General features: G+C 49.9%; 2 protein-coding genes across 2 annotated transcripts; one reads left to right on the top strand and one right to left on the bottom strand.

Annotated features, from left to right (window-relative positions):
- The first annotated feature begins 73478 nt into the window (after positions 1-73478).
- Positions 73479-86560, top strand: CCDC167 (coiled-coil domain containing 167). The gene is made up of 4 exons (XM_024557681.4): positions 73479-73570; positions 84468-84562; positions 84777-84829; positions 86144-86560. The coding sequence occupies exons 1-4, from the start codon at positions 73487-73489 to the stop codon at positions 86245-86247; spliced, it is 336 nt and encodes a 111-aa protein (XP_024413449.2). The 5' UTR covers positions 73479-73486; the 3' UTR covers positions 86248-86560.
- A 1269-nt stretch (positions 86561-87829) lies between these two features.
- CMTR1 (cap methyltransferase 1) lies at positions 87830-130247 on the bottom strand. Its single transcript, XM_053913779.1, has 24 exons — positions 130088-130247; positions 127955-128092; positions 120353-120504; positions 118183-118341; positions 115539-115631; positions 114093-114164; positions 112854-112948; positions 112665-112737; positions 107894-108092; positions 106985-107103; positions 104652-104748; positions 104194-104326; positions 103312-103491; positions 98434-98490; positions 97641-97698; positions 96877-96945; positions 95809-95940; positions 94724-94846; positions 93977-94068; positions 93146-93214; positions 91863-91910; positions 90871-90983; positions 90124-90232; positions 87830-89271 (listed from the first exon to the last, which is right to left on the bottom strand). Exons 2-24 carry the CDS (start codon positions 128085-128087, stop codon positions 89139-89141), a joined length of 2508 nt encoding a protein of 835 aa, XP_053769754.1. The 5' UTR covers positions 128088-128092; positions 130088-130247; the 3' UTR covers positions 87830-89138.
- Positions 130248-142861: the final 12614 nt, after the last annotated feature.

Genomic DNA, 142861 nt, shown 5'->3' with positions numbered 1-142861 from the left:
GCTCAAAAGCAAAAGAATATAGGAAGGTTCACAGTGAAAAGTCTTGCTCCTATCTGTGCTCCTACATATGGGAACCAATTGTTAATCATTCCAAAGCTTCTGTACGCACATAGAATGCATATTCTTACCCCCCCTTTACACAAAGGTAACATACAATACATATGACATGTGTGTATTACATTAACACATAATAACACATAATACCCAGGGGCTATGTCTACGCTTCAGTCTGGATACTTTCTATCAGCCTGTTACAATCTTCTTTTCTACTGTGTCTATCTGGTAAACCCACTGAGTTCTTAATTTTTCAGTTTCATATTTCCATTAGATTCTTTTTATAGATTCTATTATCAGATGAAATATTCCATTTGTAATTGTGTTTTTGTCTCCTGGTTTCTTGAACTTATTAATCGTAGTTATTTAAAGTCCTTACATCTGGATCACTTACAGGTCTGTTTCTAATGTCTATTTTTTTCCTTGACTTTGGCATGCCTAGTGATATTTTTGCTGAATGCCAAACATTGTATTTTAAACTCTTCACAGTACATCCTAAAGACTTTTCCATTGATATATTGAAACATATATTGCTATATTGAAAAATTCCCTTTTTCCTAGGTAGCCATTTTCTCAGCACCGTCTCCAAAACGTACGGCAACACTGCAAGCTGCGTGTCTCTCCCAGTCAGAGATACGCAACTGAAAACCAGCAATGACAGGGTTCAGAGCCAAGTCTGTCCAGTTCCAGTGTGGGTGCCCGCCCCACAACACCTGTGAACAGCCATCACAGGAGGGGCCCGGGGGCCAGCTGTTGCGGAGACAGTTCCAGCTGGGCTCTGCTGATTCGCAGACCCACTCAAGTTAGCTTGAGAATAAAGGGTCACATGAGCTAAGAATTCTTGTGGCTGTAAGAACTGCGTTTGTCAGTATCTCAAGCAGGTAGCACACTCCAGTTAGGATAATTCGAGGAGGGCTTACTCACAAAGGGATTAATTAAAAAGGTATGGGTGAGGTGTAGGAATACCACAAGGGAAAGTGAAGAGACCCAGGGATGGCAGCAATGGAGCGGCCACCACTCAGAGCTCAGAGAGATGAGGGGTGGCAGATGTTACTGGAGCCCCGAGCAGAAAGAGGAATGGAGAACAGGCAGCCTTGACAGGAATAGTAACCTTGGGCCAACCCAAAGTGACCTTGCAGGTAGAGAGCTAGGAGCATAAATAACCTCAATGTCATTATCCTTCCCTTTCTGGTCTTTTGCCAGGGCTCCCTATTAGCCAAATATCTGAGGCAGAGAGGAGGGTGGAAAAGGATACAGATTGGATCAGAACAGGCAGGACAGTATCTGGCACAGACAACACACACACACAGCCTAAACAATAAAGAATGTAATCGTGGCACGCACAAGTCTGTTTGCGGGTAGTCCCACTGCTGGGCAGCGGCTCAGCACGCGGCTTGGGGGCGTCCCTGAGGACCCAGGCTCTCTGTAACTTTTCACCTCGCCACCCTCACTCTGCGTGGTTGGCTTTCATCCTTAGGCTTCCGTAGCTTCAGGCATTATGTTTTTTTAAAAAAATAGAATTTAACTTACTTTATTTTTTTTAATCATGTTTTATTGATTATGCTATTACAGTTGTCCTGATTTTCCCCTTCTGTCCCCCCTCCACTCGGCACCCTGCCCCCGCTCACTCAGGCAATCTCCCCACATGGTTCATGTCCATGGGTCATTCATATAAGTTCTTTGTTTACCCCATCTCCTACACTGTACTTTACATCCCCTTGGCTATTCTGTAACTACCTATTTGTACTTCTTAATCCCCTCACCTCTTCACCCATTCCCCACACCCCCCTCCCATCTGGCAACCATGAAAAAGATCTCCGTATCCATGTTCTTCTGTCTCTGTTCTTCTTGCTTGCTTAGTGTGTTTTTTAGATTAAATTGTTATAGATAGGTATTTTTTGCCATTTTATTGTTCATAGTTTTGACTTATTCTTTTTCTTGAATAAGTCCCCTTAACATTTTGTATACTGGTTTAGTGATGATGCACTCCTTCAGTTTTTTTTCTTTTCTGGGAAGCTCTTTACCTGCCCTTCTAAATGATAGGTGTGCTGGGCAGAGCAGACTTGGCTGTAGGTCCCTGTTTTTCATGACTTTGAATATGTCTTGCCAATCCATTCTAGCCTGCAAAGTTTCTTTTGAGAAATCAGGTGACAGTCTTATGGGAACTCCCCCGTAGATAAGTAACTTCTTTTCTCTTGCTGCTTTTAAGATTCTCTCTTTAGCCCTGGATGCTGTAGCTCAGTGGATTGAGGCTGTGAGCCAAAGTGTTGCCAATTCGATTTCAGTCATGGCACATGCCTGGGTTGATGGCCAGGCCTCCAGTACAGGGCGTACCAGGGCAACCGCACATTGATGTTTCTCTCCCTCTCTTTCTCCTTCTCTTCCCCCTCTCTAAAAATGAATAAATAAAATCTTTATTAAAAAGATTCTTTATCTTTAACCTTTGGCATTTTAATCATGATGTGTTTTGGACTGGGCCTCTTTGCATCCATCTTGTTTGGGACTCTCTGTACTTCCTGGACTTGCATGTCTATTTCCTTCACTAAATTACGGAAGTTTTCTTTCATTATTTTTCAAATAAATGTCCAATTTCTTGTTCTTCTTCTTCTGGCACCCCTATGAGAATGTTGGACCTCTGGAAGTTGTCCCAGAGGCTGCTTATACCATCCTCATTTTTTTTGGATTCTTTTTCTTCTTGTTGTTTGTTTCCTTATGTTCCACATCATTGATTTGATTCTCGGCTTTATCCACGCTACTGTTGTTTCCATGTAAATTGTTCTTTATTTAAGTTAGTGTATACTTCATATCTGACTGGATCTTTTGTATGCTGCTGAGGTCCTCACTAAGTTCCTTGAGCATCCTCATAACCAGTGTTTTGAACGCTGCATCTGATAGATTACTTATCTCCATTTTGTTTAACTCCTTTTCTGGAGTTTTGTTCTGTTCTTTCATTTGGGCCATGTTTCTTTGTCTCCTCCTTTTGGCAGCCTCCCTGTGTTTGTTTCCATGTATTAGGTAGAGCTGCTTTGACTCCGTGTCTTGGTAGTGTGGCCTAATGTAGAAGGTGTCCTATAGGGTCCAGTGGCACAGCCTCCCTTATTACCCAGGTTGGGTACTCGAGGTGCATCCTTTGTGTGGGCTGAGTAACACACAAAGTTAAGCCTTGGTTGCTGTTGGCAGGTCAATGTGGTGGGGGGAGAGATTTACGCAGGCCAACAAGGATTGGCTATGACCATTTACCACCAACCTCTGCCCTTCATGGAGGATCAGCTGTGCAGGGCCAGGGTAGTGGTGCTCTGATGTGGTCTGTAGCAGTTCATGGGTGCTCTCTGGTCCTGGGGTTTCCCAGGTGGTATAGGCCAAGGTCAGCCCCCACCTGTGTTTTGCCTGGGGTTACCCTGCCTGAACTATAAAGCAATTTGAGATGGCTGCTACTTTGCTGGGCTTGGAGATTCCCAGGTGAAGCCAAGTTGTGATTCTAGACTGGCTGCTGCTGGTGCCTCACTGAGGCCAGCTCTTGCTTGTTTGAGAGGATTTAGGAAGTTGTGAAGCATGAGCCAAGACCAGCCATTCATATTGTAAAGAAGCTTGGGTGGGGTGGAGTCTCTGGGGATCTCCAAGGTGGGTGAAACAGTGTTAACCAGGTTGATGGAGTCTCATATATGGCACCAGCTTGCCGGGTCTGTGGCTCTGTGGGAGGAGGGTTTAGATAAGGGATAATGGCCTCTGCTTACTTCACTTTGATGCCAGACACGTCAGTTTCTCCCAGTATGCCACTGATTCCTTCAAGCTGCTACCCTGGTGCTAGAGCTCAGAGGGAGTGAGTCTGAGTAAGTCCATGTGTAGGTTCTTTAAGAGGAACTCCTTAGGGCTCCAAATGTTTCTTCCACTGACTCAATCCCCACTGGTTTTTGCATCCAGAAGTCATGGGGACTTATCTTCCTGGCACTAGAATCCTGGGATGAGGGTCCTCATGTGGGTCTGGGACTCCTCGCTCCTGAGATATCCCTCCCCAATTTTTATCCACCACATATGGGTGTGGCACCAGCCTGTTCTGCATCTGCACCCCTCCTACTAGTCTGGACGGATGTGTTTTTTTTAAACAATAGTTGTCAGACTTCCATTCAACTGGATTTCTGACGGTTCTGAGTGAAGGCTGTTCTATTTTAGTTGTAATTTTGATGTGGTTGTTCAAAGAGGTGAGCCATGTCTGTCTATGCCGCCATCTTGATTGGAAGTCTGGCATTACATTTTTACTCAGCTGCATTCAAGACAGGAAGAAGGGACAATTCCTTACTTATGTTCTTTGATCAAGGAATAGTTATTCACAAAAGCCTCCTGCTTCCAGCAGCCTTCTTCCTGCATTTCACAGGCAAGACTGTGTCACATGCCCACCCTTGAACCAATCACTAGTAGAGTTGGGCAGGATCACCTGGGGTGGCTTAGACTAACCATGTTTCATCTCTTGGGGTCAGAGATTGGTTCCACTTCCTTGAGCATGTTGCCCTCCTCACCCCAACAAAATCAGGGTTCTGAAGTCTAAGGAAGAAAGAGGGATGGTGTCAGGTAGGTAACAGCATTATTGGCCCCAGACAATTTTACTTTTCCCCAGGAAACCCCTGCATATCACAGGAACCCAGGGGGAGCACCACAGTTGTGCTCAGGGAACTAGGATCAGCTGAGGTTCTGGATGGGCCATACCTCCTCCTGGCCAATGTCTTTGCACTGCGTGATCTTCTCTCTGCTTTGCCCTCCTCTCTCCAACAGATTCCTGGGCTTACTTGTGGCTTCCCCTTCCCCAAACCCTAGCTTCTCCAGCTCGTCTCAGACTATTTCAGGACAAAGCTCTACTGTAGCTAAGGCTTATGGGGCAGGATCGTGGTACAGATGGCACAAGGACAGCGGGGATTGAGGACAGGGGCAGTGTCCCTTACAAGGGTCTGTGCAAAGGTCAGCTGAAGGCAAATGAAGCTATGGCAAAGTAATGGGACAGAATTTACCTAGATGTAAATAAATGCATGAGTTTGTGCATTTGAAAGAGATTAATTCAGTGTAAAATTGAAATAAAAACTCTTCTGACTGGTACCGTTGAGGTGCCTTATAGACTGACAACTAGGGAAAGGTGTCCCTTCAGTTCCCCCCTTCTCCACACCTCTGGGATGGGCTCAGAAACCATGCCTAGTAAGAAGGGCATTCTGGGTATGTAGAAGATGCTGTTGTTGCCGACCCAGGTCCCTTTTTTCAGGCCCATGTGTCCGACCTCAGCTGCTAAGGGCTCACAGCTGTCCCCTTTTCTGGAGAACAGAATCATCACACGCAGGTGTCTGGGAGGCTCCCCCCATCCCACATACCCTGGGCTCCTCACTGCCAATAACTGCCTGATTGGGTGTGGAGGGGGTGGGGCAGGTGTAATAAAGAGCCAGTCCCTTGCCCCAGAGCCCAGTTCTGTGGTGCTGTTCATGCTCCAGAGTCCCCTGTGGGTCAGGACTCACCTGGGCCTGGCATTTTCTCCTGGCCTAGCAGGTCTGGCTCTCCTCTCTTACTCCTACCTGTAGATAATTCCCATCCCCATTTCCGCTTGTAGAGAGAAGTTAGCAAGACATCTAAGGCCTATCCACTCTGAGATCAGGGGACCGGGGTCCTCCCTCTCATGGAGACCCCAGGGGCAAGAAGACTGAACAGGAACCCCGTCTCCTCCATCTTCCTCCTCCTCCATTCGTCGCACAGAAATTATCAGAGCAGCCATGAGCCGTACACCCTGCTGGCCTCTGTATGAAGAGGACAAGACACAGACTCTGAGTTCAAAGGGTTTAAGTTCTAATTAGCGAGGCAGGCCATGCCTATAAAAAGGGAAACCTATGCTAAGACCTAATGGTTGGCCCCTGCAGGGAGAGTCCAACAGGTGCACAGAGAAGGGATAAGACAATGCAGCCAGGGAGGTCTCTCTGGAGGAGATACCAGTCGGTGTAAAGCTTCCACAAGCAGGAAGGAGGCCAGAGGAATGAGCTAGGGCTCAAGGGCCCAAGGTATAGGTCATATGGCAAAGCAGAACTCTCTGCAAGGAAGCAAGAGAGGTAAGATGGCAGGGTGCTGCCTGGGACAGCAGGAGGGACAGAATGGAGGAGGAGACCCAAGTTCAAAGTTGGAGAGATTGGAAGAAGGAGGCTCAAAAATAGGGAAGTCCATTTGTCTTGTTCACAGTCATCCTCACTCCCCACCCCCACAGTGCCTAGCACAGTGCTGCGTGCAGAGCAGACAGGCTGTAAGTGTTCACTGAACAGGGATCTACACAGGGGTCCCTGCTCCTCGACCCCCGCCTGGATCCGGGCTGCTCGGAGCAGGAGTAAGGGCTGAGGGGGTCTTCCGGGCCAGCATGGCCTTGTCTCCAGAGTATCAGGGAGAATGAAGTCCCTCCCCTTCCATCCCAGCAGGAATTTAATTAGGAGAGCTAATTAGTGGACTGGGAATGAGAGACGGAGGCACTGGTGCTTGTGTGCGTGCGTGAGCATGGAAACTGAGGATAAATTTCAGCGAATGAAGCTGCAGGGATTGAGGCACAGACAAGAGCCAGGGCCCCTCCCCACACCAGGAGCACGTGTGTGTGTGTGTGTGTGTGTGTGTGTGAGAGAGAGACCCACACATGTGCCCCACACTCTCCTATACATGCCTGCACACTCACACACACATGCATGCATTGAAATCACAAGCACCTTCTCACACCCACTCACACATTTCATACACTGACACACCTTCACATGTAGCTTTGCATACAACCAAACTACACACTCATGCACATGTTCACACAGTCACACACCTGCTCATGCCCAAGCACACACTTCCCAGGTACACACTTACACACACACACGCAGGAAGAGCAGTTTTGACCTCCACGGCTCCACACCCAACTCAGATTCCTCTCAACTGTTCAGAGCTGTACCCCATGGATGTTAGCAGAGCCGGCACCCTGCACCGTACAAACACCAGCCTTCTGCACTCACACCCAGGCCCCCAGCCCTTGGATTTTCCAAAAGGAATAGGAACTTCTCAGAGCACATGCCATTGCCTCTCTTGCCCCCACGCCTGCACCTCCCAGGGTGAGGAAGCTCTTCCTCCCAGGTACCATCGTCCTCTGGGGCAGCAGGGCAGCCCAGGTCTCACAGACAGAGACACTTCTCACCAGTCAGCACAGCGCAGGCCCCAGGAAAGGCCGGGACACACCCCAGGGCTGCCCTGCACGGTGAAGGCAAGGGCTTTGGAGGTGCGCATGGGTGTGAGGGGCATGTCTGCTGAGGGCTCCAACCCAGCTCCGGGTGACCTTAAACAAGCTGCTAAACCTCTTTGGGCCTCAGCCTCCTTGTCTAAAGGAGGAAGACCATGGTTCCTCCAAGTTGTGTGAAGAGCGAGTGAAATGACACATCTAACATGTTTAGCACAGAATGAGGCACATAGTACATGCTCAATAAATTCAACACTTATCATCACGGGGACCAAACCCAGTGCTCCTGGCTTCCCCTCCCCAACTGGAGTTCACTCTTGCCCTGCAGGCCTGGCTCCCGCTTGCCTTCCTTCCCTATCTCTGAATAAGAAGACAGGTTATTAGTACAAATTTGATCAAAATGACACATGGATTAGCATGTACGCTGCAAAGTCTAATTCTGTTTACTGTTCTAAGGGAGCATGCAATTATTACAGGAGCTGGGACAGAGTGTTTTTAATAACATTTCTTGTTAAGATTTAATTATAGGAAATTGTATTTTCTTAATCACTGAAAACTCAACTGGCTAGGAAAAGAATCGTGATAATTTTGTTTGCAGTTTATTAAATCCTTAGGATATTCTTTCTCTTACATTTGCTTTTATTATGTGCTGCTGCTAAGTGCTTTTTAACCCTTGGAGCTGTGAGGAGGGGGCCCAGGGAGGACAGCCCCTCCTCCCCAGCCAGAGGCCCTCCACTCCTGGCAAACTCAGGTGCCAACCACCCCATAAGCCAAAGCCACTTACGGAGCTAAGTCGTTCAGTTTCCTGCTCAGTGTAAAGAACAGATGTGTCCTCCTCCTTGTCTGAAGCTGGGCTAAGAAACCATCCACAGAATACCTGGCCTTCACACCTGCCTCCCCCAGACACCCAGCCCCAGACATCTTCCAGCCAACAATCCCTGAGAAAGACTGCAGAAGCGATAGTCACCCGCCTGCATTCGCAGGGTGTTTCTGACCCCCTCAGGAGGTCCCCGGCCTTGAGAAGTGGCCTGAGAGTGCAGTGGTTCTGCAGGAGCCATCTGACACCCTTCCTGTTCTCTCCTGGACAGGGCGGAAGTGTGGGTGAAGTTTCATGCCAATAACTGACCTTACATGAGGCCCCTTTCCTACTGGATACTAAGAACTGGGGATGCAGAAATAGAAATGACGGAGCCCTGCCCAGGATGTCCAAGAGCCCTCCTGCTTCCCTTTCTGCAGCTTCTGTGTGTCCGCGAGGAGGTGCAGGGGGGCCAGGGGGGCACAGGGAGCCTTGCCCTGAGAAAGAGGGTGTGTGAAAACCAGAGGCGCAAAGGAGCCACGGCCTACAGGAAACCAGACTCGGGGAAAAGATGCAATATTATCAACAGCATGAAGAGTGATGCTTATAAAAACCAACGTGAGACGCCAGCCCCGGGGGATTTGTGCTGCGTGGTTCAGTGACAATTCCTTAGTCAAAGGAAAACGTCTCTGACTGTGAAACCCCGTGATCCCAGAAGAGTGTGGGGGCTGTGTTTGTGCATGCGCTCTTGCCCTCGGTCACAGCCCTTCTCCATCCCTACCAGACCCCATGCCTTGATGAGGCTGGCCCATCTCCATGTCTATGCTGCGTTCACAGGCAGCCTTTCCTCCAGAGAGAGCCACCCTTTCAGAAACAAGTGCCACTTGTGTCTAGCCTGGAGTTCTCCTGCTGCAAATCAAACCTATGTCCTCTTGATCTTTTGGGAGGGGGAGAGAGGGACAATGAGACAATGAGTGGAATTCCCAGCAGCACAGCCCAGCTGACACATCCCCAGGTCTGTTCACTCACCTTTAAACTCTGAGACCCCAGCTCTCTTAACGACTCTCCAGTGGCCTCTCTGTTCCCTCCATGTCCCTTTTGTGCCTTTGTTCTCTGGAGCTGGGGAAGCAGGCCTGGCAGTATTCATCTCCCCCACCCCCACCCCAGAGCAGAGTGCAGGACATCAAAGAGGCGGCAGGAGAGGTGATGGATAATAGATGGCTGGAGGCATGAATGATACATATGCAGATAAATGATGGATAATGGGGCCCCCATGATGTATAGGTGGCTGTGAGTAATAGATGTGTAGATACATATAGATGGATGGAGGGAGACAGTTGCAGAAACAACAGACACAGGGGCAGCTGGAAGGACTGATCCAGGATCCGTGACAGATGCATTGATACTAGATAGGCGCGGGGATAAGTGGCAGGACCTGGGAGACAAGACACAGTGATGTGCCCAGAGAAGGGCTTCCTGGGCACGGGGACTAGAGAAAAAAACAACAGGCAATGAACAGACATCCAGAGCCTTCCACGGACAGACACTGCTGCGGCCCAGGCGTCCGTGGTAGGTCGCAGGATAGAGGGGGTGAGCTGAAGGAGCCTGGACACACGGGGATGAATGAATGTGCCAAAAGATGAGAACAGATGGGCGGGCCTCTGGGTACAGCCCCGACAACGGGGTGCTGCGCCGCTGGTGGCCGCGCGGGGGCGCTCACGCTGGGGTACCTAAGCGGAGGGGCTGCGGCCAGCCCGGGGTCCAGCACGGGAATTTGTTTCCATGACGGCCAGGCCCACGTGACCCCTCCCCACTCCCCCAACTCCCCCTTTCCTTCATAAATAATGCCCCTGGTTAAAAACTCCCCAAGGAAGGGCTGGAGAAATGCTTCTTGCTGGGCCGCTTTCCCCAGAAATGAAGCAAGTCTTTGAAGCCCGCCTGCCTTCCAGAGCTGCCCCAGTCGGTTTGCTCCTTTTCCCTGTCATTCCCTGGCTTTTCCCTCCTTCTTTAAATCATTTCCTTCTCACCACCCCTGCTTACTTCTCCCCCATCCTCAGGGTCTTGCCGACCCCAGTTGTTCTCGGGAACCAGCTGGTACAGAGTGGAGAGACAATGAGGGAAGCTGCTGTTCTGGAAGGGGCCAGGCAAACTCCCCCGGGAGAAGGGTGTGTATGTGGCGGGGAGAGGAGTTAGCAGATAAGACCCCCTATCAGGAAAGCTAGGATTAAGCCTAGCTGGGTAAAGGGCCTATCACCCTCTGAGTCGGGCTCAGCCTTGTCCCCAAATGCCTGCCCCCCTCCCTCCCCCCGCCCCATGCCATACACACAGATGAGAATAGACGCCCTCTCTCAGCTCCAGCCCAGATCTGTCTCCAGCTCGGAAGGCACAGCTACAGAGGAGGACACAGGAGGGGCACAGACCCCAGTAGCAGTGGCCTCCGGGAGGGTTAGGGTCCTGGAGGGGGCGCTCTCCCTGCTGGAACAAAGGACCCTCGCCCAGACTCACAGTTTCCTTGGATCTGCAGGCTGTCCAACACAGACTCAACCCCTCAGAGGAGACACACTCGCAGCCTCCAACACATGCTTTCACGGTTCTTTTCAGCAACGGCTTATTACCCTACCCCAGGGCCCTGGAAACAGAGTCCCAGAGAACCCTCTGCTGAGAGGCCCGCCAGGGAGGCACATGGAGGTTAAGGGACTAGCTCAACGCTCCACAGCCTGGAAGCTGCAGGGTTGTAGCCACCATCAAAGCCAGGGGATTCTCAGTCCTGATGAGCAAGGGAAAGCACTCAGGGAGGAAGAATATGAGACACACAGAGAAAATGGTCAAACATGGGGCATTTTTCATGTACTGGTTTCCCCTGCAGACAATGACCGAGTCCCCACCCCTCCTTCGCATGCCTCCTCCAGTTCATTGCCCTTGAGATCAAAAAAATAACCTAGCTGCTTTGCCTCTGCGCAACAGCGACACCAAAACTGTCTTTAAGATGCAGTAGGGGCTGTCCAGGATGGGCCAGAGGTTAAAGGGGGCAGCGGGGAATGCCAGGCAGAAGGGACCACCTGGCACAGGCAGAGAGGCCTGGGGTGTGAGGGGAGCAGGTTCAGCTCTGTGTTCCTGGGATGATGCTTCAGCAGGAGCAGAAAGAATGTCAGGAGAAAGAGGCAGCAATGAGATCACAGAAGTCTTGTTTTCTATCTAAGATGCTTGCAGTAGGGAGGCATGGAAGGGTGCTGAGCAAAGAGGTAACAGGTTCAGATCTGTAACACGGAGGGTGGATTGGAGGCATTGGGTATGCAGACGGGGCGGCCAGTTAGGAGACTATTGCCACAGTCCAGGGAGAGGGGGAAGTGATGGGGAACCACACTGGGGTCATATGGTTGGCTTGGGGAGTGGGGGGGGTCAAGAAATATTTTGGAGGTCATAGCATCAGGACCTAAGAGGATGGGGACAGAGAAAACTTGAAGTCACAGCTGACTCCTGGGTGTCTGGCCCAGGTGTCTGGCCTGGGTGTGAGCGAATGGCAGCACCGCCCTCTGAAAGGTCACGTGGGAGGAAGAGCAGGCCTAGGGGAGATGTTCTGTTTGGAGCAGGTTGCATTTGAGGCACCCGATGGTGCAAAGACCGACTGTCCAGGGGTTAGCTGGACATTCTGGCTGGAGCCCCCTGGGCAAAGGCTGGGTGGAGCAGCACCATCTGCTGTGGCTGAAACCCAAGGGGAAGTAGAGGTGGCTGACAGGGTGGGGGGCAGGGAGAAGAGCAGGAGTCCAGGCCAGAAGCTGCCAAGAAGGCACTGTGTTGGGGAGGGGAGGGGAGAGGGGCTGGTGAAGGAAGGAGGGAGGGAATGGTATCGGGTTGGATGCAGCAGAAAGTGCCAGTGAGAAAAACACCCAGTGACCCGCGGACTGGGTGCTGAGCATCTTATTCATAATCGGTGTCTAGCAGGAAACTCAGGGAACAGTTCCAACTGAGTAAGTCAGAGAGAGTTTAATGAAAGTGTGGGCAAGGTGCAAAGGTGTGGGGAGGGTGTAGGGAAGCCAACGGTGGGTTGTGAGGCTGTAGGGCTGGTGACTGGAAGCCGGGCCCAGGAGGCCTGGAGGGAGAGCCACATGGAGGGGCCACTGGACGGGAGCTGCAGCTGGTGTGGTGGGACACAGCCAGCCCCCTGCAGTTCCACAGGGAGCAAGTCAGGAGGTTAAATACCTCCCCCTCACTCTCTCCCTCCCTCCATCTCCTGTGAGTCTCCCCATTGCTGGGGCCCAACCTGAAACCAGAGGATAGGGAGCCTGGGCCATGCAACCCACAGAGGTCAGCCCCAGGACCCACACGCTAACCATCAGGCTTCATGGTTTGGTGATCAAGATGGGTAGCACTGGATCTTGGCCTCTCCAATTTCTTGCTTTCAGCTCTGCTTCTTCTGCCTTACCCCACCTCCCCATTCTTCCATGGCAAGGTGGCCCCACATCTAACCTCACCCCAAAGGGAGACGACACTCTACCCTGCTAGTTCCAGCAGCAAAATCCTGAACAGGGTGTCTGAGTGGTCTGGCTCAGGTCACATGCCCATCCCAGAACCCGCCACTCTGCGCAGGAGGGGAAGAGGAAATTGTGCTGGGCGGTAGTCACCCCAGGAGCACTCAGACAGAGAAGAGGGGCAGCTGCTGGGAGGAGGAGACTTGTGGATAAAGGTGGGAATGTGATGAGGAAGCAAGCTGGGACCAAGACATAGCCCTTCGTGTTTCTAAACGAAAGAGGAGGTGAGAAGGCAGCAAAGGGAAGCTTTCCTTCTTTGCCTCCTGCTGGGTGTATACCAAAAACGCAGAGATTTGTCCTCACGCACACCCACAAACACACATGACTGCATGCATAGAACCACAAACATATACAAACATGCCTGCTCACTTTACACTCAGGTGTAGACTTACACACAGTCACCAACACATGCACTGCATCAGTCAGTCAGGATAGGCTAGGTTATGCCTCATTAACAAACAACTCCAAAATCTCCGTGGTTCAAAAATGCAAAGGCTTCTTGCTCACACTGCATGTCTACCACAGCCTCTGCTCCTCCTAGTCTCTCCAGGGCCCTGGCTGATGGAGAAGCCATAGGCTCGAAACTCACTGGTCACTGTGCCAGACGGAAAGATGACCTCTGAAAGGTCTCACACTGCTGATTAAATCCTTCTGCCCAGAAGTGACATTTACTCTTCTGTTCATAGGCCATAGCAGATGGCCTACGACTGGGCCTAACGATTGGTCATACGGCCCCACCCCAGGAAGCCAGAGAGACCCTGAACTTTTCAGCAAGTGGTGATTATCGCAACTAATACAGGTGTGTGCTCACACACTCACCACTCTTCCCATGGCTTTCTCATTTTATTCTTTTATATCTCAGACAGCTAGCACCTCCCTGCTTCCAGCAATTAGGGTCAGAATCTCCCTGCCAGGAGATGGAGGTCATTGCAACTTCCTTCCCCATTTATTCCAGGCTCCTTCTGCTACCCCCAGCTCTCCCACCTGGGCCCCGTCATCCACCTCCCCTCTACCCCCACTCTCCCTCGCCTCCCCTGCCCCATGCGTCTTCCTTCCTGCCAAGGAGAGAAAAGGGACAGCTGCACGCTTATTCAGTGCTACTTCACGCTGACACCCCACCACTTGCTACCAGTTCCCTGCTTCCTCCCTTTCTTCTTTCTGCAATGCCTTGAAAGCTTACTAAGCGTGAGCTAGTGGCACATTGAGAAGCTAGGCGGCTGCTACGGAGCTGGAGAGACAGGGAGGTGAGGCCCAGGGGACCTGGAGATGAAAGAGAGCAGGCAGGCACAGACAAAGACCCGACAGGATCTGAGATGTAGAGAAACAGACAACAGACAGAGGCAGAAGAGAGACGTAAAATGTGGCAGAAAGAGAAGCAGAGGCACAGCCAATGACAGGGGCAGATGGAAAGAGACACAGATTGACAGAGACAAAAACAGAGACAGAAGTAGGTGGAAACAGAGATGCAGAGACGGGGCCAGAGAGATGAACGCAGAAAGGAGCAGAGACAAAAAAGAGTGTTGAGCTCCAGGGTGGAGGCAGGGGTGTGCCAAGGCTCTGTGTGTGTGTGTGTGTGTGTGTGTGAGCGTGAGTTACCTTAAAGCTCTGGTTTTTGAGCCTCGTTATCTTTCATTGAAAGCAGGCGCTGAGCTCTCTCTAAAGACAGAGAGGAGAAGTGGCCTTTTCAAGCCAGTGGCTGGGGTTTGAGGCCAGGCCAGGCGTAAGCTCAGGGGACTGGCAGGGGTTTCCTTGGAGATTTCTAGGGCTGGAGTGTTGGACTAAATAGCCATGGCACTATCACTTGGAGGAGCCTGCAGGGACTGAACTGTGAATTCATTCCCAACTGTCACCACCCCACCTCTGCCTCCTGCTCCCACTGTGGCAGCGTGAGACCACCCTGGAGGGAGGACAGAGCTGGATGGGGCATGGCAGAGGGGTCTCAGGCTGAAAAGAGAGGCAGACCCCTGCCTTCAGGGAGCCCCGGGTCTGAGCAGAGGTTTACGCTGCGCTCGCCCACCAAATGAGTCTGGAACCTGTGCCAGGCTCTGGGCCAGGCCTCGGAGACCCAGGGGAAGACAAAAACCACTCTAGGTGGTCTAGTAGAGCAGACGGAATCCAAACAAACAACAAATATAATACGGCAAACTGGGTCAAATGATACCGCAGAAAAGAGCTTCATAAATGAGGGAATGACGGTGATGGGGTGTCTTTGAACTGGGTGCTCAGGGAAGTCTCCCCAAGGGGGTGATACTGTGACCAAGACCTTCCTGATGAGGAGGAGCCAACCGAGAGAAAATGGGTAAGGTACGGGTGGGAGGGGCAAGAGAGGGCCCAGGTGGACGGAACAGGGACACCACGCTGGGTCACTAACACCAAGCCCTAGGGAGAGCCAGCAAGGCAGGGGCGGTGAGCAGGGCAAGTGAGACCCAGATGGGCCAGGCCGGCAGGAGCCTGCAGGGCAAGCCCCCTGTGGAGTGTGGGCTCTCCTCTAAGGATGGTGGTGAGACGTGAATGGTGCCCATCCACTCACGTGCTGGCACCTACCACACGCCGGGCTGCACTGGGGGCTGGAACCTGCTAAGGTGTTGGGATAGAGGTACAAGGCTTGTGGAGCAGAGGAAACCAGCACACGCCTGTGCTTAAGTCCCTTTGGTGGCTCCCACCCCCTCACCCCAGGATAAAAGTCTAGACGCCTTAGCAGAACCGGCAAGGCCCTCCCATCCGTCCCCTACTTCCACCCCATCCCCTCTGCTCCTGCCAGTCCTCTGTCTCAGACTCACTGCTCCCCGCCCGCCCATTGCTGGAGCCGTGCCTTCTGCCCGGAACGCCCTCCCCCACTCTCTCCCTCCACCTGCCGAGTCCTGGCCCTCCTCCAAGGCTCAGCTCCACTCTCCTTCTTCTTGGTGGAGCTTTGGTTGAGCCCATTCCCTGCCCCAGTGCAACCGACCCCTCCTCCTCCGGGCCTCACAGCAGCAGGTACCCAGGAACATTTCATTGCCCTTGTCTGTCTGTCTGCCTGCCTGCCTGTCTCTCTGCCTGTCTGTCTCCCAGATGGAGTTCAGGGAGAGCAGCATTGTGCCTGTCAGAATCCCTAGGTGAATTACCCGCCTGTGGTCAGGTAGATCAGAGGCCGAGCTCTTGGTCCAAAGGGATTGTCCCAATTTCCACTCCCCAACACCCCCTCAGAATAATCAGAGGCAAAGCCTCGTTTGTAGGGAGAAGAGACTGGGAGCCAGAAGTCGGGAGATCAGTCTAAGGAATCTTCCAGGCTGCTGCCCCACTGCATCCTTGAAAACAGGCTTGGGAACTCTACTGCAGCCACCCGAGAGAGTCTGGCTTGGGCTCTCACTCTTGGCCCTCGCCCCGCTCAGACAGGCGGTCTGGTCTGGAAAGACGGCCTCCACGCGTGCCGTCGATGCTGCCCCCCGTCCGCGAAGATTGCAGGTTTCGTTAGGTTGGACCCCGTGGTCTTCCTTCAGTGGGTCGTGAAAGACACCTACCTGACTGAAGAAACAATGCTAACTTCTTGTACACAAAAAATTGTTACCTTTTTTTAAAAAGGAATTTTTTGAGGAAATGAATGCAGGTCAGAGCTCAGAAGAAAGGACAGGGTCCTGATTCGGCAGTAGGTGAGGGGCGCCGAGCTGGGGTGGCGGGTGCAAGGGCAGGGGTGTGCTGGGGGTGCTGGGTGGTGGAGGCAGGGACCCGGGGAGAAGGGTGAGGAGGGAGGATGCATCCCACTCGCTGTCAGGTGTGAGTGATTAAGGGCAGTCGGGGACAGCAGTGTGAAAGTCCGCCCACTCCCGGGGAAGTGAATCTGCTCCAGAGAGATTTCTCTCCAACATGCCATTACTCCTCTGGGGACTCCCTGGGCTGCCAAGACAGAGACAGAGAGAAAGCCTTTCCCACGGGAGGTGACCTCCCTGAGACTCCTGCTGCGTTTCAGTTTCAAGGAGGACACAGGCGTCTGAGCAGCAGCGTCTGCTTGAGAGGACTGAGGGTAGGCCGTGGGGGACAGGGCTGAGAAGTCCGGGAGAGATGGGGCGAGGTTGGAAGAAGCGAGGCAGGGGCGAGGGGAGCCGGGCAGAAGGAAACGTCACAGAAAATGGTGGCAATTCGGGAGGCCCCCAGCCCGTGGGGCAGCAGGAAGGGGGCCCGAGGAGATGGAGAGCTGGGAGGCAGAGGGTTCGGAGGCCACAGCTAACTGCCCCTGTGGCTGTTGGCTCCTCTCCCCCTGAGCACTGCAGGGGGCAAAGGGGGCATTCTGAAGTCTGGTGTGGTTTGGGTCCCTACAAACCAGGCTCCAGAGGGCTGTGCAACTAAGCCAGATCCCTGGACAGCCAGACCATGTTGCCAGCGTCTCCCGAGGCTAGGACGGTGGTACCTGGCCTCACTGCGCCCTCAGCCTAGCAACCAAGACAGCTTGGTTCACCCCCATTGGCCAGCAGGACGAGCAGGCCCAAAGCGGGGGAAAGGTCCTGGATCAGAGGGCAGCACAGACACCCCAGACCATGAGGCCCAGACTAAAGGATGGGCAGGGATAGACGCAGAGGCTGGAGTCAGGTGGTGGATTTAAGGGAAAGAAAGGAACAATGCTAGCTGCCATGATAGGCAATGCCCCTCGTGTCAGTGGCCTGACCTATGAAAGGTCACTTCTTCCTCAGTCCCCGTCCAATGTGACAGTCGCTGTTGGGCAGCCTGCTGGGGTCCAGGTTCCCTCCTCCTTGTGGCTCTGCCCCCTTTAAGATCTCTGACTCCTCCTTGTTCAGCCAGCAGACAGGGACAGTCACCCAGGAAGGTGCTCCCGGTTCTTGGTCTTCCTTCCTGGAAGTGGCATGTCACACCCCGAGCATGTTCCATTGGCGAGAACTGGAAGTGAAGCCCCACCTAGATGCAAAGGGGTCTGAAAAACAGGGCTCCTGGCTGGGCAGCTGCTTCCTAGCCCAGAACTCTGCAGCGTGGAAACGGGGCCCTGAGTGTGTGCTGGCACTTACTGGACATCTGTGCTGGGCCACGCCTTGTACAAAGTGTGATTCGTTCTGTTCTTCACGACAACCCTTTAAAAATAAAAACTGTGAGACCCATTTTATACCAGCAGAAGTGAAAGCTCAGAGAGGCTAAGAGGCTTAGTCCGAGGCGATGAGGCCTGCACGCGAGCCCAGGAGAGGACAGAAATGAGGCCTTTAGAGGCTGCCCTTCCCAGCCGCCCGGTCAGAAGCGGCTTCCCTGACAGGGAGGGTGGCTGGGGAATGAAAAGTGAACGCGTTGCTAAACTGTTTTACTTTCCCAGCTGTCTGCTAGGGGGCTTTAATGAGGGACCCGTGTGTCACTTGACCTGCTCACCCCAAAGGATATTAGAGGGTGATGCGCCCCCGTTGCAGGCCCCCAAACAGTCCACTGCTGCAGGGCTTGTAAAGTTTATGGCTCAGTGAAGAGTTCGCCCTTAAATGTTACCTACTTACCCGGGAACGCAGGTGAAGACAGGCAGAGGGAGCTGCCGCCGGCACAGCCCGAGGTAGGGGATGACAGAGTGGAGGTCAGCCTCCTCGGGAAGGGGGAAGGGGAGACACTAGGTCTGGGGTTCATGAAAAGTGCCCCTTGTCCCCCAGGTGGTCACTGTCTTTAATAAAGATCTCTGTTTCCGTGGGGGCCCAGGGGGCAGGGACAGACTTGAAAAGCTGTCATTAAACTGGATTGGCTAGGAATAGAGACCAGGGACCCTGGGGTCCCCGTCTGCACCTGCCTCCTCTCTCTCCCTCCCTCCTTCCTTTCGATCTTTCTCTCTCATCCCCGCCGTCTTGCATGGTTCATGGATTTGTCTTTGCCTGAGTGGACCCTGAGGGCAGAATTGAGGAGGAATCTTAATGAGTCTGACCCAGGTCCGAGGGCCAGGGACACCGCGCCAGAGGGACGGGCCAGCTTTGCCTTCTAGCTTCCCTTTCTAACTTTTGGAGGCAAGGAGAGGTCAGTTTCCAACTTTTCCCTGGAGGCCCTTCTTTGGAAGAAGGTATACCTTCTCTGGCTCGTCTTTTTTTTTTTTTTTCATTGCAAAATGAATCTCATGTTCAGAAAAGGGCATGAAACAAATGTTCCATTTAACAAATTATTTTAAAGCAAACACCAGGGTAACCACCGCCTCTGCCAACAGCCAGAACATTGCCAGCACCCAGCAACCCCGCGGACAGCTTCTCAAGCCACCTGCCCCTCCCTGAGTGCCCAGGCGGTGGCCTCCTGCTTCTCCTTACAGTTGTGAGCTGCCCCAACCCAAGTAGCTGCGGTTGGGCCTGTTTCTGAACTTGGCATGAATAGAACCATACGTTATGTGGTCTTTTGTGTCTGGCTTCTTTTTGTGTGACTCCTCCACATGGTTGGTGTTGTCACCGTTCATTCATTCTCACTGTCGCAGGCAGGGGCGTCCAACCCGTGGCCCGTGGGCCTCATGCAGCCCAGGATGGCTTTGAATGCGGCCCAACTCAAAATCGTAAATTTACTTAAAACATTATGAGATATTTTTGTGATTACGTGTCACGATGTGTTTACTGAGTGGCCCCAGACAACTCTTCTTCCAGCAGGTCGGACCCCCTATGAGGGAGGGGGGTGGTTGTCTGTGTGTCCGGCCCCACCACGCATCGTCCCAGCCCAGGTCTTACCAGCCCAGCACCTTAGGGCTCCGGGCTGCCTGTGCGGTGGGGATGTGGCAGGTCCTCACAGCAGCCTGAGCCTGGCTGGACAGGATTCTCCACAGAGAGTTGGCACAATGAGGAGTGTTGGGGGTGAACTGACCCCAAGCTCTCTACCCTCCTGGGTGCCTAATTGTTGCCTGGTAGATGTTTGCTGAGTGAATGAATGACCACCCTCCCAAGATCCCTTAAACCAGGCCTCCAGGTGGCTTTCTTCCCTTCCTTCCAGCTGCCAAGCACACCAATTCCTGGCACTTGTGTCTCTTTCTGGGACTTCGCAGGCTGGCAGACCACCTCCCGGACTCCCAGACGGATGAACTGCTCTCCCCTTACTAATTACCTGCCTGAGGGCCCAGGAAGGAAGTGTCTGGACTGCTGCTACCTGTTACCTGTTGCAGGTATTCCACCGCCTCCTTCCTGGACGTTCCCCTAAGTATAGCCATCCTCCCACCTGACTTTGCTGCTTTGCTGGCTCTGATAAGGTTGGAGGAGAGGGGAAAATACAGCAAAAACACACATCAACGCCTTTGAAAGGCATTTTTCAATGTAAGAAGCACTTCCTAATACACTTCCTAATTGAGTGTGGATGGTTGTTATCATCCTGTTCTAAATATTTTACATTTTTAACTCATTTAACCCTCAGAACCACCTCTACAGTAGGTACTATTATTATCCCCACTTTATAAAGAAGGAAGCTGAGAAGTTAAGGAGCTTGTCCAAAGTAGAGTTGCCAGATTAAATACAGAATGAGCAGTTAAATTTGAATTTCAGATAAACAAGGAATTTTTTAAAATATGTCCCAAATGTTGCATCTGAAATTCAAATGGGCATCCTGTATTTTGATTTGCTAAATCTGGCAACCCTAGTCCAGGGTCACCAAGCAAGTGATGGTGGAGTCGGGATTCAAACCCCCGCTTGCCACTGCCCTACACGGCATCCGATCTGCACTAAGGCCCTGGCGGCCAGCCGACAAGAGAAGCAGATGGATTTGAGACTATTTAGTAAATCAAACCAGCAGGGCTAGGAAACAGATTCGATATGGAGGCCGAAAGATGCCCAGTTTCTGGCTCTGGTGGACAAGATTTAGAGAGGAGGCTTCAGCTGGGAGGAGGCAGAGCCTCCAGAGGCCAAGGTCTGATCCCTCAGGGAGTGCAGGTCCCCTGGGGGCCAGTGTCCACGCCCTCCAATCCCTATTCTCCACCAAGCCACCAAGGGGCATGGCGCAGCCCTGCCTGGCTCAAACCCAGTCACTTCAGTCCTTCCAGCTTCGCAACAGCCCCCACCTCCAGCCTTAAAACCCATAAACCACCTCGTGACTGCCAGGGCCTGGCAGGGCCTGCCCTCTGCCCCCCCCAGCACCCCCACACCCCACACCCCCGGGCTAATTGTCTGATTTAGATTCGATGTAGCTCAAGACCTCCCAACTGTAAAAATTTCAGAAGGAATACGATGGTGTCTGAGGCAGCAACTGCAGATATATACTTTTATTTTGCACCAAATAACGCATTTAATTACTTCTTCGAGGGGAAGCCTGTTTGGCAGATAACAGTGCTAATAATAGCACTTTGCACCTAGGGCCCGGACTCAGAGGAGGAGCCATGAAAGGGCCCTGCTTGTGTCCCTGACAACTTGAAAGCTCCCCAGACACGTGGCCTCCTTCCTCAAGAGCACAGGGAATCGGGAAGAAAAAGCTGTGGCTTTTCACTTTTCACTCACTGTTTTGATCTTTTCCAGCCATCAGAGTGGAGGACCCCCGGAGACAGTGGGGTGGGGGGTTGCCGTCACCCCTATCTCCCCCTCTATCCCCTCTCCCAAGGGGCAGGGCCAGAAGGAGCCCCCCTAGATAATCCCCGCGCTGGCTGAGATGCAGGTTTTGTTTCTTTTTTTCATCTTAGTTTTCAATCACAGTTTACACTCCACCCTATTTTGTATTAGTTTCGGATGTGCAAAGAGCACAGAACAGCGAATCAAGAGAATCCGTTTTGCCAGTTTGGGCAAATTATACTCCACGTCGGGGCCTCAGGCCTGCTGTGGGGGTCGGGCCTCATGTTCCTGGTCCATAAGATGGGCCCAGGGTACTTACAGCTCTGGGGTGTCGTGAAGGTTCAGTGAGCCCGCTCGTATGAAGGGGCTCGGCCCAGGGGCCGACACAGAAGCCCCCAGTAAATTCAGCCACAACCACAATAAGAACAGTTAATGTTATTTTCTGAACCAGGAGGGGTTTCGGCCAGCTCACGGGCCCAAGAGCGATGTGTGTGAGGGGACTCAGGGCGAGACCACAGCCTATTTTAAGTCAGCAGACCGGGTAAACAAACTCAAATGTAAATTTATAAAATGCTCTGCAAGCCAACCAAAATGGGCCTGTGGGCTGCACATAGCTCTGAGACCACCTGTTTCAACGTGGCTGAGCTTTAGGGTCCCTCTGCCATCACAATCCCTGGGATTTAATCCAGCCCAACCACTCCAGTGTAGAACGGGAAGGTGCCGTACAGCCCGTCCCCTGCGACCAGCTCCCTCACCCATTTTACAGATGCAGAAACCGAGGCCCCGAGACGGGAAGTGCCTCGTGAGTTGTATCTGCTCTGGGACTCTAACCCCAGCTGCCACCTGTGCAGGGCACCTGCCCACACATCTCCTGGCCTGCTGCTGTGTGCTCTTGGGGAAGTTGCTGTACCTCTCCAGGCTCCATAGGGCTTGGATTGCCTGGCAAAACAGTGTGGTGGAACAAGCCAGAGAGGCCTGGATCTAAATTCTGGTTATGTGACCTGGGCCAGTACTGTCAGGCCCCTGAGCCTCAACCATCGGCACCCTCCCCACCGCCGTCAGCACAGCTGACGCTCTCAAGGGCTTGCTTGTGGACACCCTGTTTGTAAGTTGCTTTCTTGGACCAACTCATTTGGTCCTAACAACAGCCCTGGGAGGTGAGTCTCCAATTTCAGATGAGGCAACGGAGGCCCACAGAGGCCAAGTAGCTTGCCCAAGGCCATGTACCTCTTAGGGCTGTCACTGTGTACCCAGTGCCCGGCATGTAGCGGGCTGGGGGCTCAGCAAGCATCTGTGCTTGCCCCTCCCCCCACAATTTAATGCCTTCCAGGAGTTTGCCACCACAGCCACAGCCAAAACTCCCAGGAAGCAGGAGACCTTTTACACACCATATGGCTATAGAATTAATAAAGTGCTGTAACCAAAGATTGGAAAAGAGATTAGGGGACTCCGCTCCTGAAGTAGAACTATCAAAAAAAGAAGGAAGCCACTCAGCTCTGCAAAGGAGGAGTGGGAATGAGGCCCAGGCCTCCTCTTAGCTGCTGGGCAAACACCAGGCGAGGGAGCATCCCTAACCAGCTCAATGTGTCTGCTGTTGGCCATAAAGACACGGCTTATTGGCGCTATGGCGATGGGAGAACGGAGGAGTAACAAAACAATCTCTCTGGAGGGGGATAAGAAGGCAGGTTTATTTCCTCAGCAAAGAGGGATGCTCATGCAGGAATGCCCATCCTGCTGACGGGAGAGAAGCCCACCCCACCGGGCCTCGGGGCTGTGGCCCTCCACCGACTTCTAGTCACAGGCAGGGTGATGAATCAGACTCAGCAAGGCTTTTGCTCTTCATCTTTGGCCTGCTGGAGACATACCTAGCCCCCACCCCCACAGCGCAGGACTGAACAGGCTTCCTGACCTTTGCTGTCCTCCACCATCCCCACCGATCCAGGCAGAACTGTCCCCACCTTCGTCTCTCCTGACATTGGGGTTGGCTACCTGGGTTCAACTCAGCTCCGCCAGTACTGGCTGTGTGACCTTGGGCAAGTCACTTTACCTCTCTGGGCTTCAGTGTCATCCCCTGTGAAATGGGTATAATAACAGAAGCCACCTTGTGACCTAGGTGTGGGGATTCAATGAGGCTTGTTCAGTGCTTAGCCCAGTGTGTGGCACTGAGCAAGCCCTCCATAAATGTTGCTTATTATTATTATTGAGGCCAGTTTGGCCCTTCCCACATTATATTATGATTTGATGATCAAATCTCCCCAACTAGACCATGGTCTCTGGACTCCTCCTGTCCTCTTAACAACCTCATGGTGTAGTTATATTGTCCCCATTTTAAAGATGATGACACAGAAGCTCAGAGCAATTAATGAGGCTGAGCTGTGGAGGGTAAGAGGTTGGAGGAGCTCGAGGTTAGCAGGTGTGTTTCATCCAAGTAGGTCTGTGACCACCCCCGATGCCCCAGATGCTTCAGATTCAGTGGCTATCTGATACACCTGGGGAGCTAATTTGAAAATTCAGATCCCTGGGCCACCACATCAGAGCTCATCATCCTATTTGCAGGTGTGCAAACTAAGGCCCAGAGGCTAGGTCATTTGCCCAGGGCCACCTAGTGGAGCCAGAAGGTGACTCCAGGGCCCAAGCTCTGAACCTCTGTGCTAGGCCCTGTCTCAGGCACCTGCAGGCTCAGGGGCAGGCATCCGAAGAGGCCACAACCAAGCCCTTGGTGGGGCAAGAATGGGAGCAGGGGGCAGAGCTGGGCAAAAAGGGGCGGGACTGCAGGCGCAGAGGCAGGGGCTGTGTTTCCACTGGGGACTGAAGACTCAGAAGCCATGGAGGCAGATGCAACTGTGTGGGCTGGCTGGACCAGGCTGCAAGACAAGTGCCCAGCGGTCAAAGACTCTGGCTCTGGGGTTAGGAGGACTGTGTGAGTTTAAGCTAGTGACTCCGCCTCTCTGAACCTGCATTAAGACCAGATGTGAACCATCCCTATCACACAGTTTTGCTACAAGGGTTGGGCCAGCTAATGCACACATCCTAGCATCAGGGAAGGCCTGGCTGGGTGGTGGCCTAGCCTCCTGCAGATCCAGCGAGGGTGACCCTTCTGGTGGGGGCTGGGTGCACAGCCCAGATGCTGCCTGAGGAGGGGTGGTCCACTCCTCCTGGCCCACTCTGGGCCACCTGGAAGCCAGTGTGACTCACCTTCCTCTCCAGGAACAGAGCAGAAAGGAGGCCGATCCTGGCTCCAGTTTCCGGTCCCTGCCCTGGAGAGCCATCTGCGCAGGGCTGGATGGACCTGCCAGCCTCAGAGGGCAGGTAATTGATAACCAGCCCTGCTCTGGGTCTGTACCAAGCCAGAGGGGCCTCATCCCCCAAACCCTCAACCTCTCAGCAGGGGAACAACAGGGGAGCACAATCGGAAACGAGTTCCCGCTGGATTCTTTCCTTCCCATGGACAGTTAGCCAAAGGGATGTGTAGGTGAGGCCTGCTTCTTTTAACTGCATCCATCAAAGCCTTGGTCTCACATCTACACCTGGTTAACCTGCACACCTTACTGATGGGCAGAAGGGCTCTGCAGCCTGGGCCCAAACCCTGGTGCTCAGCAGCTCTGCAACCTTGGACAGGTTGCTTACCCTCTCTGTGTCTGTCTCCTCATCTCTAAACTGGAGATAGTAGTAGAAGCCACCTCCGGGTGCTGTTGTAAGGATTAAATAATAATACACATAAAGATTCCAGACAATCCCAGGCACATGTTAAATGTTCAACTGTCATTATCAGCTTCTCCTAACGGACCCATCTGGCATCACCGTGGGCACTGGGGGGCCTGGATATAAAAAGTGAGGCAGACGGGCCTCAAGGCCTCCCTGGGGGTCGGGGAGGCACTTGTTGAGTTAACAGGTCAGGATGATGGGTGAAGGCAGCAAGTGGCAAGGGGGAGGCACAGAGGGTGTCCCCAAGGAGCAGCAGCAGAAGTCAGGAGGTCCTCTGGGCGAGGGGACGGAAGCCTGGGCTGAGGCTGCCCGGCCCGCTCCGGCCTTCCCCCCCATCATTCTTCACCTCTTCCCTTCCTGCTCCTGAAGGAGAGACAATGCAGAGAGAACTCATCTGTTGTCTGGCATCCCCCACCACGGGGCTGGCCTCAGGACACCAGCCATTCCTTCAGGGTCTCTGCCCCCTGGATGCGTTGGTCCAGGGGCTCCGCCAGGAGAGTGTGGTTGCTGCGGTAGGGGAAGGCGACTGCTGAGCAGGAGTAACCCAGCTGGGGCCACATCAGGAAGGCATCTTGTCCTAACTGAACATAAGCTGAGGTTCCCACACATGTGGTATCTCCCTGCCCAGACTTTCAGCTCTCGGAAGAACGGTCACTCTTCTGCCCCCTCAGTCTGGGGCTCCTCGAGGGCAGGGCCGTGTCTTCATTCGGGTATCACGTCATTAATCTTTTGTAATGAGACTTTGGTCTCATGGGTGCTCTAGGGATGGAATGGTGAATGTTACATTTACAGGAGTCCCCCCTTCTCTGTGGGGGTTACATTCCAAGCCCCCAGTGGACGTTTTAAACCGAGGATAGTACCCAACTTTATACAGATGTTCCTCGACTTATAATGGGGTTGGGTCCTGATAAATCCATCATTAAGTTGAAAATGCATTTAATACACCTAGCCTACCAACCATCACAGATCAGCCTAGCCTACCTGAAATGTGCTCAGGACAGGGTAGCCTCAAAACGCTGCCAACACAGTGAACTACGGAGCTCCAGTGTCACCGGGCTGCCGCCACCCAGCACCGTGAGACAGTGTCCTGCAGCAGGCTGCTGGCCTGGAACAAGATCAAACTTCAGAATTTGAAGTGTGCTTTCTACTGAATGCATGCTGCTTTTGCACAGTCATAAAGCTATAAAATTGTTCAGGTAAACCATCATAGTTTGAGGACAGTCTCTCTCTCTCTCTCTCTCTCTCCATACTAAATTTTTCCCTACATATGTGTATTTATGATACAGTTTAATTTATAAATTAGGTGCAGTAAGAGATTAACAATAATAATACAACAGAGCAATAAAATAAAATAGAATACTTAAATAAAGTTGTGTGAATGTGGTCTCTCTCTGTCTCTGTAATAACGCAGAAGGCTGCTAAGGGAGTAACAAGCTGGTGTGGGATACGTGGGCAGATACACGGGACGAAAGGATGATCCGCGTCCCCGGCATGAAATTTCACCCTGCTACTCAGAACATCGCCCAATTTAAAACTTACAGATTGTTTATTTCTGGAATTTCACATCGAATATTTTCAGAACATCATTGACCGAGGGTAAACTGAAACCACAGAAAGCAAAACTGCCGATGAGCCAGAACGGCTGCACTCAAAAGTGCCTTTAACGTCCCTGGGTACACGGGCATCAGGATAGAGACCTAAAGGTCCTGGCAGGAAATGGGAAGACCCGGTGAGAGGTGCAGAGTCCACAGTGGGGGCTGATGCAGGTCGGTCTGGGATGTCCCCTTGTCTCTGGTCCTGCCCCCAGCACCCGATGGCAGCTTTCACAGACCTGTCCCTGGCCTTAAGGGGTGCAGAGGTGTGTGGATGGCTCCCGGCGCCCAGCCCTCTTTGGAGCCCCAGAGGGAAGCTTCTCTGCTGTGGGAACCAGAAAGACCATCTCTGCTTGAGTCTGAGTTGCTGCCCAACCGGTGTTTGTTGGAATAATCACAGACATGCCAGCCAGTTATCCCCCCAACCTAGACGGCTCGCCCCCACCAGCCTCCATCCTTTCAAATCCTCCAAGGCCGGCCCATGTTTCCAACCAGCTCAGCTGCAGATTCTCCCAACCTTCTCTGACCCTCTGTTGCACTCAGATGTGGCCCTGACTCCAGTCCTCAACCTTGGCATTGACTGGACTCACCAGGGGAGTTTCCTAGAACACAAAAGCCCAGGCTCCACCACCAGGGGTTCCGACTTAATTGGCAGGCTGGCAGTGCATTGATCCCGTGTAATTCCCCAGGCCATGCTAACATGCCGCCAAGGTTAAGAGTGGAGGGGCCAAGGGACCAGGCTGTGGTCTCCTCCAGAAGGAGGAGCTGTCGTTTATCGCTAAATCCCAGTGCCTAGCACCACGCCTGCCTCATAGTAGGTGCTCCATAAATGTTCGCTAACACTTGCAAGCTCAGTGATTGCATGACAGGTGGGCCAAACCCAAGTGCTTCAAGGTGAACAGGACCGGAGTCACTCTTTCTCTCCAGCAGGAAGGCAGTGAGTGATTAAGAGCTTATCTCTTGCTTGGCTGAGTGTAGTCCTGCAAAGAGAAAGGTTGCTGGTTTGATTCCCAGTGAGGGCATGTGCCTGGGCTGTGGGTTCAGACCTGGTCAGGGTGTGTGCGAGAGGCAACTGATCGATGATCCTCTCTCACATCAATGTTTCCCTCTCTCTTTCATTCTCTCTCACCCCCTTCCTCTCTCTCTAAAATCAATTAAAAAAAAGAGAGAGAGATGGTGTAGGAGCTGAGGGCTGGCAACACTGGGGCACTGTTAGCACCCCAGGCCCGGAGGGGTGTGGGGAGGACCGGTCGTGGGAGCCTGGAGGCAGAGCTGTGCTGTGGGAGAGAGGCCGGGACAGGCCCTGTGAGCACTGAGCAAGCGGCCACTGCATCCCGAAAGACCTGCCTCACCGCCTTCTGCCCTCTCTGTCACCTAGTGGTGCCTTTCACTGGGCAATGAGAGCCGGGTGAGGTCACAGGAGCCTCCCGGGGGTGGAAGAGGACGGTATGGATTTGGAGGAGCAGAGGGAAGAAATGCAGCACCCTAACATATGGTAAACACTGATTAGCTATTATTACCGTCAGCCCTCCGTATCCACCGGTTTGACAGCTTCAGATTCTACTAGCCACGGATTAGGGAATCCCTGAACAATACAGTGTAACTATTTATATAACATTTACACTGTATTAGGCATTATCCGTAATCTAGAGGTGATTTCAAGTATAGGGAAGGATGTGCGTAGATTATATGCAATACTATGCCATTTTACATGAGGGACTTGAGCATCCGTGGCTGACTCTAGTATTATCAGAGTTCATGTGTCTCCTGTGAATTACCTGGTGACACCTGACCTTGATATTTCGGTATTGTGTGCACACATCATCGGGTCTCCTTAGTGCAGCAGACGGCCTAGGGGACGGGCCAGTTCCTCGGCTGCCCCGTCCGCACATGCTGTGTGCCCTGCAAATGACAGCACATTACCATGTTTAGCCACGGGCTGCAGCATGTTTGACAAGCCATCAAAATGGCCTTGTGACAGCAAGCTTCATTAAAATGGAAGTGCGGTGCTGTAGCACGCAGATGGGGCCACTTTATTACTTTTTAATTTGTTTACAGAAAACCCATGTTTGGCATACACCATCTTTGCAAATAGTAACAAATGGGTCTGCTTGCTGCCTCCGAAGCTGTGGTGTCCCTGGATGAATAGACCAGAACACTGCGCTTTGTTACTCTTAATAGAATCTGACACACTCCTCAAAATGTGCGAGGGGCTGGAGTGAGGGGGACCCGAAGGGTGGTGTGTGCGTGTGTGAAGTGCGTGCACGCACCTTTGGGTGACTCGCACCCTCTCTGGACTTGCTGTCTATGTCCACACAGTAAGTGACCTGGGCCCAGTGGTCTTCAGTGGTCTTCAGCCCTTGGAGCTTTCCTACCCCTTGGCTTTGTGACTCCTCTGCCACCCTGGAAGCCACAAACCTCCCTGAACCACCAGCTCCCCAAGTCCCAAGGGAAGCCCAGTTCACTAAAACGAAACAAAACCTACAATTACCAAATGCATTTGGAAAATGGGTCAAATTGAATGAAGACTGCTTGATAGAATGTAACTATTCAAGTGGCTGTTCAAATACTTACCCGGTAGCCCCCAAAGTAACAGTATTCATAAATCCATCAGGACCCTCAAATGCCACTTTCACTCATTATTAGCTGTGCCGTGTTGAGGAAACTCCCTTAACCTCTCTGTACTCAGTTCTCTCACCTGTAAAGTGGGGGTAATAATACCATCGTCACGGGGCTGTTGGGGAGATTAGAGGCATCAATTCCTGCAAACATACCAGCAAGCCTCCGTAATTGTTAGCTACTGTCATTACTATTATGTGTGATGGTGGTGTTTCCATGAAAGAGAAAGGACCTAGGACAACCTGTTACACCAAGTGCCCATTTGGCAGAATCTGTCCTGTCCTGACCACGCCCAGGGCCGTGCCCTGGCCCCCAGTCACCCGACACCCGCTGGCACAGCACTTCCTCGTGGCACTCATAGCGACCTGGACCTCCCACCCCCACCCTGCTGTTCAGCTCTCCGATCATTGCCGGTCTCTCCCCTCCGTGCAGGCTCCACGGGGACACGTCGTTCTCTTCACAGCTCTCTCCCCGGCCCCTAGAATGGCATCGGGCAATTTTCCGTAAGTTCTTGTCCAGTGAATGAACATCTACATCCACAGAGCATGCGGTGTTGACCGCACATGAGGATGAACTCTGGGAGCCCTTGGTCAAGGCCGTTCCGCGGAGATGCCAGGCGCATGCGCTGCACGTTTTAGGCGCACTCTAGCCTCTGAAGTCTCAGCTCACCTTGACTGTCTGCGTTTCCACTTCAGGGTAATGCAAGATCAGACAAGAACATAAAAAAGGAATACAACAACATCCCATTCCTGGGGGTGACGTCCCAGACTCCGCACCCTTAGGCCTTCTGTCTCCTGGGCCTCCTCTCCAGTGCCGTGGAAAGAGGGGACTTCTTGTCCTGGAAACGCACTTCCTGGGGCTCCCTGGTGAGGGCGATGCATGCTTTTGGGTGCCCAGGGCTTTACAGTTCACAAAGTTCACTCGGAGCCCTCATCCCACCTGTGAGAGGGAGAACCCTCGGTCCCTTCCGGTACTGCGACCCCATTCACAGATGCAGAAGCCAGGGTCAGAGGCAGCGGCAGGCCTCTCACAGCCTAGCCCAGCTCTTCCAGCAATACCTTGAGGCCTTCCCAGAAAGGAATATTAATTACCCTGCTGACTAAAGCAAGGAAAGGGGTTTGTGCATTTCAAATACATTTTCAACTACAAAGGGAATGAAACTAAAAGCAATGGATTAAACAGAATATTCTATCAACCAGGAACACACACACACACACACACACATCCCACCCCCAACACTAGCTGGAAGGATACCTTAAACATCATCTTTTGTTAAGTATAATTTATTGTTATGCTATTACAGATTTCCCATTTTGTCCCCCTATGCCCGGCACCCCAGTTTCCTCCAGCAATCCACCCCCCTTAGTTCATGTCCATGGGTCGTACATATAAGTCTTTGGCCTCTCCATTTCCTATACTAATCTTAACCTCCCCCTGAATATTTTGTACCTACCAGTTATGCTTCTTAACCCCTGCACCTTTTCACCCATTCTCCCTCTCCCCCTCCCCCTCTCCCTCCCCACTGATAACCCTCCATGTGATCTCTATTTCTGTGATTCTGATCCTGTTCTAGTTGTTTGCTTAGTTTGTTCTTGTTTTTTTTTAGGTTCAGTTGTTGATAGTTGTGAGTTTGTTGTCATTTTACCATTCATATTTTTTATCTTTTTTTTTAAAGATCTTATTTATTTATGTTTAGAAAGAGGGGAAAGGAGGGAGAAAGAGGAGAGAAACACCAATGTGTGGTTGCCTCTTGCGTGCCCCCTAATGGGAACCTAGCATGTGCCCTGACTTGGAATCAAGCCCGCGACCCTTTGGTTCCCCGGCTGACACTCAATTCACTGAGCCACACCAGCCAGGGCTGATCACCTTTTTCTTAGATAAGTCCCTTTAACATTTCATTTAATAAGGGCTTGGTGATGATGAACTCCTTTAACTCGACCTTATCTGAGAAGCACTTTATTTACCCTTCCATTCTAAATGATAGCTTTGCTGGATAGAGCAATCTTGGATGTAGGTCCTTGCCTTTCATGACTTCAAATACTTCTTTCCAGCCCCTTCTTGCCTGTAAGGTTTCTTTTGAGAAATCAGCTGGTAGTCTGATGGGAATTGCTTTGTAGGTAACAGTCTCCTTTACTCTTGCTGCGTTTAAGATTCTCCCCTTCTCTTTCATCTTGGGTAATGTAATTATGATGTGCCTTGGTGTGTTCCTCCTTGGGTCCAGCTTCTTTGGGACTCTCTGAGCTTCCTGCACTTCCTGGAAGTCTACTTCCTTTGCCAGATTGGAGAAGGTCTCCATTATTTTTTCAAATAAGTTTTCAATTTGTTGCTCTTTGCCACGTCCAGTTCCAGTGCAGTCAACCATGTTGTTTGACAAAGTCCAGACGTGGAGGATATGTCTTCAAGGAAGCGTATCCTGGCCTGGAGGACGTGGCATTACTTGGGATCTGTGTGTGATTTTGTTCTTTCTCTTTCTTGGAATCTATATTTTTACTGCCTTAATCATCTGGAACCTCCTGGAAATGATCACCACTCTTAGAATTGACCAGCAGCTGACACAAACAGGATATAATCAGACCAATGCGTCTCTGGTCAACAAGTCCCTGAATGTCTAAAAGTTGTTAGAGTAACAGCCCCTCCTTTACCTTGAATAGGAATATATATCAATTAGACAGCCATAGAAATAAGAAAAGCTGGTTAGCTATTAAGCATGTAGAAACAGTTACTGTGAAGTTAAAGTTTATAGTACACAGAGAAACATTTTAGACAGAAAAGATAGATAGCTAAGTTAGATATCACAAAGGCCTTATTGCCTCTGCTCAATCTACCATATACTTTTGCCCTATGAACAATTTCTAAAAATGTCTAATCGTCTGATTCATGACTCTCCTGGTTAAAATAATCTTTGTTCACTATAACTGAATCTATGAAAACTTTGGTCAAAACAGTCCTTGTTTAATATAATTAAATCCATGGAAACTTTCGTACTTTTCCTGGTTACCTTTGTATTGATTTTTCTGCTTAACTGATCATGCTATACACATGCAAATGTTAATCTATGCCAAAAAGGAAAGTATAAAAATCCACTTGTACTTGCAATAAACGAGTCAGTGCTTCACCTGCCTCTGAGCTGTGTAGTTGCCTGATCTCCACGTGCCAACGCCTCATAGCACCTTTGGGACCCCCTGGACTCTGCTGCGGCTGGACCACGGCAGCTCTTCCTCTTCTCCTTCTGGCAACCCTATTATTTGGCTGTTGGAACATTTAAATTTGTCCCAGAGGTTCCTAAGCCTCTCCTCATTTTTTTTTTTTGAATTCTTGTTTCTTCATTCTCTTTTGGTTGAATGTTTATTTCTTCCTCCTGCTCCAAACAGTTGCTTTGAGTCCCAGTTTCCTTCCCTTCACTGTTGGTTCCCTATATATTTTTCTTTATTTCACTTTGCATAGCCTTTACTTCTTCCTCTATTTTGCATCCATACTCAACCATTTCTGTGAGCATCCTGATTACCAGTGTTTTGAACTGTGCATCTGATAGGTTGGCTGTCTCTTCATCACTTAGTTCTATTTTCGGAGTTTTGATCTGTTCTTTCATTTGGGCCATATTTCTTTGTCTTGTTGCATCTGTTACACTGTAAGGAGCAGAGCCTTAGGAATTTGCCAGAGTGGGGCAACCCACTTCTCTGCGTTGTGGCACTGTCTATGGGGAAGGGGTCCGAGAGGGAGCAATGCCACTTGCTCAGCTCTCTGCTGGCTTTCAGTCACTTCCCCCGCTACCCACAAGCAAATTGGGCCCTACTGGTGCTGATTCCTGGGTGGGTGGGCTTATGTACGTTCTAGGACCCCGTGGGTCTTTCCAACAAACTCTCTTATGAGGCTGGGAGTTTCTCCTGCTGCCTCAACCCCCACAGATTTTTACAGCCAGAGGTTTTGAGGTTTTCTTTTCCCTGCACTGGAACCCTGGGTTTCGAGGGTTGTCTCACTCCCCAGGTGTTCCTCCCAGTTTATCCGCATGCAAATATGGGATCGCTTGCTCCTCCAGCAACCGCCTTGCTACGAGACCTCTCAGCCCCAGCTGCCCGCCTCTGCCCCTCCTACCAGTCTTGATGGATGTTTCTTCTTTAACTCATTGGTTGTCAGACTTCCATATAGTTTGATTCTCTGGCAGTTCTGGTTATTTTTTATTTTTAAATTTGTTGTCCTTCTTTTGGTTGTGCGAGGAGGCAAAGCGTATCTACCTATGCCTCCATTTGGCTGGAAGTCAAAAAAAGTGTTCTTAAACATCGTCTTGTGGGTGCTCCTCAGGATTTCAGGTGGTATATGTTTCTAATTGTTCACTAGCAAGGATTCGGGACCCAGCGTGATAAACACAAAGAGCCCCCCTTCCCTGAGAAGATGATACAGGCATTCTGTGATTACAGTAATAATACCCAATACCTGCCAGGTGTGCATTTACTATATCCCAGCCCTTCAGGTCACAACCTTGTGATATATCACTTTCCCTGCTTTAGATGAGGAAACCGAGGCACAGAGAGGTTAAGAAACATGCTCGAGATCACACAGTTGGTAAGTGGCAGAGCCAGGATTCACTTCCAAGGAGTTAGGTTCCTGAGCTCAAGTTCTTCACCGCTGCATCCCACTGTCTCTCCAAGGGGCAGAAGAACTTAGTAAATTTTAAAGAAGTAAAAAGATATATTGGTAGGAATCCATTTCATTGATAAGGTTTTAAATCACCAAGATAACAGTTGTGAAAAATTATGATTATTCCTTTGGATGTAAAACTTTCCTTGTAATAACATTATTAGTGAATGAGGCTTCAGCAGACGGCACATCACTTTGGCTGGTGGACACGGTGCAAAGTGTGTTTGGGTCACCATTATAAAACACTCCTGCCTCCCACTCCTGCCTCCCAGGAGTGCCACACTTGTCTCAATGTTCTACTTTTATATACAGAAAACCTGAAGCCCAGAGAGGTTAGGTGACTTGTCAGAGGCCACACAGCAAGTTAGCAGGAGAATCTAACCCACTCAGTTCAATGAACATTATATCACATCTGCCACATGATTAAGTTATGTTCTTTGCACTAGGAGCCAGAGAGGAAGCTGGAGGCCAGATTGTGGTGGACCATCTTGTTAGCTAGTCGGGGGGGGGGGGGGCAGGGAGAGGAGGATTAAAACCAGCTCCTTCCATCACCCCAGCCATAGCCCGGGTCTATTTTCTGCCTAAGTGCAACTGCTACTGTGGGGTAGTCACTTAAGGGTTTTAGCCCTTGGTTCTCCTCAGGAGAGGAAAAGGAAAGGACAGACACCTACTGATCCTTTTATTTGAAGGCCAATGAATCCCTTTCACCTCTCTGAAACTTCCAAATAAGCCTCTCTCTTCCAGTAATTCTAAGAGAATGAAAATTGACTCCCTCCTACCTGTCTCTCCTACCACTGCTTCTCCTACCATTCAAACTAAATTGATTAGGGAGAGGCCAGAAACAGCTTCTTTGTGTGCCTGTGGCCTCCGCCTCCTCCTCCTCCTCCTCTTTTCCCAGGTCTGGGGGATATTGATAATCCCCATCAGTGATGTCACAGGACCAGGAGGGAAGGAGGCCACTGTCCTGCAGGGGGACATGAAGACAGGCCTGCCGTGAGGTGGCCAGGAAGGGAAGAGCAGAGGAAGGTGTCCAGGAGCCGCTCTGAGGTCTGCAGGGTAAGGTGACGGCAGCTCCAGCTCGTTACAGCTAATTTCCTCCCCTCACCAGAACTGCAAACCCACAGGGCGTTCGCACAGCATAGGCGCTGGCAGCTCGCCTCCCTCGGGGACCATAAGACGCTGAGGGAAGAAACAACATGGTCCTCCATGATTTCAAAGACAGTTCCAGAGTTAATAATAAATTAAGAGCTGGCAGCAGGCGGAGGAGGACTCTGCCAGTCAAGACAGACCCCTCCAGGAACATTGAGGTGTCAGGAGAAGTCGTGGGAGCGCTGGGGTCTGAGACGCTGAGGGAGCTTCCCCAACATCACATGCCCATTGGACCCTGTACACTTGTGGTGTGGAAGCCAGTGGGTCCCTGTCCCCCGGGATGGCTGTGTGGGGGAGGGGGGAATTGAAGAGCATTCTCTCCCACCTGTCTCTTTCTCCCTCCTGGTGGAAGGTGGGGGCACTGGAGCAGACTCCAGCCCCCCTCGGAGCACCTGATGACCCCACACCCTCAGAGAAAGGACAGAACAGCTGTTTCTGAGAGCACTGGAAGATTCTCTTCCTGGTTGACTTGACTAAACCCACTCACCTCTGAGAATGTTTCTAGACCAGCAGCCTAGAAACTGGCCATTGCCGGTTGGAAATCCAACAGCCCCAAATGCCTGTGTGAGGTTGTTATTCAATGCTCTTGGTCTTAGCAAGACTATGTCCCAAAGACTTGGTTCTAGCAAAACTATGTCCCAGACTGAGAGCTCCCTGAAAATTGGGGACCCTGACACAAGACTAGAAGCTCAAGCAGTTCTTGTCAGAGCTAAGATCATGAGGCAATTTGGAAGCAGCTGTGTGAGGACACTGGGCGGGGTCCACCCCAAGATGACAGTGTGGGGTATGCAAGATGGCTGCCCCAAGATACCAGAAGGGCTGCCCTGTGACTCCTATAGAATTCTCTCCTTCTATGTGATGCCCCAAGAAGAAGAGCTAGAATTAAGGGGAGATGATACAGGGGACTAGACCTTTGTTCTAGAAAAGGGTAAATTTTCTAAAAGAGTGAATTAGGTGGAGAGCCTCCCACTATGAGGTTGAGCTTCTGAGGAAGAGCCAGCAGCACCAGGTGACAGCTGGGCCAGGTGGCCCTTACGATCCTGTCCAAACCCAAGAGTCAGGAGTGATGGTGGACGTTCTTATCTCTTCTGCCCCCACTCCTAGGGCTGTTAGCCAGAGGGAGAGACAGAGGCAAAGGGCAGGAGGACGACGGGACCCAGCCAGAGCCAAGGAGGCCACTAATAAATGAGTCAGGCAAACAGCTGCAACAGAGAAGGATGAGCACAGCGGTGGCTGCTGCGGGCCTGGAAGATGTCCCCGCTGTCTGCAGCTGAACAAACAAATAAGTAGGAAAATAAATCTTCCTTGCTGACCAAGGTGGTGTTCCATCCCCACCACCTCAGGGGAGCGAGGCCGCAGCTCACTCAGTGCGCTGCAGGGGGCCCGTGCATTCTTCACCAGAGAACCGGGGCCAAGCGGGAGCCCGCAGTCATGCAGGTGGTGAGGGCAGGGGTGGGGCAAAGCCACAGGGCTCCCCACTTGCAAGCCGGTGCCCTTTCCCTGCCCTTGGCTGCCCCTGCAGCACCATCTGCTCCTGCAGCAGCTGGGATTCCTTTAAAAAAATATGTTCATCTCAGACAAGTCCCAAAGTGGACACAAATGATATATATGTTCTTTGCTGACCCAGGAGGAGCAGGCAGAATGAGCCCCTGACCTCTCTGGAATAGCAGGAAAGTGTTACCCTCTGGTCCCCGTGTTTCGTCCCCATGCCACGTTCTCTGCCGTGCCCTCTGAGCAGCTGGGAAGTGCCGGCATCTGTCAGCCTTTGCTTCCTTCCAGGAGCCCCTCACAACTAGTCCCACCAGCTGCCTGATGGGCTGATAGAAGGTGGTGGAGATTCGCCCCACCCCCACCCCCAGGTGAATTTGCAATTTAAGTCAGGTTCTGCTAGAGGGGAAGGCTCAGTCTAGACTCCAGAGCCTCGACATTGAGGACTTTCAGGATGACGGAGAGATTTGGGGTGGGAGGGAGGCGGGTGTGGTCAGAGATGCCTCCCCTGGGCTCCTCAGCTACTCCCTGAGACAAAGGAGGGCTGGGCTGGAGGAGGGGCACTATCCTGGAGCGGAGGCAGATAACCATGAACCTGGGCAGGAACCAACGACCTTTCCCTGTTGGTTGGCGAACCCTGGAGAACAGGAAGGGAAATGTTCACCATTAATGCACATCTGGACAGACGACCACCATGAGCCACTGCAGACCCCCTTCCTTCACCCCCACCTCACAGACTAGGGGCCCCTCCTGGGGTGCGTTAACCACACCCTGTCTGGGCATGCAGAGACCTCTGGAGGTCCCCGCTGGAGGTTTTGGGCTCCATGGATCCCCAGGAGCTGGAAGGGCAGAGCAGAGTGTCTGTCAAGAAGCCTAGCCAATACCGACGGAGCAGAGCAGGGTCTGGGACTCTTATCCCCGCCGCCCCGCACCCCTTCTCCCCCACCCAGGGCAATTTCCCCAGAAGCGTGCTCCTGCTGCGCCCTTCGAGCCTCCATACCAATTAACTGGATTTCAGTCAGAAATCCATCTCCCTTAAGGACCACTTTGGATAAAAGCAGAAGTAACCGGCAATCTAGATGCTGATGCCAAGCCATAATGGGGGAGCCTGGGGGAGGTCGGCTGCCCAGCTCGGCCCCCGCCCTCAGCTGTGGCAGACTCAGCTTCCAGGGACCGAGGGCGGGAGGGGCCTGCTCTCCCTGCATCTCTGCCACTGGCCGGGACAAGCTGAATCGACGAGCCAGGCCGAGGAGTTAATGGGCTGCCGGCAGTTGGCCAGGATCCGGGAGCCAGCTGTGCGACCTGGGCGCGCTGTCCCGCTGGTTCCCAGGGCGCAGGCGACAAGGGCTCCTATAGACCAGCTAAAGGGGACCCCGGGTGCCCTTAAGAGCAGAAGGAGCCGCGGGCTCCGCACTTCTCCCACACACCACCCCCCACCCTCATCGCCAGCTGCACTCTGTCACGCCTTCCCCTCCCGGCCTGGGTGGCAGTCAAGGAAGAGTCACTCCGACGGGGAGGCTGCGGGCGGGGCGGGGCTGCGGGACGGGACGGACCCCCGGCGGAGCGCCGGCGGCCGCGAGGCGAAGCACCGGCAGCCTCCCTGGTAAATAATGCACGCCTCCCAGAGCCGGCTGCGGCAGGTGGTGTATCAAAGTAACATCGCGCCGCGAATGGCAGTGTAATCGCAGTAATTTAGGGCCCCGTGGGTGAGCCGGTTTCGGAAAGGCTGCGCGCCCGGACGGGCAAGGTGACTGGAGCGTCTGCGCCGACTTTGACCTCGGGCTTTCCTCCAAGCTAAGTGAGGCCATAAAAAATTCAGAAACCAGGCTGTCTGCTGGCAGATGGGGCGTGGCCAGAGAGGCTGCTTATCTAGCCAGATCCTGCGAGACGGGTGCCCCGCCAGCCACGCTGGGCGTCCGCGCGCGGCGCCCCTCCTCCCCCGGGTACCCGAGAGCGGCCCTGGCAGTGTGTCGGGGAGCCCTTCCAACGGCGCGGTGATGTTTTCATTAGGACTTGGGCCGACCCTGCAGCGAGCGGGAGGATCTACCCTCCCGGGGGACTGCTCCGCTACCATCTTCCAGACAGACCCTCCCAGGACAGAGCTGGACCTAGGCCGCTCCCCGCCCTGCGCTAGAAAGTCGCCGGGACCTTTAATATCCCTGCCCAGGTTCTCCAGAGGGGCCTGCTGCCCGCCTCCGCTCCTCCAGCCCCGCGGAGAGATGATAACAGGAAATGTATTTGCAGGCTCCCTTCTAACTTCTTGATGGGAGCCAGCTGGAAGCGCAAGAGCTGTGTGCTGTCCCTCTGGGGCTCCGCTCCCGGTGACCTGGAAGGTGATAATCATGAGCTTCTCTCAGAAAAGACAAAGAAATGGGAAAACTTATCCGGCCCTGCAGCCCCGTCACACTGCGTGGGCAGAAGGCTTTGCGTCTGCGCCCGGCCTGGGGGGCCGCAGGGCAGTTTTGTGTATGTTCAGAAGCGCCCCCCCCCGTGGGCCTGATTGCCAGGGCCGGGAGCTCCCCATTCCCCCGCACCCCTCTCCAGTCACTTTCGCCGCGCAGTGAAGAGCTGCGACGTACACCAGCCTTTTCTGGACAATCTGCTGGTATTCCCAACCCCCTCCCACCTCTGGGTGTCTATCCTTAGCCGGCCAGCGAGCTTGAGAACCAGAAGGGCCCTCAGAAACCAGCGGTTCTGGCTGGACAAGCCATGGTGCATTCTGTATTTTTAAAATTATATTTTATTGATTGTGCTATTATACTTGTGATTTCCCCCACTTTGCCCCCCTCCGTCCTGTAACCCCCCACTCCCTCAGGCAATCCCCCCACATGGTCCTTGTCCATGGGTCATGCATATACGTTCTTTGGCTTCTCCATCTCCTATACTGTACTTACTTTCCATCCCCAGGGCTGTTCTGTAACTACCTGTTTGTACTGCTGAATCCCCTCCCCTCTTCACCCGTTCTTCCCCACCCCCTTCCCATCTGACAACCATCAAAACACTCTGTATCCATAATTCTGTCTCTGTTCTTCTTGTTTGCTTGGTATGTTTTTTAGATTGTTGATAGATGCGTATTTTTTGCCATTTTATTGTCCATAGTTTTGATCTTTTTTTCCTTAAAGTAGTCCCTTTAACATTTCATATAATAATGATTTGGTGATGATGAACTTCTTTAGTTTTTTCTCGTCTAGGAAGCACTTTTATCTGCTCTTCGATTCTAAATGATAACTTTGCCAGGTACAGCGATCTTGGCTGTAGGTCCCTGGTTTTCATGACTTTGAATATGTCTTGACAATCCCTGCTAGCCTGCAAAGTTTCTTTTGAGAAATCAGCTGACAGAGAATCAGCAGTACCTATGGGAACTCCTCCATAGGTAATAACTGCTTTTCTCTTGCTGCTTTTAGGATTCTCTCTTTATCTTTAACATTTGGCATTTTAATTATGATGTATCTTGGACCGGGCCTCTTTCCATCCATCTTATTTGGGACTCTGTGCTTCCTGGACTTGCATGTCTATTTCCTTCACCAAATTAGGGAAGTTTTCTTTCATTATTTTTTCAAATAAATGTCCAATTTCTTGCTCTTCTTCCTCTTCTGGCACCCCTATGTGAATGTTGGAGCTCTGGAAGTTGTCCCAGAGGCTGCTCGTACCATCCTCACTTTTTTTTGGATTCTTTTTCTTCTCGTTGTTTGTTTCCTTATGTTCCATATCATTGATTTGATTCTCGGCTTTATCCATGCTACTGTTGTTTCCATGTAAATTGTTCTTTATTTAAGTTAGTGTATACTTCATATCTGACTGGATCTTTTTTATGCTGCTGAGGTCCTCACTAAGTTCCTTGAGCATCCTCATAACCAGTGTTTTGAACGCTGCATCTGATAGATTGCTTATCTCCATTTCGTTTAACTCCTTTTCTGGAGTTTTGATCTGTTTTTTCATTTGGGCCTTGTTTCTTTGTCTCCTCCTTTTGGCAGCCTCCCTGTGTTTGTTTCCATGTATTAGGTAGAGCTGCTTTGACTCCGTGTCTTGGTAGTGTGGCCTAATGTAGAAGGTGTCCTATAGGGTCCAGTGGCACAGCCTCCCCTATCACCCAAGCTGGGTACTCCAGGTGTGCCCTCTGTGTGGGCTGAGCACACCCTCCTCTTGTAGTTGAGCCTTGGTTGCTGTTGGCTGATCAATGGGAGGGATTTACCCAGGCCAGTCAGCTGCCAGGACTGGCTGTGACCACTTACCATCAACTTCCACCCTTCATAGAGGATCAGCTGTGCAGGGATGGGGTGGTGGTGTTCCGATGTGGTCTGTAGCTGTCCACTAGGTGCACTGGCCCTAGGGCTTCCTTGGTGGTGCAGGCCAAGGTCAGCCCCCACCTGTGTTTTTTCCGGGAGGGGTGGGGGGCATCCTGCCTGAGCTATAAAGCAATCTGAGATGGCTGCTACTTGTGCTGGATTTGGAGATTCCCCAGGTGAAGCCAAGCTGTGAATCTAGGCTGGTTGCTGCTCACGCTGGGCCTGGGGCTCACTGAGGCCAGTTGTTGCCTGTTTAAGAGGATTTAGGAAATTGTGAAACATAAGCCAATACCAGCTACTCATATGGAAAAGGAGCTTGGGTGGGCCTGTAAGTTGGGTGGGGTGGAGTGTCTGGCGATCTCCAAAGTGGGTCAAACAGCCAGCCAGCTTGATGGAGCCTCGGATATGGCACCGGCTTGCCTGCTCAGTCTGGAGGAGTGTGGTTTCTTTAATTCTGTAGTTGTCAAACTTCCATCCCGGCAGTTGTGAGTGATGGTTGTTCGGTATTTTAACTCTGACTTTGATGTGGCTGTGTGAAGGGGCGAGCCGTGTCTGCCTACACTGCCATCCTGACCGGAGGTTTCAGGGCGTTCTTACCGCAGAACATTCCACAGCCGGCAAGGATGAGGGGATGTGCACATGTTTGCAAAGATGTCTGAGATATATTGTTCAACAGAAAAAGCAAGATGCAGAATAGCATATAGAGAATGTTCTTACTGTGGTACCTTTTAAATAAAGGCTACATTTACTCACGTGCATATACACAGAAAATGTCTGGGAAGATAAAAAAAAAACTGTTAACAGTAGTCGTCCCATGGGATAAGAGGGAGAAAGGGACTTTAACCTCTCATGCTTACGTTTTTATACTGTTACATTTTTTTCAACAAACCGTTGCATTACTTTCATAATTCAAATATAAATCTTCCCTCTTCTCCCAAAAAAGAAAAGAAATAAAGAAATCTTCCAGTCCAACCTTCTCATTTGAAACTGGGCCCAGAGATGGAAAGGGACTTTCCCAGGTTGCATGGGGCTCCTGGCCTGTCTGCAGTCCCTGTCCTACACTGTCCCCATACCAGGCTCCTTCCCTCCTAGCCAGGCTCCACAGTCCCACAAGGGAATCGTGGAACCCCTTCTACTAGTAAGAAGGGCTCCTGACAGAAGTGTGCCCTGACTTGAGGGAACAATCGGATAAAGGCAAGGGAGCCAAAGACAAGAGTTGGAGATGAATCTGGACAGCTAGCTGGGTGGCCTGCACCAGCCCATGACCCTGCCCTCATCCATCCCAGACAGACCTAGTCTTCTGACTCAGCTGGCCTGTGTTGGTCCAGCCTTAGCAGGGGTGGGGACTGCAGGATCATGCATAGGGTGTCCAACCATTTTGATCTGTCCAGAACTGAGAAGGTTCCAAGGATGCAGGACTTTCAGCACTAAAGTTGGGGCAATCTTAGGCGAAGTGGGACATGGTCAGCTCTTGCCATGCCAGTCATGTCCACAGTAACGCACTGAGAGTCTGGCAGGGACACCCTTGGCAACTCAAGGGTAAAGATTCTAGAGGCTTGTCTCTGGGCAAGGACAGCCAGCCCCTGCTCTGGTTTTTCTGAGAAGTAAAAAGCTGCAAGAGTTAATTTATGTCTTGTCAGTTGTGATTTCCTCTTGATTCAAGCAAGCGCGCATGTGCACACACACACACCCCCTCCCCACCTCCCTTAGTCTATCTAGAGGCACGTCAGCCAGGGCTCAGCTACACCACGCAGAGCTCCCTGTGTCTCTCTGAGCAACATAATCCTCAAAAAATTCTGGAGCCTTTAATTACACATGGGGTACATCACAATTTCTCATCGCTCCCTCCCCACCTCAGGAAACAAAAAAGGAAATTTCACACCCTAGTGAGCCCAGCTCCTCTTTTCCTCTTTGTTGCCAGCCTGGGGTTAAAAAGCAGGGACAGGCAACACAGGTCTCCTCCGGGCCCTGATTCCTTTGCTGATTTTGAGATTCAGAGCATGCGTCTCAAAGATCATAATCTGATTTCGCCATGCCCGCCTTCCCGGCCGATTAATGGCCCCCTGGCTTCCGCACTGCAGCACCCAGTGCTCTGCAGAAGGCTGCCTCCCACACCCCCCCACCCAAGGCTGGTAACTCAGACTAGAAAGGCCGGGATGGGGGGAGGGTGTCAGTGAAGGAGTGGGAGAGCCAAGTTCAAGTTCTGGTTCTGTCACTAGCTAGCTGTGTGATTTCGGACAAATTGCTTCCCCTCTCTGGACTTCAGTTTTCTCACCACAAAATGAAGGGCTCAACCTAGGTGGTCTCTAAGGTGCCTTTAAACCTAACAAGCCAGACTTCCTTGGCTTAAATCCTGGGTTCCCCTTCTAGCTGGGTGAACTTGGGCTAGTTACTTAACCTTCTGTGCCTCAGCATCTTCATCTGCCTAATGGGGTTGTAGTAAGGAGTAAGTGAGTCAATATTTCTAAAGTGCTTAAACAATGCCAAGCATATGCTAAAGCACTAAGGACAGAGACATTGGTGGCCCTGACATAGGCCCTCGGCACTCACTAGTCCCGCTCGCGGCTCCTGGACTTCCTCCAGTTTGGAGCACCTGGGTTTCTCCGCCTGACAGTGTGTTTGATGCCCGCACCCCCCACCCCCACCCCAGCCTGCTTGCCCTGAGCCCCAGACAGGCTGGAAGCACAAGGAGTTTAAGTGCCCAGAACCGCCCTCGACCAGTGAAGGTTAGGCGTTTCCTTACAAGCCCCCAACAACCTCGCTGAGATCAATCTGAGGCCTGTCCCAGAGGTCAGCAGCATAGAGCCCAGGACTCAGAGTGGTGACTGCTGTTGAACATACTCTTTACTGGCTTCCTCCTTCCCTGTCTTCCTCGCCCAGGGCTCCCCAAGTTCACCCTCCAGGTAAACTCGCACTCAAATCCTAGCCTCACGACCCGGTGCCGGTGCACTTCACAGAGGTTCCCTTCGCTTGTGAAGTGGGTGTGATCGCTCATGTTCCAGGTGCGGAAACTGAGGCTCTCAGAGGCTAAGGGCCCTGCCCGAGATCACACAGTAGGGAAGCGGCCCCGCTGTGAATTGAACCCAGATGTGTCTGCCTCCACAGGCTCTGTATCTCGGCCTGCCTCCCCCTCCTCCCTCTGAGAGGCTGAGTCCTGCTTCAGGCCCAGGCCCCGTTCCTTCAGAGCCTCAGCAGCAACTCCTTTGCTCCAAGCAAGGAAAAGGGGACCAGGGCCAGGGCCATCTGTGAAACTTCCTCTCTGGCAGCGCCCTCAAGGATTGAGAGCCCCCCCCCCAACTCCTTTTCCAATCACAGACACCCACAGAGCCCTTAGGTGGTGCAGTCCTGGGCAGAGCAATCAGGTTCTTGGTATCATAGCACCAGTGTAAGTGCCAACACGTGGGGACCCCTGGGGGAAAGCGGTCTCCCAAGGTGCCAGGGATGGACCAGGCGGCTGCCTGCCCTGAGGGGGCGCCGTGTTTTCTGGCTCCCAGCTGAGCCCCCCTCTCTGCCTCTGGAAGTGTGAACTGATATCAGAGCAATGAATGGACTATTGCCTGAGACCAGGGGAGCCCAGCTTCACTGTGGTCCCCTCAGAGGGGGCCTCACTTCAGACCTGGGCTCATTATAGTTCCCGAAGTTTTAAGTCAGGCATTAAACTTATCCCTGGCTTTTATATGCACTTGCTTGCAAGTTGACAAAAGCCTTCCTCCCGCCCCTGAACCCCACTTTCCCCCACTGAACACAACAGCCGCTATTGCTGACTTACTGGGGACCCTCGCGGAGAGGTTCTCCAGTGGAGAGCACGCAAGGAGGCATTACAGCACGCTGTTTTTTCTTCCCTCTCCAGCACAGCGGATCCTGGAGATCTGTCTATATGGGTCATAAAGACCTTCCTTGTTCCTTTTTGTAGCTGTCTAGTATGCCAGTGCATTTTTGTCCCGCAGTTGATTTAACCCGTCCCCAATGGATGGATATTTGAGGTATCTCCAAACTTTTGCCAATACCGAGCTTGTACATGTGTCATTTTGCACACTTGGAAGTATATCCATAGGAAAAATAGCTAGAGATGGAATTGCTGGGGCGAGAGACATGTGCCTTTGTAATTGGAAAGATGCTGCCAAACCGACCTCCAAAAGTGGTGAATCATTTACACTTTTCACCAGTCATGTGCCCTGCTGAGATCCAACTGTGTATGTATGTGCTTTGCTGACTTGGGACTCACAAACAGCCCTAGGAGGGTGGCATATTACTATCCAATTTGATGAGGAAATTGAGAGAGATTCAAATTTGCCCAAGATGAGCCCATAAAACTTTCATTGAGCATTTAAATGACATGCCAGCCTCTGTGCTAAGTGCTTTACATTCATTACCTTATTTAACCCTTCCAAGTAACACTCTGAGGTGGTCACTCTTACCATCATCATTCACTTTACAGATGCACCAAGTGTTAGAGCTCAGAGAGGTTAAGACGCTTTCCCAGCATCACACAGCTGGTAACTGGCAGAACCAGATTTGAAATTTCTCGGTGTGGCTCCTGGGCTGCGGTCTCTCCCAGGAGACTCTCATCGACTGCGTGTTTGCTGTTTTACCATGTGCCCCTTGGTCCTCTAGTCACTGTGGGGGCTGCACAAGCAGACTTCCCTCGAAGCTTTAGACATATAATTGGGGAGCCAGAGGCTGAGAGAAGGTCAGAGCTGGAAAGAACCTCACAAATGCTTTTCAAAGCGGGGCTCTCTGCCTGGAGCAGGGAGGGAGGAGTTGGAAAAGTGAGGAGATGGTTCCGGTTGCTTCATGCCTTGCAGCCCACTGGGGTGCTAAACTGTCCCCCCCCTGCATGGGAGGGTCTCAGACAGAATTGTTCCCCTGAAAATGTCCATAGCTCTCCTACTGAGAAATCTGGGATCTTCTGTTCTATAGAGGAGGAGGTAAAGGGAGGGTCCACGTGGGGCTGGGACAGGGATACAGCCAGGCTCATTGAGAGGCAAAGCCAAGACTAGAAATTGCTCTGCTGACCCCCAGGCCATGGCTCTGGGCTCTGGGCTCTGAATGCAGCTGATGCTGCCTCCTGCACGCACCTCAACCAAGAGAACCTGACCAAGCTGCTTAGTGTATTAGTGTACGGGGTGGGGGGAGGCTCAATTATTAAGCACCTACTGCTTACACACAATCACTTACATTCCATCATAACCCAGCTAAAGAAGGGGGTTTCTGAGAGTTGGAGAGCACAGTGGTATCTAAGTGGAGAAGATTTGGGGAGAAGCCTGAAATGCAAGCAGAAGGCTTTCTGTTGAATATGACACGGACCCCAGCAAGCTAACCAGGTGATTGTAGGTTCTTGAGCCAGGACACGACTTGATCAAATTTGTGTTTTAAGACACTAACTCTGGTGGCAGGGCTTTTCCCATGCTCTTCCCCTGCCTGGAATGCCTTTCCCAGATTTGCATACCAGGAAAACTATAGCTGAAAGCTCTCTATGAAGAATTCCCTGACCCCTGGGAGTTTGAGCTGGTGCATCCACACCCCTTTGTTAGATGGGAAGCCCCCAAAGGCAGTGGGTGGGTCTTATCTTTGCATCCCAGTGTCAGGTACAGAATGGAAGCCCCATAAATGCTAATGGAATGGATGAGCGAATGAATGAATGAATGAATGAATGAAGTGTGAAGGCCTGACAGACAGTGGCAGTTGGAAGGAAAATGGAAATGCGAAACCGGGTGAAGGGAGATGGACAGGGCCTCTTGACTGGAGAGACATAATAATACCAGCTTGCGCTCATACAACACTCATTCTGTACCAGACCCCGTAAGGGAGATGCTATCATCATCCCCATTTAACAGATGAGAAAACTAGAGCTCAGAGAAATTACACATGTTACACAGCTAGCAAGTGGTACAGCCGAGCTCTGAAGCAAGAATTCCGGCCTAAGGTCGCTGCTCATAACCTGCTGTCTATTTTATACAACTTCCAATGGGCTGAAAATGGGATCATGATGCTTAGAGACTTAGGTCTTCTGACCTCTGATCCATTGCATTATTCTTGCCCCCTCCCTCCCATTCATCACTTCCTTGAACATTCTTACCAGACCCCACGCTTCAGTCCCCACAGGATGTAAAGCCTGGACAGAAGGGACAGAGGCCTCCCTTCTCGAGGCCCAGCGTGGGGGCTGGGGAGCTGGGCCTGCCCCAGCGGGCTCTGGGCGGACCGCCAGTGCAGCCGGGCTGCCCTGCCTCTGCTGAGCCTCCTCCCTCCCCCAAGTCGCACGCCACACACTCAGGTTCCTTTGTGGTGGGTGTTTTGATTAATTTTATTCTAATTAATTCAGTAATCTCAAGCTGTTTGCAAAATCTGCACCAAGCGCTGCTCCGTGATGGATCTGCAGAAAGGGGCTGCAGACAAACACGCGGCCCGTTTCTCCATTGATGCTATATATATCTTATGGCTGGGGGAGGGTGGGCTGGGGAGAGGAGCAGAACGCTGCCTGCCTGCCGGCTCTCCGTGTCATTTCTCAGATGCCCTCGGCTTGCCCAGACCAGGGCTTTCTGACTGGCTGGAGGACAGGCATCCCGGAGGCTTTCTTGCAGGCGGGTGGCCAGGGCTGGTGGCAAGGATATGAGTCCCACTTCGGCCTCTTCTTTTTTGTGGAGACTCAGGTGGTTTGCTTAACCTCACCAACTTCAGCGCCCTCACCGAGAAAATGGAGATGAAACGCCTGCCCTGGCTACTTCGCGGGTACTTGGAACCAGCTGGGGTGCGGGGCAGGCTCGGGAAACTGCACAGCAGCTTAAAGAACTGCCGGTGTCGTTACTGGACAGGCAGTGCAGTGTGGTGGTTGAGATCAGACCAGGTTTCCTCCCCCAACCTCTTACTATCTGGGCACCTTGGAGAGGCCACTTCGTGTCTCTAAAGCTCGGTTTCCACATCTGTCAAATGGGGGTGAAAATAGCAACCACCTGATAGGGTTCTCATAAGAATTCGAAGAATGTGATTTTTAGAAGAGTGCTTGGCATGGTCAAGTACTAAATAGAATAACTACTTTTACAGTTACCTTAGTCATCTTTGTCTCGTTAAGATCTTCCTGATGTAGCACAAACCCCCAGTTACGCAGGAGGCATTCTCCGATTCTCCGCAATGAAACTGGCGCCCCTGGCCCACAGCAGCCACGCTCCCCTCACTCTCTGAGTGTGCTGAATGAAGCCTTCGTCCACCGTCTCTGTGTCCTCCTGTGGCCCACATTTCTTCTTACAGAATGAAACACCCCAGATTACAGGGCCCGTCTTGCCCTAAGCCTATAACTGCCAGCATGGTGGGGTTAAGGGGCTCAGTCCGTGGCTGTTCCAGAAGGTCCATCCAAAGGGACCTAATGGCAGCAAGCTGATGAGAAGGGAGCGCATGCTGAAGCACACAAAATAATTTAACCTAAAATCAAAATAAATATAAGAAAGTTTTTTTTGATTGATGAAATGTCAATTGACTCTATGAATGATGATTTTCTTTTATATGAGAGACATTTGGAGGAACACAGGTATGGAAATGGTGGAGGATAATCCCTCCCAACTCACCCTGGAAATCTGAATAGTTCCGTGAAGAGGAAAACCAACCAACCAATCAACCAAGAAGGTAATGGAATGGGAGGGAGGTGATGCTTTATTTATTTATTTTTTTAAAGATTTTCTTTACTTTTAGAGGGAGGAGAAATGAGGGAGAAAGAGAAGGAGGGAAACATCAATGTATGAGAGAAACATCATTCAGAGCCCAGCCCTCAATCCGGGCGTGTGCCCTGACCAGGAATCGAACTGGTGACCCTGCAGTTTGCTGGACGATGCTGACACCACTGAACTACACCAGTCAGGGAGGGAGGCAGTGCTTTAGGTGTGTACTCAGGGAAGGCCTCTCTGAGAAGGTGCCGTGTGAGCCAAGCCCTGATGAGTGAGAGGAAGCCCGTTATGTGACCCCCTGGGTAATACGCACTCCAGAGAGAGGGCACAGCCATGCAAAGGCCGTGAGATGGGAGTAAACGTCGGGTGTTTGGAAGACTGGCTGAGGGGGGCAGCAGGATAAATCAGGGTAGCCAGGGCACAGGTCGGGTCACTTCAGCTGCCTCTCTAGAATTCACCCGTGTTCCTTCAGTCCGTTCATAACAAGATTTACTGCTCACCTACTTTCTGCCAGCCGTGCCAAGGACAGGTGGTTCAAATTGGAGCAGAACATCACCCTCCCCTCACGGAGCTTAGCGCTGATGAGAAAAGAACTTAATGAGGCTTTAAAGGCGGGGTGGTGAGTGCCATGGTGGAGCTGTGCACAGGGTTCGACTGTGGCAGAAAAGAGCGGGGCCGGGGTTGGGGACAGGAAAAGCTATTGGTCAGAGCAGTGGTTCCCCAGATTGAATGGCATCAGAAACAAATCGCTGCCTTGCATACCCAATGCCCCGCCCCCAATCCTGATTCATTAAATCTGGGGTGGCCTGGGAATTTGCATTTCTACTTAGCTTCCTGGTGGTGCTGACGCTGCTGGTCCAGGCCTGCACTTTGAGAAGCACTGGGTAGGAGGTTCTTAGCGTCTATGGGCCCAAACTCCTTGCAGCCCTTTGGGCCCTGCCCAGCTCCCAGTATCTCCCATCACCGTGCACCTTCCAACCAGGCCCGAGACAGGAGCCCTCTGAGGACGGCCATTTCCCCATTCTCTCCCTGCAGCTGCTGACCCTTGGGTTCCACTCACAGCCCCTCCTTCCCCACTCCCTTCCCGGGAGGCACATCTCCAAACTCCATCCTGCACCGAAGGAGCAATTTCACTCTCAGTCGCCCTCACTGACTCCTTTCAAGATGTAGAAGACCCCAGTTACCACTGGGCCCGGCTCCCAGCTGGCCAGCCCTCCTCTCCCTCCTTCCCCAAACTGTGCCCTGGGCTGGGGGATCCCAAGCCCCCCAGTCTTCATCTGCATGCCGCATGTTTTATTTTATTTTTATTGAGTTTATTGGGGCGACATTGGCTAATAAAATTACATAGGTTTCAGGTATACGAGTGTAATTCGATAATACATTATCCATATATTGTATTGTGTGTTCACTACCCAAGTTGAGCTTGTTTTAGTGATTTCATATCCTAGTGCTCAGCCATCTCCCCACCCCCTTCCTCTCTTCCTACCCCCCGTCTTTCTCTGGACCCTGGATGTCCCCTCTTCCCCTGTCATATTTCCCTGGGCCCCTCCCCTATTCTTCCCTTTGCCCATCCCTTGGTGCTAGATTTGGCAAGCTTTCCCGTAAAAACCTAGATTACCGAGTTTCCTGGTCCCCTTGGCCCTTAGTTGCTGAAAGAGACAGGGCTGAGATTTCCAACACCAATCAGAGCCCTCATTTCAAAATTTATAAAAATTCTCCAACTTGGGGTTTTCCCAGCTACCCTTCCAGAGCAGAACTCTCCAAGGATTTTCAGTGGGCAGCTGATCTGCTCCCTCCTCTTCCACCAGATGGTAAACTCGCCGAAAACGAGGAGCCGGACTACTCACCTTTGAGATGATACACTCCGCACAGCACCCAGCACCAGCACATGCTGAGGGTTATTACTGTTATCAAGATTGTGTTGCTGTTGTTACCGTTACCTTCTCTCCTTATGCCTTGCCCAGGGCTTGGCACAGAAATGCTCAGCAGAGTTTTCCAGGGAAACACACCCCAGAGTGCGGAGTCATCACCTGCACGCTCCTGGCCTCCCCTCCGACTGCCTCACTCGCCTGTAACGGCTTCTCTCTCATTTGCCTTTTTTCTTTCTTTCTTAACTACTGCTGTGCTCCAAGCCAAAGCATTTGAACGATATTTGTGCTATAACTCCCCGTCCCCTATGCCTGGATTTTGGAGGCCGGGGAGATTAGCATCAGGAGATTTGGTGGGTAATGGGTCCCGAACGATAGCAAACGGCCCCTTTCCTGGATACAATTCTGCAGGTTACACTTGCCTGGGCTCACACACAGACACAGCCACAGACCTCCGGGAACCGGGCGTCGGCACGGATGGTGCCTGGGGCACGGACGGCGCCTGGGCCACGTCACACGGATCGTTCTCCGCTTGTTGCAAAGCTGTTGACAAATATAAGAAAAAAGATGGTTTTCTTTTCTTTTTATAAATTATTTATTTATTTTTAGCCAAATACTGCGGGCCCTCGTGAGTCACAAAAGTTTGAGGTATTACTCAGGTATGTAGGAGGAAAACGCCATATTTCACCCTGTCAAAGGTTTGGTTTTCTTATTTATTTACTAGCGGGCCCATGGGTAAATTGAACCCTGAACAACATTAAAGGGAAATGAACATGCCCCTCAGCTGCTCCTGGACCCAGGGGGCTCACGGCCCAGCACTGAGCAGGGAGCTGGATTATCAACCCACCTCCACTGCTGGGGGTAAACTTGCAGCCTGCAAGTGGGGTGGGGTCCAGGGGCCCACGCGGGGAACCTGCAGCCCCACACCAGCTCTGCTGGAGTTCCCTCCCCACCCACCAGCCTCCAAGGCCTGCAATGGGCAGACGCCTGCACTTGGTGTCCATAGCAGCTCTGGGCAGACGGGATAATTTCCTCTTTGTTTCCACCTTTCTGGTCCCTGTGCTTCTCACAACCCACCACACACGAACACACACACACGCCTGCAATGACAAGCAGACCGGAACCGCAGGAGGAATGTCATCTCAGAGTCATATCTGCATGGTTGAAATCAGAGGGTGGGACGCCCGAGAGCATCCTTATGGCCCGCTTACAGTCACAGGGAATCAATACTCACGTTTGGGAAAGAAAACACACACACACATATCTGGGGTGGATGGATGGATTTCTCTCACCCTGAAAACCATGACAGATGAGTTTTGTTCAGACCTCTATGCATTTTAAAGGTGCATTTCAACTCACTAAATTAGAATCTGGGTCGGCGTTGGCATCCACCCAGCCCTGACCTGGCCTCCTCTCTCCCTCGGCAGGTAGGCAGTCAACCAGGGCAGGGCCTCGTTCAGAATTCAATCTCACCTAAATGGTGTGACTGCCTCTCTCTCAGCTCAGTTCCCGTGATGAGATAAGCTGGGCCCTTCCCCAGAGGGCAGGCCTGGACTAGGTGCGTTTATACGGAGGATGAAGATAGAGGCTCCTTTGCCCTGTGGTCTTCAGGTCTTAACCCCGGCTCAGTTGTGACTCAAAGCTGATTGGGATGATGGCAGGCAGTCCACACAGGCTCCAGGAAAACAAAACCCATTCTGAAACTCTTCCGCTCAAGAACCTGCAGTGGCTCCCAATTACCCAGAGCAACTAAGTTTCCTCTTAATTGCAAGGGGTGGGCAGGAGCAGCCTGGAGCTGTGGGTTCACAAGGACTCTAAGGCCCCGCATGGCTCAGCAGGGAGAGTGTGGTGTGGATTAGTGGTGTCTCCCAGGAATGTGAGAGGCGGTGGAGGCACCATTGCTGCAGAGCTGTCTCCCGTGGATTTCAGAAATAAGTTCAAATACCTTGGCTGTCCTTTCCAACCCCTCCGAGGTCTGGTCCCTCCCCAGCAGTATTGCCCACTACTCTCCCACAGGGCCACCTCACTCACGTCATACCTGGCACGTGCCACCTCAGAACAGCCTCTATGCCTTTACTCAAGGTGGTACCACTTACCCTCCTGCCAGCTCTCCATCCTTCGTGTGTGAGTTTAATTCCTACTACTACTTAAGGTCCAGCTCAAGTCCCCCTCCCCCATCAAGCTTTCTTCACTGCTTCCGCTCCCGCTGGCCCTCAGAGCCACACTTGGGGGCATTGCCACACCCTGAAATGGTGAAGTCAGGTGCATGTCCTGTCTCTAAGAGCTCCTCTCCCCAACCCACTGGCACCCCCTTCCCGTCGCCTCCAAATAAGAATCACGGCTTCACTCCTTGTGCACCCCCACAGTACTTCACCCAGTTCTCGCCGGGTCTCAGCCTGGCCACAAACACTTGCTGACTACCAGGCCTTCCACAGGTTTACCCAGGGGTTGGAGATGTCTGGGATCTTAGAAACCAAACTTATGGGGCCACAGGTGGAGCTTGATGGGCCTGCCCTGGACCAGGAGTCCCAAGACCCAAGTTCCACCCCCACCTCACTGTGTAGACTGTGGCCTCGGTACAGCTTAACCAAATTTCTGGGCCTTGACGTGCCCACCTGCAAAAGGGACGACAGATTTTTGCCCCCTCCCTCCCCCAACACAAGTGGCAGAGCTTCAGTCTCCACCTTGCCACTGACCAGCCAGTTACCCAGGGCCGTGGAACAGGCCTCCTTGATCCCAGTGTCCTCGTGATAAAATGTAGTGTTCTCTTGGGGAGTAAGTGTTCGGGGACATTCGCTCCCTTCTCTTTGGTCCCAGGCCCTGAAGCAATTAGAGGACGACTGGGGGCAAGGTGAAGTAGGGAGGTGGAGAGATGTGAGCCCCACCCAGCGCCTTATCTTTGGCACTGCTGCCTTCCTCTAGAGCCCTGGTACTTTCTCACCCCGTCCCTAGGCTAGGAAAGGGTTCGGGAAGACCAATGTGCTCAGAAGAATAAAAAGCAAAGGGGACCCAAGCCAGCAGCTCCCTCCCTGTCAGATGCACACAGACCCTTCCTGTCCCCACACAGGGACCACAGCCCCTCCTTTCCCCTCATCCATGGAGACCAGCTGCTCCGCCCCGCCCACCCTCACGTGGCCACTGCAAACGGTGATTACAAAAATTACAAGCAAGTGCCTGTGGCACAGTTGAATGCAGAGAACGGAACAGCGCACGGTCCGTGCGGCAGTGGCAGAAGTGACTTGGTGTCGAAAAGTTGAAAGGTGGGGTCTGGCAGAAGCTAAGAACAGGCTCTAGAGCCGGGCCACCTGGGTTCAAAGCCCGGCTCACTCTCTTCTAACCTGTGTGACCTTGGCAAGTCCCTTGACCTTCTTATTCTCAGTCTCCTCATCTGTAAAGTAGAGATGACTACCGTGGGTACCCATCTTGAGTGAGCTCGTCTTCAGAAAGACTAGGACAGCACTTCCTGTCACTGTAGAAGCTACTGGGAATACAAGCTCAGAAAGGCGCAGGCTTTGGCTCTTTTATTTATTTTTTTAAGTTAATTTTTTCAGAGGGAGAGAAACACTGATGGTGTGCCTCCCGCCGGTCCCCAACTGGGGACTGACCCTGCAACCGAGGCACATGCCCTGACCGGGAATCAAACCAGCGCCATTTTGTTTTGCGGATGACGCCCAACGCACTGAGCCACCCCCGTCACTGCAGACTTGGCTCTTTTAGTCCCTGCTTTATCCCGGGACTAGAGTCACATAGGAAAGAGGCGTCAACCAATACTTCTGAACAAGTGGAGGAGGCCAACACACAGATCTCTCACTGGCTGCCACACACCCGTCCTGTTGGCAAACTTGTCCTACTGTGACTGCCTGTAGGAGCTGGTCTCCGTGCCCAGAAATGTGCTTAAGTGTGGCCAGGGCACAACACAGGGATGGCAATGCTGCCGGTTGTCTCCATTCCACTCTCCTTTTCTTCCCTAGTCCTGGAGATTTTGTCTGGTCACATGACCAAACAGAATAAAGACCACATTTCCTAGCCTCTCTTGCAGCTGGACATAACCATGAAACTAAATTCTAATCAGCAAAATGTAATGGGAAGTGTCCAATGATAGCTTTTGGAACCCTCCTTAAGAGATAGCTGGCACTCTCCCCCCAGTTGACAGGAAAGTGGGTGCAATGGCTGGAGTCAGAGCAGCTATGTAGGACAGTGAGGGGAGCTTGGTCAGGGAAGTCACCCATCACAGAGCAACAAGATAGTAGAAGCCTTGGTAGACTCCAGACTTTCAAGAGAGAAAGAATAAAACTTCTAAATGGAAGAAACCAATATTTGGGTGTTTGCTATGACCTGCAGCTCATTTCAATCCTAACCGGTGCAGACCCTGTCCCTGGCAGCTCCAAGTCAGCTGAGGGATGGGCACACAAGAACTCAGGCCGACTCTCCAAGCATGGTGGTAATGGGTATGCATGGGGTACTGTGGGCAAAGGCACAGAGGGGGAAGAACCACAGCCCAACAGCGGCTGGGGGTGGGAGTGAGAGGAGGGATCCAAGAAGGCTTCCTGGAGGGAGTGCCATTCACTCCTCATGAATCCCAAAGGATGGGAAGGAGTTTTCAAGACGGTGGGTGTAGGGCGAGGGGGGTAAATGTGCCATGACTGAGACACAAGGATGCTGAGAGTTTGAGGGGGAGACAGGAATAGGAGGGAGGGAGAGAGACTTTGTCCTGAGAGACCAGGGATGGTTTTCCAGCATGATGGAGCCAGACTCTGATGAGCACTTTCACGGGCCAAGGCTGGAAGGAAGGGCATTTCCGGCTAAGGAACAAGAGCAAAGGTGAAGGAGCCAAGGCCGAGGGGCAGGGTTTGAGCTCAGCGTGCACAGGAATGTAGTAGGAATGACGGGAGATGAGTCATGAGTGTTAAAAACCCCGTGTGGAGTAAGACTTGGAAGCTGGGTACCAGGTGCCTCGTGTTTTAAGGGTGTAACACGCGTCAGCTTCACAACACCCCTCGGAGGCAAGCACTTTGATGATCTCCTTTTGCAGATGCGGAAACCCCGTCAAAAACCCCTTGCTCCAGGCTGCACAGCAGTGAGTGGCTGGGCAGGGAGGTGGGGCAGTGGACTCCTCAGCCTGCGTGCTCCCCTAGACCCTGCACACCCTCACAGCACTGTGGGCTTCTCGGAGGGTACTCTCAGCCAGAGAAAGGCATGGCTAAAAAGGGGGCACCCATTTTAGGGGTGAGACTTCCACTAGGAAACTTCACCTCTCTGAACTCACCAATATGACAGGGAGATAACAACCATCCATATGTTGGTGCATCTCTTACATGATCGCATTTATGCCCTGGCATCAATTCTGTGAGGTTGACGCGCTCACCCTTAGTTCCGAAATGAGATAAGGCGCAGAGGTGGGGAGGGACTTGTCTGAGGTTGTCCAGCTCATGAACGGCGGAGCCAGAACCTGCCCCGGGTCTGTGAGACCCCAAACCCACACTCACAGTCCTCTTGCTCTTACCAGTTAGTTCTCTGTCAGAGAGCTTCATGTCCATGACAGGGTTTTATTCAGATGCTGCTGCCTCCTCCCTCACAGCCCTCCCTGCCCTTCCCTCCCTCTCCCATCCTGCTACCACAATCTGCAGTCAACATCCTCCCAAAGACTCAGAAGTCTTCTAAAATGTAGTATTATCATGCAAGAGCTGAGAAAATCATTGCAGAAGCACTCTCGGCTGTTCTCAGTCCTGGCATGTTCGGCAGAGCCATCCTAAGACATGAACCTGAGCGCCTTCAGCCACCAAGACCTTGGACGGTTGTCCATCTCTGGCCTCTGGGAGGGAGGCCTCATAGTACCGCCGAGCAGAACTGCTCCGAGACGGACATGTGCTCTTCTCTCGCTCTGGCCACAGGTCTGTAATAAGCTGGGGAAGCTGGGGAGAGGCTCACAGTAGAAGTGCCACATTGCACAACTCCAGGGGCCGCCATTTCCACAGCTCAGGGTGCCTTGGTCCCTGGAGCTGCTGCCACCAGCCCACTTCCTCACCGACTGGCCGCAGGCTGTTGGTGCCCCACTGCCCTGCCCAGCAGCCCTTCTGGGGTTTGCCCTGACTGAAGGCCTGCCCACTCCAGGTCTTGTGGCATCTGAAGTCCAAACTTGAGTCTGACGGATGGCTGGATCCTGGGCAGCCTGCATGTTTGGAATTCTTCCCAGGAGAAGCCCCAAGTACAGCCCAGTAAATCAATAAGCAAATTAATAAGCAAATACTGTTGTCTGCTGAACTGAACTGGGACTCCCGGGCAAACGGCTTTCAAATCAACAGAAGACGGCCACAGGGCATGCCGGGAACCAGTGCACATTTCTGGGTGGAATTTTCAAAGCCTCTGTTTCCCCCACAACTAGAAACAAGATTGGGGGCTGGGCCAGCGGGGAGCAGTGCTGGGACCAGGCTGTTGTAGAGGAACAGGCCTTTCCACTGAGTGTCATCTGCCATCCTCATTGGCTCCAGCCCTCTGTTCCCTGCTGAGAGCAGGGCTTGGTGCACAGCCAGAGGAGCTTTGATCTGGGTACCACTGGTGATGGTGTGGGTGACAAAGCCGCCCTGAGGCACCGGAGGCACCAATTAAGGGAGTTGGCGCTTTAGTGCTGCCTTGCGGTTACATGCAGCTCACTTCTCACTTCTGCTCACTTCTCTGTGGGCCCCACAAAGAGGGAGGTCAGGTGGATGCAGGTGACGGTGGCAGGGGACTGACCCTTGTGGATGTCACTGCCATCACCCCATTTGTGAGAGAACAGGCAAGGAGGGCTTCTGGGCGGTGGGGATGGGAAGGCTGTAACTACAGCTCTGGGCAGCCGCCGCCCAGTCCTCCAGTCAAGGAGGCTCTGGTGGAAATCTCAAGCCAGCTCCCTCCCCCAAGGTAAGCAAAGCCCACCCTTCAGTGCCCAGCTGCCAGGGTCGGGATGCAAACAGAAATGCCTGGACGGCTGAAAATAAACTCAAGCTAGACCTCAGGAGACTTCAGCCAGGAGGCCTGCGGAGCCCTTTTCTGAAAGGGTCTCCTGAATGCCTGCATCTTCTCTTTTGTGCTCACAAATGCCACCCAATCGCAGAAGCGGCTCAGGCTGAATTACAAGGCAGAGAGTGTCTGCCTGGGGCGCTGGCCTCTGGGCTGTCTGCCAGGGCTGTCAGGCCCCCTAGACTTCAATACCAACAGAGTTAAGGAACAGGAAAACAGCTCCAGTAAAGGCTTGGAAGCTGGGGAGGGAAATGACCTGTCTTGTGAGGCGACAGAGTTCAGCCTTCCCAGGGCATTCTGACACGAGGCTGCCTGGAGGCCCATTCGGGCGGCTCTCTCCCTCCCGGGTGGGCACTCACGGGGCCTGCAGTCAGAGAAGCCGGCCTTGTAAGTGCTGCCCTGTCTGGCTGCCCACGGCTTGTGCTGCTAATGAGCCTGGACCCACTCTTTCTTTTGCAGCCTCTGGGAGGGTCTTGTCAAGCTCCCATACCTCTCAGCAAACACTCCTCAGAAGGGAAGGAAGATGTCAGCCCCAAACACCCCGGGGACCTGGAGTGTTCTGATCATGAAATGCACGTGCTGGAAAACCTCTGACGACTCTCTGTCAGCCCGCAGAACAATGTCAAAGCTTATGAAAGTGCCAACATTTGAGAATAGGCCCGAGTCTGCCTCCCCAAGCCAAGGGACGCTGCATGCTGTGGGTCAGCACAGACCTCAGGTCACATTCTAGTTCACCCCTCACTACCTGTGCAGCCTTGGGTGAGTCTCTTCCTTCTCCGTGCTCAGTCTCCTCCTGTGTAGAATGAAAGTAAAAATAGCGCCAGTGCTCACAGGGTTGCTGTGGGGGTCAAATGAGCTAACCATAGCAAGGGCCCAGAGCGGCTCCCAGCTCGCAGTAAGAGCTACCGAAGTGTCACTCGTTGTTATTCCGAGAGAACTAGGTGGCTGGGCCTCCTCTGGCAGCAAGGCGCCCTGGGCCGCCAGTGAGATGTGCAGGGACAGCGGAGGGCAGAGGGAGAAGAGGGGAAAGGGAGAGAAGTAGCCCTGACACCACGGGCAGCTCCAGCCTCCTGGGTTAATGGTGGGAGAAAAGTGGGAACCCTCTGGGCTCAGGCATGCAGTGATTTACGTACAGTCGGATGTTCCAATCCTAAGTGTACCACGTGATCAGATCTTACATATGTGTGCACTTTATAATCACCATGCAGTTCAAGATAACATTTCCATCCCCCAGAATGTCCCTTCAGGGACAGTGGCCTTTCATACAGTCTTCGTCAGCGCAGAGAGCCCACACCCCAAGGGGGGATGAAATAATCTATCCGGGTGCCACTTCTATCCACTTTATCTCATCTTCCTCAGTTTTTCTTTTTGTGTGTACTTTATAATATACATATTAGGGCCTCACTGCTGTGGCTCAGTGCACTGGGCCAGACTGTGAACCAAAGGGTCACCAGTTGGATTCCCAGTCAGGGCACCTGCCTGGGTTGCCCTCCAATTTTCCCCAGTAGGGGGCGCACGAGAGGCAACCACACCTTGATGTTTCTCTCCCTCTCTCCCTCCCTTCTCCTCTCTAAAAATAAATGAATAAAGTCTTAAAAAGTAATAATAATATACGCATTAGCACATTGTGCCTGCTTGATACCAGTGCCTGCCCAGGCCCCTGAGTGAGGGAGGGGTCACAGGAAACACCTGAGGCAATGAGCCCTGGAGGAGGCCTTGCAGGGAGCATGCAGGAGGCTGGTGAGGAGACCTCCTACTCCCTTCCAGAACGCAGTGGCAGAGGGAGGTGCTGACCTGCCAATCTAGCCTGGGAAAAGGACAGGATTGCCTGGGGAGCTGAACTTTTCCAGGAGAGTGAGGAATTTTGGATTGGTAGGTTTAAATAGAGGGAAGGGAGAAGCACACGCCTTTTTCTTTCCCTTGCCCGCCCTGTTGGGGGCCAGGGCACTCACAGACCGGCAAGCCCTGGTGGCTGCATGGCCAGGTGGCAGGCCCTGACGCCCCTGCTCTGGAAGGGGCCGCGATGGCTGGCGGCACAGGCCGCACATGCACGGACTCCAGAAAGGAGCCTGAGCCGGACTGCAACCGGGAACCAGCTGAGCCGCCTGGGTGATCACAGAGTGGCTGCCTGCGGTCCCCAGAGGATGGTATTTTTATGCGGGAGAAGGAACTCTGGGTGCAGCCTCGGATTGGTCTGGCAGAGGGTGGCAGGGTTTTTCTCTGGGTGTTCTAGAGGGGATGGGCTCCGAGGCAGAAGCCTGCCATTCTTCCAAAATTGTGTAGCTTCTGAACAAAAGACTCTTTTCTTTTTCCACCAAATCTCTGCCTCCGGAATTGCCTATGGGGCTGTGGGCAGCAGAACTCCATTCCTGCTCAGTACCATGTTTAGGGTTTATTAAAAAGTAAACACACATTTGCTGGAGATAGGAGCTGAATATCTCCTGCTCGTCCCCTGGGCTCCCTTGTCCCCTCCCTCACCTGGCCTATGGGTTCAGGTAGGAATAGGCTAATGGGAGGGCGGCAAGAGGGAAGGTGCAACCAGGGCATTTATTCCAATGGCTCCCTCCCTGCAGGGCCACCTCTGGTGGCTGGGTCCCTTACTGAGAAGCTCCCCACAGATTTGCTCTCTCCCTCCAAATTTTGATAACCACTCCACTCCCACCCTGTGGACTGCAGGCTATTCACAGCTCTGCTTGCTGCACGGTCCTCTGTGGCTCCTCTGTACCCATCCCTTTCTAAAGAGACCTTTGTAAATAAGCCTCCTTGGATTATTTTAAACGTGACATCTGTTTGCTGCTGGGACCCTGACTGGATACACAGGTGCATCCTCAAAAATGTTTTATTCGCAGGGGTGTGTGATCAAAATATTTGGAGATCATAGTTTACCGCAGAGTATGCTGTCCATTTGTGGTTCGGTTGGTGCCCTAGAGCCCGGACCCGTCAGGGAGGTCCTTCTCTTCCTGGGAGAAGTGAAGGCATCAGTTGTCAGCGTTGGCTCTCCCCTCCCAGCCTGGAAGCAGCAGGCATTTAGAATGTCTGCTTTATGAGGGGATGAGGTTGACTCCACCCCCGTTTGTGGCCCACCATTCCAGGGACCACGAAGGCAGCCCCCTCTGTCCCCATTTCCTGTTGGCGATTCAGCTGTTGCTCAAGTGGCCAGTCCTCCATTTGTTCAGGGGCCTGGGAGCAATGAGATGACAGCCTCACCCTGGGTAATGCAAGGAGAGTTTAATAGTTTGTTTACAGAGGTGGAGGCAGGGTTAGGGCAGCTGACAGGGCTGTTGCAGGGATCCAGGGCTAGCAACAGCAGGGAGCCTGCAGAGAGAGCAGCAGGGCCACCTGCCCGAGGGTAACTGTGGGTAGAGGAAACAGCCAAGCCCTGGTGACCTGGCAAGGAGGGAGCTACGGTAATAAATTCCCTGTCCTCGCTCCCCTCCTTTCCCTGCAAACTGGAGCCCTCAGAGATAGCAGCTGTCCAGGCCAGGGAGCAGGATGTTGAGAGGCGGGACAAAGGATCTGGACAAAGGCACAGCACCGGAAATGACCTGACCTGCTGGTTTGGAAAGGCCTTACTGCCCCCAGGCCCCCAGAGATAACCTCAGCCCAGCTTCACAAAACCCCCAGGGGAGTGGTGAGAAGTTAGCGAGCTGGAGGAGGGAGCTGCAGAGGGGAGGTTCCAGGCTCGTGAAATGTCAGAGGAAGAAGTCTGAGCTTTCCCCCAGGCAGCCCCGGGTAGGCAGCTAAGCAGTGATCCAGCTAACTGGAGGCCTGAGCCACCGCCACGGAGGGGAATCCAGGAAGGAGTTGGGAAGGGGGCATGCTGGCTCTCTAATCCCTCACAAACTCAAAGAGACGTGAGGGAGGCTGAGGCCATAGATGAAAACGCTGGTGCCTCCAGCAAGCCTGTGAGGAAGAGCTCCGGTGCCTTTGTTCACTGCCAAGTACACGGATCAGGCTCTGGCTTTCTCTCCAGAGCTGGGGGTTCTGGCGTCTATGGCTCTGAATGAGAGGAGACGGGGAGCCAGCTGGCAGAGCAGTGGGGAGGGAGATTTCTCTCTCTCCTCCCCGGGAAAGCTCAGAAGCCCCCAGGCCTGTCTGTGCATCTGTCTGTGTAGCTCCAGGCAGCTTCCCACATTTCTCTGGGCGGCAGTGTCCTCATCTGGAAAGTGGTAATAATAGCGCCCATGCAGTGAGGTTCGCGACAGAGTGACAGCGACAGCCTGTGACAGCGTGTGTCCCTCCCCAGAAGAAATGGAGGATGGTGGGCAAGTGCCATTTTATGGAATACCCCAAAGGATTGCTTGTCTCCAAAAGTGTCTCCTTGAAAAAACAGGACCTTCTCCTAAGGGTTTACTGAGTGTGTCTCCTCGGGCCCAGCCTCGAGGACGGCCCTGGAGCAGGGACGGGATGGAGATCAAACACACAGGGAACAACTGAGAACTCTGGGAGGGAAACACTGTCAGTGTACAGGAATTCCCAGGAGGGGGAAATTGGGCTGGAGGAGACAGGGTGTGCGGCTTAGCAGCGCAGTTGAATCGGAATTCCAGGGGAGATGAGTCACCGAGGCAGAAGGCAGAGCCTGGAACAGGCGCATCACCCAGGAGGGAGGCAGGGCAGGGAGATGGCTGTGTGCTGGGCGAGCAGGCGGGAAGGGCCAGACGCAGGTCCTGGAGTCCACGCTCTCAAACACCACACCATGGGTCTCGACAAACACAGACACAGAGGCCCGACCCCAGAGAAGCCCTTCCAAGCCCTGCCTCTCTTGCTGTCTTTAGGAAAACTGCTCTGAGCAAAGCCCCACCCCTGAATCAGTCCAGAAGTTTGCTTTGATTCTTTAAAAAAATTTTTATTTTATCCTCATCCAAGGCCATTTTTTTTTTTCATTGTTTTGGAGGGGCAGGGAGAGAAATACTCATGTGAGAGAGAAATATCAATCAGTTGCCTCTCATACACACCCAGACCGGGAGCTGAACCTGCAACTTAGGCATGAGCCCCGGACTGAGACTCAAACCTGTGAACTTCTGGTGTACAGGATGACGCTCCAGCCAACACCAGCCAGGGCTACTTTTATTCTTTAGGCTGCCAGAGTCAACGAGAGAAAATGACACCTTCCTGTCAGTCCTGGAGTCCCTATCAATTCATTCATTCACCAAATATTTATTGAATCTCTATATTCACTATTGTAGGCCCTGAGGGATACATCAGTGAATACAATGGAGCTACATTCTGGTGAGAGAGACCATAAACAAAATAATTAAAAAAAAATATAGTAAATGCTATGCAGGAAAAAGGAGAATAAGGACAACTTAGGAGGGGGTTCAATCTGAAGACAGTTGCCGGAGAAGATTTCATTTAAAAGGCGATTTCTGAGTAAAGACCTGAAGGAGGTGAGTGAGGAAGCCATTTAGGCACCTGGAGGGAGAGCATTCCAGGCTGTGGCAACAGCAGGCACAAAGGCCCTGCGGTGGGAATGTGCCTGGCATGTCTGACCAACAGCAAAAGGCCAGTGTAGCTGGGGTAGGGTGAGGAGGTCAGAGCAAAAAGAGGTGATGGCAGAGAGTGAGTGGGGGACCCAGTGTGGAGGGCCTTTTAGGCTATTATAAGATCTCCATCCTCAACTGGGCCCTCCGCACTGTGCTTGGCTCCCCTCTTTCTAAACACACCAATTATTTCAAAATTTCAAATCCTGTGTGCCCGGTGGGGTGCATTTGGATGCAAGTAACAGAAAAACCAAATGGCAGTGGCTCAAATCATAAGTACATACATTTGTTCCAGACAAGTGTCTGAAGGTAGTGGATCCCAAAGCTAGTTTAACAGTTCACAGATGTCATGAAGGACCAAGGTGCTTCCTGTTCTTTCATTCTCCATCCTCAGTGTCTCCTCATGGCGACAAGATTGCTTCTGGAGCTCCAAGCCTCACACTCCCTCCCCAACAGCTTCCCAAGTAGAAATAAAGGGGTCAGGCAGACAAAAATACATGTGTAGAGTGAGAGGACAGGAAGTCTTTCTCCTCACACGTCTCTTATCGTGAAGAAAACGGTTTTGCAGAAGACCCAGCAGACTCTCCCTATGTCTCATTGGCCATTGGAGTCACATGTCTGCTTCTATGCCAATCAGTGGCAGAGGGGAACAGATAGTCATAACTGATTTGTACTGATTGTGATGTCTTGGGGCTGAGCACACTGACTCCTGGAGGAAACTGGGGCTCTCTAAGCAAGGGAAGAGAAGTGCTGTGGGCTACGTGATAGACAGTGTCTGCTGTGCCCACCCCAACCCCCACTGCACCCCTTTTGTAGCACAAAGAAAGCAAAGACCTTCGGGCTCCCTCAACCAGCTGCCTACCCTCCCACCTCATCTATAGCCCCTCCAGGGCTACTGCTCCACTGAATTCACCATTGTTCTTCCCAAGTCAGCAAATCTGCCTGGCGTTCCTGTGTCAGCAGATGGCAAACCATCCATTGGTCCAAGGCAGAAAGGTGGGTGGCTTCTGGGACTCTCCCCCTCACTTACTCTCCACATCCCTGTATAAGTCACCTTTTTCATAGCTCTTCCAAATGTGACCTGCTTTCCATCCTCACTGTGACTGCTTTGGCTCAGCCCTGGACCACTGCCACAGCCTCTCCCCCTGGTTCCTGCCTCCAGTTTCACTCTCTTCCAGACCAGGGCTGGGAGTAGAGTGAGGTGAGTGAGGCACCTGGTAGGCAGAGTGGGAGGAGGTGTTCGGCCACAGGGCCCTGTTCCTGCTCTGCTCCTCACCATCTGCAACCAGGCTGATGTTCCTGAAACACAAATCTGATCGCGATGCCATTCAAGCTCGGAACTGCCCGAGAGCTCCTCTCGGTCTTGGTAAGAAATCAAGCTTTTTAGAATAATCTAGAGACTCCATCTGTCTTGCCAGCCTCTTCTCCCGCTTCCCCCTTCCCCATGCATTTCACGCCTCATTCATTCTAGTCTCCCTCTGCTGTCAGCTTCGCATCCCGGGGCCTGGGCCTGGAACACTCTTCGCCCATCCCCTGTATGGCCCTAACTCCTTTTTTTCTATGATGAAATATTTAGGGCCTAATAAGAGCTATAAATAATAATGCAATTAATATCCTTGTACTGCCACCATCACTCAACTGAAGAAATAAAACATTACCAAAGAGTGGAAGGTCCCTGGCACCTGTCCCCATTCACATGTATGTCCCCAATTACCGGGATGATCACCATCCTTCTTATGATGTTTACGATTTACACAGCACTGCTTTCCAGAGTTAAACAATGTATTGTATTGTTCTGAATATTAGGAATGTTTTTAAGCTTTAGGAGTCCTGCCGGGTAGCACAGTTGGCTAGAGAGTATCATCCCAATAGGCCACAGTTGCAAGCTTGATGTCTTCTGGTCAGGGCACATACTAGCAACCAATGAATGCATAAGTAAGTGGAACAACAAACTGATGTCTCTCTCTTTCTCCTCTCTTCTCCCTCTCTCTCCCCTTCCTCTCTCTCCAAAAATCAGTAAGTAAAGATTTTTAAAAATTAAATAAAATGTAGGTAAATGATATCACATGGGTTACATTCTTCCGCAACTTGTTTTTTCATACAGTATATTTGTGAGATTTATTCATTTGATGTATGTAGCTCTAGATCACAGGTCAGCAAACTGTTCTGGAATAGATAAATGATAAATATTTTAAACTTTATGGCACAACAGTCTGTTGCAACTACTCAACCCTGCCATTACAGTGTGAAAGCAGCCATAGATAATATGTAAATGAGCACACGTGACCGTGTTCCAATACAATCCTAATTACAGAAACAGGCAGCAAGCTGGAGAACATATTCCTGCCCCATTAACTTTGGGTTTGGCCTAACCGAATTGAACCAACAGAATGCCAGAGAATGCGATGCATGCAAATAGAGTTTTTAAATGTACTTGAATGGTTTAGCTTGGCCTGTTGCAGTCCTGCCATTTGCCATGAGAAGAGCATGCGCCCAGCAAGTTGTTGTCTCTCTGGCCTGAGTCCCCAAATGAGAGACACACGGAGCAGAGTGAACCTAAGCGGAATCACCCCAGATAACCTAAAATCCTGTGAGCAAGGAGGAAATGTTGTTTTATGTCACTGAGATTTTTTTTTGGATTATTTGTTACACAGCATTATTATAGTAGTAGCTAACTAATACAATGAACATTTAAGTTGTTTCCCATTCTTTGGTATTGCAACAACGTGCATGCTTGCAATATGTCAACTGGTGCATCAGTGCATCTACACATTTTCCAGTTAATGCTGATTTGTTTTCCGAAGTTTTGTACCAGTCTACACTCCACCAGCGGTGTCTCAGTTTCCATGGTTGCACATCCTTGTCAACACTTGGTTTTGTCAGATGTCTGCTGATCTGATGGGTGAGAAATTGCATTGCCTGTCTAGCTCTTGTGCATCTTTCCCTTTCTCTAAACCTCCTTCCCTAACTCCCCAGACTGAACTAGATCCACATTTTCAATGCACCCAGAGCTCCTTATGCTTGCCTCTCTTACAGTGCTGGTAACCTGGTTTTGTATTTCAGTCCATCACCAAACAGAAAGCCCCTGTCCTCCAGCCCCAGTATAGAGCTCAGCACATAGCAGCACTCAGTAAATAATTGTTGAACAAAGGTTTGATGAGAAACCTTAAACCTTAATCACACTGGTCACCTCCTGCCGTAGGGGAATGTAGAAGCTGAGACAACTAACTCATCACAGGGATAATACACATATGCCAAGGTGGATGAAAGTTCAGAGACTCATTGCTTCTCACACAGGCATCTGACTTGGGCTTTGAATGGTACTTGTTTTTATGCTACAAGGAGATCAGACCCAGGTGGATCTCAGGAGACTAGCAGGAGCTAGAGAAGTGAATGAAAGCTAACCCCTAAGGATCTGGGGGATGTTTTGTGGGCAAATGCAATCTAAGAAAAGCAGGCAAGAGCAAATAGCTAGCATTTGTTGCACACCGTTCTAAGCACTTTACACATATTTAGAGCCTTCCAACCACCCTATGGGGGTAGATATCAGAGGAGGAAAATGAGAAAAGCAGCTTGCCTACGAGACACAGCCAGGGAGTGGAGGACCTGCACTAGTTTGAACTCAGGCAGTCTGTCTGGCTTCAGGGCCTGAACTTTTTAATCACCATTCTCTGCTGCTATTGTGAAATTCATCACACACACCTCAAAGCAATTACTTTAGAGATCAAGGAGCTTGGCACCTCCCAGAGATTTCTTCCCTGAGGCGCTGAGAACCCCTCTGGATGTCATGGTTTTGTTTGGTATATCCAAGGTCAGATCCGAAGGTCAGAGTTCTGAGAGATCCTTGAGAAGGGCATCTCTGCTGCCAGCAGCGCAATTGAAAGAAAACAGGTCTGGAGCCAGGAGACTTTGGTTTTAATCCAAGCTCAGCCACAGTCTTAGTTTAGGTTATTTTTGTTGCGAGAAAAAAAAATTTTTATAACTTCAAAACTCCTCAAATGAAGAGAAAAGCTGCACTATAGGGGATGGGCAGTATTGCGGGGATACCAAAGGATTGAACCAAGATTTGAACCACCTTCAAAATTTGATAGGACCTTGCGCTCATTCCGTGCCTTTCTCTCTAAGGCCAGCATCTCACTCCAGGGTCAAATTCTTAGAAGATGAAATCTGATTGGCTTAGCCTCAGTCAGGTGTTTTCCTCCATTCCAATCAGCTGTGATGAGGGAGGTGCAATCAAACAGACCTCAGGAAAAGGGGGGCCGTGGTGAGCAAGGCAGGTATCCCCAGAAGGTATCTAACATTACTAATTCACTGTTGACCTTAGCAAAGCCATCTTCCTTCCTGGGAGTCAGTTTTCTCCACCAGAAAATGAGAGATTGATCTTTGTCTTGTTCCCCTTTACATCCACTACGCCTGGCATGTTAGGTGTTTAACACATGTTTGTTGAATTAATGAATGGACTAGAGCAATCTCTATATCACATTCTGAGAGTCTGTCTTTGAGAATTCTTATATGTGAGCTGTGTGGGTGCTGGGAGCTGACAGTGAGGGAGAGGAGGAAGAGGAGGGAGAGAAGGGCAGACAAGACAGATTCTGGTGCCCCAGGAAGCCAATTTAAGCAGGCTTTTCTGTGGGCATCTTCCTAGTGCCAATCCTCTGTCCTCACCAAGCAGCCCTCCGTATGGAATTTGGCTTCTCTAATGGACTCTGTCCCTAGAGAGATAATGACCTTTATAAGCTGTTAAGTTGACTTCCTGAAAATAGCCGGCACGGTGCTCTGTGTTAACATGTCCAAAGGAGAGGATTTGAATCCAGTGTCTAGAATCCAGACTCTTTCACATATTATGTGACCTGGGTGGGTCACCGAACCCCTCTGAACATCAGAGTCTTCATTGGCCACACAGATAGTTACAGAATAGACCAGGGGCGGGGGAGAAGACTGGATGATAGAAAAGACCCCCCTTTTTCTCTGGGGGTTGCTCCCCCGTACTAGGTTTGCTTTGCCCACCACCAGAGGAAAGACGTCTCTCAATGCCAGAGATTGGTGAAAAGGAAAGGAATTATTTACTTGAAATACTACAGACTAAAGTTCTTTAGAATACCCACAAAAGCACACAGTCCTTCCTTCTCCCCTTTGCCCAGTCTGGGGTACATATCTCAGGAAAGAAGTAGAAGCCTGTGGTTCAGGCCCCCAGCACCTTCTCATGGCCCACCAGCAACAGTCCTTTTACCCCTTTTCTTCCAGGCAAAGTCTCTCCTGCTTCCTAAGCCATGTGGCAAAAAGGCAGCACCCCAAAGCTGCATGCCCCCCCCAAAGGTATGTGGTCTCAAAAAGAGACGCCAAATGGCTGCCGTGCCTGGGCTTAAATCCCAGCGCCAATCTTCCTCTGCAGCCCCGTTTCCGGCGCCTCCCACAATTGGCCACGGCTGCCAGCATTCCAGGCAGGTGTGGCCCTGTGGTGTGGAGCCAATTATCTCCAAGCTCTTCTGGACCCCATTACAAATCCCTGTTTGGGGCCCCCCTCTTGTCTGCACCCGGTTACAATATGAGCATATTTGTTCTGCCCCATTCATAGTGGTGCTTGAGGGATATTGACTGCTAAATGAATTGAACTACTACATTTATGGTATGCGAACTACGATTTTTGCTTTGTATAATCCACGCAAGAATTTCATGAGGTACCTACCATTATTATCCCCATTTTACAGATGACAAAAAAACTGAGGCTTAGAGGTCAAGTACTTGCCTCAGGGCACGCAGCTGATGGGCAAGAGAGTCAGGTGCCCGCACTCTGAACCACAAGCCCTGCTGCCTTTGTTTGTGGCCCGGCTAGGAAAAGATGCACGCCGGTGAGGCGGTAGGTACTGTTGTGGCTTCCCAGCACACGGGCCCCCTTGGATAAGCTAAACATTAAGGTTCCAGACCCATGGGACCTATGAGACCCGAATAGATTCCAGAGAAGCAGAATTTGGGGGTTTATTCCTTCAAGGAAAAAAATCAGTCTAAAAATTACATGAATTAAGAAATCTTTGGGCTATCAGCGAAAAAGAAAACCCAGCTCAAACTACTTTACTCAAAAAAAGAAGGATTTATTGGCCTTCATCCTGGGAAGGGCAAATGTCAGGCACCTGCCAGCTGAGCTGCCAACACCCGCAGGGCATTCTCTCTCACCAGCACTCAGAGCCGCCGCCTGTGAGTGCTGCCCGCCTTCTCTCACATCCCGCGGGGGCTTCTCATGCGAGGGAGCACCGCTTCCTGCTGCTCCAGGACGGCATCCCAACAGCTCTGCAACCAGAGCTGAGGTGGGATTTCATTCCCAGCAAGAAAGTTAAAATCTCGGTGAACTCCCATCGGCCGAGCTCAAGCCATGTGTCCTGGCCTCTGAACCAAGAAGAGTGTGGTTCTGTGGTTGGCTGTCCTGCTTGGGTCCCATGTCACCTGCCCATGTGAACGAACAATGAGAGCGGTTGTCAGAACAGAGGGATGGGGGCCGAGATGGCAGCACAGATGTGGATTCTGGGGGACGCTCTGAAGCCGGTGGTCACCCCCAATTTGTGTCCTCTCTAACTGGTGACCCCAACCTTGGTTTCCTCCTGGTCAGCCCATACATACTAACAAAAAAGTCACCTAGTGAGCTGTTAGTTTCTCATTTTCGTCTCCAGAGGGGTTCAGGTGGTTCTCTCTGTGGATGGAGGGGTGGGCCGGTCCTCTTCTGCAAGCCACGTTATTCTTCCATGTACCTCAGCTTCCTTGTCTGCAAAATGGGGAGGAACAGAGCCTGCCTGACTTTCCCTACAGAACCGCATGAGGACCCACAAGCTAACAGATGCGAAAGTTGCTCTAGAAGGAACGAAGTGCCATATTTACAAACATGGGATGTACTTGCTGATGTATTATGCTCCTGCGTGTCCCAGAAAAGGTAGCTCACCAAAATGCACACAGCACACTGAGATAAAAATAAAGTGATAGAGCAAAGGGAGAACAGAAGTGGAAAAATTAAATGAAGCCAGGGAAAATGCTAGCACAGGGAAGCCTACACCCAAAATTCCCGAACAAGTTCAGATGGGAACTTCCTCACGAACAAAAAAGTGGGAGGCGTCATCAGGTACAAAAGGCAGCAAAGCCATAAGGTAGAAGCGTATCAGCAGGCTTTGCAAGACCGCATAGCTTGCCTTGGCACTGACGCTTAATAACAGTGTCTTCTCATCAAGGAGATACTATGTATATCAAGATGTTATGAATAGGCTTATTCAACAATATTTAGATTCCTGTCCTTTTGTGTTTAAAATGTCATCCGACATGTACTTCAGGATCTCCTGTGAATTCATCCTCTATTTAGGATTTTATTTAATTTAGCTAAAAACTGGATGCCAATTAAATATCAGACAAAACCATCCCTTTCATCTTGTCCTCTTCCTTTTCTTTTAATGGTAAAATGAGGCTGCGTGCAAGGACGGGTACAGAAGTTCCCCAGTGGAGGGTGGGACAAAAAGTTTGAGCATCCTGGCTAAGCTGAAGCATAAAAATCACCGAGACGTAAACCGATCCACGCAGGCCGTAAAGATGCTGCCTTTGCCTCAGAGCCTGGACTGCAATCTGCTGCCCTGGAACAACATTCAAACATAAATCAGCCTCCGCTACAGTTTTAACCACCTACGGAATTCTTCATCTCCTGCCCCAAACGTTTCTGACAGTGAATGATTCCACTCTTCCCCACTCTTGCTCTGAGAAAGTGCCCCTGGGGCAGCGATGGGGGTCCGGGCCTGGCCCCACAGGTCGGTCAAGCCCAGGATGGGACAAGGGGTAGCAGAATTGACCCAAGAGTCTTCAGGACAGAGGCAGGGCCGTGTCTAGCCTGTACAGTGCTTTTGTTGAAAAGGGAGCCCCTCAAAGCACGGGAAGCCCCTTGGGTTCCCCCCTGGGGCACTCTCTTCCCCATCTTTACCTAATCCAGGTTCCATTATTCTCCAGGACCCACAGCCTTGACCACACCCACAGCATTTTCTTTTCTTCTGAGCTCCTGGTTCTCAACAGTAAGTACCAGACAGCTGGTATTTATTTATATGATGCCTGGCATTTACTGTCTCAGGTTGTCAGTCTGTCTCTCTAAGTACGTTGAAGGTAACGATTGGTTCTTATTTTGTGTGTCTACCTTATAGCCAACAAAAGTGCCCATGTCTGACCTCTTTACAAATAACAAGATCATTAACAACAGCCTCCAAGGGTGTCTAAGGTGTCTCAACCTCCCCGCTGTGCCCATTTCACAGACAAGGAAATGAAGAGCCAAAAAGGGGGCTTGACCTGCCCAAGGTCAAGGACCTCACACACAGTGAGAACCTGGCCTACCCAGGAATAAACCCAGCTCTGCAGTCTGCCAACGTATGCTCTATTTGCCTTCAACACTTCGCTCTAAAACTCCCGAATGGAAAGTTCAGAACCACAGCTCACTAAAGAACAAGGACAGACAGACAGATAGCTGGTCCACAGTAGTCCGTCTGCATGTGGGCAGAATTTCCAGCACAAAGCCAGGCCAAGCTGCAGCAGGATCAGCAAACAGACCTACGGAAGATCAAAGCTGGTCTTTGGATGTACCAGGGGGATGAAGGACCTCGGCAGGTTACCTGGGGCTCTTGAAGCTTCTCCAACACCACAGGGGTCAACCTGTCCATAACGTCTGGACACATGAAACCCGTGATTGATGGTCTCAGCAGGGAGGACAAGTAAAGGTGGAGATGGCATCTGCTCTCTAGGGAGAGACACTCATGTATTTGGGGGCTGCCTTTTGCAGTGAACTACTCACCCTCGATAGCAGGAAACGACCCAGGTACTAACTCCTAACTCCTAACAACAGAAGCTTTACAATTGTGTCAAAGCTGATAGAAACCAATATCAAAACAATAATCAAAATACAAATGGCAACAGTTGCTAAGTGAAACCCGATAATGAAAAACTGGCAGCGGGCACATCCATCCTGCTGAGCCTCTCCTGGTCGCTAACAAGCCACAGCACGGACCACCTAGTAATTCTCACAGTGGCCCTACAAGCCTGGCACCACCAGCTTCTTCTACAGATATGGAAACCTAGGCTCAGCTAACTTAAGTACCTTCACACCAAACTACAGCTGCTAAGTGCCTGAGCTGGGATTGGAATTCAGGTCAGTTTCGTTCCAAAAGCCTCCCTTTCACGTAACCCACTTGGGCTCTCGTTCCAGTCCCATTTCAAGTATTGGTCCCGTTATGAGAACCAGGAGACAGGTCTGGTTTGGAAAACCTGAGGCTCTTGGGGGAGAAGGATGACAGCTTGCCCACTATTTCGCGGGGAAATAAGGGAGAAAGTCGAGGCACCGACGTGAAGCTCGCCCAGTCTCTGTGGCTTTTCCATGGTGCCAAACGAACGCAAAAGGAGCCACTTCTAAAAGCACACAGTGTTTTTCCTCCTCTTCTCGCCTCCCCTGGGCCTGTGCCTGTGATAATTGGGAGGTCTGGCTTTTCTGGGATTGGAACCAATACTGTGAAGAGTGTTCCGACAATAAATGTTGCTGATTGACAGTTGCTGGACAACGTCCTTCAGTAAGTTTCTTCTGTGCAGGGTGTTAGGCTGAGATCTGCACTAAGGAACTGCTCAACAGCCTGCCGACTGTTCAGACGAATTTACTACACTTTTCCTCTGCTGGCCTCAGTCAGGAGGCCAGGGAGATGGTATCTGAGGTCTCCTGCAGCTCCATCATTCAATGACTCTATCAAGAGGAGAACAGGGATCTGAAGACATCCTTTCCCCAAACACTGAGTCGGGGTCATTATTCACACACAGGAACAACAGGCTCCAACAGCGAGATAACTGGCCAGAAAATAAGGAGCTTCAATTTTGGTCTCATATTCTTTGACCCAGTAATTCCACGTCTACAAATTTATCTCAAAGAATTCAGAAAGACGGAGCTATATGTATGCAAAGGTATTTGCTTTACCATTATTTGGAGGTAACGTCCGATCCCAGACGGACAACTCACATGGCGGCATATACCACCATCACCAATGATGATTTCAAAAGCAGGGAAATGTCTCTGACAGTGTGTTACAAACTGCAGTTCAATATCCATTAATGGGTCATGAAATAAACTTAACAAGTCTCCTGCCACCAACTTTAAAAAAATAAAATAGGCTAGAATAGGAGATATCACAGTGCCTCGCAGGTGGTAAAGTTGTTTATCGGGAAATTTTAGTTTCAGGTATATGGGTAACTGGGCCATGATACAGAATAACATTTTTTATCTTGGGGTCACAGTGAAAACGTCCCAAATGCCTGGGCCTACAGTGGGCTGTACAATACGGTGACGACAGTATAAAGTACTGTGTTTGAAAGGAAGCCTGGAGGGGAGTATGCAGAAACACAGACAAGGAACGGTGTTAAGGCTGGTAGAATATAAGGGATGCTGCTTTAGATTTCCTGTGATGTCTGTGGGCTGTTCTTACAATAAAACAAGTAAAATGAATAAGAACACAAGACCAAAAGGAGGAGTAACAGAAGCTCATGATCAGATCCTCAAAGGCTAAGGGACTCAAAATAGGGCTTCCGGGAGCAGCGGTGCTTCAGGACGGGCTTTGAAAGCTGGGCAGGATTTGAATGGCGGCGCGGGGGAGGTGCAGGGTGGCCTCAAAGTGTGCAGGGTGGTCACTAGAGAGATGCAGGGCAATGAAGAAGATGGGGTAGGGGGAAAAAAAGCCTCTCAGTGCTGCAAAGTGGCTTTGAATAAATAAGGAAAGAGGCAGGTCTACTCCAGGGTGGGGCGCTATTCCTCCCGGGGCATCTAGGGATCTACCGTTCCCCCGGCCCTGGGCTGAGGCTGCCCCTCACAAACATGGCCGCGCCACGCTGGCCCCGCCCCTCCACCAGAGGTCCTCCACCAGGCCCCACCTCTCGCCGCTTTGTGGCCAATAAAGGGGACGCACGACAGTTCGCGCATGCGTGATGCCACCAATGGGCGCGTCTAATAACTACTGGGGGATCCGGGCAAATAACATGGCTAAAAAGAAGCGGGAGAATCTGGGCGTCGCTCTCGAGGTGAGAGAAGTTGGAGTGGGCCACGTCGTTAGTGGGTCAGCCCGGCTGAAGGCTGGAGGAGGGGCCTGAGGGAGGCAGCAGGGGGACGCGCGTTTGGAAGAGGGCAGCCAGGGACATGAGGGGCCCCCTGTGCGTACCTGGAGGGGTACGAAGGTTGGCGAGCCCGAGGGGGAACCAGAGGTGGGAACCTGAGGTGAGGGGACCTCCAGAGCGGAAGACACTTGGAAGTGAACGGGAGACCCCAAAGAGGGCGAGACACAGAAATAAGGAGGCCCTGAAGGGAGACGTTAAATGAGGACCCTAAAAGGGCGGGGAGTCAGAGGTTAAGGGGTACCCCAGAGACCTGTAGATGAGGGACCCCCAAAGGTTAGGAAGCCCATACTGTTTAGTGTGTTCGTAGTGGCTTAACTTTCCTCTGAGATGGGAAATTTTTCTCTAGGGTGCTGAAGCTTGTAGCTTGAAAATTACTTTGGGAACCTGCGGGAATTTGTAGAGAATTGTGGAATGGTGATGTTCCCAAATTGTTTTAAAATAATTTGCTGCCTATGGAAGGGAAAGAAAGTTGATGCATATTGAGCAGCGACTATATGCTACTTTGTTTGCATCCTCAGTTAATCCTCAGTATAAACCCGTGAGATTTGTACAGGTGGGGAAACTGAGGTTTAGAGTAGAGCCCAGGTTGAAGCTATAGAGGAGCTGAGAATCAAGCCAAGTGATTTGTCTTCTAGTGCAGCTGTTCCCAACCTTCATTGCCCGGGAGAAGGAGTGGGGTTGAGGGGCGAAGGTGACAGGAGGCGGAGCTCTGGTGAGCTTCACTCCTCCGCTGTGGATGAATGGGGGGGCGGGGTTGGGGGGCGGGTACAGGAGGCGCTTACCGCGGTTCCTAAGAGTCCTGTTCTAGTGCATCTTGTTTCCGATGTGTTACGATTCCTTAGATCACTTCCCAGAGGTTGCAAGAAACAGAGTAATAATCTTGAGCTTACTACCACTTTCGTGCTTCTGAAATGTAAGGTTGCACTAAGAATCTTTTGGAGAGCTTGTTACAATGGAGAGTTGTTGAATTCTCTCCCACCTGGGGTAATTTCATTAAGACTTGGGTGTGTATTTGGGGGTGGGGAGGGTGTATTTTTAACAAAGAATTTGGGTAGGGGGGTTCATTGATTTGCGAGAGAGAGAGGGAGGTACATCGACTTGTTGTTGCACTTATTTATGCATTCATTGGTTGATTCTTCTTTGAGCTCTGACCATGTATGGAACCTGCAACCTTGGCATATTAGCACAACGCCCTAACCAACTGAGCTACCTGGCCAGAGGCAAAGAATGTTTTCAAAAAATCGTACTGATTGATTTTAGAGGAAAAAAACATCAATTTGTTGTTCCACTTACCTACCCATCCACTGGTTGATTCTTGTATGTGCCCTGACTGGGGATTGAATCCACAACCTTGACATATTGGGACTAGGCTCTAACTCACTGAGCCCCCCGGCCGTGGCAGGATTTTGTGTTTTTAACAAGCTACACACGTCATGCTGAAGCAGGAGGTTTCAGTGACACCCTTGAGAAACACCGGCCTACTTGGTGGGGGAAAAAGTTGATGGAAATATAAATCTTCTGAAGGAGAATATAGATGGTGAAATGAGAAGGCTCTGTGTAGTGGGAAGAGCATAGACTTTATAGTCTGTATTAGGACACAATAGGCTGCTGTAACAAACCTCAAAAGTCAGTGTCATCAAGCACAAGAAAGTTGGGGGGGGGTTCTAACATGCTAGAGCAGGGACGGGCTGATGTTGTCTGTAAAGGGTCAGAGAGTAAATATTTAGTCTTTGTGGACCATATAGTCTCTTGTAACTATAGTTGATCCTCCATTATTCATGGAGTCTGTATTTGTGAATTTGTCTACTTGTCCAAATGTATTTGTAAAATCAATACCTGCACTGCTTTTGCAGTAATTCACAGACGAACTCAAAGCAGGAAAAAATTTGAGCCATCTGAGGCCCGTGTATCCCGCTAAGGTTGAACAAGGCAGTCCTCTGCCTTGTTTCAGTTCTTATATGGGAAACAAGTGTCCTTTTGGTGGTCTCTTTAGTGCCACACTAGTTTGTAATTTTGGGCTTTGTGCTGGGGATCTTGCTGTTTAAAATGGCTCTCAAATGTGGTGCTGAAGTACCGTCTAGTTTTCCGAGTGCAGGAAAGCTTCCTGAGCCTCGCAGAGTGACTGTATGTGTGACTTTGTTCAGGTCTGAGTTATAGGGCTGTTTGGCTGTGAGTTCAGTGTTAATGAATTGAGAATATATATATATATATATGTGTGTGTGTGTGTATTACATTAGGTCTTGTTAAACATGCAAAACAAAGTTTTGGATTGATCAGTTGATAATAATGTTTTGACCAGAGGCTCACAGGAGCTTAACCCGGTTCAGAATTTGCTCATTCATTTTTGGTGGCATCTTTATAGAAAACATAACCACCACAAATAACATAAATCAACTATACTCCAGATAAGCTGTCTTGGCACAAAAGCAGCCATGGACAGTATGTAAATTAATAGGTGTGGCTGTGTTCCAATAACACTATTTACAAAACAGATGATGGGCCATATTGGCCCCCAGGCCATCGTCTGCCAACCCCTGGTCTAAAGTGCTGGGACAGTAGTGGTTCTGCTGTTTGTCTTCCATCTTGTGGTTCCGCCTTCCCTTTGGATCTTATTGTCACCTCGTGAGTGAAGCCAGGCCGTACCCCACTGATGTACCCACTGGCAAGGAAAGAGAGTGAAGGAAGCACACCTAGTGTCTTAAGAGTCTTGGACCTAAAATGCCCACTTCTCATTGGCAGAGACGTGAGGTAAGAAGCGAGGCCTCACCTATGTGCAGGGGGAGGCTGGAAAGTGCATTCAGCTGGGAGGCCACGTGCCCCAGTGCAGCTGGTCGTAGGGAAGAAGGGACTAGTGTGTTTTAGTGGACAACCCACAGTCTACACAGATTGCAGCTTACCTCGCAGTGTGGTTTTGAGGATTAAATGAGAAGATCTTTTTCAGGAGCCTAACATGGGCCTGGCGGTGTTAGGATCAGCAAACGGTGCTCTTACCAGCAGCCTTTGTGGTTCTTTTGCATCTTTCTCTCATGGCTAAGTCAAGCCCCTTGTTTGGACTTCAGTTTCCTCGTCTGTAACACCAAGGGCTTTAAGTTCACCAAGGGCTATAGACTCACATGGTCCAAATGCAGATCACAGTGGTCTTCTGTTTGGCTGACACAGGCTTTAAAGGTGTTTTGAATTTGCTGGGACGTATGCTCTAATGCCACCTTATACCAGTCACATTTGCCAATGCACTTTTTACATGTCCATACCAATATAGATACTTACATTTGCCATCTTGGTCTCTAAGGCTACTTTTTGCTTGGGAATTCTAACATTTGAGATCTGTAACTGTGCACCTGAGAAAAAGCTTGGCATCTGGCTGTCTCCTCACCTTGCTCCTGGACGTCGCCCCAGCGGTCTGAGTGTTGAATGTGTACTGACGTCAGCAGCAGCAGATACCGTCCTCGCTGAAAGTCCTGTGCGTACAGCCAAGGAAGTGATGATTTAATCAGCAGTGTTTGTTAACCTGACGAGAGCAATAAAATCCCCACAAGTGAGGGAGCCAGCTCAGCACCTGCAAACAGTCTCCACTTGTTGTAATGCAGCAATTGCCGAGTGGGCAGCCTCGACCCCGAGGCCGGCGCAGGCCAGCTGTACCAGGCAGTTACCTCCCAGGACAGCCGCAGCACCTCCTGGCCTCCCCGACTCGTGGCTCCTCTTAAGATCTTTGTATCCAACTCATCTGCCACCTCGTGAGATCTCAGATTTGGAAAAAACTGGCTATGAGTTTTAGCTTCTGAGAGTTAATTCTGAATAGCGAGAAAGAATTTCAGTTCAGATGAGAAATCCCCAGCTCTGGCACTGATTTTAATGTTGGGTGGGAGGAGGGAGAAGGTGTGTTTCAGTCTAAACTGATAGGTGGGTTCTGGCTGAGGGAAAGGTTTCATTTCAGTCTAAAGCGATAGGATTTTGGCTGGTGTAAAACCTGTTTGTGTTTTTAAATCTCTGCTAGTAATGAGCTGTTACTTGGTCATTGTGCTTTTCTTTGGAAGAGGGACTATTCAACTCGGTGTCTTTAGATGTTTCAACAGCCAATTGTCTTAACAGATATGCAGTGTCTCAGCTGACATTTTAAAGGAGATACTTGGTTTGATCTATTTCCTAGTACAAAAATCTATCAGTTTGGAAAGCTTTTGGCTACAAGTCACAGAAAACTGACCTTAGTTATCTAAACAAATAGGAGTATATATTTTTTTTCCCATAACAGGAAATTTGGAGCTTGGTGGCATTGGCTCAAAAGCTCAGCTATGTCAGGGCTGGTATTTCTGCGTTCTCTAAACTGTTTCCTTTAGTCACAATATAGCTGCCTAAGTTCCAGTCATCCTATCTGACTTCAGTGATTTTATTTATTTATTTTTAGAGAGTGTGGGAGGGAGGGAGAAAGAGAGGGAGAGAAACATCAGTGTGTGGTTGCCTCTCACATGCCCTCTATTGGGGACCTGGCCCGCAACCCAGGCATGTGCCCTGACTGGGAATTGAACTGGCGACCCTTTGGTTTGCAGGCTGGCACTCAATCCACTGAGCCACACCAGCCAGGGCTCATATCCAACTGTAAATGAGGAAGAAGGAGAAAGGAACTATAACACTCTTTGTCCCTTTTATAAGCAAAGGATAAGCCCTCCCAGGAATCTCCCAGCTGACTTCTGAACATCTTGTTGGCCAGAACTGGTTCATGGCCACGCCTAGCTGCAGCGAGGCTGGCAAAGCTTTCTGTTGAGCTTTTCTAACTTCTGTAACGGAGTTAGACAAAGGAGGGGGTTGGGAATTAGTGCTGTGCTAGCTAACCAATAGTGTCTGCTACAGGGAATACAATTTAATGGGAGTCATTTCAAATTTACTGGAATCCTTCTCAGAAAAAGAGGCCACGATCAGTGACGATGAGGCTGAGGTGGTAGGTTGAGGGGAGAGGTAGCCTAGATGTGGTGAGCGCCAGAGGAAAGGAATCTTGACTGTTTGTCTGATGTAAGCTGCCTGAGGGCAGCGCGGGGCAGAAGTCTCGGGGAGGCGGACAAAGACAAAGATGGTCCTGTCCTGGAGTCGCCTGTGCACCAAGCTGACGGGAGCCTGCCAATTTGCCGAGACAAGGACTAGAAGCAGCTCAGTAGACTGTCAATAAATATTTACCAAATTGGCTTCAGTGGCTGGAGGAGGCACTTGAACCTTTGCCTCTGACCTCTGAGCCCAGCAGAGTGATTTGCTGATTAGACGTTAGGAGGCCACGGTGGGGCAGGCCGTTGGATGCTGCCTTGCCAGGGTGCTGCCCGGCCAGGGGCTGGGAGAAAGGCTTGCAACAAGCAGAAATCGTTCAAGGAACGCTGACCATTAAATGAGCCTTACCTGCTTCCAGACACAAGAGGCAGGTCGCCACTGGGCAGGTGATTTCTCTTGGCAGCCTGTGTCTGGCTCCACTCCACTTGATGGGGGTCAGGAGACTAAAACCTCATTACCCAACACGGCTGGATGTCAGCTTGTGTGGAGTGGCTGTTTGCCAGCATCTTAATTAATGAATTCATAAGGTGCGGAGTGGATGCCAGTTCTTGAAAAATGCTTTGAGCCTTTCAGCGATGAAGAAGCTTTTGCTAATTTACCAAAAAATATATTTGGGGAAAGAAGAGAAAACAAACTCCAAACAACATTCTGGCCAGGGACAGACGAAGGCTGCAGGCAGAGAGAGGGTGACGTGTCTCTCCCTGCAGCCGCTCTGCAGGCGGGAAGGTCTGAGAACGCCTCTCAGAGCTGGCTGGGGCTTCGGAGGGCCCCTCGCTTGTCCCTGACGCAGGGTGAGGGTGACTCTCCAGAGAAATGACAGGCCCCTGGGTTCTCTGTTTTTCCTGACAATTGTCCATTGATTAAGAACTGGAAAGACTGCCCGTCTTCATCTGCACGCCCAGGAGAGGGACTTCTCACAAGGCCCGAGGATTTGGGGAGGTTTTCTGCCCCCACAGAGGCCTGTGAGCCTCCTCCACAGAAAGACACCCCTTAATTAGTGTCGGAGTAATCAGCCCTTTGGGGTTTGAAGCCAGTCACCTGAAAAATTGAGGCCCGTGACCCCCATGTGACTTGGCTGTGTGGCCTAAAGGCCCCAGATGGAAAGCCCAGCGCTCTTGCCAAAGACCATCTGGGCAGGCGGTCTGGCTTCTTTATCCATTATAATAAACATCCCGGGGCTGCCCTGACGTGTGAAAACGAGTGGGTTTCCAGAAATCCAGTTCCCAGGCTGCTGGGGCTGGCCGTGAGACAGCTGACACCACTCGCAGGCTGTGAATTAACCAGTGAGAAGAAAGGCTTCGATGCCCGTGGGGAAAGGAGCGCCCATCAGGCCCACCAACCCACCCTTCTTCTCCAAACTGAGTCCGTTGTTGTTGTTTTAATTGAATTTATTGGGGTGGTATTGGTTAATAAAACCATACAGATTTCAAGAGTACAACTCAAAACATCACCTGCGTACTGGAAAGTGGGGTGGGCGGGTGGAAGTGGGCAAACTGGGTCTGTTTTGTGTGCATTTTGGAAGGTGCCTTGGCAGTTTAGACGATTTGGGGAGGCTGCCTGGGGCGTTTGTGAATGAAGCCAGGGTTGGAGGGTAATCGCCTCCAATGTGAGGACGGATGCTCAGCTCCTTGTCTCACTGTCCCCAAGCAGACAGGTTTCAATCAGGTCCTTCCTTCCCAGAGAGGATCTGCTACGTGGACAGAGACCAGGAAAGCTCCTCCATACAAGGTTATTCAGAGTAGAGTCTACGGAAGCCGGATCAGCAAGCTCAGACAGACTTTGACTGGGATGTAGAGTAACTGTTCCACACAATCCTTTGTCGTGAATGTCTCCACGAGGGATTTTAAAGAAAGAGCATGAGCTCCGGAGGAGAAAAACCCAGATTCAGAACGCACTTCGGCCACTTCCCAGTTCCGTGACTTTGGGCAGTTGCTTAAAATCTCTGTGCCGGCGCTCGCTCCTCTGTAGAATGGGGGCAGCCCCGTCCTGGTAGAGTCATTGTTGTCGAGCTTCCCACAGACGGCCTAGCCCGGGGTGTACGGAGTGGAGGTTGGACCCAGGAGCCAAGAGGGGCTCAAGGGCCGGTGGCTCTCTGCTCTGTCGACGTGGGGTGGCAGGCTCACTATGTGACCGAGGACAAAGTACTTCTTGTCTATGGCATGAGTTTCCTCATCTGCGAGGTGTGGGTACTAATAGTGCTGCTCACTCAGGGGGTAACTGTGAGCATCGTGTGAGGGAATCCGAGATAAGCTCAGAGCAGTGCCTGGCACGCAGCCTGCACTACAGAAGAGGTGGCTGCTCCTGGGGTGGCTTAGTTCTGCATGGACTCTCGGCTTCCATGAGGCTGCCTTGCCTCATTCTGTACCATCCACACGTCCACACGTGCGAACCCAGCGGTTTGAGTTGGGCTCAGATACCCTCCACCGTGCTCTTTATCAGTTCTTGGTGCCCAGGAAGGACCTGGCCAGGCAGGTGCAGGATATGCCCCGTGACCATGGCCTGACTCCTGAGGTTAACTCATTGCCAGCCACTCACTGATCCAAAGCTCCCAAGAGCCAGGCCAGCAAGACTGAAACAACTTCCCAACCTAGAAAGCAGCGGCCCAGTGCCAAGCCCTGAGGGTGCTTTCTGCCCTTTCCCAGGAGAAGGTCGGGCCCTAGACAGTGGCCCCTTAGGCAGTGGGCAGGGAGCCACCTCCCAGGCTGTCAGGATGCTTACAGGACACGACTGAGCCACCCTCAGTAGGGGCACCTTCGCTAGGGGAGGGACCGCCTATGGCCTGTCGGCAGAACAAAAGCTGCACATGAGGCCCTGGCAGCAGTCAGACCCAGGGAGCCTGGCCTGGCCTGGCCTGTGTGCTGGTCAGTTTGCACATAAGCTAGCACTCGTGTTTCCTGCCCCCAAAGACGCCCCACTGAGGACTTTGCCAGGAGGCTCCACGCTCCTGACAAGATGCCTCAGGGGAATTTCAGATGAATTTTACAGTTTCTCTTAACACAGTGGTTTTATGGCATATGGGACCCCAGGGAGAGCTCCCTAAAGCTCTGAGGTGTTATTCCCCGAGTCAGGTGGCAGAGGGGATTTTGCTTAGCTGGCTTGGGTTACCGAGCTGCCAGCAGAGCACCATGGAGCACACAGCACTCAGAGCTGCCTCTGAGGGGGGAGACCTGGAAGAACACCGGGAGAAGCTCTGCTCCTGATGACTGAAAATGAGGAAGTCCTTCTTTCCCTTCTTACCTGCCAGCAGGAGTGATGGTCCCTCTAGGCTGGGGTTGCAACCCATGCTGACCTTGACTGCCAGGCTGACTTCAGCAGATCTTGACATTCTTCTGCAGGGAACATCCCTGCCACTATGGAGAATCCTTGGTCTTGTACTTCTCACTGAGCCAGCTCCTCTGCTCACTCCTGAAGCCGCCGCCAGGCACCGATTCCCCAGTGCGAGCTTGGATAAGAAAGGCAGTGTCTGGCGGCAGAACTGTTCGTGAGCCTTTCCTGGTAGAGTACAGACGTCCTGGATCCTGGCTCCAGGCTTCCCTGGGACGTTCGGCTCCCTCCTGTTTAAGGGGTGCTCCTGCCCACTCCTCACCTTATGGACCTCTTTTCCCCGTCTTTTTCCTGTCATGGCTCTGCGTCTTCCCCATCTAGGCTCAGGCCAGGCTTTAGCCACTGCTGGGCTTGGGGTCAAATCAGACTTACCCACCAGGAACCCCTGCACACTCACCACTTACTTCTTAGTTCTCTGAACTGCTTGCACGCAAGTTTACACGATACCTACCAGGTCCTCAGCTCTGTGAGGTGCAAGAAGGCACAGGGTGCTAACTTGCAGGGAGCTTGCCCCACACACCACTGCCTTCTTGACTGCCTAGCGCTCCTTTGCAGCCATGCTGCACCTGCCGTCATCTCAGTGACTTAAGTGTTCACTTCCCCGTATAAAAATGGGCTCTTGGTCTTCTGAATATAAACGCAATGTCCAGACACTTCTTAATGTTATTGTGCATTGGGGTATCTGCTCTCTGCACTGTCTGAGTCCCTGTCTCAGTCCCCGCCTTGACTGTAACCACTTGGCCTGTGAGTCACAGCTAGCATTGCTACCCACCCACAGCTCCAGGAGAATCTGAGCACTGGGGCCAGTCTTGGGCCTGGCATGCTCCTCCTGCTAATTGACCTGCCGTCCAGCTGGTTGGGCAGGAGTTCTGGGACCCCCCCCTTGGCCTCCAGAGTGTAACTCTTCCACTGGTGTTGTCTGGATCTCTTTGCTGGGGCCTCTTTCTACTTTAATCCTGGGGTTTTGCATTCCTGCTCCCAGCTTAGCTGCATGCCAGGCCGCATAGAGCCACGGTGTGGCCGAACCTGGGCTCCACCTGCCGTTCCATGTCTCTGCAGAGTGCCCAGATCACACCTGAGTTTATTCTGCCCTTCGACACTGCTCTAGGCTTGTCATCCCAGGCGCAGCAGGCCTGGCCTTCAGAACTTGCTGCTGCCTCCTGAGCCCCGGGCCAGCTTCATCCACGGCCACTCATGAGGTTCCCAGCATGCCATGTCCTCAGCCAGCTGGATGCTGCTCTGACGGTCTCCCCTTCAGGCCCCCAGCCCTGCCAAACCCACCCCGACTCAGAAGATGGCTACCCGTGACCAGGGGGCTTCTGTCCATCACACACCCCTACTTCTAGCTCCTTCTCTTACTGAGAGCGATAAGGAGAGAGGGGTGCTCCACTTTGACTCCTCAGAGAAGTGATTCTGTTTGGAGACCTTTTCTTCCGTTTATGAAATAGAGGTCATATTTGCTATCCCTCCCGGGGACGTGGTCAGAAGGAGTTAAGTCAGATAGAAAATCAAGCATTCTGGGGTCCAGTGGGCCTTCCCGCCCACCGAAATCTAGGCTGCCAGGCAGGGCAGTGGTTCGAAAAAAGCGGGCCCAGGCCTAGCATGGGTGGTCGGTTAGACACCCGGGGACAGACGGACACAAATGAACTTCCAAGGCCAAATGCATGACACCAGGACCCAGGCTTGGACGATCCAGTCCAGTATGTTATGTGAGGTTTTCCCACAACTCAAATCATTTTGTCAAGTGCACATCTCTGAAATTATAATCAACACAAATAGGAAAACTATACCTTTGGCAGCCAATCTTTCAGAGGTTATTTTGCTCAGAAGTTACAGCCACCTTGATGATGGGCAATGTTTTTGCTCAAGATCCTAGTCAAAAAGAAGTGCAAGTGCTTTGCGTGTTTCCACACAGCACTTTCTGGTGACTCTCATGGAAAGGTGTATTGTCTTACAACTGAGATCACTTAGAGATGAAGTGTCATCAGTGGGAAAAACACCTGCGCTTTGCCCCTGGATGTCTGATCACCCATCCCTCCCGTGTTGGGTGCGTTGGAAAGGCAGAGCCTTCCCGAAGCATCTCGCTTCCCTCCAGGACACGCCTGTGTGGCAGGCGTTTGCCGTGTTCCAAGCTGTGCTTAGTCCTGATGGGGGGCCCGTGCAGGGGAGATAGTGACTAAAGGGCTGCCTCTGCCCGTCCCCAACCCATGACTTGGCCCACTGGGTCGGCACAGCTGTGAGACCCTGAGCGACATCCCCACCTATTTCCAGCGGGGCCCAGGCTGCACCACATGGAGGTGGACAGCAAACCAGAAATGTTAGGCATGGCAGGGGGGTGTGCGGGAAGACTCCTAGAGGCTTCCTCCTCCCCATCCCAAAGTCCTGACTATTTTGAAAGTCGAAAGGCTCTGCTTCCCATCTCTAGCCGCTGGTGTGCTGTATGTTTCAGATTGATGGGCTGGAGGAGAAGCTGTCACAATGTCAGAGGGCCCTGGAGGCTGTGAACTCCAGGCTCTGTGGGGCGGAGCTGAGCCCGGACACCAGGTAATGCTCCTGCCCATGCCCTCTGGCCCCTGACCCCCACCCTCTGCCCCCGGACCCCCACCCACCTGTCTAACCTAGGCCCTGAGCTTCTAGTCCCCCCTCCAGCTGCCACCAGAGACCTGGGCTCTTGTCCAACCTGCCCTGGTACGCCAGCTGCCCCTTGGTTGGGAAGAAGGAAAAGGGCTGGAGCCATAAAACTCCTTCCCCCTCACAGGAAGTCTCTGGAGAAGGAGAAAAACAGCCTCATGAACAAAGCCTCCAACTATGGTAAGAAAGTTCCCTTCTGCTAGCAGCCCCACCCTCCAGTCCCAGGGTCTGCAGGGGCAGGCAGCCCGGAGAGCCCATAAGGTGACAGGGGTCCAGGAGGCTGCAGGAACCCACTCCAGGCCTAGCAGCCTGGAGCAGTTTGTTCCTTTGTTCCTGGGGAGGCAGAGTGGCCTGCAGGTCTGTCTGCCTGGAATGAAGGAGTACGCTGGTAGCCAGGTCCAGAAAAGGTTCTCACATCCACTCAGACTTGGGAAGTCTGTTTTCCCTGCTTGCTCCTCCCAGACGTCCACTCCACCCTGAGGAAACCCTGTGGTGGGAGTGAGGGACTTGATGGAGGGTGAACCTCCCGCTGGGGTGCTGTGAAGGGCTGCTGGGCTGGAGCAATGCTGCCACCTTCTGGGTGCTGGGGGGCAGAGCCAGGTAGAGCCCAGGCAGGGGATGGAGGGCAGCTGCTTGGCCCACTACCACCCCTTCCGCCACTCCGCCCGTTGGCCTGGAGGAAGGAGGGTCCACAGAGGCTCCTTGACTTGTTTGTTCTATTCTCAGGGGCCAGACATGGCCAAGACCCAGCCCAGAATAGTCCACATGGCAGGGAACCTCCCGGGGCCCATTCTGAAAAAACACTAAGCACAGTCCATGTGCACCCACCGTCTTCCCCGGGCCCTGCACTCCGTCTGGTCTGCAGGTATCTCCCTGCTCCCTCACACAGGTAGAGGTGGGACATCAGTTCCCCCTCCAGCCAGCAGTTGTCACACACCTGCGTGTCACATGAGATCAATGGCACTGCATGGCTGTAGAGTCGGACTGGCTTCCTCTAGAGGCAAGCCGACTACTCACAGCACAAACTGCCTCCTCTCAGCGTCCCCCACTAAGGGCGCCCAGCAGACTGGGAGCAGTGGTGGTGCAGTTACCCATCCCCACCCCAGCACCAGCACGCAGGAGGTCCTGGTGCCCTCAGAGCTTCTAGCTGAGACACCCTGAAGGGATGAGCACCAGAGCCCACCCGGGGACAGGCTGAGGACTCACCTGGTGACGCCATGCCACCATATAGCTTGGCTTTCATGTGTGGCCTTTTTGGTGACCCCCTCACACATCCCATTCTCAGCATCAAATGCATTTGAAGAGAAATGGTTGAGCACATTGAGTGCTGGGACTTTTGTGGGCAAGGGGGAGTCGTTTTTACAGGTAAGGAAATGGCTGGTAGGGAACACCTCTGCCCTTAGCAGTGTGCGTGCCCATCTGTGGGAGAGGCAGAGGCAGATGACAGTAGCAGATGGAACCAAACTACCTGTCCAACACCCCGTGTCCTTCCAGAAAAGGAGCTGAAGTTGCTTCGGCATGAGAACCGGAAGAACATGCTGCTCTCTGTGGCCATCTTCGTCCTCCTGAGCCTCATCTATGCCTGTTGGACCATGTGAGCCTGAGATTTCTCCGGAGTCTGCAACCTGGTCACGACCAAGCAGGACCTTCAGGCCTCAAGAGGACCAAGGTACAGGGACATTTCTGCCCCACCCGGACACTGGAGCAGGGCTTCCTGTTGGCTCAGCCCCTCCTGCCTCCCTGCCCCACCAAAGGGCCTGGGTCTCCAGGACTGCGTGCCAGCCCCTCCCTTAGCCCACAGGAGAGGCAATAAAGAACGCCCAGGCTGTGCCCATCCGCTGAGTCAGTGTCATGGTCCCGCTGCAGGCTGGGGGAGGGGGGGCAGTGGGGGAGTGCACACTCAGGAATCAAGGGAGAGATGTTAAGGGAGAGCTCTTGGCTTAGAACTCAAACAAAGGAGGCTGCAAAGGTGAGCCCCCGGCTTAAGTGGGGAATAAGGAGACAGCAGGAAGTGCTCTCCAAGCCAGAACTACACTGGGAGTCACGTCTAGGGCTTGGGAAATGTGCCATGTGTCCACCCCCCTCCCCCCCCAAACACACTACCTTGCTCTCTAATCAGTGCCACTGCCTATAGTTATGGCAGAAAAAATGTAGCCTATGCTGCGAAAGGCAACTTGGGGACTTGAAGTGGTCGCGTGGCAGTCCCACAGAGGCAAGGAGTTAATCCGTCTTCAAGAGGCAGGCAAGCCGGTGAGGTCTGGTGGAGTGAGTGGGCAACAAGAGTCACGGTAATGACCAGACAGACTTATGGTGACAGTGGCCGGTAAATCAGGCGGGGTTTGCAGGAAGCAGCAGTAGAGGCGGGGCCGACGGGAGGGGGAGGCAGGAGCTGCAAACACAGACATCTCAAACCGCCCCTGCGCACATCCCCACCTACTCCCAGCACAGGGCCCAGGAGTCTGCAGTGGGAGGCTACAGCGAGGCAGAGCAGTGCAGGGCAACCAAAAAGGTGAAGGGCTGGGAGCTGAGATGTCCCCAATTAAGTAAAAAAGGAAAGGAGTTGTCCTGGGAGCTCGGGGAAGGACCCTTGAGGCCAAGGTGGAGCCAAACAAAAAGCAGGCAGGCTCTAGGAGGAAACCAGCATCAGTGACGGAACTGGTGAAGAAACTGGCCTGGAATGGAGCGGGAGGTGCTGCCAGCACCTGCATGCCCCCCACCCCAAGCACAGCACCCAGTGCGGAAGAAAGGAGGGATGCTGGCTGCAGGTCAGCAAAACCATCTCTCCCTCCCTCTGGTCTAGTGGCACTAATTGGTCTGACACCTGCGGTATTTTAGTCACACAGACGGATCCTGGATTGTCACAGTACCGCCAGAGTGAGCTGTGTGATTTATGGAAGGGGGAAGTGCCTCCCTACCCTGCTGGGCTGTAGGTCCATTCATCCTCCAGCCCCGCTCCTAACAGGAGCTGCATCATTTCCTGACTTCCTTGGGCCCCTTTCTGGCAGTAAGCAGCAGCTCTGGGAGCCCTGAGCTTGGACAGAGCCCTGATTACACAAACCCTCTTCCAGCACAGCTTCCTCCCCTTCACCTTCAGCCCAAGCTGTTTTAGCCAAGCCAGCCCCAGACCACAAAGTACCAAGGACGACCAGCAGCAGCCCCAGCACAGAGCCACACAGGCACTAAAAATATGTTTATCTTTAATGATCCGAGATTTCGCAAGACACACTGATATACCTAGAACTGGGTGGAAAGAGCATTTTAGCAGTGCTGTTGCCAACCCAGTGGGGGAAGGGGGACTGGATGCTGGCTGGAGACCCGCCCCACCCAGGTGGAGCCAACTGCAACCTCACAGGGAGCCTCAGTGCCCTATCTCCATGGAAACCAGTCTAGCGCTGGGATGGGGCCCTAGGGAGCCTGTACAAACATCTGACAGGTGCCCTCCCCACCCAAAGCTACTGCCCAGCTTCCCCTCTTCCCCCTCCACCACCATGGAGGAAACAGTGACCATAAAATGACAGTGACTATACCCCCTATTGGGGAAGAAAGGGAGGGAGGGTAGCAAGGTGGCTGTGGCAAATGAGGATGTCATGATTGCCAGAGGGTGGGGTGTACCCCCCCAGAGGTACTGTCTGTTATAGGGGGGCCACAGAGAAAGGCAAGGCTTCGAGGATGCTCCCTCCCCTTCCACAGCTGCCCACGGTTCCGGTCCAAAGGGGACGGGGCCCAGGAAGGCTCTATCACCCAAGGAAGCGGTCACACCCACTACCAAAGGTGGTGCTACCTGCATCCTGATGCGGCATCGGGGATGTGGGGCCCTCACACCTCCCTTCCCGGCCTGCGGGGCTGTCAGAGGTCCAGGCTGCGAAGAACTCCAGGCAAGACCAAGACAGGGTGAGGGACGGGACAAGAGAATGACGCCATCTTGGCGTCAAAACAGAGCAAGTTCAAAGAAACAAAACCTTGATTTGTACAGCAGCTGCTCCTGGCCAGCTCACGACAGTGGGCCTTCACCCACTCAGCGTTGGCCCAGTAAAAAGTTGGGCAAAGCTGGGCAACGGCTGCCCTCAGGGCAGTGCATGGAACTCAGAAAAGTGAGTCTACAGGATACAGGAGACAACGGCAGAGCTAAGGCCCTGGGCTCTCTGACATGTCCCTCACCAGCCCCACATGCCCTGGGCCCTGACCGCAGACCCGCCGCAGGAGCAGCATCTTTCAGGCTGAGTCCTGGCAGGGGAGACGGTTCCCAGGCAGGTCTCTGGGGAAGGAAGTCTAAAGGTGTCCAAGAAGGAACCTGTGAGTGTCCTCAGAAGGCCCCCAACTGAACTCTTCAGGGGACACGGAGAGACCACCCACTCCTCATGGCCAGGCTGCAGTGACTGTGTCCCCCTGTCCCTTTCCGAGGATAAAGGAACCAGTACTGTGTGCCCCAGGCAGAGCATGCTGACTCCGGACGACAGCGCGTTCCGCAGGAGTGGGCATCCCCAGGCCCTCAGGCGCTGTGCATCTGGATGAAGGAGAGGACATCCTCCTTGGACAGCTTGTCTGGGTCCTGGGGCTTCTGGGAGTCATGCACACGGATGCCGTCCCCCCACTCCCAAAAGAGCCGGCCATAGTAGCAGATGCTGGGAAGGAGAAAGGAGGTCAGAGGACTGCACTCAGGAGGTGCAGGGCAGAGAGACCACCACCCCACCCCCTGGCAACCGTGGCTTACTGCAACGGCCCCCAACCTTTTCGGCACCAGGGACTGGTGTCGTGAAAGACAATTTTTCCACAGACCCACGGCGAGGGCTGGACAGGAGGTGGAGCTCAGGCTGTAATGCCAGCGGAGCTTTGCTAGCTTGCCCCACCCTCACCTCCTGCTGTGTGGCCAGGAAGGGGCAGGAATTGGGGTTGGGGACCCCTGGCTTAGGGGATCTTTCCTCTGGCAGCCAAAACCCCAGAAGGCTCCAACTCTTCCTCCTCACCTCCTAAAATCAGCTCTTCCCAACAGACAGCTGCTGCTTGCTGACTACATCCAACTGGACTTCTACAATTACTGATATTCCTGTTTCACCTATCTGCGCTGGTCTAGTAAATAGTATTTGTGTGGTGACAGGAACTAGCGTCGATGGCTAATTTTAGGCACATTAGGGCTCCTGGTAGCTGTTGAAACCTGTGATCAATGATCTGGCAGATGGACTCTGGGTCCCGAGAAGGGACACCTGGGACCCTGGGTTTCAAGAGGCGGCGCTGTGGTACTCAGCCATGCTCCCACCACCAGGCCAGCGTTATGTAAGCTGCTCTGTGGGGCCCTTCCCACCCAGGACTCCCAACCGTCACAGCAGGTCCTGGCGTCACTCCTCTAACTGAGCTTGCTTACTACCCAGGCCCAGCCACACCCTGGAGGGGGCTGCCCTCTGCACCCTTGTGGGGAGGACCCCGGCCCTTGCTCAGGGGAACCCCTGCATGGGCAGGCTTGGAGGAGGGCTACTTACTGAAATGGGGCAATGGAGTCTGCAGGGAGCTCATAGGTAGAGGTCCCGGTTTTCTTGTTGTAGAAGAACTTCCTCTTAAAGCTTTTGCTGATTCTCATCGTCCATGGCTCTGACAGGAGGAAGAGGAGAAGCAGCCCAGAGAAGACACAAACCCATGGGGGAAGAGGTCAGGCCAAGGCAGGGGCGTGCCTTCCTCCCCTCCCGTTCTCCCACTCCCCTCCCGTTCTCCCACTCCCCTCCCCCAGAGTGCAGGCAGAGACTGGCCTGTGAGGGTGCAGGTTTCATTGCCAGCCCGAAGGGGCTCCAGAAGAATGACTAAGTGAAGTACCAACCCCACCTGACCCTGCCGACCTGGGTCAGGGCAACAGCTCGGACCCTGGCAGCGGGAGCACGACTCTGTTAACCAGAGGGGGCTTTGAAGAAGGGGATTCTACACGGGGTGCAAATGTCCGAGACTGACTTTCTGAATCTGCTGCTTGCTGCCTGCTGGGAAATCCTCTTCCTGCCGTGAGGACACCATGTGCATGGACGAGTTGGGCTCCTCTCTTCCCCGCCCCAACCTAACTGCTAAAGAACAGAGGAGGCTCAGGGCACACAGCGCACCCCCCTGCCCCCCGGCACCTCAGAGAAATGCCCGCCTGGCTGCTCCCCACATTCGCAGAGAACCCTTAGCTCTGGCTTAGGCAGGGTCTGGGCCAATCACTCTGACGGAGGGGCAAGGACAGGGAACAGGCACTCATCACCCACCATTCACCGTCCTGACGATGTAGAGGCCAGTGGGCACAAAGTGCCGGTCGTCCCGCCCCGTGTAGCTGAGCTTCGGTGTGCCACTGGAGCCCTTGATGATCTTCATCTCTAACCTGGTTTCCCCAAGTAGGCGTGCATCAGGAAGTGTGAGTGTGTGCATGACAGAGAGAGAGAGAAAGCCCTAACATTAGTCTGTTGCTATTAGCAAAATGACAGCAACCAAGCACTAGCAGGTCACCATGAGAAACTGAGGCAGAGACCCGAGCAAACTGCTCCACACCACACGTGAGTGCGTGCGTGCGTGCAGTGCCAGCCTCAGGGCTCAGCCTCAGGCTCTGACTCCTCAACAGAGTGATGGAGGCAGGGGGGCGACAGACGTCCGTGACATACTGCTGTTGCCGTCTTTCAGGGTGACACCAGTAAGGGCAAGACCTGAGGCTCTGGGTGCCGCCAGGTCTTCAGCCCACCACCCACGGCATCACCGTGGCCGACGAAGAGTTAACACAAGCGCACTGAGAATACAGGCCGCAGCAGCGCACGCCCAGGACAGACCCACAGGTCCACGCCACCCCAGCACGGGTTCAGCTAAGAACCTGAAGAGGCAGTTATGCCCCCTAACCCTCCAGGCTCCATCTCTCTGTCAGCACCAGGAGCTGGGATTTATAGTGTTTCGAGCAGCTTTCTGCTGGGCCCCTCGCAGGGACAATCGTAACTATTACAGCATCAATGAGCCCGTATTTCTGTCTGACACACACTGGCCTGCTCCCCTCGTGACAGGGTGCTGAATCAGCTCTCAGCCGGGGGGGCCCTTGGCTGCAGTGGAGTCACACTGCACTAGGCAAGGGAGGTTGGGGGTAAAGGCAGCTTGCCGGGGCCCACTCGCCACCCACCCCAAACAACCTTTATATAAAAACACAGCAAATCCTGGACATTGTGACGGCCCCCATCTGAACTCCTCTCAAACCCTGAGCTACCCTGGTTGAGTCACTCACCTGACAAAAATCTTCTCCATTTCCTCCAGCCTGTACACCTCCTTCACCCTGCAGGGAGAGGGACGGAGAGAGGTCAAGGGCTTCCTAGGGGGACATTCTTGTCCAGGCAATAGCTGGTAGGCCGGAGGCTGGGCCTGTCCCTGCCCTCTGCCCCCGAGCCTGCTGACTACACAGACAAACCCTAGGTTTCAGAGGTGCCAAGAGTCGCCTGGGGAGAGCAACTGTGGTTAGGGAAGACGGGAGCGAGTGGAAGGGCTGGCTGGCACAGGGGTCTCTGCCAGCGTCCCAGCCCGGTGTGTCATCACTGTTGCCAGAGGCCAGAACACCAAGGTCCAGGCTCTTGGCCACATCTGACTGCATGGGTTTGAGGCATTTGTGTAACACAGTTACCTCCACATTGTCCTAATAGGTCCGTTACCATAGGAGGCAGGGGGACTCCTAACCAGGATGCAGGGCTCATGTTTAGTGCCCCGCCCTGGGAACTGCCCCTGGGAGGGCCCCCAGAGACCCAGCAGCCAGACCGCAGGCAGAGTTCCCGGGGGCTGCCTCTCAGGGCCAGGCAGGCAGGGTTTGCAAGCAACGGAAGAAATCGCTTTCAGACTTTCAGAAGACATCTGTAACGTACATTTTCAGTACTGGATTTAATTTTAACTAAATTCATATTAAAAAGAATAAAAATGATTTTGATAAAATATAGACATCTCAGTCTCTAGCCACATGAAACCGGAGGTAATAACTTCGGACCTCAGCCCAGCCATGAAAAGTCTACTCTCCACCTGTCTGCTCCCTTCACCTCCTCTCCGCCCTCAGGACCCTGAACTTTGACACAACCTAACACGGCAGCAAGCCTTGGCCTTCTTCCAAGCACCAGGGACCCCACTCCCTCAAACCGCCCTTCTCTTTTTCATGTTCAAAGACTCCCAGCCCCTCAGGACCCTTTCTCATGGGGAAAAAGATGGAAACGTCAGGTGACATGCTAATGATGCTCAAGTGTGAACGTGACTCACAGAGGTGTGTGAGCTCTCAGAAACCCGTCTTAAATGAGGACACCTCAGCCACTAGGAGTGACTCTCCTGTGGGAGTTCGCCCACCCTGACCGTCAGGATGGGGAGTTACTCTGGGGGGAAGAAGCCATCTACCTAGCACCCCAAACAAATCACTCATCAAGGGCAGTCATCTCTAACACCAAACTCACCTGGTCTCCCCCCCAGGATGAGGAAGGAGACACTGGCCAGAAAGCAGCAAAGGGGAAGGGATTTGGAAAGGAGCGATGATATACTTACCTGATGGGATTCATGTCAGGCCGACTAGGCTTGGAAACAGCTTTCACGAATTTCTCAGCAAGCTGAATTCTACAATCCAAACAGAATCACTCAGATGCAAGCAAGGGTGCCGCCAGCAGCACCCCTGCCTGTCCCAGGGCACTTTCACACGCCAGTGGGAGAACACTCCTGACTGCAGCGAGAGGCAGCACTCACGTGCCCCAGGACACTTACCCTACCCTTTTCCCCTGATGTCTGTCTTTATGCGTCCGCCCCCCCCCCCCCCCCCCCCCCGGATTCTGATCTCTGACTTGGCTATTGGCTGCTTCTCCCGCAGTGTGCCTGCGGCTGCATTCAGGCAGTCCTCCAGAGCTCCAGTATCACCCCACATCACACTCACTCCGATGGCCCAGCCTAGGAGTGGGGTCAGCATCACGGCGGTGCAAGATGTCCCTCCTTTTTCACAACTGATTAGGCATGCACCCTCCAACAGAAGTGCCTCTATGGGGATTGTGGGGCCCAGATGAACCAACGTAAATGGGACCACCCAAGCATGAGCACATTCTTCCAGAAGACCCTTTCTCAACCTCAACACAAATATCACCTGTGCTCTGAGCAGCTGTAGCAAAATAGGAGTGTGCTGGTATCTATGACCAACAAGGCTTAAGCAAAGTCTGAAGTGCCAACACCAACTTCCCACCCTGCCCTTGAAACCACCCATGGGTGGAGGCGGCAAACTCTAAGGATGTCCTTAAGCACAGAAGGCCTGGGTGAGTGGCGAAGCCTCGGGGGCTGCTGCCACAGAGGTGCCCTGGCCCACCCCATGTCCCTCCCCCGGGGCCCAGGTCAGACCTCTGGTTAAAGTGCTGCTCCCGCACGTCGCTGCCATTCAGCACAAGGACATCAAGGATGTGGATCGCACTAATTTTTCGCTGGGCCTTCCCCTAGAAGGACAAGTACACTGCCCACCCCGCCAGGCACTGGCCTGGGGACCCCTCTGCCCACCATTCTACCTGCAGCCGGGAAAGCGACTGGCTCTAACCACAGGGTATTTCTCTTGCCTCCCTCCCTGCTAAATTCTCAGCATCAGACTGGCCCAGGCCTCTGAGCAGGCAGAGATCTGAGGCTCTGGGTACTGAGTCTCCTTGAATCTCAAACCCAGTGAAGCTGCTGCCATGGTGCTCCAGCCAAGGGCCTGGCCTCCCACTATTGCCGGATTTTCCCACTGACTATTCTGAGAGTCCTCCGTATGGCTGTTACCATCCAGAGCTCGTGAGAAAGTTGCTTCTTTCCCAAGGGATCTCTGGTCAAAAACTAAATCAGCAGCTAAACAAATACCCAGTAGGCCCACCAGGGCCCTTGATGCATAGAGATGACAGAGGTCTCCTCCTTCACATATGGAGACTGTGGTCCTTCCTACCTGAATATGCTGTGGCAATTGCTCAACAAGGAGTAAGTATCAAGCCTTACCCTGGCCCTAGGCCTGTCAAGCACCACAAACAATGTAACCCAGTTAACTCGGGAAAAAGGGCCCGACTCAGCTGTGCCCCAGGTTCCTGGATGGCAGGGGCAGCACACGTGAGCAGAACCACCTCTGACCTCCCCTTTCAGCTCATGGACAATCTCCACAGAGAGCAGAGTGTCCCGGGGCAGCTCTGTCTTCAGGTCCAGCTTGACCCAGCGGTCTGACTGGCGGCCGTCCCACGTGTAGATCTGTGACTTCTAAGGGCAGAGAGAGAGGCTGGGTCAGGCAGGCATGGAGACTGGGGGGTCAGAGGCTCAGTTCTTAGAAGAGCTTTTAGTTGGCGGCTACAAGCTTATAGGGCTTAGAAATGTCTGAAGAGAATGTCTAGGAGAGACCAGTCGGTTATCTACTTCAGTGATAAGACAGTGCTGGCTTCCACACCTTCAGCGGGACAGAAGTAGAGACCAACTCAGTCTTGATGTAGGGAATAAACCCGGGGCACCATTCAAAGGCCCAAGGTCCACAAATAGTGGCTCTCAAGAAAGATCCAGCTTAGTGTATATCCACCTTAGACTGAGGTGGGTTTGGAAAAGGATCCCGAAAGCAGAGGAGGAAAGAGATAAAGTGTGAGAGGACACAGGGAAAGTAGAGATAAAATTATATAGAAAGACAAGTCAGAGTGGAAAGAGCGAGCAATTATCCCTCGTCGAAAACTAAGTCAGCAGCTAAAAAATACCCAGCAGGCCCACCAGGGCCCTCGATGCACAGAGATGACCCAGTCAAGTAACATGCAGAACTGCCAAGGCTTTCATTCAGCTCATTTTAGATTCCTGGGGCCCCAGAGTCAAGGACAGGTAGTGGCTTTGCAAGAAGCGATGACAGGGGGGTGCTGGTGGTGTTGCAAAGAAACAGTTACATGGGCCCAAGCCAAATAAGTCCGCTGACTACGGAGCGAGCCTTGGAAGCTCCACATCACAAGAAGAGAGGCAGTATTCCCTTTAGCAATGAGCACAGATGAATAAACAAATACATAAATAAATGAAAGAATGAAAACACTTGGCTCACTCAGAGAAAGAAAGGAAGTTTCAAGAAATACCTTCCTTGGGGTCAAGGGGCCAAGAGAACATGCACTGAGGCTGGCGGGCAGCTGTCTAGATTCCCGGACAAAAGGCAAGGTTCCGCCACCCCTCACTGGGTAGGAAGCCAGCTGCAGACTTACCCCCAGGCCAAGGAGGAACTTCTGCTCACTGCCAGACACCATGCAGCGGTAGTCGAGCACTGGGCGGATCTTCTCCAAGGTTTTGGAGGTGAGCAGCGTGGGCTTATAGCTGAAGATGTCAATCTCAGTGCCCTGCAGCCCCGGGTCAGAGAAAACACGGCTGGGTTGGGGGAAGGGACAGGCACTCAGTATGGGTGCCTGTACAGGGGTGGGGGCAAGCTGGGAGAGGTAAAGGACAGGAAGCACTTGCTCTCCGCACCATCCCCTGCACCCCCTGCTCTCCCTAACCAAGCACTCACTGGGACCTGATTCCATCTGCCTGGAGTGTCCTTTAGGACCTGTCAGGGGAGGCTGGGAAAGGAAACACCACCGAGTCTCCAAGTACAGATCAATCTACCTGAGCTGTAAGCAAATGTCACCAGAATAGAAAAGCCAGCCCTTCAATAAAACTGACGGTGAGGACTCACCAGCAGCTGAAGTGAGAGCAATTAAGTGATATCTCCACCCCAATCAGAACAATGGACACATGCTATTGTTCTGAGGCTTCAAACTCATCCTCAAAACCAGCACAATGGCCCATGATCTGGGCCAGACTTAAATGAAACCCAGGGAAGAACTGGAAGTTGGGTGATGGGAAAGAAACAAGGCAGAAGAAATCCAAGGACCAGCTTAGCAGAAACAGGTCAGGGAGCCTAGGGTTAGGCCAGACCCATTGCACAGCTCTCCCGGCAGCCCCTCTTGGCCCTCTGCCCAGCTCCCCAGACCAAGATCACACCACATTTAATGTCTCCCCTGCAGGCAAACCTCAGGGGACTGTGCGCTCGCCAGAGTGATGGACTGCACCATCCTGTGGGCGGCGGGAATGCCAAGGCTGAGCACAGCATGTCTCAGGACAAAAGTCTTTAGGTGGCCGGATGGGCTCCCGGGGAACTCAACACCCACGCCGCAGGTCCCCTCAGCCTGCCCCCTGGCGCCCGGGGGGTGCCAGGCATCTGGGGCCTCACTGACACTTTCACATCTAGATGTAGGCCTCTCTAACTTTCTATTTTCACCAGATACCACACTTACCTGAATTAACTCAAAGAACTTAGATTTCGGGTCTGAGGAAGAAGGAGCAACTCGAGCCTGGTCTGGGATCTGAAAACAGAAAGCAAAGAGCTTTGATTTTCAAATGTACTTTTTTAAAGTAATTTTTTAAAGATTTTATTTATTTATTTATTTTTAGGCAGAGGGGAGGGGAGAGAGAAAGAGAAGGAGAAACATCAACGTGTGGTTGCCTCTGGTGCCCCCCTACCAGGGACCTGGCCCACAACCCAGGCATGTGTTCTGACTAGGAATCGAACTGGTGACCCTTTGATTTGCAGGCTGGCACTCAATCCACTGAGCCACACCAGCTAGGACTCAGATGTACTTTTGACCAAGACTGAGTTAGTCTATGTAGGTGAGGGGTGGGTCAGACGACTGGGGGAGAGGAAGCAGCAGGGAGCACAGGAAGCCACAGAGAGGGATGGAGGAAGATAATGCTGCCACTGCTCCCCTTCAGGCCCTGTGGCAACACACCCCATGTGCCACTTCCCTTTCTCTGTGACTGTCTGTGGTCAGTGTTGCCACTTAGGACAACCAGCAGTAAAATGAGACCTAGTCACCCACCACTCTTGTCCTTTAGGACCCAGCTGCAGGGCCAAACTGGCAGTGAAAGGACCAAGGAGGTAAGAGCCCACAAGCTGAGACTCCCGGCTCTGGAATGCTATGAGGGAAGGCAGGCGAGTTTCCTATTCTTCTCTACAGCCTCCCTGCCCTGGAGCGACAGTGGGCCAGGGGCCAACGCTCACCTCCCAAAGGCGAAGGCACTGTTTCCGGATCTCTGCCTGCCGGGGCTCACTCAAGGTCCTGGGAAAATGAAGCCAGCAAGTGATTAAAACCTCCGTGAGGTACAAGGAGTGTGCCTCTGCACACCCCTCAGAGAGAAGCAGCCCACATGCATAAACGTGTGTGCACATGGAGGCCATGCTACCATTAGCCCAGAGAGCTTATCACACTCACATAGCTCTGCCTCTTGAAGACGGGAGTTCACATGCACACAAAATGGGATGACCTGCCCTCGCCACCACTAAGGAAAAGGAGACTACCCGCCTGACCACCTGGACGCCAGGGTTCCCCACACCCCCTTCCTCCAGTTACCCGTGGGTACATCCCGGCTCCTTCTCTGCTGACACAGGCCCCAGTAAATCCACCCTGGCGGACGCCACTATGCCGCGGAACGCTGACTTAGCTTGCGCTTGCCCCACTAGAGCTTCCCCAACCAGTCCTGCTTTTCCTCTCTGAGCGCTCTTTACTCTGTGTCTCCTGAGTGACGTGTTCTGCACCCTCTGATACGCCCTTAATAACTCTTCCTGTATCCTCTTCCTAGAGTCTTATCTTCCCAAAGACATCATAAAGCCTCTGAGGGCAAGGTTCATGCCACACGTTTCCCTGGCATCCTTCACAGACCACAGCAGGGGAGGAGATAAAAGAGTACAAATTTTTAAATGTTTGCTGAAATGAAATAAAGAGCTCAGGGGGAGAAGCAAAATGACGAGATCCTCCCTTGGAGTAGGGGAATTCTAGAATATTGGCAAGACTCACGTGTCTTGAACAAAGGCATGGATTTTGGCCAGAGCTTTGATCTGCAGACTACAGTGTCTAGAAGAAAAAAAAAAAATATCTCAGAAGGATTACCAAAACAGACAGTCAAAAGACATCAGGACAGAGAAGTTTAGCAGGAGCAATGACCATCTACATTTAGGGGAGAGGCTGAAGAGCTGAAAGAGAACCCCCTCAACCACACCCCAAAGTACGGTTACAGGGGCCTACTGAAGGCTGACGGGAGAGGGGAAGAAATGAATCGCACTCTCCGTACACTCGGGACTGCCGGAAGTCCTGCTGAAGGGCGGCTCTGATCCCACCCTTGCCAGTGTGAAGGCAGTGGTGGCCTGATTCTAAGCAAAGCAACGCGAAGTGCAGACCCAGTTTACAGACTCAACTGACTGGCCCACCTACACTACCAGCTGCCCTTTCTACTCCAGTCTCCATTTTTCTCTTACATACACTGTCCGGAATTTGATAAAGACATATGAGACCCGTGCCACAGCAAGTGAAGGTGACCCACTGACGAGAGAGAAGACAGTGCAACAGAGCAAGACCCCGAGGTGGTCCGGATGTCGGAATTACCAGACAGGGCCTCCACAGTAACTGAGAAACATGCTGAAGGATCTACTGGGAAGGCGTACAACACACATAAACAGATGGAGAGCATCAACAGAAACATATACACTGTATTTTTTTAAAGCAAATAAAATTACAGGCTTGATAACTAGGATGTTAGAGGTAAAGAATGATTTCGATGGGCTCACCGGCAGACTGAACACAGGAGAGGAAGGAAGCAGTGAACTTCAGGACAGACAAAAACTGAAACTGAAACAGAGAAAACAGTGAAAACCGTAACAGAGCCTGCGAGCTCTGTGGACAATACGAGCGGTTTAACATAAGAATAACTGGACCCTCAGAAGCAGAGGAAAGGAAGGACAAATATAATGCCGAGATAGTAACTAAGAATTTCCCCAAACTGATGAATGTAGTCAACCTACAGACCCAAGGTAAAAGAACCAAGCCCAAGCAGAATCCACACTGGAAAAAAAACCCATATATAAACATAAAACACACCACAGTCAGCATGCTGGAAACACAAGAAAGAGAGAAAAGTGTAAATGCGACCGACACACAGGGAGACAAGGGCAAGACCACTGGCCGGCCTCTCATCAAAGACCAAGGGAAGCAGAGGGCGGCATCTTGAAAGTGCTGAACGAAAAATACCGCCAACTTTGAAATCTGTATCCAATGAAAATATCCCTCAAAAGTGAAAGGTAAATAAAAACATTTTCAAAAGACAAAGGCTGAGGGAATCAGTCCCCAGCAGACTGCACCACAAATACAGGCTAGAAGAAACCCTTGAGGGTGCGGAGAAATGATTCCACATAGAAGCCTGGTTCTGCAGGAAGGAATGAAGAACACCAAAATGAGCGTGTCAGTAAGTATCAAGGAACCTTTAAAAACAAATACACACACACACACACACACACACACACCTTTAAATCTCTTTGAAAGGCCACTAGACTGGCTGGGTGGCTCAACTGGTTAGAGCGTCATCCTCATACAGCAAGGTTGTGGGTTCGACCCTTAGTCAGAACACACACAAGAAACAACCAATGAATGCATGAATAAGTGGGACAACAAAATCGATGTTTCTCTTTCTCAAATCAATAAATTAAAAATTTTTTAAATAAAAAAAGACTATGGATTGTTTAAAATAAAAACAAGGGCAACGTAAAGGAAGATTTTTTCTATGAAACAAGAGCACGAAGGAAGGAGGATTACAAGGCATGCTTACATGTGATGAGGTTCTTACCCTGTTCATGAAGCAGAACACTTTCTGAAGATAAACTATGATAAATTAAAGATGCACACTGTAATCTCTAGAGTTAACAACTGAAACATAACACGCAAAGACCATAAAAAGAAAAAAAAACCCAGAAGATAAAAAGAAATACTACTAAATATACTTAATTTGCCTCCCCAAAAAGGAACAGAGGAACAGAAGGCAGGATAAACAGAAATCAAACAACCAAGACGGAGGATTTAAACCCGAACACAGTTACAACTGCAGTCCGCGTGGAAGCACTGAACACCCCAATTAAAGGGTAGAGACTGGTCCTGGCCAGGTGGCTCAGTTGGTCGGAGTGTCCAACCAAAAGATTTCAGGTTCGATCCCCAGTCAGGGCACATAAGGAAGGCAACGGATGGATATCTTCCCCCCACCCCCCCGGAAAAATCAATAAACATACCCTCAGGTGAGGATTAAAAAAAAAGAGAGCGAGACTGTTACACTAGATAAAAAAGGTAAGGCCGACCATATGTTACTTATTTAAAAGATTTTATTTATTTATTTTCAGAGAAAGGGGAAGGGAGGGAGAATGAGAGGGACAAAAGCATCAAACAGTTGCCCCTAACACGCCCTCAACCGGGGACCTGGCCCACCACCGAGGCATGTGCCCTGACAGGAAATACAACCGGTGACCTCTCAGTTCGTGGGACAACGCCCAACCCACCAAGCCACACCAGTCAGGGCCCAACTGTATGTTATTTAGGAGCACAAAGACAAGCTGAAAATAAAAGGACAATGAAAAGATAAACCACGTAAATACTGAACAAAAGAAAGCTGATGTGGCTACATTGTTATCAGACAGGTAGGCTTCAAGACTAAGGGTATATCAGAGACAAAATAACCTTAAAGGTGTGTGTGCCTGCTAATAACAAAGACCCCAACTACATGAAGGAAAACTAAGAAAAACTAAAGAAATAGACAAATCATAATTGAACAATCATAACTAAAGACTTTAACAGCCTTCTTTTAGCTACCGACAGAAGTAGTAGTCAAATATCAGTTAAGATTTGTATTGATTTGAAAAGCACTATGAACCAACTTGACCAAATTAACACTCATAAAACACTGTACTCAATCACAGCAGTTGGAATATTCACCAAGATAGATCATGTGACAGGCCAGAAAAAGTCTCAATAAATTTCAAAGAATGAAAATCATACAGAGTACATCTTAGAAATCCCAAAATATCTGGATATTAAATATCACACATCTACATAATCCATAAATCATAGAACAAATTATAAGGGAAATTAAAAAAATATTTTGAATGCTACAATGATGAAAAAAGATACCAAAATGTGGGAGACTCAGCTAAGCAGTCCTTAAAGGAAAACTTAACATAAATATATGTAAATGCTATAAATGATTAAATAAAATAAATAAAATAAAATTATTAATTCCTTTTTTAAAAATGTAGTTATTTATTTTTAGAGAGAGGGGAAGGGAGAGAGAAAGAGAGGGAGAGAAACATCAATGTAGGAGAGAAACAGCAATCAGTTGCCTTTCGCACGCACCCCGACCAGGTACCTGGTCCACATCCCAGGCAGGTGCCCCCACTGGGAATAGAACCAAAAACCTTTCACTCTGCAGGACCGCACCCAACCGAGCCACAGTGGTCTTAATTTGGGCTCAATTTGCTTTTCTTTTTCTAGCTTCTTGATTTTAGATTCTTTCTTTTCATATATTTATGTATGAATTACAGGATTATAAAGAGAAATTTATAGCACTTAAATGTACATATATATTTAAACCAGACAAGAATTTCAAAAGAATACAGATTTAGAGACAAATATCCCTTATGATCATAGACACAAAGATCATAATAAATCAAAATAACAACATATAAGAGTGTAACTCATGACCAACTTGACTTAATCTAAAAATGCAAGATTTGTTTGCCATTTGGAAATCATCAATGTAATTCACTGTAAGTGAAATAAAAGAAAAACAATTTCTATAGAGACATAAAAAGGATCTGACAAAATTAAACATCTAGGCACGGTAAAAACTCTCAGCAAATAAGGAACAGAGAAAACTCGGTCAACCTGATAACAGGTATCTACAAAACACCTACGGCTACCACCGTATTTGATGGGTAAACATGTCACACTTAAAATCAAGAACAAGGCTACGGTGTCTGCTCTCATCACTTCGATTTAACATCATACTGGAGGAACCAGGAAGTGCAACCAGGCAAGAAAGAAAGAGAAATACCATTAGGATCCAGCAATTCCTCTTCTGGGTATTTATCCAAAATAACTGAAATTGGGATCTTGAAAAGGTATTAGCATCCTCATGTTCACTGTAGCATTTCTCAAAATAGCCAAGATGCGGAAACAACCCAAATGCCCATGGACAGACGAATGGATAAGATGACCTTATTCAGTCCCCCAAGAAAGCACTTCCACTGACTCACTGCTACTATACAGCTCTCCAACCTACCACAAAAACTTGTTTCTAATGCTTGCCCCTAAAAAACTGAGCCAACTGTCACAACTTTACATTACCACCAACAGGGAGGAGGAAAAACAATTAAACAGGGTTTAAAAACAAAACAAAACACACAACAGCAGCATTTAAATCACCCATCTGGGGAACTCGTGAACTGGCAAAGGCTTTGGTATCAGAAACTTCCAAAGCCTGTCGTGCGCTTGCTGTCCAGCCACCTCCCGCCTCCAAAACAGGGGCTCCTCAAGCCAACCACCATGGCCTTTTACAAACAAACAAACGAAGGGTAATTACTCCTGCATCCAGGGACACAAGATGAGGCTGCTCTTCAGGCCCCCACGGGCAGGGCTATGGCACCCAAGCTCCCACTGGCCACCCTTGTGACAGGGCATGGGAGCAGGATGAGGGTCCCCAAGGTATTCTAAGTCCCAGGGGGCCAAGAACAAGCAGACCAAATCCAGTTACCAATTTTTCAGGGTTGACAAGGTGATACCAAAAGCCAATCGTTTAGTCCTTCATTCTCTGGCCTTCCCTAATATCCTAGTGGTGCCAGCAAAAACACCTGGTTTGCTTACCTCTCATTGGACCGTATCATGTAGTCAGTAAATTCATGGTCTCCCTTGATCACTTCCAAAGGGACCACAAGGTTGACATCGGAATCAGTGTTTCGCAGCTGGTTGAGTTTAATATTGACTGAGAAGAGGTACTCCCGCACATCATCTATGCCCACCTTCAGGCCCTTGCACACCACATACCTGGCAGGAGAAAGCTTTTACTCCACGAGCAAGGACTTTCTGCCAACATTCCTCCTCCCCAAACCCCTTGAGTCATGAAGTTTAACAGCCTTAAGTCTATGCACAAGGAACAGCACAGACTCTGTGCTGCAAAAGTTCACCTCAAATCCTTCCTTTTTATGTTGGACTGTATTTCTACTCTTTATGGCCGTGGTTCCCAAGGGCCCTGTGCCAGGCTGGCTGCATCACCATCACCTGGGGATTCTGATAAATTAAAGATTCATCAATCAGACGTTTCGGGGATGGGGCTCAGAAATCTTGTTTTTAACAAGCCACCTAGCCATTCAGACTGGCTGCATCCTCTCTCACACTGTGCACGGGCCTGTGTCCTGCCTAGGATGCTTCTGACTGGTGGTCCCTTTGCCCTGTCCCAACCCATGTCTCTCCAGGTGTCCGTTCTATAGATCGCCTTCCCCTTCCTGGGCCAACCCAAGGATCCCCCACCTAAGTGTGGTGAATAAGGCTTGTAAAGAAGGAGGCAGAGGCTGAACTGGCATATCACAGACCCAGTAAGGTCCAAATCCTAACTCCTCTGGGTTAAATCACTTCTTTCAAGTCAAGGTTTTTAACGTAGCTTGAGGGGACATGCCAGAGAGATGCAGGAGGATTTGTGTTCTGACATTTAGCCAACTGCTCGGATTAAAACGGAGAGGAAAACCTCACCTCTCTGAGTTGGCAGGACGGCTGGTAATCGGCTTAAATAGACAGACTCGTTCAAAGCAGCAGTACAGCAAGTAGATGAGCCCCACGCTGAATGGTGTGAACAGGTCAAAGGTTTTACAGATGAAGTGGCCTCCTGGATTAGAGAGAAAACACCAGTGGCAGTCAGTAAGTTCTAGTCCAGGAGGTGGGTAAGGTGACCTCAGGGAGTAAATGTGACCAAGTCAGGGACTCAGAACCTGGGTCCGTTAAAAGTCAGTGGCAGTTTAAAGGGTCCGTTTAGCTTTAGAGGGGACTTAGAGGATTCTGCAGCACTTTCTTCCCTAAACTCCTCATTCAGCCCCCTGTCACTACGTAAGCAGGTTTCTTTTCTTTAACTTCTGAGCCAGCCCTTATGCATGCTCTTTCTAACGGGGCCTCCTGTGGGTCCTGGGGTGGGGAGACAGCTGAGGGAGTGTCACCTGTCCGAACAACAGAGAGCGCCATGAGGAACTGACAGAGCAGCAGCTGCTTGCTCAGGATCTCTTGCAGGTTCTCCTGTCCCTCCACGGAGAAACCCTGAAATGGCAGCACAAGAATTGGGGTGGGAAACAGAAGTGAAGAAGACTGAAAAAAACACCCCTATCTCATCTTCATTAAGATTCTTCACGTGTTCTCACGGATCTCCACCACCTGACTGATGAAGATACAGGTCGGCATTCGAGTGATTTTGGCAGGTCACATGGTTCATGACAAATAGGACCCAGGCCTAACAACTGGACCAGGGCCATCTGCTCTATCACACCCAGAGGGTGGAACCAAGTCTGGTTTTCCAAGGAGATGGTCCAGAAAATTATAACACGCACTTAAGAATCCAAGGGAAGGATAAGGCAGAACAGAAGCAAAGCACTGGCTAGTCACAGGCCAACCACAGGAGACGATGCTCTGGTGAGTCTGACAAGACCCAGAAGGTACGTGTGGCCTGAGCACTCTGCCTGGGCTCCCTCGGCCTCTGTGCTGACCGTTGAACAGTGTTGTGACGGAAGAAAAGTCAGCAAACATGTGACACTCAGTGATCTCGCTTTCTCTGCTGAACAAGGTTTTACTTGTGAAACCCACTTTCCTGTCCCAAGACCATGAACTTTCTCCCTCTAGCGGGCAGGGTCTCTGGCCAGGTTTGTTCAAAGAATGTATGTTGCTGTTCTTGGAGTGGTCTCCCTCCTGTGAGAGCCCTGCAGGGAGCAGAGAGCCAAGCTCACAGAGAAGAAACGGGGGCTGAGGGCTGGGGGCGGGGGGCAGGCAGTTGTTCAATGGGCATGGTTTCAATTTTGTAGAATCAAAACATCCTGAAGATCTGTTTCAGAATAACGTTAATGTATTTAACACTGTTGAACTGTACACTTACAAATGGTTGAGATGGTAAATCTGTTACACGTTTTTTACCACAATAATTTTTTAAAAAGTAAATGAGGCTGTCCCTCGTTAAGCTGGCCCCAGCCAGGCCAGGTTTCCCTGACTCAGTCTTATGAAGGTAATAGCTAAATGATCCAGAAATCAAAAACGTTTAGCAGACCCTGGCTGGTGTGGCTCAGTGGACTGAATGCCAGCCTGTGAACTGAAAGATCGCTGGTTTAATTGGCCGGCTGGGCCACAAGCCTGGGTTGCAGGCTGGATCCCCAGGTCAGCGGTGTTCAAGAGGCAACCAAATGATATATTGTATCTCTCACACATTGATGATTCTCTCCCTCTCTTTTTCCCTTTCTTCCTGTCTCTCTAAAAACAAATAATAAAATAAAGTCTTTTAAAAAGTATTTAGCAATGTCTTCTAAATTTATCGATACTCGTCAAAATGCATGCCTGTCTATAGGGCCAATCAAAAAAGAAGAAGAAAAGCGGCCCAGGTCACCGGTCTACATTGCTGAAGAAGAAAGACAAGCCCTGAGTTTGCCCCTCCAGCTGCCCCATTGCAACGGGGCCTCCCAAGCACTGCCAGAAACGCTCCGGCTCTGCAGGGCAGCCCCCGGCCCAGCCTGCCTGTGCTGTTCTCTGCTCTGCACAATGCTCTGAGAGCCTATGCTGGCGTCCTGCACATTCCTCCATCTTTCCACAAGCTGGTACTTGGAAGGCCACCCAAGCTGTTCCAGAGGTTTCTCCAACTCTAGCCGTGTGACTCTGGAGCGACTGCTATAGTCTCTGTCCCTCCTCTAGACTAAGCGGTGGCTCACTCCAGAAAAGACTACCTGCCACCACAGCAGACTAGTGGGTGAGAAAGTAGCAGTGGGCTCCTCTCCATACTTCAAGCAGCTGCCCAAAGAATGAGGCTCCAAGAATATTCGCTTTAGCCCAGCCGCTGACAGAAAGCCTGCCATGGGCTCCCCAGAGCTGCCACCTCGGGTTATGTGCTCAGCTATCAGCCCACTCGGACGCCTAGAAGTGGCCGTGTACAGACAGCCTCTGCCAGGAGCGGCACCCAGGTGACGAACGATGGAAATGTTCTTCCCAGGTTTGCCTGGTTCATCTTAGTCATGGTCCTTACCTCACTGCGTCTCACAGCCGACCGAGGCCCTTTGAAGAAGTGGGCTGAGAGGGACCACCTGCTCCAAGCAAAGGTGTCCACAACATCACTGCCTTGACAAAGTTATCATTGGAACATATGCACAGAAGAACAGAAACATAAATCATGCACCCCCTACTACCTGAACAGTGAGCTAGCACCTTCCAGGGCAGCTAAAGGGCTAACATAACAAAACAAAAACAATTCTCAAGCCTCTTAATGTGATAAATGACTAAAGCATGTGGAGAGCAGAACACCTACCCCATCGGCCATCAGAAAGTGGACTCCCTTGCGATCCGTGTTGTCCAGGACAAAATTCCGGAAAGCAGTAATGTTCTCTGGGCGGGTGATGTCTCCATCTCCATCGACCCCACCCTCGCCTGGCAGGACACAAGGTTCACATTAATCTCGTCGGTCCTGCGCACCCTGAGAGCTGGGAGAAGAACTCTCCAGGCTGTGAAAAGCTACCAGGTGTGTCATGAGGTCCAGGAGAAAAGCCCCTGCGAGGAGCAACTCTGTGCAGGACCCCTCCTGCCAGGCTGCCCTGCAGTGATGGACCAAAAGGCAGAAACAGGGCCCTGCTGTATGTAACAAAGCAGAGATGAAAAGGAGTTAACCAGCCACGAGTCAGCAATGGAAACAGAGGGCCTTCCTCCCCAAGGCCAATGTTGTGTTTGAAGTGCCTACACTTCAGAACCAGTATCGACTTTTTAATAAAACTGTTAAGAAAGGACTTGGAATCTGCTGTCAAATCACCACAGTCAAGTCCGAGTGGAGGGAACTGGTGCGAGGTTGCTGAGCTGTCTGATACCAGTACTTTGCACACCCCGCAAGGGGCTGGAGATGGGCATGGGTGTGTATGTTAACAACCCTGCCAGTTCTCAGCTGGAGATCAGGCAGTTTCACTATCTCCTGTTACCAGAGAAGAAAGGAGGAATGAGTACGGTTTGGATGAGAGTTTGCCTAGCGGAGTGTTTAACCTGTATCCCACAGGGCTGGGGTAAAAAGGAGCAGCCCGGGGGAACTGAGACCTTCATGGCATGGGACTAGGACCCCCAGGCTGAGAGACCTAGGAAAGAAAACATGGCAAGTGGACAGTAGCTGCTACCAACCTAATGTCCCCACAGAGGACTGTCCCGTGGCCCCGTGTGCCCTCCTCTGTGTCCCTACCATAGTAAGGTTCAAAGAGTTCGCTGGAGGCTGAGTAGAAGTCCTCCAGCTTAAAGTCGTTCGGGCCCTTCAGAGTCATTCCGAAGCCCTTCGCGTGCCACTTCTTCCTCCACAGCACGTACTCCGAGAAGCCACCTGGGCCTGCGCAGACGTCGGCGAAGTACAGAAGCTCAGCTTCCCGGTCCTTTACCAGTGGTTTCTGCAAAGGCAAGTGGAAGACAGGGGAGAAAGAGAAAAAAGATGGCTCAGTGGGGAGCAGGCGGCAAGTGACATCAGCCTTTCCCCCCAAGCACAAGGCAGAGTTCCTGCCAGGACCACGACACCCAGGAAATGCAACTCTGTGACCGTCACCCTCTGGAGCTGCCCATCCCCACCTCAAAACACCCCTTGACGCCTTCCACACCAACAGGCCTAGCTCAGACTCCTCATAAACACATCTTAACAGGCCCCTGAGTGCATTTTTTTGTTTCCCGGCATCTCTTCTTCACCATATCCTGCCTTACAAGAGTCCTACTGAGCAGAACAGATGCATTACACACAGGGAAAAAGAGACCCCAAGACATGAAGCATCCTGTTCTCAACCAGTGTGCAGCAAAGGTAAATCAGGAGCCAGTCGACCTGACTTCCAGACTCAGGTCTTGCTGTCCAACCCAAGCCTGGGGGCTCTGACGTCATCCGCCTCAGCCACAGCACCTACCTTCCCAAACCACAGCCTCTGCTTCCCTGCTCCCCTTCCTCCTAGGCTCTCCCTTATTTTTCAATTAACTTTGTATTTTGTAATAATTTCAGATTTACAGAAAAGCTGCAAAGACAGAGCTCTCATATATCCCTCACCCAGTTTCCAGGTTCACTAACATCTTACACTGCCATTTGTCAAAACGAAGAAACCAGCCCTGGTTCTCTACTATTGACTGAACTCAGACTCGATTCAGATTCCACTAGAGCCCTTGCTCTGTTCCAGGATCCCATTCAAGACACCACAGTGCACTTGGTCTCCTCCTTTTTAACACCCCTCTCTTCTCTTGCCTTTGCCTCTCTGATCGCTGGGGGCCTGGGACGGTGCAGAGCTGGCAGCTGACAAGACAGAGGGAAAAGGAAATATAGGTGTGCAGCTTCCAGAACACCCTCAGAACACCTACACAGCTCAGGAATAACTGCATTACAACAACCATTTGAATTTTTGTTGGATTATAGTTTTGGCCACTTGAGTAGCTTTAACTCCTAATCTAGAATTCATGCTGAACGCAGCACTGGCCTGTGTTGTGTTTACACTTCCCTTTCACACGCCTGGTCCCCAGACGGGGAACTCTACGTGTCCCGACCCTCCGCAGCAGAGAGGCGGCACCAGGTACAACAAGAGGTTGGGCTCGAGAGAGAGAGGAACGGTGGAAGAGAACCCCGATGAAGGGGCTCAGGCAGCTCAGCCTTCGCTCTCTACAGACTGACGTGGCTGAGTGCCATCCCGAGTTCCGTAACTGCCAGATAAGACCAGAAAGCTTTAGGGAAAACAGTTTTAAGAAAGAAATGGAAAAACTAACGTTCACAATTCAGTCCATTTCTGGGTGACAAGGGTCTTCCCTCTGACGACAGCTATCTAGCCTTATCAAAACAGTGAATACATTTCTGGAAAAAGTGACTTTGGCTAAAAATACACTTGGCCATCCTGTGACAAGCCCACCCAGGCATGCTGTGCTGCATCAGTTCTTCCCCCCTCCCTACCACTCCGCCCCAGTCTCCGTCCCTGAGCCGTCAACGGCTCACATATTTGGATTATATCCATTTGCGTGCGCACACACGAAGGACCTAATGGCACTTGCCAAGAACATCACATAGCACTTTCCTGACAGCACGGTAGTAATGAGGCGGGGGTCACAAGCCTAAGGCCTGCACAGGCTGGACACTGGTCCTCACCATAGGACGTGCCCCAGTGCCCTAGCCCCAGGCTCCAGCCTCCCCGGGTGAGCAGCTGGCCCAAAGGAAGACTAGGGGAAGAAAGGGGAGTGCACCAACAAAAGCATCTCGCCTCCAAAAAGAGATGATAGATATGATCTCATTTTGTGATTTCAAGACTCGGGGCCCTCACGGGCCATAGCCAGAAGGCCCTATCATAGAAAGGACAGCTGGGGTTCTCACCTCTGCCACCTACTGGCTGTGCAGTCACAGGCAAGCAAACAACTTACATCTTGAAGCTCAAGCTTCCTCAACTATAAACTGGGACTAATATAGGTTATTTAAGACTGCTGTAGGGTTAAATAAATTGCCATATGTCAAAAACCTTAACTGTAAAATACTAAACGTAAGATACTGTATTCAACTAGATTAACTATCTTGGAGTCAAAACTCTTGTCCTTTTCCATCTTTTTCTCTTCCCAGTGCCTCACTGGGCACTTTCTAAGTGCTCTCATTTCCTCTGAAACAGCACTGAAACTTAAACATCTACCTTCAGCTTCTGTCGCCCGTTACACTTCAAAACATGTTTTCTTACCGCAACAACATCCCTAGGTGCACAAATTCCTCACATAATGTTATGGTTTATAACACACTTCCATAAACCCAAAGAACCTAAATTCCCTCCTTTCCTTCGCCTCTTCCAACTCCTGTTTACAATTCTTTATTTCCTACCCCAGTCCCTTTTCAACTACTACCACCACCTGCAGAACCAGAAGCACAGGGAAAACCCTGAGTCCTGTTTCCTCTCCCATTCTCCACCTCTAACCTCTCCACATCACCCCAAGCTTCACGTTCTGCACCCACGCTCACTAGTCTTCTATAATTTGCCTGATCCGAGAGCCAGAGACCCTAGCAAACCTGGTGTGTGGCTGGGGCTTCAGCCACTCCCATCTTTTCTGGGAACTGCTCCAGAGCATCTCCGCTCACCTGAAAAACATATCAAGCCTACTGGCCTTGGCTGTCACTCTCGTGCTCAGGGGAAAACAGAGATTAAGAAAGGAAGAAAATACTAGGGGCTGGAGAAAAATCACTTTTTACAGTAGAATGTAGAGCGACATCCCTGAAAGGGCAATTCTCCACGGCGACTAATAATCAATTCAGGTCAAGACTCTGCCTGAAGAGTTACAAACTCGGCTGCCTTTTCCTATGTAACTAACATCTTCACCTTCGACCTGAATGGTACAGCCTGGCACCTGCTTCAGTTTCCTGACAGCAAAAGACAATAACCAGATACCAGCTGCTGGAGGCACTTTCATTCTAAAGCCCAAAAGGATGCTGTGACTTCCCATCAGCTTGACAGAGCTCCTCCGCCAGGCAGGAGTTTAAAATCATTTGGAGCTCAGAAAATTTAATCAACATTATATCAACCTAATTTTCTCAAGATGCTAATTCCAGGAGTGCTTTTGTGCTGCCTGCTGGTACTAGCAAATGGGGCGGGAGACCTGGGAGAGACATGACTAGAGGCTGGGGCGTCTCCACGCTGGCTCTGCCAGCACGGAGAAAGCAGTGAGGCAGGTGGAACTGAAATTAAAGAGCTTGGAAAAGAAGTTTCTTCAGTGAGTAGATAATCGGGGGGCCTAACAGAAGAAGGGTGAGTAAAGCAGAAACAGAGAGATCACTTTCTAGAACTGGGAAAAAATGCTTTGAAACCCAGCCAAGGTAATGCCAGAATGAAATTTCCTTTATTCTCTCTCTATCGTCACAGAGGGTGTGTGTTCAGAAAAATGAGATGCAGCAGAATAGAAGATCACTTTGCTCTACCGTTTCCTGAGAAGGGCAAGAGTCTGATAACAATGACCCCACACAAAGCTTGTTCTAAGAGGCGGGAAGGGAAAGCGGCCACATCAGAAATCACAGATCTGAGAGCTGGAACAACTCTTCAGTACCTTTTGGTCCTACACTGGCCCTCTAGCAGGTTAGCAGGGCTATTTCAGAGAGCAGGCAGCTGAGGCACAAAGAAGGTGTGATCTTAAGTGACACCACCTGTGACTGTAAGTGCTGCACTCCCCTCCGTGACACAGCCCTGACACTGACTGTAAATGGACCAACGGAAGGCTCCAGAGGCCCACACTGCATTCACCTCTCAAACATGCCCCAGAGCACTCCCCTCTCATACCAGAAACAGCACCCAAGTCTGATGATGCCGGTTTCGAATCGGAAATAAGCTCACTCTAAGGACTGCATACTCCCCCTTCTACTCCATCTCATCCATGCTACAAACAAGGCAGGCTAAAGCGGCCTGGTGACAACTGGCCTCACATGTCAATAAGCACAACAGCCTTTACAAATATCCCAACCCTGAACATTTACCAGCTCTCAGGTCCACCAGAATGTCCAGAACCTAAGCACTACGGGGAAAGGAATCACAAATTATATTCCTGGTGCCTAGCACTGTGCCTGGCCCCAAGTAGGGGCTGGATAAATACATGTTTAATGAATGCAGGAGGCATGCTCTACTTCGTGGCCTCATCTACCTGTTCCCTAGGCCTTCAGATGCCACAGCTGCTGACTGTGCCCAGGAATGTCCCTTCTCCACTGCTGCAAGCCCTGCCCACCTCCACCCGGAGTCAGCAACAGGATCTGCACAGTTGGGGGCTGGGACATGAAGCCCTAGAGACAATGCTTACTGGGGCACGCCCAGGGCCACAGAAAACATTGTGGGCGCCATCTGAGAAGCCCAAAGCAAAATACACCTCTAGCACACAGTGTGTATCTCTAACACAGAGCAGGTGTAGCTGCATTGCACAACTGGCCATTTCTGAGCCACCAAAGCTTAAGCCCATTCGACACTATGATTTCAGAAGTAGAAACTTGTTCTCACCCCGTAAGAGTCCCGCGGATTTGTGAAAATGCGATCAAACACGAAATCCATGTTAGCCATCTTCATCGCCGCCCTACAACAAAGTCAGAGAGAGAAGCTCAATTCAGTACCAGATGTACAGAAAGCTGAAGCTCAAAGAAAGGCGGAAGGGAGCACGTGTCAGGGGACGGGAGGGAAACATCAGCAAACCTGTTTAGGAAGAAGACTCCCCGGATCATCTCGTAGGGATTGGCCCGGGTCCGCGCTCGCCGCATCTCCTCCCCATCCAGGACATCGAACACACTCTGCTCAGAGAGAATCAGAAACTCAGGGTGAGCATCACCCTCCAGGATGGGGCATCATGACAACTGGAGGAGCCCAACAAGCACCCCTCCGCAGAGCAAGGCTCCTGCTGTATCCCAGCTTGAAAGTGACCAGTTGTGTGACCCTAGACAAGTTACTCAATCACTCTGACCCTCAGCTACATCACCGGTAACATGTGAAAAAATAAAATGTAAGCGTGTCCCTGGCACATGGTAACTGGTTAATAAATGGCATCCGTGGTTATGCACAGGGCCACCGCTTGGCATTGCTTATCCTCACAGCACATGTTTCTCCACTCCAACAGCAACTTTCCAAGGACCAGAGTTCTGTACCAAGGCTCTCTTGACAGGGGCTCATTGAGAGTAAACAAACCAAGACCTACCACACAGTAGGGATCCCTTCTCCATACTCCTATTTCCTCTCTGAAAAAAAGCCTCACTTCACATGAGCACCAGTCACTGGAAGGATATTCCCAACCCTCTGCCTGTCAAAAAATAAGCTGTGAGGCTGGTCTGAGGCCTAAACTGCTTCTCCGACCCATTTCCTCCTCAGTTTCCTTGGCTCTTTCTGTCCTGGGCAATGCACTTCCTGGCCCAAGACTCAGGCCACAAGATACCAAGGGAAGGCTAATACTCACCCCGCATGTTAGGAGCCTCATACTATTTGATTCTCACAGCAACCCCGGGAAGTATTTTCTCCCTATCCAATAGATGAGGGAACTAAAACTCAGAGAAGCTAAAGCAACTGGCCCAAGGTCGCAGGGCAAAAAATGTTGCGAAACTAGGATTTGAATTCAGGTCTCTCTGATGCTAAAGAATGACTCCAAACCTTCCCTCACACCGGCACCCTCCCACTCCCGACCAAGATTACAATGAGCTGACCCAATGAGGTTAAGTGGATCCTTCCCTGTCTACTGGCCACAGGGACAGCACAACACTCACTACCAGGCAGGACAGTCACCAGGAAAAAGGGCACCTTGGAGAAATGTACAAGCCACACATCTTGATCTCCAGGAAAATATTAGCTGAACTTCAGCCACCCACAACTGACTTAAAAGAACTAGAAAAGCCCAGCACAGCCCCCCGCACGACGTCCCCGGCTCCGGCTCTGGCCACGAGGCCTTACCTTGCACTGCAGCACACTGTGGAGCAGGTCTTCCCCACAAAACTCCGTTTCATCTTCAATCACCATCTTTCGCTGCAGGAGAAAACAGTCAGTAATGACCAGGTGTGACTGCACTTGGGGGGATGAATGGAGAAACTAGGGTTCTGAGTAGAGAAGAGGCTTGAGTCCCTGCCAAAGAACATGGATCCCCGGGGGGCGGGGTGAGAAAGCCCTCTGGTGACACCCCAGAGGGCTGCAAGAGGGAGCAGTCCCCTGGGTGCCCTGACTGTAGCGCCATATGGGTACAGCACCCATGAATGCTGGGGCGGAGAAGAGCAAACAGGAAGGAGACACTCAAGCTGTCTGTCCCTCACACAGTAGGCCTCTTGCTCTGTGACAAGTGTGACTGCAGGACACGCGGCACTGGCCTGGAAGTGTCACAGTGAGCAAGGGCTCCAGGAGCCTCACAAGGACACAGAGTCCAGCCTTGGACCTGAGTGCAGCTACTTCTAAAGCAACGGCGCCCAGACTCAGCGTTCTCAGGTCTTATACTCTTCAGAGTCACTGAGGGCCTCAAGAGCGCGCTTTTACTTATCTGTCTGCTTGCTTATTTGTTTTTTATGTAGTGTGCATGTATACTCGAGATTTATTGTTAGAAATTACAACAGAAAATGTTAAAATATTTATTCAGTTTAGAAGAACAATATTACGTTAGCATAACATATTTTTATGAAAAATAACTGTTTCCAAAATTAACCCGGTGAGAACAGCAGCGCTGCTTTCTGGTTTGCGAATCTCCTAGCATCCAGCTGAACAGAACACAGCCGACTCTCCTATTCGCGTTTGCATTCGACGGGCTGTGAGGTCACGTTGTGGCCTCTGGAACACTACTGGACGCGTCGTGAGAGAACGAGAGTGAAAACACACTTCAGAATCATCACGAAAATAACTCCGACCTTGCAGATCCCCTCGGAAGTGTCCTGGAGACCCCCGGGGGCCCCACTTTCAGAGTGCTCTCCAGACCGCGCTCACTTAGTAGCTGCCTACTTCGTGCTTAACATTTTCCAGAAGGACATTAAACAAACTCCCTCTCTAACGCCCTCATTACTTTCTAAGGACAGGTACAGCGTCTTTTCATCCACCTGGAACACAGCCCAGCGGTGACCAGAATATACCCAGATGTATAATAAGCTTCCCTAAATCACATCTGTGAGGAAAATAAAAGTTATGCATTTTGTGTTGTCTTGCAAGTTAAATGAGTAGGAGGAAAAAAACCCGTCTGCCACATCTCCCAGAGGCACGTCGGTGAAGTCCTTGAGGCACCTCCTGACAGTTTTATTCCTGCCAGGATGGTCGGACCCAAACTTTTCTCATGTGAGCACAAATACACACACTCCAACTTGAAGAGAAGAGAGGTCAGGAGGTTAAGTGCCAGCAATTTCAGGGCCCATCTTCCCGGAAACCTACCTTTCCCACGACCATCCAATCACTCATTTCCTGAGTGTCAGGGATCTCAGTGGTGCACTCTGGGAACCACGACACCTGCTCGCAGGCGCTGGGCTGCAAACACAAGACGGGCAAGCTAGGTCAGGCAGACAGACCCTCGGGGCTGTGCCCTACCGCATCAGGGCTGCCCCAAACCAATCTACAGGGACTTACAGAGTGGGAAGGGTCTGTGGAGCTGAGGCCAAAGGCAGTGGTCACACATGAGAATTGAGAGCTAGAATTCTGAAGTTTAACTTCTGAAGGCCAGGTCCAATTCTAGTTGGGCCCCTAGAAACTTCCCACACCTTCAGTGTGTATTTCCTTTGTGCCAGTATTTGGATGAACGCCTGCCCTGGACTACATGCTCAGAAAGCACAGTTAAGACGGCGCGAGGGGCAGAGTGTGTGTCTGTGACGAGGCAATCGCGTCGGGAAGACACAAAGCAGGGAGTCTCACCTCCGGGGCCTCTCGAGGTGTTACACACCAGAGGACCGCACGTTACACGAGGAGGGTTCCTCGCCTCTTCATTCCGAGACCGGGCAGGAACTGATCTCTAACGTACTGTTTCCTCTTAATTTTTCAATTACTTTCCTTATCAAGCTAAACCAGTGGTCTTCAACCTGGCTACACATTAGGATCACCTGCAGTCCTTTTAGAAAGGCCTGATCAGAGCGTACGGCTCTGCTGGTCTGAGGTGGAGACCAGGTATGAGTGTGTTTCTGGAAGTCCCCGGATGAGTCTCCCGTGCAGACAGGTCCCGTGCAGACAGGGCTACGTTCACTGGGCTAGAGAGACATGGACCATGAAACCCAAGTAGGCGGTTCGCCTGCACGGCAGCTTTACACATTCCCTCCTGAGTGAGCCAGTGTGGAGAGAAGACTCACCACTGCAAACTGAAGCAATGTGGCTAAAGGCAATACTACATGCTCTGAAAGGCATAAAATGGTATCACAACGCAAGGTCTCCAGGGCAGCCACCATCAACAGAGAAAAAGTTTAAAAGAAAAATTACTGAAGCCTTTTGTCAATGAGCCTGGCAGTGAATCATGGCTTCTCTCCTTGGGTCAAATCCATCACCTTTAAACATAAATGGTCCTGACTTATAAACTCTTTTTTAAAAAGTTCATATACATTCTGGATGCATATCCCTTTGGAGAAAAAGAGCAGACTCAATCTCCCCACAGAAGTCTAACCAGAAGGCTACCTGCAAAGTGGACCAAAGCGTCCAACCTCACACTCGCCATTCCTGAGCTACAGATGCCACCGAGTGCTTTCCCTGTGGTGACTCCAGGAATGGGACAGTCAACCTCAGGCCACTGAGCCTCTTCTACCTTCAAGAAGTAGCCACCACCTAAGAGTTAGGCCAAACCCCTAACCAAAAGATAGAGCATCTTTTGTAAGAGAAGAACTGCATTATGTGGCAGGTGGTAATTAGGAGAGCCTTGGCTCAAAAAGGAATTTCAATAGCCTGCCTCCACTAAAAGCAGAGGTTTTATGAGCAAATTTTGCATTTCAAGTTTAACAAAGTTAGTTCTGATTCTGCCCCCGAGAGGCACCGGGGCTCTTTGTTTTCACACAAATGAGGACCCAGAAAGCACCAAATATTTCTGAAGTAAAAACCTACACCTAGCACCCCATCACAAATATTTACCTTATTCTGCACTGTCTCCTCTGCTGTTCGCTGGTCTCATAGCCTCACAACTACAAGGCAAAACAGCAGGACCACCCCCACCACCCCGGACCCATTAGTTCTGGGCTTGTGGGCTTCTTACTCTGAAGCCGTATGAGCCTTTATCGTGCACAGGTTCATGGGAGTTCTTCCTGAACTGGAAACGTCAACTCAATTTTCCAGAGTTCAGAGCCCTACCTAGAGCTAAATTACAGCAACTATATAGAAGACTAGACATTTGTTTGCTATTTTCTTTAATTTCAACTCCATGATGATAGTATTTCATCATTATTTTTAGGGGTTTTCAAATCCTACTTCAAATCCTTTGAGGAATAAGGTTAAGGCATAAATAAATGAGTAAAGATAAAATCTCAACATTATCTGCGCCAAGAAAAGGAGTAAGAGTCTCTTTTGGTATTCAGGGCTGAAGCAAACTGGTATCCAAGCAGGTAAGCGGAACAAACCGACAATAAAAAAGCCATAAGGCATAAACAAACACCTGTTTAGAACCAGGATGTCGTAAGCCCGTGGAGGCACAAGGACCTTAGAGGACACCTACTCCGGTCACTCACACAACAGAAGAGCGGGTCCTTGTTCAGCCACTTGAATCCTTTCAGCAGAGGGGACCTCACTACCTTGTGAGGTTTCTTAGTCAATAGTAGAAAGCTGTGTGTGGAGGCAAAGTCTGCCTTCCAGCATCTTCTACCCACTGGTCTTAGACAGTCCTATGTGAAGCAACAGGAAACAAATCCGCATCCTAACACCCTCCCGCCACCCCCGTCTTGTTTTCTACTCTGGACATCCCCAGAACCTTCCACGTAAGGAACTAGTTCAGCCCCACCAACCGCCCTGATCATACTGCCTCTGGAGACTCCTAGTCCATTAATACGACTACTTAAAAGACATGCACCCGAAGACCCAAGTGGCTTTCCTGCCTCCTCCTCCCCACACGAGTTACCTCTGGCTCATCTCGCCAGTCCACGTTCAACTCCTGGTCAAAGCCTTGCAAAGTCAGACCCAAGCCTCTTCGACCTTTCTGATTAGAGGCTTCAACGATGTCCTTCCGACCCTGGCTGTGTTTACCCAATCCTTCGCCTTCCTTGAAGCCCATCTTGGCCTGAAAGAGAGAAGTAATGGAGCATTTATATAAATAGACAGACATTTATTTAGCCCCTATCATGTACCAGATGTGGGGAACCGTTCCAAGAGTGGGAAATGTGGCTCAGCCCCCACTTGGAAAACCAGTGGGGAGCGAAGTAGGCGGGCAGGACCCACGTCCATGGATAAGTTCTCCAGTGGGAAATCAGGCCTGCATTGTACATAGGCTGCTATGAGACTTGCTCTTTCTAAAACTCCCTCACCCTGAATTGAGGAAGCAAATGTTTACTGAGTATCTTTATCTTCCCAGAATCTGGGCTAGACCCTCCAGGTATGGGACAAAGCCTTTTCGACCATTTCTCCTTTTACATTGCAAATATCCCCCTTTGATGTACTCAGTGAGTTCCTCTCCTGTGTCTGCAAAGATAACCACCCCAAACAAACCTATGAATAATAAATGAGGACCATCTTTGATGTAGGAGGCCTAGAAAAACAATAAAGCCTGTCCAGGCGGGGGTGAAGAGGTCTCTCTCTCTAACTTGGAGAGTGGCCACGTAGCCCCTTTTCCCCCACCGGATTTCTATAGTCCGCGTGTATGTGTGTTTGAATACTGAAACCTCAACAACAGATCTTGCGGGAGGAGATCTGCGTCAACCAGACATTGTGCTAAACCCTAAGAAATACAGAAAAGACCTAAAAGTTTTCTTCTAGCCTAATAAAGAAAGAAGCATAAATAAGTAACTGCAGTTTAACTGTGGGCCCAGGGGCTGTCTGTCCTGGGGGGAAAGTCTAGGGCAGCCGGAAGTTAGATAAACAAGAAGGGACCTCACAGACGTAATTAAAAGTACAAGGGCACCTAATGAGTATCACTGGACATAGGCACAACTACCCTTCCAGCTAATGTGTCTGCGTGAGTGACAAGTAGATCTCAAGTAGAGTTGATAAAGAGAACTTAATTTAAAATGGAACCACTTCAAGTGACTACTCCTGCCTTACCTCAGCTAGGCAAGGATGATGAGGGCCTATAGGAGCCCAAATGGAGAGTAACTCAAAAATCGCTTCATGTAAAACTGAGGTATGGGAGGTACTATAAGATCCTGGGCAGAACCACTTTTTAAAATGTCACAACTGTCTATAAGCTCACACTGACCTCTAGAGTCACTGGGACCACTTTTATACCCTCAAAATCAGAGACCTGAATCCCAAACCCTATAGGTCCTTGTCTAAAAAAGAACTCCAATCCTAAGTTCTCATTTCCCCCAGAGGGTCTCTGTATCCCCCCTGGAAGGGGCACTACCAGCTCAAGAGCCAGATGGAATTCTCGTAGTGGCAATAAATCCTTCCCCAGGTCAGAGGCTGTCACAACTCTCCACGTCTTCCACTTCCCCAAAGTTTACGGCCTATGACTTCAGAATTGGCAGTTCTCATTCTTAAATGGATCCGACAGAAAATGGAAGAGCGTAATATTCCTGAGGCTAGACGGAAAGCAAAGTTGGATTTCTCCAACCTTCGCACACATACCCAAGTTTGATGGGGAAACTAGGCAGCTCTCCCTAGTCGTCCTCCCTCTGTGGCACATCAGTGGTACACAGAAGCTGGGAGGGAGAACTGGGCCTCCTCCTGGAAGCACACAGTACAGAGCACTGTACTGCTCCCATCTACTTTAGGCACCTGGGAGGGAGCAGGATTTTATTCATTTCTTTTGAGATCATTCACTAGAACACAAATTCAACACATGAAGCCTCTTTACCCGTCGACACACACCCGTGTGTGGAGGAGTATGCTCACACATGTTCATGGCAAGAATTCATTAATCAGAAGACCAAAAGGTGACACAGCTCTGAATGGGGCAGGGAAAGCAGGCTTCCACAGCCACTGCCCACAGATGCCTTCATTGTGATTGATACCTCTACCGAGAGGCGGGGCCCACTCTGCTAAATTTCAGTAGCTGAAAAGCACATGCGGTAGCATTTCTTCTTTCCTCCCTCTGCTGGTGGAGCTTGAGAAACCCAACCCAAGCACGGACGTACCATAAGCTTCCGGGAGACGCTGTTGTACATGGAATAGCGAGAAGAAGTCCCCTCCACCAGAGAGTCTGCTTTGAACGCATCATTGAGAGAGTCAGAGCTGCGCTGCTTCCCCTCGGTGTCACTGTCAGACCCACTGAGGCTTGTGGTAGATACTAGAAAAGAAAGCAAGAAAATATTCAGGTGTTTATAGCACAAGGTAGCCTCTAGAAGCCCAATTCCATTTATCAGCTAGTGTTTAGCATATGCATTGCTCACATAAAGTTCATCAAACGTCCCAGGGTCAGATGTATTCTCTCCCTGTTACTAATTGTGTAATTGTGGTCAAGTCACTAAAAGTTTCTAATGGTGCCTGACATACAATTGGGACTCAAAAATATCAATTTTCCATCCTCATCCTTTCAATTTCTTCCCCTACAAACTACGAAGGTAATACCTTCCTCACAGGATTGTTTGAAAATAAAGTAACATTTCATTTTTAAAGGACACTGCTAAATATAAAATGTCTTTATTGAAGATACAATTGTCAGACTAACAGTTTCTGACTGTTTAATCTCCTAGTTTCCTTCGCTTCCATGGTCCTTCAACTGTAGAGGTAAGAGGGTGGGTCCACAGCACATCCCCAGAGCGAGCTGGCTCACAAGGGAGGACAGGGGAAAGAGCGAGGGAGAAGAAAAGGGGGAGGGGACCGAAGAAGGAAGGAAAAAGAGAAGGAAGAGGGGGAAAGATGAAGGACAGGGAAGAGGGAGATGCTCAGGCAGCAGCACCAACTCAGGCGGAGAGCAGAGGCGGCAGAGGAGCTGCTGGAGGGAGCTGGTGGCCTGAGTGAGCTCTGCCATTAACTTCATTCCCAGAGGACCCCAAACAAGACCTACCTTAGCAGCTGCCAGAAGGCGTGGGTTACATGTCTCCTGGCCAAAGGCAGGATGATCCAGTCTAGACATTTATGATGACTGGCTCTTTCCCTCCCTTTTATAGGTATATGAATCTCTTAACTTGAAAGCTATTTCAACCCAAAGTAATTTTACTCAGATAATTTCTCAGACAAACCCGCCCCAATTTGTAAATAGACTGCATCTCAAAAAATCTGCTTAAATTTACACACGTTCCCATTGAAAATGGTATAAACTGCAAGGAGAAATGCAGAACAGGAAATGAGGGTGGTGGTGTCCAATCTGATCCCAATGAGATATGTATACTGTCTCATTAGTAAGTTAGTGTGCTTATTTAAGAATAAAATTTTTTTTCAATTTATGTCTATTGTTCTTCAAGCATCTATTAGTTTTAAGGACACAAATGGTTATTATTTAGACCTAAGAGCTTAATAAACTGACCTGCCAGGTACTTCTTTGCATCTAGGGTAGCACTAAGGGTCCAGAACCCAAGTGGATGTAGGAGCCTCTTTCTGTGCTCGGGAACAAATAGATCACCCAGACACACTGACAAACAAGTAGAAGAGCAAGACCACACGCACGGGCATGGCACGCACGAGCATGGCACCCTGACTCCTGTGTGCTGGTGCATCCGTTTCCCTAGGGGAACACAAACTCGCAAAGCGCTGACGTTCGTTCGGGAGGAGCAAAGCCTTCCCGGGCACCCCAGGCCTGATTCCCCCGTCCACGGGGCCCCAGCACAACAGCAGTATTCACACCGTCAGCACAGCACTGGGAGCCAGTCCTGCCAACCTCCATCTCCCACGGCTGGACTGAGGCTTTCTACTTAACAGAAAGCACACGCTCCCCGTAGTGAATGTAAGGCCCTCTCATCCAGTTGCCACCTTTGCTAATAAGCACCTACTGGATGTACAGCTCCCTAAGGTATTTCCTCGTACAACACCTCATAGAGTAGTGCAAGACATTCCGCCCTCAGAAGCGTAAGGACACACGTGATTCCATTTGCTCAAACCCAGAGTACACGACACCAAGAGGGAACCCTAATGCAAACTCCGAGCTCTGGGTGAGAATGATGTGTCATCAATTGTCACAAACGCTCCACTCTGGGGGAGTATGTTGATAATGGGGGAGGACATGCATGGGGAGGGGCCAGGGGTGCAGGAGATACTTTTGTACTTTCCCCTCAATTTTGCTGTGAACCTTAAACTGCTCTAAAAAGAAATGAAGTGTCTAAAAATATTTTTAAAGGTAAAACACCAACCAAAAATTTAAGCATGAGGATGGAATGCTTATATCCTGAAAGAGAACTGGGTCCTACTTAGACTGTATTATTTATTATTGATACTGTTTGATAGATCTGACAACTCTGGTTCAAGACCTGTTCCATAAGAGGTCTATGCTATATATAATGAGGTAATATCAAAAGTAACAATCCTACCCTAAGAGAGCTTAAAAATTTAGTTGCCAAGATAAACAGACATTGTTAAAAACATTTTATGAGATACAACATTTTGCAAAAGAAAAGGCAGGTGTGAATATGTGTGAAAAAATCAGAATAAATGTAAAAACCAAAACCCTGGCTCCCAAGCAGTTAGCAAGGAGGAATTTTCATTGAGAATGTCTGTGTACAAGAGGCACCAAATCTGCCCCGCCCCTAAGGCGGCCATCCAGTTCCCTTAATAAGGAGCCGACCCGTTTCCCCGGACCAGTGCAGCACACCCCACACAGTGCCAGAGTGCCACTCAGCAGGAAAGACCCAGAAAATTAACAATGAGTAACCATGGAAACTGGGAAGTGAAGTGATATTTATTTTGTTTCACACTTTCCTGCTTTTCTGTGAGAGAAATAAGAATATATTAGTTTGAAAATTAGGGTAAAAAATACAAAGCTATTGAAAAAGTACCATTCCAAGCCTTGGGGAGAGTTTGGTTCCCTTCCAGAGAAACAGCTGTCAGAAGACAGCAGATCTGAGGGAAGAGACCTCCTGAATGGCTGAAGACTAAGCTTGGGCTTAGTCTTATCTCCCAAGAGGAGGAGGGAGAGATGCTCTGGAAGAGGGCCCACAGGCTGAAGAACCGCCTTCCGAAGGTGAGATTCTCTTGCTCAACCAGCACTGCTCAGTGCAGAAAGAGGTGGTGCCAGAATGTGGGCAGCTCCCTGCTCAGGCCCTGGAGTTTCCTTCCAGGTAGCCCAGGGATCCAGGGTCCTGACCAACCAGAAGCTACAATGTTAAACCAGTTATTATGCCTGTCACCAGCCATCTGGGGACTCACAGGTCTACCTACGAAAAGGTCAGGAAAACCTGCTGTCCCCAAAGGAGAATGTGCACTTGGTCCGCTCTAGCGAGTTGCCAGGATGTTAGGTTTGCTTGCAGACCCACTAATGGGCATCCATCAAAGGTATGAATATCATTTCTGAGCATGCAGGGTTTCTGCCGCTCTCAAATCTGAGAGAGAGAGATTGTTTGTTTTCTTTGTCTTCATAACATTTTTGGACCAAAGTGACAGAAAGAACCACATTTGGGTGGAAGGTTCACTAGGCAAATCAGTGACGACACTGGTGCAAAATTCCAACGCCAGCCTCTGGTACCAAGATCTTCCCACTCCATTCCTCTTCCCTGGGTGTCACCCAATGTACAGTTGACCTGTCCAGGTCCTGCGAGTGAGGCTGATGGGAGCTAAAATACCACCCTGCTAGGCATTTCTCTGTGAGATCAAGAAGCGTAATGGAGAAACAGATAACCCTGATTTCTCTTTTATTTTTTGTGGTACTCTGAAGCCAATCTTAGCCTGACGTGACTTAAGACAAAGTTTCCCAGACTATCACAACCACTCCTCATTTTTATCCCTGGGCCTTTGGGGCCACTCTTTTCAGATAAAAAGGAGACAACTGTCGTGGCTACAGCAAAAACTGAAGAGGAGGTTTAGCCTCCCAAGGCTGATAAAAATGTAGCAGACATTGAACAGACACTCTTGTAATGAGGATATAAATTAAGGAGAGTAATAAGGTCAGTCTATTAAAATCATTAGTTTCATTAAGAACTTGCCAAGGCTGGGTGGCATTCCCATTTACCTCCCTAGAACTCCCCTTCTAAAACCTACCCGAGAACCCAAAACATTTAGAGTTTTCATTTAAGATTTCCTCTCCACCTGAAAGAGGTCCTTACTCTTGAGTCATTTTGAAGAAAGGTTAGTTTCATGGAAGAATCCGAGGTTTCCCAGCAGCTGGCAATTTTTTCCACATTGCAGGAGAACAGCAGGGCAAACACACCAAGATTAGAAACAACAGTGACAACACGCAGGGAGGGGCAGATCCGACCACTAGTGGCCAAGGTGAGCAGCCCAGGGATGCAGAAGAATAAACGATGGACTTCAGTAAACATCCCATCATGCCTAACAATTGCTGTGGAATGCACTCACTCCTGTTTAAAGACTCAATTTCTCCGTCATGGCAGACAAATGCTGACTCGTTAGAGCAATTTAAACAGATACCGATAAAGGAAGTTTTTGATTAAGGCCATGAATCTGGACTGACTGGAAAGCAATGGTGCTTCAGGGAAAATAACCTACTTAGGGAAGAATTAAACCTGGTGGGGGGAAGGCATCTTTAGTGTGGTGCCGGTGAAGGACCCTGGCAACTTCCAAAGCGACACGCTGTGGGAGGGCCTGAATGAAGCCCCCACTGGGCACACAGCTCAGGAGAAAAGGAAATTGTCTTGGGGTCTACACCATAGTTTCCCTGTGAGAAAGAACCAAAAAGAACCAGATGAAAATGACCTGTATCTGTCTCTCCTTACCTCAAAGGTTGTTATTTAATAGCAAATTTCCAAGGGTTTATTTGGGCTTGAAAATGCTTCAGACTCCTCTTTAAAATAATTAAAAAAAAAAAAAAATCACATGGTGCTACAGTGGCCATAAAAACAAAATCCCTTTTTCTTCTTTACTTCGGTCAGATGTCAGTTTCTAGCCTGGCAATACAGCTGCCTTGTCAATAATGTAAAATAAACAAATTGACTAAACTAAGTACATCTATTAATGAGTCATCACATTGATCTGGCAGAAGCAGCACCAACAAGGCCCAGACAGACAGAAATAGTAACCACTGCTTTCTTTGTTTTTCTAATTGCACTCCCTAAAGAGCGTTTTCCAATCATCCTTTTGAACGGTGCGTCCAGGGAGAAGTGGCTGGAACAAAGGGGACACACATGCTTTGAAGCTGTGACTTGAATGCGTGTGCACAACGGTGTCTGGCAAGACAGCACACTACCAGGGCACACTGTCCAGGGGACGCCTTAGAGGAGCCAATACAGAACAGAAATGACATAAATGACTATAAATACTTAATGAGATGACCTTCTGTAGACTGGAAGAGGGATAGGCAAAATGAAAGTGGAGAAGCATTTTAAGCTTCTTGGAAAAGACACTACTGTTGCCTTCTATCAATTTTACTCGGTAAATATTTACTTACCTTTACTCCGCCATGCCAGGCATAGTGTTGAGGGGCAGGGGAGGCACAAGGAGCACTCTTGCTGATGAAGACATTAGACTCTAGCCCTCAGAGTCTGTGTGTCCATGCGGCACTGCCCCTTACTAAAGTAAGTTCACCCGGGGAAATCTAGCAATGTTTGCTTGCCTCTGCCTCCTGCTTCATTTTCTGCAAATGAAAGGGACCAAGGGCCTATTGCCAGAAGCATACAAGGTACCGGCCACCTCCAGATTCCCATTCTGTACCCACGGCAGCAAGAGTCAATCCTGAGTCATATGGTGCTACTTACGGAAAAGGTTAAAGCTATTTGGTACAATCAAAGGGGGTTTATGGGGGGAGGGAGATAATCTCAATTCAAAGTCACAGTTTTGAAAGCTTGAAATTTAAATCAGGCTGGTTCCCTTGAAAGATCCTTAACCATATACCCTCCTCCACCTGGAAGTTGTCCTTTCCTTAATTCAAAGAGCTGTTACTTGAGAGCCAATGTTCCTCAGGACCCACTTGGAACTAGACACTGCTGCCAGCTGGTGTCACTGAGTCTCCCGCACATGCTCCCGTTTTTGCTTCTGGGCCTCTCTTTCCTAAAACCCCAGAGCCCTACTGGAGGAGACCCTCTACCTTCACCATGCTGCTCAAATCCCGAGTGAGAACCAAAACTCCATTTCCTCAATAGCCCCTAGAACAAGTACACCACATGTGTTTTTTACCTTCCCATTTAGTAACCTCAGTTACATACAGCTCTTCTCACCGACCCTGAAATTCACCCGTGACAACTTTCAAGGCACACGTATCCCCACAAAACAAGTTTGTAAGAGTCTCTTATCCAGCCAGGACCACAGCCACATCAAATGCTTCACTAGCTGTAACACCTGTCAAGCTTCTCCTGTCTGGACCAGCTTCTCAGTACAGCTAAAGAGTACCTGCCCTTCAGTGAGCCCACCACTCAAGAATAAAATATATTTTCTGACACCCTCAAAGGATGCTTCACACCCTTACAAGTCCCAATCTGTTACCAAACTTCATTGCAATTTACCAGTGATCCGGCAGATGATCCAAAATGTATGACAGCTGGTTAAATAGTATCTCCCAAAAGGTCCTGTCACCTCACACCTGGGAATGTGAAATAGGATTTTTGCAGATGCAATCAAATTAAATGAGGCAATACTGTATTGGGGTGGGCCCTAATCCAATGGCTGATGTCCTTATAGGAAGAGGGAAATTTGAACACAGACACACACACAGGCAGAGACTGGAGTTATGCTGCTATAAGCCAAGGAATAGCCAGTGCGGCGGCCAACCACCAGAAGCTAGAGGAGGGAAAAAAGCATCCTTCCCAAGAGCCTTAGGAGGGAGTTTGGCCCTGCTGACACCCTGATTTCAGATTTCTGGCCTCCAGGATTGTGAAGAACAAACTGCTGTTGTTTTAAGCCACCGTCTGTAATTTGTTACAGCAGTCATAGGAAATTAATACAACTAGTAAGTCAAGGTAAATGCCAATGGGACTACTATTAATTGCTTGTACCTGGGGCAAGCTCCTAGACACTTTATAACTTCTCACTGAGAGCATCTGTGGAAGCTGTGAATGTCCATAACCCTAAGAGAGAGGCAAAGCAAAATGCTACTTTCAATCAGATCAACAAAATCCTTTGGGCTTAATGTAAACAGTGAATGCAGGGATGTTCCAATTCCTGCTGAGGGAACTGAGAAAACAATGCAAAAACCTAAGGGGAATTAGGCCAGATCCCTGCAGCAGAGAGCCTCAGCATCATTAACAACTATTAAGAGCACAGGACACTCAATGCTCACCACTACAGCCATACCTCATTTTACTGCACTTGACAAATGTTGTGCTTTATAAAAATTGAAGGCAAGACCCTCCACCAGCAAAGTGATTACAATTCACATTATTGCGGGGGGTCTGGAACCAAGCTTGCAGTATCTCCAAGGTATGCCTGTACTTCCACCTGGCTTATGGCAGCAAAAGAGTGCCACCTACTGCAGGACCAGCAACAAAACTAACACATATCTAAAAATTCCAATTTTTATTTAAGACAAGTCCCCCCACTCCTATTAGGAGAATGGCAAGGAAGGGAAGAGAGTCCATAGCCAACACATCTCTGCAGAATTTGCCTAATTTTCCTCAAGGAGCAGTGGAATGTATGCTGCCCAATTCAGGGATTCAAATAACCAGGTGGCCAGTGGCCTCAGACCACACAGGTAAGCATACCTTTTGCTGCATGATTGACAGAGGAGGGAGGTTCATCATCAGATGTAGAGCTGAGGTTCCGGGCAAACTCTGCAACTCTTTTCTTCTGTTTCTTGATAGGGGCAGTGCATTCCGGGTCATTTCTCCTCTTCATTGTTACTGCAACCATAAATCCAGACAATTGGCTGCTCAGGTCAGAGTCACTAGGATCAGAGCAGGAATTCTAAAGTATAAACCATTAATGGGACGGGATTTGGCAACTCCAAAAACTTTCAGTGCCAGCACTTGAAAAGCCTCTTCCTCAAAGAAGTCCAGTAAGGACTCTGGTTTTCAAAATCAGCTGTTAGCTTCACTGGAAAACGTGGTACTCACAGACTCAGAGGCCTCTGGGCCACTGGGGTCAGACACCAGAAAGTCATGGATCAACTCCACACACCACAAGGGGAAAAGTCTCGGAAACTTTTTATTCTATGCTTCTAATGCAATATTGCCCGCGTGTAACAACTATGTACACTGGAAATTTATTATGAAACCTAAGGAATATTAACCAATGTTTTCAAGGTGAAGGGGACCATCCCAGAATGACTGTTCCATCACTGTTACTATTTTACCAAGATAATTAAGATATTACATAATATGATACAAATACTGGTTTTTGGTTTACTTCAGGATATTTGAAAACATGCCAACAGTGGGAAGGTTTTTCACCAGAGTAAGGAATGGAAGCAGTGGTTGCCTTAAGACTCAGGAAATAAGACTGAGGGAACGTTATCACAACTGCAGGTGGCCACAGTATAGGACTCAAGTACAAAAGCAGTAATTATAATAACAGGCAACCACCTCCACCAAAAAAAAAAAAAAAAAAAAAAGAACAGGCAGGCACCATGCCACCACCATCCATGCCCATGGGTGGGTACATGAGAGGTGAGCATGAGAAAAAAAATGAGATGGGACAAAGAGCTCAGGAAGACCCTGAATTTTAGGAGATTACCAAGTTAAAGAGCAAGCAAGAGTAGCAGTGAATACAGTGTGGTTTTTACACAACTGATTGGCTGTAAGAAGACTCAAAACCTGGCAGCAAATAGGTGGGTGACCAGCAGGGCTGCAATCCTTGGGGAAGGGGTGGTGCGGGGGCAGAAGAACATGCTTACGTTTTACAGTATGAGTAATAGCATCAAAAGAGCAGTAAAACCCAAAGATACCACGGATCCCCTAAACCTCACAAAACTCTGAATCACATGTTTCACTTCCCTCCAGCTCAAAGATGAGACAGTCAACCCAAGGCTCAATCTCATCCTTCCTAAGGAGGCAGCCTCGAATGAGGCACAGGCAGGGGCTATCCTGAGGCCGCAGGAAGAATGGAAGACACTTAAACAGAAAGCAAGACCAAGCTGAGCCACATTTCACTTTAAATCCATCTTAAATGCCCCCCCCCAAAAAAAGATCCCTAACAAAAGCAAAAAGGCCCCTGTGGTTCTTGGCGACTGTGGGGGAAGCTTGGAAGCAGGGGAAACTCAATGTGGACAGTGTTGGGGTGGGTGCAGGAAAAGGCGAGGAAACAGTTGTGTGAAAGGCAGGAGATGCTGGCGCTCCTCTCCTAACCACCTTAGACTAGAGCCTTCCAAACCATCTAATCCAACCCTCTCATTTTTCCACTGGAAAAAAACTAAAGCCCGAGAGGGTAAGGCCTTACGGGTAACTAGGGCCCAGCTGAAGGGACCTACACAGGCCCAAATGTGCTCTAGCGGGGAACTTCTAAGCAGAAGGCCTGGTTCTAACCGCTGCTTCCCCAGGGAAGGGCTTCACAATCCCCTCTCCAGGCTTCTCTTCGCCCCCTGGGCCTCCGTTTCGCACTGCCACCCCTATCCATAGAGAGGAGAAATGAGCTCCCATCTCCCCAGGCCAGTCTTCTCATTTGAAGATAACGTGAGTGTGTGAATGTGTGCGCAGAGACGAAGTCAGCGGCAGCTCTGGCTCCCGGGAGCTGGAGGAGCGGGGTGGGGGTGGGGGGAAGGGAGGGGGAAGAGAGAGCGAGGCGGCGGTGAGGGTCAAGACCGCGCGCGGATTGGGGGGGCGAGGCGGCGGTGGAGAGGACGATGCGGAGCCCGCGCGCCCGCCCGCTCGCTCCCCCCGGGGCCGCGCGTCGGCACTCACACTGAGGGGAGAGGGCAAGCTGCCAGGGAGCGGAGAGGGGGGGTGGTCAGGCCACCAATGCCGCCGCCGCCACCGGGCCTGGCCCTGCCGCTGCCAGAGCCGCCGGCTCCTCCCTCACTTTCGTTTCCCAAGCCAGTCCAGGGGCGCCGGCCGCGCCGTCGCGCTCAGGTCCCGCCCTACGGGAAGCGCAGCTTGATGACGTCACGAGACGGCCGCTCCCTTTGCCCGTCTGGGTCCCGGCCCCCGGGGAAGACCTCTAGGGTTTGGGCCCGCCCCGTCCCCAACCGGGGCGACCCAGGGCGCCTGCGCAGAAGAGCCAGCCGGGGAAGGATACAAAAGCAAAAGTAACAACTTAGCACTTGTGTTCCGTCGCTGAGGACGAAAAGACAAAAACTGAAGAGCCGGGTGCCGTCACCTCCCCCCATCTCACTTAGTCTCATTGTATTCATTTTACAGATTAAGAACAAATTTAAAGAGGTACCCGGTAAACTAGTTGAGGGCAGAAACCCAGTCTTCATGTTCACTGATGTATCCCCACCATCCACCACATAGTACGTCCTCAAAGATGTTGAACAGAATGTCAGAAAAAAAGAAGGAATACTGTCTTTGGCAACTTACCATGTGGACAGAGATGGCTTCCCATCCCAAACCTCTCTTCCAATTTTCAGGCCAATATGGCCATAAGTCTGCAAGATATCCTCCAGGCACTCACACCCAAAATGCAAATCTGACCCTATGTTCTCCCATAGTCCTACTCTTTTTCCAGTGAATGGTGCCATCACTCATTCTGTCGGTCCAAGAAGAAATCTGAGCAGGTTCCATCTCCCTCATTTTCCAGAGTTTCCAACATCCACTTAATTGAGTTTACCTCCTAACTACTCAAATCTATCCATTCTTCTCCCACCCCATTGTCATTACCCTCACTTGGATTTGTCCAATAACTTTCAACTCATCGTGACTGTCTCTATTCACGATCCCTCTAGTGCAGTGATTTTCACCCAATGTGCTGCAAGAATTTTTAAAACATGGTAATACCTGCCTACTTAGTCAGGGGCATTGACCTCGTTTCCCTTGGAATGTCAAATAAAAGCGTGATACCCTGGCTGGTGTGTCTCAGTGGACTGAGCGCAGGCCTGTGAACCAAAGGGTGGCTGGTTCGGTTCCCAGTCAGGGCACATGCTTGGGTTGCAGGCCAGGTCCCCAGCTGGGGGTGTGTGAGATGCAACCACACATTGATGTTTCTCTCCCTTTCTTTCTCTCACCCTTTCTCTAAAGATAAATAAATACAATCTTTAAAAAAAAAAAAGCATGACAACAGCCAACACAACAATAGTCATCCTGGTATGAATGAATCAAAATTATACCTATTTTTTGTCAGATCAGCAAAAAATATATTTTTTGATGTGCCAAAGAATTTTAGTAATTAATTTATGTGTGCCATGAAATAAAAATGGTTGAAAATCTCTGCTCTAGTGCATTCTCCATAAAACCAACATGATTTCAAATTTTTTTAGTCTGACCCTGCCACATCTGTCAATGATTAAAACCCATCAATGGCTTCCCATTTCTCTCAGGATGAAGCTAATGTTCTAAGATGGATACAAGAACCTCTAGTCTGACCCCTTCTGCAGTAGTACCTTGTGATACTGGTCCCTTCCTTCCCCCTCTCCTGGTTTTCTCTGTTTCTCAACCATGCCATATCTAGCCTGGGTCACTCCAATCCCTCTCTGCTTGGCCAATGTCTACTTAGCAGTTTAGTGTCCTTATGTCTGCAAATCTTTCCTGACCCCTCTGCTGAGCACTCCATCATGTCTCAATCAGAGCACTTCCCACAGCATTGTGTAATGGCCCATTGATGCACCTGCCTCTCCCGCTCAGTTGTAAACTGGGTAGAGGAAAGGTTATGTCTGTGTGTCTGTGTTAGATGTTTAGTACAGTGGCTGGTAGTGGGTGCTTAAAAGACATTTACTGAATCTGTGGAAGTACAGAATATGAATGGGGATTAAATGATGTGCCCAAAGTCAGAGCTAGAAAGCAGCAAATGAGCATTTCAAACCAGGTCTTTTTGGTTCTGAAGCTGAGTGCTTTTCCACATGTGGAAACACCAGCAGGGGGTTTCCACACGTGTTGTGCCTTGGGCCCCTTTGGCAATCTTATACAGTTACCTTCGGTAATCTTATACAGTTCCTGGGCCCATTCTCAAAATAACAATTTGAAGGACATAAAATATACAGAATGACAAAGGAAATCTCTGTTGAAATACAATTAACATGTCTAGCAAATTGTGTGATTTGCTATTCATTTTAATGTAAAGCATTAAGCAATTAGGGAATACATTTAAAATATAGAAAAGTTCAAGTTTATTTTTTAATATATATGAGCGAATCCAGTGCATAGTACAGTAACAACCAGATAAATACATGGGGGAAGGATGAACCTTAATTCCTACCTTACGCCATATGTAAAATTAAGTCCACATGGATCAGAGCTAAAATAATAAATCTTGTAAAAGAAAACGAAGATGTCTATGTTAACAACATAGAACTTGTGTATCGTGTATTCGAAAGTTTTGGAGAGAGTAGATCTTAAAAGTTGTCATTACAAGAAAAAAATTTGTGACTATTGAGGGGATGAATGTTAACTAAACTTATTGTTAATCATTTCCTAATATGTACATATATCAAATCATTATGTTGTACACCTTCAACTACTACAATGTTACATGTCAATTATATCTCAATAAAACAAGAAAAAGTGAACATTGGAGAATATCTTTGCAGGCCTGGAATAGACAAAGATTTTATACATAACACTCAGAGAGCATTAGTTGGAAGAAAAAATTTAACATAGACCTCATCAAAATAAAAGGTGTGTCTCCTCATCAAAAGACACCGTTAAGAAATCAAATAGGCAAACTACAGACAGAGAGAAAAACATTCACAATACATATATCTGACAATGTACTTATACCCCCAAATATATATAATACCCAGTAATAAAAAGAAAAAACAGAAGATTCTAGTACCTGTCAAAATGGAGAAACCACATTCCATCCCATTTCTCTCACTAAATGCAACGTAAAACCCTGGGTAGAACGTATGGAACACCTACGTAAGGAATTCTGAAAAGTAAATGGCAGCAGGATTATTGAGGAAGGAAACTGGAAGTCAATCACCAAATCAGGGGTGAGTTTCCCAAATTTCCCCCCACTGCTATCTCCCAGCCCAGACTGAAAGGCAGCATGAACCCCAAAACTGCCCTAAATATCCTCTGTGCTCTGCCCATTTATCCTCCCGCCCTCTGCATCCCTGAGACCACTGATCCTTTGTCTGTCTCCACAGTTGTGTCTTTTCCTGAAGGTCACACACGTGGAATCTGCAGTAGGTAGCCCTTTCAGGGTGGCCTCTCTCCATCAGAAATGTGTATTTAAGGTCCCTGCATGGCTTTTCACGGCTTGATAGCTCATTTCCTTCTGAAATATATTTTGGCCTTAAAAAGTAAGAAGTCTTGTCACATGGAATAACAAGGATGAACCTTCAGAACATTATGCTAAGTGAAATAAACCAGTCATAAAAAGAAAAATACTGTCTCGTTACACTTACATGAGGTTTCTATAGTAGAAAGAATCATAGAAAGAGAAAGTAGAATTGTATTTGCCAAGGACTGAGGGAGGGAGAAATGGGAAGTTATCGTTCAATAGTTACAGAGTTTCAGTTTCATAAGATAAAGAGTTTCTGCCCTGGCCAGGTAGCTCAGTTGGTTAGATAGTCATTCCATATGCCAGGGTTGCGGGTTCGTAAGAGGAGAAACAAATAGGTGTTCTCTCTCTCTGTCTCTCTGTCTCTCTCTCCCTCTCTCTCTTCTCTTACCCTCTTCCTCTCTCTCTCTAAAATCAGCTTAAAAAAAGATGAAAAATCTCTAAAGATATATGACACAACAATATAAACATAGTTAACACTACTAACACTTTAAAATAGTTAAGATGGTAAATTTTATGTTATCTGGGTTTTTTTTTTTTTTTACCACAATTGAAAGAAAAACATCTGTTATAATCATAATCCAAGGAGAGGTGAAGACTCTTAAAATGAATGGAAAGAAAAAATATAAAAGGAACCAAAGGGAATTTTAGAATTGAAAAATACAGTTACGAAAACAAAATTTTCACCAGATGGACTCAAGAGCAGAATGGAGATGCAAATGAGAGTCACTGAATTTGAAGAGAGATCGATTGTCAAAGTGTCAAATACGAACAACAAGAGAGGAAAATTGAACAGAGCTTCAAGAACCTGTGGGGAAAACCCTAAAGGTCTAACCTCATGTCGTCAGAGTTTCAGAAGGAAAGAAGAACAGAAAACATATTTGCTGCAGATAAAATACTGAAAGAAATAATTCTTTAAAACTTCCAAAAGTTGACAAAAGACATAAACTTACAGACTTAAGAAGTTCAGCCATCTCCAAACAGGGAAAACTCAAAAAAATCTATTCCCAAACCTATAATGACCAAACTGCTGAAAACTACAGGCAAAGAAAATATCTTGAAAACAGATGGATAAAAACTATGCGCCTTATATAGGGACAGAACAAATAGAATGACTGTGGATTTCACATCAGAAATGTCTAGAATGAAAAAGCAGCAATAAAAACAGTTAATATCTAGGTAAATATTTTTCTCCTCTAAAGTTTTTAAAAATATATATGACAGCAAAAACCATGTAACTGTAACACTGGCCCTGACTGGTGTGGCTCAGTTGGCTGGGTGTTGTCCGGCAAAGCTCCAGGTCACTGACTGATTGTGGTCAGAGCATCTTGCCTGGTTTGCAGGTTTGGTCACGGGTCGGGGTGTGCATGAGAGGAAAGCCATCGATGTTTCTCTCTATCTCTTTCTCCCTCCCTTCCCGTTTCTAAAAACAAGTAAATAAGATCATATATATATACACATATATATGTAATGCTGTCTGATGGCGTTTTCCATTGGTGTAGATGTACTATATATAACAACTACAACAAGTGGGGTAGGGCAAAAGAACTTATAGGATGTTAAGATGTTTGCATTCCACTTAAAGTAGTAAAACAGCAATTCTAAACAGACTGAAAAGTTATTTATATGTGTGTATATATATATACATATATATGCATACCTCATTTTATTGCACTTTGCTTTATTGCACTTCACAGATGTGTTTTTACAAAGTGAAGGCAAGACCCTCCACCAGCAAGAAGATTATGACTTGCTCTATTGCGGTGGTCTCTGCGGTATGCCTGTACTGTAATCCCTGGAGCAACCTCTTAAAAAAAAAGATTTAGGAATTCTGACCCATGGACATGAACTAAGGTGGGGAGAGTGGAATGCTGGTGGGAGGGGGTGGGCAGGGTGGAGGGGAATAAAGGGAGGAAAAATGGGACAACTGTAATAGCATAATCAATAAAATATATTTTTAAAAAAGAACAATGAGGTTTGTGGCATTTAACTTGTGCCAATCCTATCTCCTTATCGCCAGCTCCACGGCAGCCTTGAAAGCCAACAACCTGGCAACTGTGGTAGCTGAAAAAAGCAGAAGCCCAGGATCACTAAAGAGGACAAAACAGGCTTGCAACTCCCCCAGGCCTTTCCCCAAGACGTGTCACTCTCCGACGGGTCTGGAAGCTCCTCTTAAAGGCTCCGTTCTCAGAGCCCGTCTTCCTTTTACCTGACTCGGAGGTTACTTTCTGCACACAGAGCTCTTTGTCAAAAACGATCAGTTTTTGTCAAAAACGATCAGTGGCAGGTGTTTAACGCTGCGGCTGCCTGAGGCAGCGTTCCCAGTGGAGCTAACAAAAACCTTAACAGAAACATCTGGGAATGAGTTGCCCTTTGGGGTTTCTGAAAAGGCCCAGAATATTCCAAGGGGTATAGAAGGCCACGTGAACGGGCAGGGCTGTGCTCACGCTGCGGAAAGATCTGAGAAGGCCCCAATCTCTCACCGCTGACTGACTCCGAGTCTCTCCGCAAGACAAAGGCGGAGTTGTAAACAGCCTGTCAGAACGTCGAAGCCACACAGACTCTTGATGGAGACAAGGAAATTTATTGGTTTGAGGTGTCTAAGGGAATCTGGCTAGTCATTAGCTGATCATTAAGCTAACCGAGCAGAAACTTCAGTGGCCACGCATAGCAGAGATTATAGACTTTACAGAATTCGTTCAGGAAAATCATTAAAAAACTGCAACAAAACCAAACCGTACTTGTAAAGAATGTGTATTCTGCTGTTTTTCGGCAAAGTGCTCCACAATCGTCAATTAGATCCAGCTGGTAGATGACGTTGTTCAGTTTCTGTATATCCGTGCTGGTTTCTGTCTACTGCTCGACGATCCCTGGGGTGTCTTACATGCACGGTTTCCACGTTACTTTAGACACTCAGTTTTCTACACACTAAGAAATGAATGATAAAGTATGTTCCAGCCACTGGATGGGGGGAGGGGACAGTCAACAGAAACGGTGCCTGAGGAAGCCCAGAACCTGAGCCTGGTAGACAATGGTTTCAAATCGGTAATTATAATATGTTTAAATAATTAAGAAAATTATATCTAAAAAATTAAAAGAGCCCTGACCAATGTGGCTCAGTTGGTTGGGCACTATCCTGCCAAGCAAAAGGCTGCTGGTTCGACTTCTGGCCAGGACACATGCCTAAGTTTCAGGTTTGGTTCCTGGCCATGGCACATGTAAGAGGCATGCTTCTCGCATCGACATTTCTCTCCCTCCCCTCCCCTCCCCTCTCTCTGAAAATAAATAAATAAAATATTTTTAAAAGAAAATATGATGACAATGTTGCACCAAATAGAGAACATCAATAAAGAAATAGACATTATTTTTTAAAGAATCAAATAGAAATTCTAAACTTGAAAAATATAATAACTGGTGAGAAATTTTCACTATTGGGGCTTGCTACGGACTGAATTGTGTACCCCACAAAATTAATATGCTGAAGCCCAAGCTCCCAATGTGACTGTATTTGGAGATATTGTAAATAATGTAAATAATGTAAGGAGGTAATTATAGTTAAATGGAGGCATAATGTATCCTAAATAAGATTAACAGCTCATTTCTCATTATGGAAGGCAGATGGCTGATGACAATTAAAGAGTAGAAAGGAAAAAAAACCACTGTCAACCAAAAATTCTGTATCCAGAAAAACGATCCCAGGGAAAAAGCAATGAAAAGAAACAAACTGAGGGGAGGAGGTGCATAAAGAAAAAAGTTAAGACATTTCCAGATAAAAAAACCATACAATTTGTCATTAACACACCTGCCTCACAAGAAATACCGAAAGGACAACAGGTGCTGCCCTTGTGCACTGTTGGTGGGAACGCAGATTGGCACGGCCACTGTGGAAAAGTGTCGAGTGTCCTCAAAAAGTTAAAAATGGAACTGCCTTATGACTCAGAGATTCCACTTCTGGGTGTATGTCCAAAGAAAACCAAAACACTAATTTAAAAGAATGTGCATCGTATGTTCATTACAATGTTGTTTACAATAGCAAAGATGTGCATTTAACCTAAGTGTCCACCAATAGATGAATGGATAAAGAAGTTGTATACAATGGAATATTACTCAGCCATAAAAAAGAACGAAATCTCATCACTTGTGACAGCATGGATGGCCCTAAGGAGTGTATGCTAAGTGAAATAAGTCAGATAGAGAAAGACAAATACCATATGTTTTTATTTGCATAGGAAATCAAAGAGCAAAATAAACAAACAAATAAAATCAAAAGAGGCTCATAGGTACAGAGATAGACTGATGGTTGTCAGAGGGAAGGGGGTTTGAGGAGCTGGGTGACAAAGGTGAAGGGATTACGAAGTACCAATCGGTAGTCTCAGAATAGTCAGGGGCATGTAAAGTGCAGCATAAGGAATATGGTAAATAATATTGAAATAATTATGTACAGTGGGTACTTGAAATATAGGGAGGAACACTTTGTAACCACTCTGCTGTATACCTGAAACTATTATACAAAATAATATTGAATGTAAAATGGAATAACGTAAAACCTGTGGCCCAAGAAGAACAGCAAGAAGAAATACTGAAAGGAATTCTTCAAGCTAAAGAAAGGACACTAGACAATAAATGAAACCTACACAAAGAATCTATAGCATCAGGAAATATTCCCTCCAATTCATTTTGGGAGTAGGCAAATGAAACAGAGTAAAAAATTACATGCAGAGCACTCTATCTCCTATTGCCTCCTGTACTAATCCTTATTTCCTGATCAGAAAACTGTTAGAAGCAGCTTGAGAAGATAAGTTTTTATTTCTTATTTAAAAAACAAACATGTGAATCTTTAAAGCTATTCAAAGACATAGAGTCAAAAACACATTAGATAAATGAAAATGGAATATTTTAAAGTTTTTTATAATCCAAAAGAAGTCAGGAAAGAGGAAACATTGGTATTAAAAACAGAGTAAACAAAGAGGAAACAAGAAATAAAATGACGGACCTAAATCCAAACACATCAATAACTATATTAAATATTGATGGTCTAAACATATCAATTAAAAGACAAAGATTGTCAGAAAAGATTTTTAAACATCAGGAACCTGCTCTGGCTGGTGTGTCTCAGTGGATTGAGGACAGGCCCATGAATTAAAAGGTCACCTGTTCAATTCCCAGTTGGGGCACATGCCTGGGTAGCGGGCCAAGTCCCCAGTTGGGGGCATTTGAGAGGCAACCGATTGACTCTCTTGCACATTGATGTTTCTTTCCCTTCTCCTCTCTCTAAAAATAAATTTTAAAAAAATTTTTTTAAATCAGGAACCAACTATATGCTGTCTGTAAAAATCCATTAAATATATGAGCAAATGTAGGTTAATAATAATAAATAATACAATAACTAATAAATAAATAATATTATAAGAATAAACTTTGTTTTGCACACTCACAACTGTAAACCAATTTTTGCCCACCCCTCTGTAAAGGTATATGTCAGTTAAAATTAAAAAGATTAAGGAATTATATACCAAACAAACACTCATCAAAATAAAGCAGAAATTTCTAGAATAATATCAGTCAAAGTAAATGCTAGTGAGGAAAATTATCAGGGATAAAGAGAGACATTGCATAATAATAAAAGGATTCATCAAGAAGATGTCAAAATCCTAACTATGTGTGTACCTAATACCAGAGCTTGAAAATAAAAGTGAAGACTGATGGAAATGAAAGGGAAAATGAACGACTCCACCATTAGGATGGAAGAGTTCAAAACTCATCTCTCAGTAACCATTATAACAGTAGACAAGAAATCAACAAGGATATAGACAAACTGAACAATATCATCAACCAACTGTATCTAACTGACAATACAGAACACTTACCCAACAAGAGCAAAACACGCATTCCTTTAAAGTACACATGCGCACCAACATAGACCATCGTGAGTCAAAAATAAACTTAATAAACTTAAAATAATTGAAGTAACACCAAGTTCCCTGACTATATAGCAATAAAGTAGAAATCAATAACACAAAGATAACTAAAAAAAACTCCAAATACTTGGAAACTATTTTAATTTTTTAAATAATCCATGAGTCAACGAAATCTCAATGCAAATTAGAGAATACTTTTAACAAAATTAAAATGAAAATACAACATATCGAAATTTGTAGGATGCAGCTATGTCATGCTTAAAGGTAAATTTAATTGCATTAAATGCTTCTATCAGAAAAGAAGAAAGGTCACAATTCAACAATCAAAACTTCTACCTTAAGAAAATAGAAAAGGAAAAGGCAATAAGGAACCATAGGAGGAAATAATAAAAACAAAAGCTCTGATGATTACACACTGTATAATTCCATCTGCATGACCCTCTGGAAAAGAAAAAATTATAGGGACAAAGAATAGATCAATGAACAGCCAAGATGAAGGCGTAGGGAGATACACTCTGCTTCCTCATACAAACAAAAGAAGGTCAACAATCAATTTAGAAACAAAAAACAACCAGAACTTCCAGAAAATCGAACTGTATGGAAGTCTGATAACCGAGAGCTTAAAGAAGAAACATTCATCCAGACTGGCAGGAGGGACCAAGATGGGTACCTGGGGTAGAGAGGACCATGGCACGGCAGCAGCTGGCAGATCAGGAGGTCCCACATTCATGTGCAGATAAGTGGGGAGGAGCAACTGGGGAGCAAGATAGCTGGAGCACCCCAGGGTTCCAGTGTGGGAAAAGAAAGCCTCAAAACCTCTGGCTGTAAAAACTTGTAGGGGTTGCAGCAGTGGGAGAAACTCTCAGCCTCACAGGAGAGACCATTGGAGGGTCCTAAAAAATACAAAAACCCACCCACCAGGGAACAAGGGCTTGGTGATGACAAACTCCTTTAACTTGACCTTATCTGGGAAGCACTTATCTGCCCTTCCATTCTAAATGATAGCTTTGCTGGATAGAGTAATCTTGGATGTAGGTCCTTGCCTTTCATGACTTGGAATACTTCTTTCCAGCCCCGTCTTGCCTGCAAGGTCTCTTTTGAGAAATCAGCTGACAGTCTTACAGGAACTCCTTTGTAGGTAACTCTCACCTTTCCTCTCACTGCTTTTAAGATTCTCTCATTTTAATGTTGGCTAATGTAATTATGATGTGCCTTGGTGTGTTCCTCCTTGGGTCCAACTTCTTTGGGACTCTCTGAGCTTCCTGGGCTTCCTGGAAATCTATTTCCTTCACCAGATTGGGGAAGTTTTCGTTCATTATTTTTTCAAATAAGTTTTCCATTTCTTGCTCTCCTTCTTCTCCTTCTGGTATCCCAATGATTCAGATGTTGGAACATTTAAAGATGTCCTGGAGGTTCCTAAGCCTCTCCTCATTTTTTTTTTTTTTTTTGAATTCTTTTTCTTCATCCTGTTCTGGTTGAATGTTTATTTCTTCTTTCTGGTCCACATCATTGATTTGAGTCCCGGGTTCCTTCCCGTCACTGTTGGTTCCCTGTACATTTTCCTTTACTTTGCTTAGCATAGCCTTCATTTGTTCACCTAATTTTCGGCCATATTCAACCAATTCTGTGAGCATCCTGATTACCAGTGTTTTGAACTGTGCATCTGATAGGTTGGTTATCTCTTCATTGCTTAGTTGTATTTTTTCTGGAGCTTTGATCTGTTCTTTCCTTTGGACTATATTCCTTTTTCTTGGTGCACTTATGTGGTAAGGGGTGGAACCTTAGGTGTTCACCAGGGCGGGGCAACCCGCCTCCTTGAATGTGGTGCTGTAGGTGGGGACGTGTCTGAGAGGAAACAATTCCTCTTGCTCAGCTCTTGCCCTGCTTTCAGTTACTTCCCCCGCTACCCACAAGCAAATTGGGCCCTTCCGGTGCCAGTTCCCAGGTGGGTGGGATTGTGTACATTGTAGGACCCTGCAGATTTCTCCAACAAACTCTCCTTTGAAGCTGGGAGTTTCTCCCGCTGCCACAACCCCCACAGGTTTTTACAGCCAGACTATTTTAAGGCTTTGTTTCCCTGTACTGGAATCCTGGGTTGCTCAGTCTGTCTCGCTCCCCAGTTGTTCCTCCCTGCTTATCCACATGTGAACGTGGGACCACCTGGTCTGCCACCTTGCCAGGCATCCTCTCTACCCAGGCCCCTGTCACTGCCCCTCCTACCAGTCTGGATGAATGTTTCTTCTTTAACTCCTTGGTTGTTGGACTTCCATACGGTTTGATTTTCTGTCAGTTCAAGTTGTTTTTTGTTTTTAAATTTGTTGTTGTCCTTCTTTTGGTTGTGCAAGGAAGCAAAGCGTATCTACCTACACCTCCATCTTGGCTGGAAGTCCTTGGACATTTAATCAATTTTTAATTTTTATTTTCATGATCAGTGTTGAAAATCCCCATTCATAGATTCATGAATATCTATAGTTGTAAATGGAATTAAAGCTTCCAGATTTCTTTTTAATCAAAGCAAGAATAATCCTTTCTCAAGGAATATGCCAGAATTCTCCAAGTAGGCTGAGTTACTCCCCACTTAATGAATGAAGATGAATGGATTCATTCTTCAGCTAGCTCAACATCTTAACATCTTTGACTCAGTTATATCAGAAAGAAAGGGATTGCACACACATGCTTCAACTTAGGAGCCATCAAGATAGAAAGTTTGAAAGACTTCTGAAATGGTCCAGAAATTTGAAAAGTTTTCTTTTCAAAGAAACTGATAGAATTTTGCACTACAACTCCATTTTAGAAAAGCCTATACTCCAGTTTCTTTCTTATCTATCACTTAACCAAAAATGTTTTTAGTTTTTAAGAAGCATCTATAATGTTGACTTCATAACACCAAATTGAAATTCATTCAATTCAGTTTAGTTCACTCACATGGTTTAAAGTATATGCCAGGTAAGCCAATACATGGATCGAGTTCCTTTCCTCATAATGTCTCAAGAGTGGATTTTCTTTGTTTCTTTTAAAATTTTCAGTTAAAGTAAAACTTCTGTCCTTCGTTTGAACAGCCCCTTGAAGGCAAATCTTCATGAAGGCCAGCAAACTTCTGTACGGTAGGAAAGGAATTCACATGTGGTCCTCGTATCTTTACAAAAATTTTACAAATGCATTTGAGTCAAGATCTGCCTCTGATAACGTTGGGGACATTTATGGCTGTTGACGAAACTTGTTTTTCAGGGCTGTAAGAAGAATCTTGGCTGTCAGTGTGAAGAGTGTCAATGTGAAGAGTTTCCTTTTTCATGAAGCAGCAAGACTAGATGAGTCGCCACGCACCTCGGGGGCTCCCTCCGTACGAAATACAAAGGTTTTCTTTCCAAAGTTTTATTT

Source organism: Desmodus rotundus, chromosome 11 (assembly GCF_022682495.2).
Source record: "Desmodus rotundus isolate HL8 chromosome 11, HLdesRot8A.1, whole genome shotgun sequence".
Taxonomy (NCBI): Eukaryota; Metazoa; Chordata; class Mammalia; order Chiroptera; family Phyllostomidae; genus Desmodus; species Desmodus rotundus.
This window is presented reverse-complemented; position numbering and strand designations above follow the sequence as displayed.

Coding starts and splice junctions, on each gene's coding strand:
- CCDC167 (XM_024557681.4), top strand. CDS start 73,487: ATGGGCGCGTCTAATAACTACTGGGGGATCCGGGCAAATAACATGGCT. Junction 73,571..84,467: donor ATCTGGGCGTCGCTCTCGAG/GTGAGAGAAGTT, acceptor TGTATGTTTCAG/ATTGATGGGCTGGAGGAGAA. Junction 84,563..84,776: donor GAGCTGAGCCCGGACACCAG/GTAATGCTCCTG, acceptor TCCCCCTCACAG/GAAGTCTCTGGAGAAGGAGA.
- CMTR1 (XM_053913779.1), bottom strand. CDS start 128,087: ATGAAGAGGAGAAATGACCCGGAATGCACTGCCCCTATCAAGAAACAG. Junction 97,699..98,433: donor CATGCCTTTGTTCAAGACAC/GTGAGTCTTGCC, acceptor TCATTTTCCCAG/GACCTTGAGTGAGCCCCGGC. Junction 96,946..97,640: donor AGTGCCTTCGCCTTTGGGAG/GTGAGCGTTGGC, acceptor TTCTGTTTTCAG/ATCCCAGACCAGGCTCGAGT.